Raw genomic sequence first — 144,179 nt, 5'->3', positions numbered from 1 at the left:
AATAATACTTTAACCGTTTCAGCTTTTATTTTATTTGACTCAAGAACACAGATAGGAACCAAAATAAAACAAAACAAACTTTCTTTCAATCATGGCGCCACTTTTTGCCGCCACATATCTGTATCATGACCCGGCTCTAAAGATCATGACACAAAGGGAGACCAACACCATCTACTTTTTTTTTTTTTTAAATAATACTGTATTCAAATAAGATTAAACCAAATGGCACCAACTTAAAATGTAAAATTCAGTGTTAACTGATTGAGGTGTGACAAATGAGCAGAATTAGTGGTGTGTGTGATGTGCATGTGTGGAAGGTGTGTGTTGTTGGTTGCAAACAAAGCAGAAAAGTTAACCTTGGAAAACACAACCAGCCAAGAGAGAGACAGAGAGAGTGTAAGTGACCACAGGTGTTTAATCTTTTAGGACCCTGCGTTCAAATATGTGAACGTGACTCCTCTGCCTCTCAGGCCCATGATACATCATTATTTAAAATTTTGACCCATTAGCCACATTAAGGGACACTACCCACATCATCTTTTGGTGAAATCGCAACATTACATCCATTGCGAGAGCAACATTACAAACAAACAACTAATACAGAACTCATAACACAAATAATTAGACTTCCTGTACAATGACCAAGTTTAGTTATTATACTTGTTAGGTCTTAAAATGGGTACCGACCCAATTCTGTCAAAAGTACCAGGTACCAATTCATGCAAAACCAAAAGGTACCATGTTTGGGTACCGAAACGCATCCCTGTGACTGTGAGGGACGTACTGATATTGTATGTAAAGTGGGCAATTTTCCATGTTGGACATGAACACAGCGTTGCAGGGTTATATATACTGAAGAATAAATATATTAAATAGAAAAAATATATTTTATTATTAAACAAATTGATATTTTTTTCCTACATAAACACAAAAAAGTACACAGCATCGGTACCATATCATTTCAAATGTTAAAGGTACCCATCCCTAATCATGTGATAATTGTCTCACCCAGAAAGTATATTTCTTCACTGGCTTTTTATTCTTCCCAGCATGTAATGTGATATAACTCCCAGACGGTGTTAGGGATGGGTACTAAATTAAGTACTTTTATAGGTACTGACTGAATTCCGTCAAAAGTACTGGGTACCAATTCACATAAAACCAAAAGGTACCATGTTTAGGTACCTAAATTCATCCTTGTGACTGTGAAGGAGTGGGAGAGAAGGTAATTTTCCATGTTGGACATGAACACAGCATTGCAAGGTTATGTATTGAAGAATACATTTTTGAAATTGAATTTTTTAATATTTTAATATTTTATTTTTAAACAAACTGATATTTTTTACCACATAAACAAATAAAAACTCAAAAAGTACTGAAAATTGGTACCGTTAGCCGCGTTTCCACCAAGCAGTCCGGGTCGGTTCGTCTCGGTACGGTGCACTTTTAGCGGCGTTTCCACAGACTCATCCCGGGACGGATCCCTAAAAACCGAGACGAGCCGTCCCACTTTTTTGGGACCCTTTCGTATGGGTGCCAGACTGAACCGATCCGCTCTCGGGAGGTGGAGCAACACACGGCAGACGGTTGATTGGTCAAAAGAATCGTCACTCACCCCGACAGCGGCTGCATTTCTCCTGGCGGCTCACAGTCTTCTCTGAAACGAAGCTTGATTGCACTTTGTAACAGAGAGTTACATGAAAATCACAGAGAGGACGAAATGCTGCATGTCTTCCATCTGTGCTCTTTGTTTACTGTGTCGCGTTTTCTTCTTTGTTGGATTTAATCGCGGGGTAAGCTGCTACGGCGTCGCGCTATTGTTTACCAGCTGTGGCTTCCGGCATGCGGCTTACACGCCGCCCACCACGAGAGGGCACAGTTTGCTGTGGAAACGCAAACGGGATGAGACTTTACTGTCCCAAACCGTACTGAACCGACCCGTACTGCTTGGTGGAAACGCAGCTGTTGAGTACCAGTACCAATTGCCAGGCACCGGGCATCGGTACTGTATCATTTCAAACGTGAAAGGTACCCATCCTTAAATGTATGCAAAGATTAAAGAACAATACAACTTGTGTAATTTGTTAAGATTAAGAACCTTTTTTTTTTTTTTATAAATAGTATTGCAATTGACTTTGATATTTTAATTGTAATGCTACTGAAATGAGGTTTCAAGAGGATGTGAATAAAAGTGCAGAACTAACTCAGTCTTTGTCATCTTAGGAGTGAAACAGGAAGTGTCAAGTGACAGAAAAATGAGAATATAAATTAAACCAGAGTGAGTCCAGATGGTTATCTTTTTACAGTTTCAATTTTTAATTTAGATGAGTGGTTCCTGTTTACGAATGGGACAGCTGGGATTAATGAAATGTGTGTAAGGAGACATACGAAGTGAGATTATTTGTGCATGGTTCAGAGAACTTAATGGACTGGATCTGCGTTTGAGAACAACAGCGTTTCCACTGACTCAGAGTGTTTGATGATAAAGACCTTTGTCCACAGAGAGCTGCCCAGTAACTCTATCTGCTGCTGGATGGCAGTGTTGTGTCTAACACACGTCTGTTTACTGGTTTGTTGCTCCTCTCGTGTCCTCAGTGGCCTCTGATCCGCTGACCTCAGAGCAGCTCTCAGGACAGTCCATTAAGCCAATTAGAGCTGACCTTTGACCCCTGGGGAATGAGAGTGGGACAGAGGGAAAATATATATTCACACACACACACACACACTTTCAGCTCTTGCCTAATCTGTCGAGGTGTTTGTAAGATGTAAGACTCTTTCACTTTCCAACATGTTGATCGAGTTGGTCCTCACATGCTGCTGGATCAGCTCACTCCTGCAGCATCAGTGGATAAACTGTTCCACCGCCAGCCTCAGAAACCACAGCTTTCCGCTCAGAGGACAATATAAGAACAACAGAGGCTGCTGCCCTTGAGTTTGTCAGTTTGATAGCGACTGAGTGAAGTGACAGAGCGGCTCTTGGCAGACTCCAACCAATCTGTTAAAACAGTTTCGGGAAGGAAAGAGGGCAGAGTACAGCAGAGGATATGCAGGAGAAGAGAGGATAATTTAAAAACTATTCAAGAGTAGCACAAAGATGAGAGGAGGAGATAAACAGCAAAAGAGGAGGAGGAGGAGGAGAGGAGGAGTCAGTTACTGCAGCTCGAGACGCTACACCTCCATCTGATCTGAGCGCGTCATTAAGGCAGCAGCTCACACCCCTGGGGCTCCACAGGCACCAGCCAGTCTGATTTTCTAAGTGTGTGAGTGTGTGTGTGCAAGAATCATTGTTGACATTTTAACTTCAGTCTTTGGTGTTTCACGTCTGACTGATAAATACTGCAGCACGTACAGATATATTTTGTCATGTGTGTTTCAAATACAAGCTTAGAAACTCCAGCACGGCTCTCAGCGCTGTCTGAGGTTTTCACTCAGCGTACAGTTTGTTCTCCGCAGTTTCACCAGACAGACAAGTCTTGTTTCCTCGTATCTGTGTCTCACTTCAGCTGTTTGTACCTTTCTCTCAAAACTCTAAAACAAAGAGAAAAAAGAGACATGGAAACAAGTTTCCTGTGATAAGATGCTTAAAACTGGCCAGAGTGTTACTACCGTTACTCTGTTTCTGTTTTGTTCAATCAGAAAGAATCAAACAGTAGCCACGTATACATGGACCTGAATATTCCGCTTGCATTTGGTTTATTTGCTCAAACGGAAAGAATTTAACCTTTGTTTACACCTCATTCTGAAAGAAAAGTGCCAATCTGAATGAACATTTAATCGGTTTCACAGGGGTGGAATATTCCTTTCCCCAAACTGATTGAGGTATCATGTTTCCACTCAAATGGAAAGTTGTCAGGGTGCGTTCTTTCAGCGCATGCTCAGATATGACATAACACGCAACTATTCAAATTTCAAAATTGGCGGCGAGCGGTCAGCACTGGACTGTAGGTGATGTTTACGTTTTTCTGCGCACGCCCCATTGACTTTTCTGTTTGATTATAGTGGCAAATGTAGACCAGAGATTGGAATATTCCTTTCCATGTTTACTATTGTTTTCGGAAAAGTCATTCAGAAAGATTCCATTCAGAAAAACGAAAAAAACTCATGTAACCGTGGCTATTGTAAACCTAAGGATTTTCCAGTGACATGTAGTTCATTACAGTAATCATAAGTATGTGATGTAGCCCGGCAAAGCAAAACAACGGCAATAACAGAAAATGTTAAACAGCCTCAAATACACAGGATACGTCCGCAGTTTGACTCCGTTCTGTTACGTCTTGACTGTGTTTATCCACTCAGACCGGCTGCGTGCTCAGTCCAAAAAGCTGTATGACTGACAGACAGCTGGAGTCAGACCGAGGAGTTCCCATGCTTCCCACTGCATTGATACAGTCCCGTTTACACAACAACGTTTCATCTGAAAACTCTAAAATGCAGTGAAAAAAATCTGCATTCACACAGAAATGCAGAGGGACTGAAAACCCTGTAGCGAGCATGCCAGGCCTGTAGGTGGTGCTATAACTGTCTTGTCCAGAAGCAGCTTTTGGTAGATCTCCACCAAAGTAGAGTTAAGTTGATCAACTGGTGTGTTGGGGAATACTAAGAGCAGAAGTAGAGCAACAGCATGGTTGTCTGCGACAATCGTAACAATGATACTGTTGTACTGCTTTATACGCTTGTATGAAGTGGAGTGTTAGCACAGCAATGGTGTCAACAGCGTTTCAGGAAATTTCCACTCTGGTGGCCGTTTTTAAAAGCCGAACCACAACAATACTTTTGCGTTTCACCCTGAAACCGTTGTTGTGTAAACAGCCTCTGAGCTTCTATAATTCACCTGTTTGTCATTTCACAGCCAACTGTGACTCCTCATGGTAGACGGTGTGTAACCAGATGTCGATAGCCACATCAGCAGCATTGTGCCAGGAGAAATACAGCAGCTGCTGTCGCACAGGAAGTGACGATTCTTTCAACCAATCAACGGACTGCAGTGTTGTAGCTCCACTACAGATCAGATTCATCTGTGCTGCGTTCCAGGCAACCCGTAACTTGTGCTTTTCCAACCTGTAACTCGTGAAAATGCACTGGAACGGCAGTCAAATTCGTAACTTCCAAACAGTGAACTCATACCAGTTCCATGTACTCCGAGTTACGACCTGTGATGTCACATCACTTGTTTTTATTGTTTATAATAGCAAGGTATTGCTCTAGCGTTATTCATCTGCTAACAGTAACGCGTCATTGGCAGCTGCTCTGGCGTTAGCTCGTTTTAAGTGCATTAGTCAATACAATGTAACAACAAATACTGTAAAATATAATGTATTAGCTTCTGTTACCTTATGCGCCGTTTGCCCTCCTCCATTTCACTCAAATGATTGGTGATTGAAATGATTAAGTATTATACTTCTGTTTGCCATGTTGGTTTGTTTACATACCAGAATTCCTTGTGCTCAAACCAAAGTCATAATTTGCCTGGAACACTTTCAAGTCTGAGATTTCAAATGGGAAAACTTTTGAGTTATGGGTTTTCTGGAATGCAGCATTGGTCTGGCACCCCAACAGAAGGGTCCCAAAGAGTGGGATGGCTCGTCCCAGTTTTTTTGGAGATCTGTCCCGGGATTAGTCAGCAGAAACGCCATAAAATGTGTGCCACTCTGAGACGAACTGAACAGCTTGATGGAAACAGGGCTTTCGGTTTTACTTCCATGTGCATGTTAAAGGAACTTACTTGTTAGCCAAGCAGCAACCCTGATCTTAACACATGGCGCCTCTATAGAAGTGCTAAAACAGTAAGTCAGTCAGGAAGACACTGGTCTGAGGTTTGACCCATTTATTGTCAAACAGAATTACAGTCATCCTTGGCGTTATGGACTCTGCTCTCTGGGTTAGCCAAGCAGCCTGCTTTGGAGTGCATGACAAGAAGTTTAACAGCGGCAGCAAAGTGTGGGTAGCATCGTTGCTAAATCAGCATTTTATTTTGTGTTTGATTGTTTTTATGTTGTTGGTCTTGTGAGCCATGTTTATTTTGAAGTCACACAAACCAGTTTATCCAGAGTATTACTGCAAATCAATTCCTCAAAGTTCCTCTTTTCTCACAGTACATGAACCTCTGCAGCTCAGTGCAGCCTGCTGGGAACTGTTTCCACGATGTTTAATGCTGAAGGTACAGCCATGGACCAAGCCTTGTGCTGCCAATACGTCTTTATGGGGTCATGTCAGGAGAAAATGTTAGTGCTGTCATTTTAATGTAAGCTTGTGGAGCTCAGCTCTGGTGGTCCATGATGACTCTAGACTACAAGACTCCCACTGCTGAGTCATGAAAGTATTAACTCATTGACCATTGAGAGGAGGCCCCATGCAAGGGTACTGCTTTGTTCAGCCCAGTTTGAAGACTAAAGATGGTGTTTTTCTAGCACAAACTCTCGTATTAGACCAAAGACTAAATATAGGCCACAGTCACCAAACAGGCCCAGGAAAATGTCTTATTTCAAGATACCATAAGACAAATATAATGTCTGATTTTATTTTTTACTTCATACAAAATTCAGGCTACATTTTTGTATTTTGTTATTTTGAAATGTGGCTTTTTTTCTGTATTGTCAGGTGAATGTGGCTCATAATAATTCTGATAAGACATTTTTACTTAAAATAAGACAAAAACAGAGCGTTTAGAAAACTGAGCATGGAATCAGGGACTCAAACTTAAAGATGCTATGAGGAGGATCTGTTTCAACTGGACTGCCTCGCCATCTTCTGGTCCAGAGTCTCACACACACTGTCGTAAAAATGTGTTTTTAAACCAGGCGTGTCTGTTTTGGAACAAATTTTCTTTGTTCAAGTCAGGTTTCTACGTGCTGCCTTGTTGGCTATGGCTGCCTTTTGCAGCAGCTCTCTCTTCTTTGTCCGTTTCTTGTAATTTTTCTGTCTCTTTTTTGTAATCTTTGCATTTGGAGTGGATCATTACTTTGTATGGCTCATTTGTTGGTCATGGACACCAAACCTTTTTGTGGCTTCAGTGATATTTTTACTACTTTTCTCCTGTGTTTGTCTGGAGATCCTACATGTAACCATGGCTGCACTGTTTACATGTGAACTCAGCTGTTAGCAGCCTGTAGCATGTCAATGCTAACTGGTTCAAGGCCTGATGTTTCCCACAAAGTGTGGGGAGAGGGAGGTGAGGACGATGAACTGGTTTTCAGGTGTGAGCCAAGAAGTGACGACATGGACCTGTCCTTCTATCCATTGTTATTGGGAACGTAAGATCTATCTCCAGTAAGATGGACGAGCTAGCTGTGCTAACCCAGCAACAGAGGGAATACCTGAGGGCAGAGTAGAATCATGCTATTCATAGACATGGCTAACAGGGCTAACACCAGACACCTCACCTGCTGTGAGCAGAAAGGATCCAGGAGACAGGCACTGAACAGACTGCTGAAGAAGCTCAGTCCTGGACCCTGTGGAGGTGGAGACTGGCTGAACTGGACAATGATGGACAAGCTGTCAGCATCTATTTTCTTATGGACCTTTTTGCACTTTTTATACACTTTCTTACTTTTGTTTTCTTGATTGGTGCTGTGACTTTAATTTTGTTGTACTTGTTACAATGACAATACAGTTCTATTCTATTCTGTTCTATTCTATTCTATTCTATTCTATTCTATTCTAACTTGTTACTGGATACAACATGCCGAGGTAAGGTATTTATCAGAACAGTTACATAGTGCTACAGTGAAGCGTGACAACAAGCAAACTGTGAGTTTGTGCAGTAGTTTACTAGCTGTCCATATGTAGTGCTGATAGCCCAGTGCTGTGAGGCATGTTTGTTACGTGTAATGTTAGACCACTGCACAATAACTGCTGCATGTTAGCACAAACAGTTTAGCCCTTTTAGCCTTTAGCTCATGCTCTATCTCTCTCCTGTTTATCTTTCTTCTGCTCTTCTGTCTTTTTTCTGTCTGACAGTTCCAGTGTTCACCATCACTACAAAATTAATCACAGAAATCATTTTCAGCAGAGAAAAACACAGATCTCTCTTCTCACTACTAAACTTAGTCAGCGAGCATGGTGTTGTCATAGAAATTGGACATGGCGTAATTCAATCCAGTCTTGATGGAGAAGCTACAAAGATTCTACGAAGTAGCATTTTGAGAAAACCTACATTGGCGCTGATAATCTTAAAAAAAATACTACTCTGGAATCAAAGTCGCATAACTGTCCAACAACTTAAGATGTACCACAGCTGAGAGGGGAATAAAGGAGTCACGGGGAGAATGACACAAGCTGGAGTCCACAGAATGATCCCATCTGTCCTGAGGGAGGCGACGTCTCCCAGCTGCCCGTACGGAGGAGATGGGTGAGAACTGGAGCTCTGAACAACCAGCGCTCATCCTGTACGACTGATCACAGACGGCAGGAAGCACGCACTCGACCCACAGAGCCTCCCAACAGGACGGAGACACCCACAATGCACTGGAAGGATGGTGGGGCCTCTGGGTGCTGACAGGGGCTACCGTTCCTCCGGACACGGTCCACCTGTCGGTTGTATGTGTTTGTGTCCGTGTGTGTGTGTGTGTGTGTGTGTGTGTATGTGTGTCTGTGTGTGTGTCTGGCAGAGTTTTATGGATACAAATCCAAAACCAGTTTTTACTACTCTGTGCTCTCAGGACTCACAGTAACCTAAATTCAGAGGTAACCATAATGAAATAATAATCTTATACAATATTTTTAAATATTTTTCACAGAGAGGTCTGCTCTGACTCTTACCTCTCAAGAAATATTTTCCACCAAGTTGCTGGCTGAGATTCTGGATCTTTTAGGTGTTTTCCCAGATGACCAGGTGATGGCTCCTTTAAATGTATGTAAACAGCTCTTCTGCAATGTGAAGACATTCAGTCAGTCAGTTAGTGCTGTGGTTTGTGATGCATTTAACCCTTTGTTTACACTTTGGGAATGAGAGGACATCTTTCTGGCTCATTTTCACAGGCTTAAAGCTGTTCAGTCCTTTCATGAATCAGATTTTGAGGAGAGTTCAGCTACAAAGACTAATTAGAAGTTTACCTCCACATGAGACAAACTGAGACTCACTTCAGTCAGTACAAAAAAAAACACTGTCAGCTGTGGTCAGTGTGTAATGTTCACCACACATTCTCATCTGTAGGCGTGCTGAGTGGACTGTTTTTTCCCCCACTGAATATTTCTGGGTTTCTTCAGGAATGGTGTGTGTGTGTGTGTGTGTGTGTGTGTGTGTGTGTGTGTGTGTGTGTGTGTGTGTGTGTGTGTGTGTGTGTGTGTGTGTGTGTGTTACTGATGGTAGAGTTCCTTCAGATGTTCTGAAAAAATAAATAAATAAATAAAAGATTAGATTAAACCAGAAAATGAGGATAAAGTACAGAGAACTCTAAACTGCATTATATTTACACTTGTCTCAAACATATGATGCAGTTTGTCTTCTCAATCAAAGCAGGTCAGACAACACTCACACTGAGGGTCACATGACCTCAACTATTCTGAGGACCAAGAGGCGTTTTTTGACCAATCCGTCCTGGTAAATCATCCCCAGGCATTAAAGGGGACATATCATGCTGATCCCTGATTTAATACTTGCATATAATATAATAAATTTGAAAACAAGACCTTTCACCCCCTGTATTTTCAAAAAATGAGACACTGTATGTTTTTCTCATATCCTAGAACAAGATTTGATGCCTCTGAAAATAGGTCATTGCCATTTGGCCGTTTTTTTGGTCGATTTCGACCATCGTGACGACACGAGGATCCTTTCTTTTTATTGGAGTAATCTGATAAAGCAGCTCCTCCTCTGTGATGTCAGTTAGTCACACAACCACCACCGAGGGATACACCCACCAAGAGCCAATATAAACGTATAAACTATACATGTTACAGTACAGGTTTGACTCACCACACTGAAGCGTCCTGAGATGATCTGTGTCGAGGTGGATTTTCTTCCTCCTGAGCTGCAGAACCATCCGGGTCTGACTCGGGGTCCAATACAAAAGGACGTATCCTACACTCTGCCATTTTATTAGTGCTATCAATGCCTTATGGTGAAGTTTTGACAAACAGCAAACTCGCTCGGTCTGCCCCATCCAATGTGGCGATTTTGTAAATACTGCCATGCTGCAAAAACTGCCCCCTGGCTCTACCCCCTCCGCCCCTCTGATAGACCTGACCAATCAGAGCACAAAGGGCTGTGACGTTGCGAGGTTACTGGAGGTCATTCTGGAAATGGAGCGTTTCAACAAGATCTTCAGAATGGCCTAAAATGAGGATATTGAGAACGCTATTGTGGGGCAATGAAGGAACTAAATGACTTGTACTGAGGGCAGAAATGCTTTACAGGCATCCTAGTCTGGCACAGTGAAAAGGAGAAACAAGCATGATATGTCCTCTTTAAGTCATCCCTGTGGTCCATTGTTAGTCCATGTTTCAATCACAGGCTAAAGACCTGGGCCCGTATGCACGTTCATTCATTAAACAAACAGGACCATTAGTCCTAGCACGACTGCAAATAATCAGCCTGTTAACTGATTACACCATGAAAGAGACGCAGGTGCAGATTACGTCATAAGTAAGAGGAACCTCCAGGAAAACCATGTAACACCACATTATGAAAATACACCCCAATATGTAATAATGTTATAAATTTCCACTTCACTATGTAATAACACCACATTTTGTTATAGTCAGCGGCATTTTGTCATACAATTCTTGAATGCAACATTTAAGAAGGTCTAACATATTGCATCGCCTATTACAAAAAATGCGGGTTTCCGCATGTAATAAGTAAGAACTTATTACATAAGCCTGCAAAGTTTATTACATAATGCGGCATTACAAACCCCATCCAAAAAATTCAAACTGCGCATGCCTACCACCCATCGACAGCAATAAACCTGATGAGCGGTAACAGTGTGACCGAGAGAAGATCAAGAAAAACATTTTTTTGAGGAAGAAATGGAGATTTGATTACAGGAATACACAAACAGCTGCTATCAGTGAGTCAATCAGGTAAACAAAGAGAAAGAGAAAGTTTGGCCAAGGATCTTAAACAGAATAAATGTGTGTGGGGTTTCCAAGCACGAGGTAGAAAACCTCAATAATAAAATCAGTAACATGAACGCTGCTTTGAGGAACAAGCACTGCGGTGATGCCCCAGTACCTCAATGAATAACATAAAGCAGTTTATTATCTCCAACATTCATAACACACATCTTGAAGAACCCAGACGTATAAAAGCAAAGAGCGAATCAAACTTATAAAACTGACGACAGTGAGCCTTGCTGGTTTGTCTCTTTAATCTCATCTGTTTAATGAAAAAACGTGTGTACTAAATCTAAATTGGCTGTATTGCTACACATCGCCAACCTTCCAAAGGATTGTCCACTGTCTTTACATATTTTGTCTAAAACAGTCGCTGTAATCCTGCTTTTAGTGCCTGTTTTGGTGGGCTCTACTTCCATTAAAGTTAACCCTCTTTTGGGCTGTTAGCCTGGCTCATGCATACCACTGATCAATTTTATTTTTCACTGTTAGTACAAACAGTCTGTTTTCCTTGCTAATGGCTGGTCATGCATACGGCCCTGTTTTTTTGCCTTGAGTTAAGAGCTAGACTTTAGGTTACCAGCCGGCTTCAGATACCTCAACACTGGTGCAGAGAACGCCACAGTGAATGCCCCAACATCCACCCAGAATCCCGTGTCCCACTCTTTTATTTCGAGCGGTTAGCTCACAGTGGCAGCATCAGTGTTGTGCTTGCAATTATTTTGCAAAACTTTCAGAGCTCTAATTTCGTGGAGCAGCACAGGGGGTGCAAGCCTGGCGCACCCCGCGCAGTGTTAATTTTGTGTGGCGCACCACCGTGCGCTGCCAGTTTGACAATTTGGTAGACCGTCTGCGCAGAGATGGGTGTGATTTCCCATATTTCTCTGTTTTAGTCTTTATTTTTAACGTGATCTAAAAGGATGGAGTACATTATTGTTATTATACAGTATATCACCAAAGGTTCTGCTATTTGACGATGACAAACCAGGAGAGCAGGTGGACCAAAAGTATTCTGAATGGATAAGCCAGCTGTGTAACTGTGTCTTAATTTTTTACTCCTATTAATGACAAAGAAACAGATTAAATCTGTCCTGGGAGCTGGCCCACAAGGTGACGCGCTTCGTGTCCTCCGATGCACCCCGCTGTCCATTCTCCTGCTGCAGGGACAGCAGCTCTGACCATTTCCGCTACCGGGTCTCACCGGAACACTTTCCGTGGTGGCGGGGATCAGTCAGACCAATCAGACGCTGCGCCTCGGCTGCAGGGCATTTAAAGGTGAGGAGAGGCGCTTATTTGATTGGTGAAAACAGCGCTGGGCTGTGTTAAACCCACTCACGGCTTTTCTCCTCCCTCTCTGCCATTTGCCCAGAGGGAGGCGTGGACGCGCTCCTCTGCGCCTCTCTGCGCCTTGACTGTACCTCTCTTGGCACTGCAGGAAATTTGCAAAGTGCGCCGGTCACGCCCTGTCCACGCGGCGAAGGCCGGCGCAGGGCAGGTGCGCCTGGTCTATGAAATGAGAGCCTTCAGACTTAATTCAAAAGAAACAACCAAAAAAGTTGCAACTGGGCGTGTGACAGAGCTATTCAATGACACTTGTCTTACTCATTTCAGAACTGTGATGGAGGACGAAACAGAGCTCATTGGATGGATTTTATGGAAAACAGCTGCAGATTAAAGTGAGGAAACTGCGACGAAAAAGGTCAAAAATCAGCCAATAAGATTCAGTTATTCAGTTCTTTTTCCTACACTTTTGTCAGCATCTCCAAGGTAAATGCTGAACATTAAACTTCATAAAACCAGTTTATTGCTGTACATTCTATTGTATTGTGTTTTTAGAAAATATTTGTGATATATAAGAACATTTTTATTATTCAAAAACATGGGATAGACCTTCACAGACATATCTGGACAAAAACCTTCAGTCGCAAAGTTCTTCTTTATGAAAATAGAAAAGTAACTAGTTTAGTGGAACAACCTGAATGGATTTTAGTCTCAAAAAGTCAGCAGACTTTTTGAGACTAAAATCTCATACTGAGGAAGGGATGACAACAAACTTAACTGACATGGCAAAAGTGTTCTGTCTTTTTGAGATTTTTAAAGAGCAGTTACGCCGCACCAAACCAACAAATCATGTGTGTAGTCATTTTTATTTACTGGAAATACTTGTATTGAGGCCTCATCAGAGGGCCCTGGCAGAGACAGCAGCATAAACTGTTTCACACAAAGAAGACCAGCTGATGAATTTAGATCAGACAGATTCTTTATCCTGTCTTAAAACGATCCGAGCTCTGGAAATAGTCCAGTGTCTGACCTCTTTGATCACAGAATTTGTTTCTCAGATGGAGAGAGAATGGATCCAGATCATCCACTCAAACAGTGGACACGTTCTCCACCATTTTTCCTCAGTCATCAGCCTTCTGCTTCTCAGAACAAGAGTCACATGTAAAAAAATCTTCTCACTGTGGGCTCACAGTCACATCACACTGATGGTGTGGGTGTGTGTGTGCGTGTCTCTGTGATAGATTGTGTTTGGTCTGAAAAGCGACGTTCACACTGCCTCAGTGATGGTCTGAGGGATCACAGCTCTGTTGTTGTGTCTATGACTCTGCTCCTGTGACACATGTTGCCCTGATTTGTTGCCACAACTTTGCAGGGCTGACGGGTTGAGAGCTGTTGATAAAGATACATGAGTGGACGTGACAGATTTAGGATTCTGGACCATTTCTAATGCATCTACACACTTTAAGTCTCTAATTCAATGGGAATCATTTCAAGTTCGGAGAAGCAGGTTTAACTCTTCATCCCATGGGCCTAATTCATGAAAGGATTGTGTATCTTTTACTTCCAATTAAGGTGTGTAAATAAACCAAAAAGACACTGTTTAGTTCACAAAGCATGTGCACAGGGTGACATGCTATCTAAAACTCTGTTGCAGCCCATTTTACACGGATTTAAGTTCTGTTTTGCATCTATTTAATTGTTCCATCATGCATGATTGTCCAGCAAAACAGGCCTAAATCAGTTCCCAGGAAGATAACAGGGAATTCACTAACACTAGCTCTAACAGCCTCACAGTTAAAGTTTAAGTAGCTGTGAGGAGTTTCTAAGTGATTTTGAAAAAGTCTCCTTTCTAGATATCCACGCTTTAAAATGAGATTATAAGCACCAATATTACAGGTTACAGGTTAATACAAAATGCTAATTCTTAGCTTCCCAATTGGGTCGAGCAGCACTGGACTGATTTACAGCACGTCTAGGTCTCTATGAAACCACGCCCACTGATGAAGTTTAGTAGAGAGAAAAGATATCTGTGATTGTCTCAGCTTTCTGTGATTAACTTTGTAATGATGGTGGACACTGGAGCCTAACTGTCAGACAGAAAAAGGACAGAAGAGAAGAAAAAAGATAAACAGGAGAGAGATAGAGCATGAGCTAAAGGCTATCACAGGGGCTAAACTGTTTGTGATAATGTTGATTCCAACCCACAGTCAGCAGTTATTCTGCAGTGGTCTGTTCAAACTTGAGAGTCTATCAATAAAATGAAGAGTGAGGTTACGTTAGCTCTGATTGGTGGATGACTGGCAGGACATAACCAGGATTCACTAACGTTACACATTACAGACACGTCTCAGAGCACCAGGCTGCCAGACGCTAAATATAAACAGCTACTAAACTACAAACAAACTGACAGCGTTGTTGTCACATTAGCCTACAGATACGTCAGAGCACCGGGCTGCCGATAGCCCTACTTGTAGCGTTAGCTTGTTGTCACGTTTCAAACTGTAGCACTACATAACTGTGCTGATAAATACCCTACCTCAGCGCATTTTGTCCAGTAAGAAGTTGTCTCAAACAAAGAAAATGTATTTCGATCAGATCTCCATTTAATTCCAAAACAAACGCACACCTCACTAAAAGTCATTTACGACAGTGTGTGTGAGACTCCAGGCCACAAGGTGGCGAGGCAGTCCAATTAAAACAGATCCTCCTCATAGCATCTTTAAATTAGTTCCCAGGCAAATAACAAACAGCTGATTCACCAACACTTGCTCTAACAGACTCACCATTGAATATGAACTGTCTGCTGAGAGCTGGTAGCAACTGCACCATTGTCTATGAAAGCTCCTGTGCTCAAACTTTAGGGAGATCAAAACATCATTTTAACACCTGGATGATCTAAAAAATAATAATAATAACATCTGCGCATAAAGTGCTTTATTTATATTTATCTTTTTAATCTAAAAGGAGTTTCCCTTTTCAAGTGTGCTCCATAGACTGTATAAAACATGGACGTATAGACGTTCTGTACCCTGGTGTTTTTTATTGTTTGTTTGTTTTTTTGGTTGTTTTTTCATATTGTATTGTATTGTGTTGTATTGTTTTTGCAAGAATTACTTTAACTTTCCGCTTTTTAACAACCTGCTCAGGGACTACAGATGAAAATTAGCCTATGGCTGACTCTGGCATATTTACACTATCAATGTAAAAAGAAGTGTTGATTAATATGCGTTGTCCCTGATAAACAAATAAATAAATATATAGTCTCGCCAACGTCACCCGTCTGTTTCTGAAACAGAAAATGAAGCACATCGGCTATTGCAGCCATATTGGTAGTGGCGAGGGCTTTGCCTACAGCCATAGGGCGCCTGTCGGTCATGTGACCCTCAGCTGTGCCTCTTATTGGGGGAGCTTGCGATCTTAATATCCTCTGAACGGCCGCGTTAGAGAAAAATTCACTCCCCCGTACAGTGTGTGCCGATAGTAAAATTAGCGACTCAGACAGGAGACGTTTTTTGAACCAGGCTGTAAATATGTTAATTTCTGCTTTGAAAACGGCTTTTTTTGGCTTGGTGTGTATGTGACTTCCGCTACTTCCAGAGCCAGCCTCAAGCGAACATTCCAGAAACAGCAGATTTTAGCACTTCCGCATTGTCTCATATTCTTAGACCGGAGGCTGCCGCTTGGTGTGCTCCTGTGGAACTGGTGTCACATCTAAATAAACTAGATAAAATGGAAAGGACTGACAAAGTTTAGCTTTACATATACTATCTGTAAATCAAGTTGAAACCTCCTGTCTTAAAATATGAAGCCCGTGTGGTAGTATCAAAAAATGCAGCTTTTTAAACAAGCTGCTCAGGCTGAAATCACAACAAATCGTTTCACAGGTTGGTCCTTCAGGTCAGTAGCTGCTCAGATAAACAGAGATTTGATAAAGCTGACCCCTCTTTCCAGCCACAGTCAGATCAAATGTGAGAATAAACCTGATTCTGAGAGGAACAAGCCGTCCTGCAATCTCTACACACTTCTGAACTCTTTGAACTCACAGCAGGCTGTGACTTGATGTATGGAGCTTCTAAAAAGGTCAAAATAAAAACAAAGAGGAATTTAAAATATTCAGGAAGTTCAACTTAAATCTGTGTTGTTTTCACATTAATGCTCTCCTGTCAGTCAGATTTCAACTATCAGAACAGGAAGAGACGTTCTGACTGCATTTGGAGCTCAGATCTTACTGCTTCTTGAACCCTTCACTCCACATCCTCTGATTCAAAAACAAGTACTCGTGACTTTTAGGAGATTCTGAAAGACGAAATTTTAAATTTACTTCAAGAGATTTAGACTGATACTTTTACTTCCAGGTCAGTAAAATCTTAACAAAATAACTGAACTTTACTTGAGTTGAATATTCTGTTGTCTCTCCTCTGACACGGGGAGAAATTTCTGAGTCTGGTTATACTCATACAATATGAAAAAGTAAGATACTCCTTGTTGTCCGCTGAAGTAAATAGTCTTTGTTTATAGTTCTGGGTTCAGTATTTCTGGAGCCTACAACTCAGAAGCCTGCTTGCACTTCCTCTAAAGTGTAACAACGTAGGCCAAAAGCCCTGCAATCATGAAGTTGATGAATCTCTGGATGAGAATAGACACAGGTGAGGAGGTAAAAGCTGAGTCTACAGAGGTCATTCCTGATGATGACATGATGGAAGCAGAGTGGTGGGGTTGTGTGTGTGTGAGTTCATGGTAAAAAAGGATCTGTTTGTTTGTTTGTTTGTTTGTTTGTTTGTTTGTTTGTGGGGGGTGGACACACAGGGCAGCACCCTGGCTTCCTCTGAGATCTCCACGAACTCTCAAAGCATGTGGAGGAATATCCACATCATTCACTCAGTTTGAGTGATCCATCCCAACGTGGATCCTCCTCTGTGGAAATTCACATATGAACCCACGTCAGGGATCACAGAGAGAAGAAGTTTCTTCATCAACATCCGATAGTTTCATCCTCCGCTCTCAGAGCACCAGCCAAGAATTCCCAGTTTCATCTGCACAGAGCCAACGAGTCCTCCCATCAGCCACTTCATCTGTTCCTCAGAGGTCAGCAGCACAGAGCCTGACTGACACCAGGCCTTATAAGGGAAAAGCCTGGGGATTTTGGGTCAGTGGGTCTGTTCAGGCAGCTACCAGAAAACCGACTAAGTACTGAGGAGGTGAGGAAGTGTCATTTGGATGACGGGGTACTGAGTTTGAAATGACTGAAAAAGGGAATGATACGCCACTTTTGAGTTACATTTATGCCATTAATTGTTCCTGTAATATATCGTCGTAATTGATGACCACCAGCCCAACATGTTTGGAGAAGATTACATGTCTACTGTGGTTTAACATTTCTGACATAATCCCACATCTGTGCTAACCGCTGTGAGTTTATTCCCACTCTGAGCTCCAGCTGAGAAAGACTCTGTTTTACCACAGTGTCAACAGGCAGAGAGGAATGAAAAGCAAATTCCTTTATGAGCTCATAACCAGAATCAAGCAATCTGTCATAAAATCCAGAGGAGAAGGAAACAAGAGGTGGACCCAATTGCATATTGAAAAAAAAAAAACTTATTTTAACTTAACTTAAAAATCAAAAACCCAAAATCAAAAACTCTTACAAAAGACAAAACTGAAAAACTTACACCAAAAACCAAGAAGCTTGAGGAACAGTATAGTCCACTCAATCAGCTAAATTAAAACAACAGTTCAGACACTACTGACTCGCCAGCCGCTGGCAGTGACGTAATTACTCTCACGACTCTCATGGACGGCTGGGGATTCACAGTTATAGTTTTTCCCAAACACTGCAAAACGGCATTGATTTTAGTTAACACTAATATTATACTAAGCATAGTCTTCACAATAGTCAAAAATCATTTTCTACACTTTATTTTCTAAGTAAATAAACCATATGAAGTGGATCATTACTTTGTATGGCTCATTTGTTGGTCATGGACACCAAACTTTTTGTGGCTTCAGTGATATTTTTACTACTTTTCTCCTGTGTTTGTCTGGAGATCCTATATGTAACCATGGCTGCATTGTTTACATGTGAACTCAACTGTTAGCTGCCTGTAGCATATCAATGCTAACTGGTGTAAGGCCTGATGTCTTCTCACAAGGTGAGGAGAAGGAGGTGAGGACGACGTGCTGGTTCTCAAGTGTGAGCTAAGAAGTGACGACATGGACCTGTCCTTCCATCCATCGTTATTGGGAACGTAAGATCTGTCTTCAACAAGATGGACTAGCTAGCTGTGCTAATCCAGCAACAGAGGAAATACCAGAGGGCAGAGTAGCATCATGCTATTCACAGACATGGCTAACAGAGCTAACACCAGACACTAACACCACATTGGAGGAGCTTCACCTGCTGTGGGCAGACAGGATCCAGGAGACAGAGACTGAACAGACTGCTGAAGAAGCTCAGTCCTGGACCCTGTGGAGGTGGAGGCTGGCTGAACTGGACAATGATGGACAAGCTGTCATCATCTATTTTCTTATGGACCTTTTTGCGCTTTCTATACACTTTCTTACTTTTTTTTTTCTTAATTGCTGCTGTGGCTTCAATTTCGTTGTACTTGTTACAATGACAATGCAGTTCTATTCTACATATTAGTGCTGCAACTTATGCTGTGTTTGAGGATTACAAGGTCTAGTGAATGGATCAGCCAGGATTGCAGGTTCAGTGGCTAACGTCTGTGCTGTTAGTTTCTGTGCCCGAAGTTGTGATACACGCTCGTCCGAGAGTTTAACAAAGAGCTAATTGTTATTCTCTGACAGTTTTTAATGTTGTTTCACGTTATCAGTAATCAGTAATCATGTTATTAGCCATTTCTTCTGTTTGAACTGCAATGCATTATAGTATATGGTGCTCACATAGTAAGCATCGCTAATACACTACTTTTCAAAATGCATTGTGGGATACATTAAGTGGACTATATAGTGAATGACCATGCTCACTCAGATTTCGGACAGCACTACAAAATCACTCCCTATTTACTACATAGTGCACTATGTAGTGAATAGGGAGTGATTTTGGACACAGCCAAGGAGAACTAAACCAAACACAGGGAAACTTAAGACAGAGACTAAATACATCTAAAACACAGAAACACTAAGAATAATCACAAAAAGACATTTACATGAAAAGAATCAAATCAAAACCACAAGGAACATGAACTTAAGACAAAAAAACAGAAAACACAGAACACTCAACAAGAATAACTAAGATTAAGAATCACAAAGAAAAACCAAGAAACTCAAGAAAACAATTAAAAATATTATCCAAGAACCTCAAAATCCAAACCCAGTAAAACACAAACACAACTGAAAACCCAAACCATGACACGTTTGATCCAGCTAGGCAACAAGTTGTTTTTTTTGTTTGTTTGTTTGTTTTTTTTCACTTTTTTCAACCAGCCCATTTTTGATAGTAAACTTTTTTTTGAAAATTTTTTGCTCCCAACAATTTTCACCAAATCATTGGCTTTAAACTCAGGCGTACTGTTTCCCTTTGATTCGTCTGCTTTCTTCGCTCACTTTCTTCCTTTCACTCTCTCCTCACTCGCTGACTGGCCTTCATCAATCACCTGAAAATGGGATTTTCTGGAAGTCCTTGACATTCAGATGATAAGTGCTCTGATAGGGAGCTGTCAGTCACACAGCAGGAAGGAAAACAGCAGCCCTCTGACTCTGAGAGGACTTTCACATCACCAGAGTTTCCCACATGAGACAGTGGAGGAGTTAAAATTAAAAATAGAGAAGGTTTAAAGAAACTATAGGTCAGTGACGCAGGGACAGATCCACCCTGAGCAGCAGATCAGCAGGGTAACGTGATTAAAAAACAAAGAAGTACGGCTGCTATAAGGTTTAGGAGAAATTCATTTGTGCATTTAAAATTGGAATAACACACAGACACACACACAAACACACAAAGCCTGTTTTATATTTCTGCTGAATCAGTATTGAAACATTGTAGCTTAACCTGCTCTGCAGATCTGTGTATCTCTTTCCCAATGCAGAAGTCTGGCGTCCATTCCTGCAAAATGTAAGTCAAGTCAAAATGACACCAATCTATGTTTTCTACAGTGAACATAAACGCAACAGTTTTGCTTTTTTGCTCCCATTTCTCACGAGCTAAGACTCATGATCTAAGATCTTGGACTTTCTCTGTGTACACTAAGGGCCTTTTTCTCTCAAATATTGTTCACACATTTGACTGAATCCGTGTTATTAAGCTCATTCACCTCACAGGAATGGAATATCAAGACGCTGATTCAAAACTTGATTATTGAACAGGTAGGCCTTAGACTGGCCATGACCTATGGCTAAGCCACACCTCCCTCCACTCACTTGAACAAACAAAGAACATTCAGTGACAGGCAGGTGTCACAGTAGGAGACATTTCACATGATGCTGTTGATGATAACAGATCATCTTTCAGTCACCAAAAGCTCTAAACTTGGAGGGATATATGAATCATTTTATTGTTGAGAAGGTTGACAAAAAACTTCAGTTACAAACTAAATGTACACGTTCCAGACCAAACCTGATAAACAGCATCTAGTTAGCATCAGCATCTCAGACAACAAGACAGAGGATCAGCATTGGTCAGGACAAAAATATAACCTTTTTACCATCTTTACCAAGAATGTGTCTGTGTTAGTTTAGAGCTACAGGATTTACAAAGAATCATTCAGCATAATGTTTGCCATTATCTCGGCTATAACAGATAAGCTAATGAAGCTAAGCTCCAGAAGCTAATGTTAACTTTACGAGAGCCCTTTCAACAACAGCTAACAAAGATCACCAAAGAACAAAACCAAGAGCAAAACAGGCCAATGAACTCCCAACAAACAAAGAGACATGATGAACAATGTAGCTAGGAGCTAAGGTTAGGCTAACTTTAGCTACCGTTGGAGAAAATACCAAAGCATCTGTTAGACTGCTGTGGTAGTTCTAGAGATCTCAAGATAACTTTATATTTCTTTACAGCAAAGTCACAATCTGCTGCCTCAAATACGATGTCAGCTTACCTTAGAGCAGATGGAGACATCCTTCTTTATTTGATTCATGTTAAGTCAATGTTGTTTTCCAATGCACTTATTCACAGAAGACACTTTTCTCTGTTGAGATGTGTCTTGGGAAAGGGTTATAAAAAAAAAGCACCCTGTCGCCCAGCCTCTCAGGATGCTACGTGTCGCGGTTGCATGTATCCCATGAACAACATTTGACCATTAATAAACTCAAAATCTCAGAAAAACTTCATGAAACCCAATGAAAACTGATTTTCTGCGGTGTAGTGAGTTTATGGGAGGCTATATGAACTGTGATTGGCTCATTACTTTTTAGGGCAGGACTTAGCCAAAGGTCAATTGTGGACATAAGCAGGAACTGGGACACAATGTCGTATACGCAGAACCAGAGCATCACAAACGTGCTCAACGAGTGGCATGTATGGTGAGGATGCTGGCCACGCAAGGACTGAGACATTTTCAGCTTCCATCAATGGTGTATGGATTCTTGCAGCATGGGGCCAAGCGCTAATATGCTGCAACATAAGGCTCTCTTTAAGGCTCCAGCTCCACAAACCCCCTTCCATCTGATTGGCCAACCTCTGGAGGCCTTTTGGGAGCAGACTTTGGTGTTTGAGGCTTGTCCCCCAACATGTCATTGACCAATCAGGAGATTCTATGTGATGACCTCATCATTTCAGCAAGTTTCATGAAGATCTCGTTAAGATCTCGTGAGGAGTTATATGGATATACATTTTACCCATGTTGAAAATGTGGGAAAATCCAATGCCCACACTTTAAGAAAGCAGAAAACACCATATGTTTCAGTCCAGCACATACATACGCTAACATTCTATATACATGTGTAATTAAAGATTTGCCAACGTTGTCCGCTTCTTGACCTTTGTGTCTTAGTCTTGTAAATCATTGTCAGAGTTTTCCAGTTTTCCAGAGGTTGGTTGTGTCTTAAATAATTCTGTGTTAATTCTGAGTGGTGTTCATTCCTCATTCCTCATCTTTTTATGTTGAATCACAAAAATACACCTAGAGTAAATCACCAAGTGGAGAAGGGATGGCTGCTTCCAGTGTAAGACAAAATAAAAGAGCATCCAGAGCACGTTGAGGTGCCCGAGACAAAATATGAAGTCACATTTCTCACTGATGTGGAAACAGGAGGAGGTCTGACACATGAACACCGATGGTTTCAAACAGACAACCACAACAGCCTGTTTCCCTGACAACATGTGCGTCCATATGTCTACAATAGGTACCTGTGTGTGTGTGTGTGTGTTTCCTCCTGAGGGGAAGCGGAGATGCTGTGGGTATAATGGAGTCCACACACCGCCCGTGTTACTGCACCAACAGGATGATCACTCACTTATCTGTGTGTCTCAGAAACCTCCCGGTGTTGTTTCAGCGCTGACGGAGAAGCTCTGTATTAACTTCTGTCACTCTTAAAGTCCAGCAGCATCCAGCTCTGAGCACAGATCCACACCATCAGGATCCTGCTGTGTTAGTGTGGAAGTGGAAACACTGAACCTGTACCTGTAGCTTAGGCTGAATCAGACCGGACACACCGCCATAGTTAAACATGACGTCAATATGCATCCGCACGATATGTTCCCTGTACCAGTCCTTGAATTCTCATGCATGCAAGTTTTTTTTTTTTTTGTATTTATGGTTAAAAAAGTGTGTTTTAGTCTCAGCAGTGGAGCAGATTTTTAGATTTCTGTCTTGTTGCAGCAGAATGTCCCTCATCTTAAAGGGGCAGTGACGTTTGTCTCCTTGCCTGTGCAGGATAAATATGGCCTGGTTTTAAAGTTGATCTTTCTGTCTCTGTCAGTTTACAGTCCACTACAGCTTCAAGTTCTATTCACAGTGTTTCACTGGGCACTTTCGGTGACCACACATGATTTTTCTTAAAATAGATCTGACTTAAAGATTTTATTTTATTCAGTTCGGTTTACTAAGTGTCTGAAGGATGCAGTTAGATCACTTAGATACAGCATAAATCAAGGTAAAATAATGCACCATTATTAGATCTTCTTTGACGTCCTCTTCAGGAAAATTTGCATGCACTTCAAGCCTACATAATACTTCTGCTTAGAATCAACGCCCACTCCTAGTCGTGGACGGTTACAGAGTTAATTATTTAAGTTCATTGTGTAACTGTAAGGCAATGGAGGCGGTCACTGGGGATGAGTATCAAAACCTGGTTCCTGTTAAGAATCAATAAGAAGTGTTTGTGAGTTTGTTTGTTTGTTTGTTTTTATACTTCATGAAATGGCAGTAACATGTTTTGGTCCAAAAAGCCAATAAATCAAGCACAGCAGCATTGTTTCCAGGCTCTCATAGCCCCTCTGTTCAGAATGCTCTGATTTAGTGGGCATGACCTTCATACGTAAATGACCCACCACTGATACCGCCCCGCTCTTCCACGTCACTGAGAGCAGCGCCATGTAACCATGACTACTGAGCTCCGAGTGCACAATGTTAAGAAAACAGCAAAGCTCGTTCACTGTAACATTACAGGCTAAAACAACAGGCTAACCACAGCTCAAGTTAGCATCCTGAAGCTAACACAGGTGGGGACACTGAGGAAAAGCTCTTACATCTGCTCCACAGCACACAGCATTTAAAATACTCACATTTCCAGGGTATGAGGTTTGTTGGTGGATGGTTGGTAATGCGCATGGTTTCAGGACCAGTCTATTCTGTACTGTTTAAAGTTGGAGAAGCAGTCGGCCGTGAAGTGACTAGCACACACATGCACAGTTTTACTGAGTGTAGCTGGCACATTTCCTTAATAAATGAACTCTAGCCACTTAAGCTGCGTTTCCACCAAGCAGTACGGGTCGGTTCAGTACTGTTTGGGACGGTTTTGGACAGTTAAGTCTGATCCCGTTTGCGTTTCCACCGCAACCTGTGCCCTCTCGTGGTGGGCGGCGTGTAAGCCGGATGCCGGAAGCCACAACTGGTAAACAATAGCGCGACGCCGTAGCAGCTTACCCCGCGATTAAATCCAACAAAGAAGAAAACGCGACACAGTAAACAAAGAGCACGGATGGAGGACATGCAGCATTTCGTCCTCTCTGTGATTTTCATGTAACTCTCTGTTACAAAGTGCAATCAAGCTTCGTTTCAGAGAAGTCTGTGTGCCGCTAGGAGAAATGCAGCCGCTGTCGGGGTGAGTGACGATTCTTTTACACCAATCAACGGTCTGCAGTGTGTTGCTCCACCTCCCGAGAGCGGATCGGTTCAGTCTGGCACCCATACGAAAGGGTCCCAAAAAAGTGGGACGGCTCGTCTCGGTTTTTAGGGATCCGTCCCGGGATGAGTCTGTGGAAACGCCGCTAAAAGCGCACCGTACCGAGACGAACCGACCCGGACTGCTTGGTGGAAACGCGGCTTTAGTCTTGTCTTCTTCTGAGATGGGAAGCTTGTGCATGGAACTATGTGGCTGTTTACAGCCAAAAATAAAGCAGTGATGGCTCTTCAACTTTGGCATTCTCCTCCCAGCTGCTGGAGAGTTTTCTGGGAGGGGAGTGGGTAGGGAGGGGGTTTGGGGGTATCTGCGCCGGTGGACCAATCAGGTCAGACTTGATCCTGATTGATCAAAAAAGGGAATCGCTGACGTCTGCAAACACCCAAAATCCAAATAGCTCGTTTTAGGTCAGGATTTTACATTCACAAGCACTACTAAGTACAGGTTTTGTTATTAAATATCACATTTTGTGGGCTGGGAGGAAAGACAAAGACCCACAAATTTCACTAAAAGATTTAATAAAGAGATTTTTGCATAATATGGGACCTTTAATGTTTCGGACATTATTGACATTTTTTCCCTTCCTTTTTTTGTGCCCACCATCCAGACAGAATACAATACATACATAAACAATTGATACTCATAAGATCATAGTATCATATATGGATAAGTAATACAATTCCAAATTCATTCTACATACTTGGCAGCAATTTTCCATTTACATCCTTAAATTGGGTTTATATTCAAAACATGTATTTCCATTACTTATGTATCGTTCAGAGTATATCACGATAATAAAGGTAACAGAAGAAATGTAACCACTATTTATACATATGGGGAAAAAAAAACATTAATAAATAAAAGTAGCTAGATTAACAAAATAAACAAATTGGCTTTCTATTATCTATTATTTGTCAGATTAATTCATATTTAAGCTATACATGTACTCAAGAAAATGTTTGAATCAATTGACGTCATTAGCCTTTGAGCTCAATGATTCCCTTATCAGTTCCATACACTAAGCCATAGCTGCCAGACCTTACCTCGACTAGTCTGTTGCAGCTATCTTAGTTTCCCAAGAAAACTCTGATTCAGGATTTTCAGCTTGAAGTTTTACTAAAGAACTGAATTCACAAAAAAATGTGAATTACTCTCTCACACCAGATTTAACATTAAACATGTTAGTCATCTCCTTATTTACCAAAAACAATATAAACAAAATAGTGCTGGCTTGATGCTAACGTATATGGGAGATTGCATTGATATGCCCGTGGTTAGCATATGTCAGTAGAACTTTGTTTTTACAAAAGAATTTCAACTTTCATCACAGAAACATACCACAGTTACTCTTTTTTAATAATACTGAAAAATCCAAATGTCAAAATACTAATAGGCAAATAAAAGAAAAGTTAAATGCAGGCTCATGGCTGGCTTCATAACAACAGCAAGGTTCCAAACAACTTAAAAAACTGCTATAGCCTTCAAAACACTAGATGGCTTACTTCAGTCAATAACATAACAAAACAGACAAATGACCTGAGATTTTTACTTATTTTTATTTATTTACATCCAGTGACCAATTTCATATTAATTTACTTTTAAACTCAATTAAATGGTGATACATAAAATCTTTAAAGCTACTTCTTGTACAGAGAAATTTCACTGGAGGAGTTGATTAGGGAATTGATAAGGGAATCAAATTGATAGGCAAAATCAATGAGGGCAGTGGTATCAATAAAATCTTATCAGTACCCATCCCTAGCAGTTGCATAACAAACATGTCAAATTGTCCTTTTTGGGGCCAAAAACTTGTGCTGAAATGCCCCTGAAAACTCGAAGAATTAGGGCCCTCCTCTGCTGCAGGAATGCACTGTATGTGTCTTTTTTTCTTTTCACCCCTGCTCTATAAAAAGTCTGTGCATGCCACTGTTTCAGGGAAACTTTTACTTTAACTCCATTTTACTTTTGGACCTTTGCCACTTGTAGTGTGATATATCAGGAAAACAACAGAGAAGTCCTTACTGGTAACGAAGGTATTTTTGGAAACCTCTTGTTCAATTCTTGACGGTTCTCAGTTGGGAAATATTCAACAAGCTTTTTCTACTCTGGGTTTTCTCCAACCCTCACTCTTTTAGCTGTGCATGTGGTTTCTGGTACGTTTGGACACGTAAGCAGCAGCTTTTTAACACCTTCACAAAAGCTTCATTTTACAAGGCTGTAGGATTCTTCTTGAGTGGACTAGAGATTTGCCATGATGTTACAAATGTCAGAAAATGATGATATCTCAGTCTCTCCACCTTAATCCAACCAGCAGTCAGCAAGAGCTCATTCTGGGTTAAGAGAAACAGCTGACGATGCTGGCGCCAAAGAGGTTGAGGCCAAGGGTCAAGGATTCTGCAGGTCCTTGACCCTTGACCTTCCAAATGCAAGTTATTCATGGCTTTAGTGGTTTAACACTGATCTACATTATCAATGTATGCAGTGTTCAGTTAAAGGTCTGTGATAACAGAGTGCTGTCAACCCTCTGGTTATTGATTTGTAGATTGTTGGGAGACTTGTTAACAGTTTGAGTGTAGCTGTGTTCACATATTGACATGATTTCATTCAGTCTGCCTGCTGGTGCCATGGCTTTATTTGCCTAATGGGAGTGATTCATCAGTCTTGTATTTCATTTTATATCATTTTGATCAGTATGAACACCGACTCAACATTCATTTGAAACAACCCTCTCTTTTATTATGTATTACTGTTCAACTTAACATTATCTAAAAGTCAGGTTGAGATCTGATTGACTGCCTTAAAGTTGCAGTTCATGTTAATCAAAGTCTGAGAACATGTTTTTTTGCTGTAAAGTTTTTGGATAGAGCTCTTTTGGGATTCACCCATACCAATCCCCAGTCTAAAATCGTGATGTCTCTGTGGAAGAGCTAGAAACGGAGGTTCTTCGAGTGTCCAACCTGAAGTTTGCTCCAAAAAGACCAGGAACCGCAAACACACCAAGACAAAACAGATGACTTTTAAAGAATTTAAAAACATGCTTACAGCCAAAAATACAAAAAAAAAGAAGAAAAAAAATGGGTCAGAGTGGTTCACATCCCTATCAGCACATTCAGAAGGGATTTTTTTTCATAACTTATTATTTCCAAAGTTCTTGAACTCACATGTTTTGCCCATACAAGGACCAGGCTTACTTGACTGACAGGTGGGCACTCTTACCTGTCTGCAAAGAGGCTAAAGAAATGACCCGCCCTTTTTACCTTGTCTTAACTCAAACAAAGCCAGCCTGAGTTTAGTATTTCCAACAACACAATGCTTCAAAACTCTGTACCAGAAACAAATGGGTGATGTCACAATGCAATTTACTCAATTTACCCATCAGTAAAGTCTACTTCTACTGGTCCTATGAAGAAATACAGTTTATGGGGAGTACTGCCAGCGGTCACACTACTCCAATGTGAACCAGACTTAAGGCACAGGCATGGCCCATATACGTCATTGTGAAGCATCTGTTTACACGAAGCACAATCTCATCAGAGTGAGATTTAGCCTTACTTTTTTAAAGTTTGGAGGTGAGTTTTTAGCTTCTTTACCGACAGCTGCAGAGTGGCTGTTTGTCAGTTTACTCAGATATGGCCTGATATGAGCAAAAGTTGTACATTGTACATAGTTATTAAATTATTCACCTCATGAAATGGTTTGGGTCACTCAATGGGGTGAATGATTTCATAACTATGTACTATCTACAACTTTTGCTCATATCAGGGAATATCTGAGTGAACTGACAAACAGCCCACCTCACCCCAGGTTGTCACATTTTTATTAATTCTATAAAAATCACCTTTCTCTATTTGTTGTTTGTGGCTTCTCGTGTTTCTGAAGCCAGCCTCAAGTGGACATTGGAAGAACTGCAGTATTTTGTCATGCACTTCTGCACAGGCTTCATAATTTTTGACTGGAGGTTGCCACTTGGGGAAGAATGATCACTTCTTTACAGATGTTACCAGCTGATCTGTTTAACTCAAAGTGATTCACAGACCATCTTAACTCGGTTTCACAGTGAGTGATAAAAAAAACAGCAAGAGAAGGTTTTTTTGTTCCTGGAAAACACTTCACATGTGACACATCAGCAAAAAATATAAGAGGCAAGGCTGTCCCCTCAGGCTTTGAGCTGGACTTCAAATAAGAGCTTAAAGAGTTCATTAAAAACTGCTTCATAGCTCAGCTGACTCTGTGTGTTGAAGTTGTTTTAAAAAAGACCGGAGAGTTCAGTGGCTGGTGAGGCACATCATGCTTTACTCTGACAGGAACCAAATGAAGCAGCACGTTGGTGATAATTTGACCCTAAATTTGAGCATCAACAATTAGACACTGTACAATGTTCACTACAAAACAAGTGCTGTGGCAAGTTTTTATACAACTGTTATTTATAGCATTTTGAGCTACTGCACAACAACATTAAGGTGTTCTTTAAAATTATTTTCAAAAAGGATTTATTACAGGACTGATGAAAAAGGTTGACTTGATGAGCTAGATGGGCACATCCAGTCCTCAAAATGCTCCAATAAATAAATAAATAAATAAATAAATAAAAGATTACATCAGTGTCTCAGATCCCCAAAATGTCAAATACAGCAAATGTGTGACATAAAAAAATAATAAATAAAAATTTTAGCACCAGACTTTAGTCTGAGTTTGTGATGGACAGTGGCAGCCTCAGCTCCAGGGTTGCTCTGTCTGTGGACTTTATGCCACATACAGAGCAGGAAATCAATAACTGTCTCCTTCTGAAGTGGGCGGATGATTTTTTTTTATTTATTTTTTTTTATCACTGAAGCCCATGAAGACATTTGAGCTGCGGGATGAAAATGGTCGCTCGATAATTGAGTTTGAAAAGACGCCACAGTCAGTGTCACTGATGTCAGGCGTGTTAGGCCTGTCTGCCTCAGACCACAGGCGTCTGTTACGCGCTCATTCAGCCGCTGCACGGACGCAGAGATACTCCTGTGAAAAGCTCAACGTGAACCTCACAAACACGGTTCTGTATTATTATTATTATTATTATTATTATTATTATTATTATTATTATTATTATTATTATTATTATTATTATTATTATTATTCAGGCTAATTCTCTCAGGTTTGTCTGTTTTTATTTGTTATCTTCGTGCTTGCACTGTTCTGATCCAGATAGATGATCAGCTGAACTACCTGCCTTTAAATACAGCCCAGCAGCTTTAACTTCTCTCCTCTCTCTGCTCCTTAAATGCTCGTTTTTGGTCCGCATTTAATCGCACTGCTGCACTTAAACGAGCAGGTAGGCTGCAACATGCATTAAAAATTTGACGTCGGCCAGCGGGCCAATGAGAGCAGCGGAAAGCTGATCAAATATTTATCCCTTAATGACCCGAGTGAAGTAATTAAGTCCCTGTGGCTTTAAGAGGAGAGAAAATCAATGAGCCACACGGTTTAGTTTTTCATTTAATTGTTTCGGAGTGTGTGTGTGCGCGCGCGTGTTTTTGTGTGCGCGCGCGTTAGGACACCACATGCATAATTTCACAAACAGGAAATGGGCTCGTTATTTATGATCTACGATGAAACAAAGTGAGATCTATTCGTTATGGTAAAATGAAAGTCTCTCTAATTCCAACCCGCCATATTCACATTTTTAATGAGCGCAGCCTAATGTTGTCCGTTCCGCTGTTACATTATTAAACCTATTAGACCTTTTTACTGAGACTTTGGCTGCTTTTATACCAGAAAAGATACAATCAAATAAATAATGTGAGTGTTTTTACAGCAGCAGCGCGCAGCTCTGCGTTGTTCCCACGGTAACAAATGAAAACGCATCAGCGTTTGCAGCCCTGTCATCACTCTGAGCATGAATTAATAATGGCGCCAGCTTTATAACAATAAATGAGAGGCCTTTATTAAACATCAATCATTTTTCTGTGATTTATTTGTATCATTTTAGCCCATTAGACCTTTTTATTACGACTCCAGATTCCTGCAGCATTTCATCAAAACGGGTCTCATTGATAAATTAAAAAACAAAAATGAATATTATTTTGAGCTGGATTTTTTTTGCTGTTTATTTTGGTGAATTATATCTGTGGTTTTAAGTGTGGGACTCCAAACTGTCGGCATTTATGGAAACCTGGCAATGAGTCAAATCTACAGAGCTTTCTTGATTTTTTTTTCCATTTTTTTCCGAGTTTTAGAAATCCAACAAAAGCTATTCAGATGCACACGGACACGAAACACATGGAACAAAAAGTTAACATCAAAGAGTAGTTTGTCAAATCTTGCAGTATGAGAAAAATGATTTTCAAGAATCCCATTACAACCAAATTCAGCATTAAACCATTATTGAATCATGACTAAACAGGAAGAATATCTGCTAGATCAAGAGGATTGCACAACAAGCACAGATACCGAAATAAATACTGCTGGTCTGTAGTGTCTTGGTCATTGATTTATGAATTTATTTATTTATTTATTTATTTATTTATTTATTTATTTATTTATTTATTTATTTATCTATTTATTTATTTATCTATTTATTTAAAAACAATTATTATTATTTTGTCTAATGCGACTCACAGGAAGAATGATAGTAATTAGGGAAATTTCATGTAAATAAATAGATAAATAAACGCCATGTGGTTGCGATAATAATAATAATAATAATAATAATAATAATAATAATAATAATAATAATAATAATAATAATAATCATAATACAAAATGCTTTCCATTTGCCAAACCAAAGCTTTTAACGTGTGTGTCACAAAGCATGCGTGCACGATACACGGAGAGACAGAGAGACAGAGAGATAGAGAGAGATAGAGAGAGAGAGAGAGAGAGAGAGAGAGAGAGAGTGTGTGTATGTGTGTGTGTGTGTGTGTGTGTGTGTGTGTGTGTGTGTGTGTGTGTGTGTGTGTGTGTGTGTGTGTGTGTGTGTGTGTGTGTGTAAAGCTTGTATAGCCGTGTTATTGATCTGGTCCAGCTGTTAATCAGTGTTTTATGAAGTGCGTCATGAAGCCTCCGTAGAGCTCCCTCTGATTTTAACCAATCCAGTTTCGTGGCCCTAAATTTGCTCTTTAATCTCGTGCTGTCTATTTGGCACTTTGATTGATGTCCTCGCGCAGCACAGGGGGGTGGGTACAGCCCAGCAGTCCACTCTCACTCTCCCGCACGCTCACACACAGTGACGCACACACGTGCGGTCGTACAAGATAACGACCGGAGCTCGAGCGGGAGCAGCAGTCCAGACGGAAGAGTCCGCGAAACGGCGCGCGGAGCGACCTGTGTTCCTCGCGCCGGAGCGCAGGGCTCGCGGAGGCCATGGATCACGTAGGGATTCTGGGGGCGCACTTGCAGCATCATACTCAGGTGGAGCCCATCAGCTTCGGCATCGACCAGATTCTCAGCAACGTGGAGCAGAGCTGCATGCTGGGCGTGAGGATGCACGAGCCGGACTACGGACACGCGGCCTATAACAGCAGCGTAGGCAACAGCATGAACGGCGGCTTCACGTGCGGGAACACCGGATATAACAGCACAGGCAGCTCGTGTGGGATGGCCTCTCTTGGCGGGGCTTATCACATGAACATGGGGATGAACGCAAACGGGACTAACATGGGCCCAGCCGGGGTCATCCGCGTGCCTGCACACCGACCTCTGAGCTGCGGGAACTCTGGACCGCCAGGCAGCGCGAGTATCAACAACCTGAATGCACTCACGTTCCCCTGGATGGAGAGCAACCGGCGCTACACCAAAGACCGGTTCACAGGTAGGTCAGAGAGCGGCCTATCTGAGGCCTGAGGGGTCAGAGCTGAAAGAGATATTATAACATATTGATAAAAATGTATAATCTTACAATAATTAGACAAAGATTCATCAAAATTGGCCCCAATGAGTTCAGAGTGTTGTTTACAATTATGTCATAGCTAATTCATTTAATGTAACAAATACTGCCGTAAAGAAAAGATGATAAAGAGCAGTTACTAATGTGTAGTTTACTGCAGATAGAGTACCGCTTGTTGAGTCTATCACAGACAAATGACGCGGGATGCGTGAGGGATGCAGTCAGAGGAGGCTGAAGAATAAGAGATGACTTCATATTCTGGCTCTGGAGCCTGATTCACCTCCCGAGCTGAAAACAGTTTCATTTTCAAAATCAAACTGAGATTAAATTAGGAGCTTGTATTACTCATTAAATCTCGGGGGAATGGCATCTTAAACCTCTGGTGCATAGTAGTCATTTCAGACGCATGCAGTGGTGGAACTGAATATCAGCCTGCGTCAACGTTTTTTTCCTTAAGTATTATTATTATTCTTACACCATGAAAAAAAGTGTGTTAGTTTCTTTTCTTTATTTATTTTATTTTATTTTATTTTATTTTATTTTATTTTATTTTATTTTTTTTAACAAATTTCAGTTTTTGAGATGCATGAGCCTTTTAGCTTCCAACTCAACTGTTTGGTAGAGCACTTTTTCCGAGTCGCTTTATTTCATTAAAAATATATTCAACTGAGTAAATCGTGATTGGGTCATCTCTACAGCTTGTAAGGTGATTTTTAATTTTGATTTTCTTATTTCAAAATTTTGTTTCTAAAATTATTTTTTGTCTTGGACAGAAAGTTAAAAGGTAAAAAAAAATTGAACAGACTTCTTATCCCTCGCATTTAAAAAAGAGAAAGGTAAAGGGTTGAAAAGAGTAGACCTTAAAGGGTTAGAGGGGTGAAAGGCTTAAAATACTCAAATTCAAATATTTTGTAGAGTATAAAAGAAAAAATATTTACATGAAATTACCAATAAAAGACAATTCAATTCATTTTTTGGACTTCTCTAATTTTTTTTGTGCTGAATGCCTCAGCATGTGGACTGAAGTGACGTTACAGTGACTTAATGGGGAAAAAATGAAAGAAAAGATTAAAACTTTTTTTTTAGGTCATTCCTTAAGAGGAATAAAAACACCCAAGGAAAAAATATTCTGTTTTATATACATCAGAGAATTCAAAATAACATCAATTTGCTGCCTGTGTGTGTGTGTGTGTGTGTCTTTTCATGGTTTATTTATTATACAGTGTGCAAAACATGATCAAACCATAAACTAAGTTCATCATCATCCAACAAAACAGATGTCTTCAAAAGAACAGAAAAATAGACTTTATCAAAACCTGTGGTCATTTTTATTAATGGCAGAAACATCACAGATTTATAATAATATCTGTCCACATCAGAGAATTATGGTTGTTAACTTCAGCTCTTGTATCTTATTAAGAGGAGTTAGTGAATCACAGCCTGAGTGTAGCAGCTCCTCTGAGTGAAGCTCAGACTACCAAAGTGTACAGCCTTCAGCACGCTGAACAGGATGTACTGCTTTCCACACTTAGTAACAATATAATGAGGATCAAATTCACTGGAGCACTCTTTTTATTGTTTCTCTGTGGGTTTTGTACATTTGACAGTGACAGCTTCATGTGTGTGATGAACGAAGCAGAGCAGTGTGATCTTTGTGTTTGTCCTGCTGCAGTCTTCCTCTCCTCTGTTTTTACCTGTCCCGCCTCACTGGACTGTCGCTGTAGTTCACAGTAAACTCTGAGTGTTTCTCTGCTTAACATCTGCTGAGAGAATAAACTAAAGCCTTTATGTCATTTAGTTTATCACTCCTTCTAAAGTCTAAAGCTCTGGAACTGAAGGCCTTACTGGGCTCTTGTTAATACCTGATAATGTCATACTTATTATAGTTGATTATTTCATTCTCATTTCACTTTAACAAGACAAGTTCAGTTTTAATTTAAAAAAAAAAAGGAGATCATTTTTCTGTGAGTGTAGGCCTGCATGGGGTTGGACTGGGAGAAAAGATCTACAAACATCTGAAAATGTGTTTCAGTAAAAATGAGAGACACAACTCTAACGATCAAACTTCTCATTAGATGATTTTCCTCTTAACACTTAGGTTGTGACATTGAAAAAAAGACTATTAAAACCAGGCATCACACAGAGAGAAACAGACAAGTAAGTGTTGAGAACTGCTCACTGAGAGCCACAGCGAATATTAAACTCTGAGCACATTTAGTCACTGTGGATTTTAGATTCTGGATGAAACATGGCCCCTTGCTCCGCAGCTCTGTCAGCGCTGTCTCCATCACTTCCTGTCCGGCTGCGTTGCCTCTTCCTGACTTTACTGTCCTTTCCTTTCCTCTTCTTTCCTGTCCTCCCTCCTCTCCTGCGTCCAGTGTCCCTCTCACCTCTGACTGTGACGCGTCGTGTAGGTCACCCGTACCAGAACCGGACGCCTCCGAAGAAGAAGAAGCCCCGGACGTCGTTCACGCGGCTGCAGATCTGTGAGCTGGAGAAACGTTTCCACCGACAGAAGTACCTGGCGTCTGCTGAGCGCGCGGCCCTCGCCAAAGCCCTGAAGATGACCGACGCTCAGGTCAAGACCTGGTTCCAGAACAGACGCACCAAGTGGAGGTGACACCTTTTGATTCATCATTTTTATATATGTAGCCTATTCTTCTGTTTTTCCAGATATATGAATCAGGCAAATTTAAATAGAGGTGATGTTTTTGAATCAGTAGATCTGCTAAAACGGTCTCAGGGGTCCTATAGGCCCCAACACTGAAACGTATTTTTATTGACTGATGCTATCACCTCTCTATCGTAGTTATTTTTGTCATACATTCACTGAAAGTTAACAAACAAAGCTCCCTTTCCTTCAATGAGCAGATCTGAAACTGCTCAGGCTTCATGCTGAACAAGTTGTTCCATATGAAGAGAGGAGCACTCCGGGTTTAGGTCTTTGGAGGCTCTTTCTCTCTGTGTGTATTGGTTGACAGCTGATGTGATGGGACTCATATTCCTAGACTGAGAGAGACCAAGAGAAACTTTTTCAAATGGGAAACTGCTTTTTGTGATTTTAAATTTGAGGGGGAAATAGAGAAAAGAATAAATACGGACTTTTTTTTAATTAAAAAGGTCGTAATTTACATTCTTCTGTGAATATTATTGTGATAGATATATTATAAAGAACAGTGGGTCATGGAAGACACATGGGGCTTGGTTTTGAAATGATGAGATACTCCGAGTGTGTCTCATAAATCCGTATTTTTTTTTTTATCTGTGGGCCTAAAAAAAAAGTTTTGCGCATTAGACATTTCGTCTTCAAAAAGCAAGAATGCTGTTTTAAAACATATCGAGATAAATACTGTTACCAAATAACATAACTGTCTAAGTCATATATAATAAATAATGAAATTATTATTCTGTGGCCTTATATAGTGATTTCCAGAGCCAAATAAAAAATAAGTTGTCAATAATAATAACAAAATACTAATCATATCTTTAATATAAATTGTATTAAAACAGTAACAAATATAATAAATATAAATAAAAACGTGCTTTTATTTTGAAAACTTGAAAAAAATACAAAAGACATGTAGGTGGAAAATAAAACGAGAAAAAAAACAAAACTGCAGAAAACATTATTAAACTCGTTTGATGGAATCAACAGAATCGGAATTAGAATCACCTTTATTCGCCAAGTATTTTCAAGAATACAATGAATTTTGGTTTTAACTGATCTCTCAGTACAATTGTTGTGAATAGAAAGACCCTAAGAGAAAGACTAAATATTACACAAAGTAGAAAAAAATATAGCTCAAGTAGTAGAGAAAAATAATAATATTACAGTATTAAATAAAGAACTTTGTACAGAGTAGAATAAAAATATATACACAATTTAAGTTTAAAAAAAAATAAGTAGTGCACTGAGTAGATGTCAGAATGTGCAATTTGCAAGAGAGAAATGGAAGATGAATGTGCAAAGAAGAAACAGACAGGCTGTAGCTGTACATGAGGTACATGAGGTATATGAGTTCTTGTGTTATGGCAGGTTGAGTGTTCATCAGTGTGACGGCCTGGAGAAAGAAACTGTTCCTCAGTCTCTCATTAACGCGCGTATTAGTGTATCCTCTGCCGTTTGAATCACTTGTGGAGTTTTGACATTTTTACTTGATGGTCATATTTTAAAGACCTGTTTAAAGTCCAGCAAAAACAGCATCAAATGCTTTTTGCTGTTGTAGAAAGATGATAAATGAAGAGCAACGTCTGCAGGTTGTGCGCAGACTTTGTCTCGTTGTCTTTCAACAGACTGAAGCACAGCGCTCATGATTCTCTTTTATAGCTGTCAATACTGGTCATTTCAGGATGTTCGTGGGCAGGCATCTCTTTGTGATGAGGCTGTAAATTAGCCTCTAATCCAAGAGAAAACTTGTTTTGGTTGAGTGATTCTGATGGATTTAGCTCTGCAGAGTGGATAGGTCAGCTGGGTCTGAAGAGCAGTTTGTCTGTTGTGGGTAAAAAAAGAAAAATAAGAAAAAGAAAAAACTCAAAAAATGAATCAACAGTGACCACCCTTGCCTTGGTTGGATGTGTAAGTTGTGCGCTCTTGTCTGGGTTGGATGTGTAAGCTGTGCGCTCTTGTCTCGGTTGGATGTGTAAGCTGTGCGCTCTTGTCTCGTCTTTGCTGCAGGCGGCAGACGGCGGAGGAGCGCGAGGCGGAGCGGCAGCAGGCCAATCGGATCCTTTTGCAGCTGCAGCAGGAGGCCTTCCAGAAAACCATCAACCAGCCGGTCACCCCGGACCCGCTGTGTCTACAGAACAGCTCCCTGTTCGCATTGCAGAACCTGCAGCCCTGGACCGAGAACACCGCCAAGATCAGCAGCGTGTCGGCCTGCGAGTAGAGCCAGCAGCCGGAGGTCAGACACAGAGACGTGGACACTGGTCCTCTGAGGGGGCCCGGTGCAGGACGCCTTGTAACAGGTCCTCCGCCTGCTCCTCCGTCAGACTGGCGCTGGTCTGAGCTAACAGAAAACATGTTCCTGACGGGGATCCCTCCTCCTGGGGCTCCTTCTTATCAGGAGCCGTCACGGGTCTGGACTGAATCCACGCTCCAGCCCTCCAGGGAGCGGACTGATGCTCTGAAAGGGTTTTGGGGGGGATCGTGATGACAGCGTGCTCCCTGAACACAGAGCCCAACGTGACGTGACGTCACTGAGGTGTTGTACTACACTTACCTGTAAAAGATTTAATGTTTCATAAACAGCGTATTTTCATATTTGATGTTGGATAAAAAGAAATGTGTGTGAACATGTCTGCATTACTTTGTGTTTCTATGTCTTAAAGACTTTTTACTCGAACAATAACCTCCACTTACAGCACTTCTATCAGCACCTTACCATCAGCTGGCAGAGCAAAATGACCTCATGTGATGATTTAAAGCTGATCACTGCAGGTGTCTGTTTTCACTGTTATGATACAAATACTAGTTTATTGAATTGCACTTTGCAGCAACATTAAACCACTTTTGACCACAGTGACCACATGGCTTTGTCCTTTGGCTCTGATTTTATTTATTTATGTTCACAAACTGTACTTTATTGTTCCTCTGTGGGAAACACAGACTGAGTAAAAGTCAGTGGTGGGTAAGTAAAAGGGGTGAGTGATCCATCAAGGTGACCAATCAGAGAGTAGAAGAAGAATATTTCACATCCTCCAGATCATGAAGTTCTCTGTGCTTTAAGTTATTTTTGAAAAAAACTTTTTTACACCAAATATTTGTTAAGTGCTTTGAATTTCTATTTCTGGTATTTTGCAAAATGTTAAGGCTTTTACACTGCACATGTTTTTGCTACACATTTTATTCAAAGCACATGAAGACATCGTGCTTTAAAACAATGCAGAGGTTTTTTAGATTCTGTCACTTCTGGAAAAAAAGAAAAAGATCTGTTCAGATCCTCACACTCTGTTTCACTTGTATTTAATTAACTTTTTGTGTTTCAGTCAGCTTATGGACCCTGTTTTTCAGTTAATCCCTGTGAAGTGGAAAGGTTTTTTCTTTGGTCAAATTTACAGCACCATAAGATTTGGGCACTGTTTGAAATGTTGATGTAAAGAGAATTTGATGGTTTGTTATCATTGTAAGTTCGTATTTATCTGAAAAGAAAGAAAGAAGAGACAACTCATCAGGTGTAAAAGTTAAAAGAAAACATTTGTTTTATGAAAGATGCATGCACATTTCAAACTTGATACCAGCAGCACGTTTCTTTACAGTTAGATCAGAGACATCAAAACACTGACGGGGACAGAAGGGCACTGTATAGACATGTAGACTTATCCAGCAGCCGATGCACAGGCTCGATCCTCTTTGTTCTTGAATGTGAATAAGGCATTATATCCCGGTTCCAGTTATATATATATATATATATATATATATATATATATATATATATATATATATATATATATATATATATATATATATATATATATATATTCCCCTTACCCACCCTGGCCTGGCAACCTGAGGGTTCTGTGCAGGATCTTAGCTGTTCTTAGGATTGCACACTTCTACATATTTTTACCATTTTTACTGGTTACTTTCAGCTCAGTGAGGAGCCTCAGTTAGAGAAAGCTGGTTTCAACCACAGAGGGCATCTGCTTATTAAATCTAGAAGAAGCATCAAAACTCCTGGACAGAGGTCTGTGGCAGCTTGAAGACCTGGAGCAGCAGACTTCCACAGGGCTGGGTTATTTAATATACAAATCTCATCTTTTCATGATGTAAAAACAACTTTACAAGGATTTAACATCTTCCAGATGGATCAGCAGTGGCCGCATGCTTTCTTTACTTTATTCATGTCTAGTTTCATTTTCAGGTTAAATTACTCTGTAGAGGAATGTGTGCACATTCTGAATCAGATCCATGGATTTTGATGTGAATTTGAGTCTGGCGTGAATTCTGAGCAAGCTGTCAGTGTGTGTGTGTGTGTGTGTGTGTGTGTGTGTGTGTGTGTGTGTGTGTGTGTGTGTGTGTGTGTGTGTGTGTGTGTATGTGTGTGTGACTGTTTTGGGTGTGTGATGTGATGCTCACCAGGTCTCCTCTCTAAAAGGTGGAGGAGGAATGTGAAGGAGGATTTCATCATCCACTTGGAAGTTTGTGTGCTGAGTTGCTGGAGGTGAGCTGCACTGAAACCTCTTCTTACACATCCAGCAGGTTTCCCCCAGGGAGAGAAAAGCAGCTTGGAGAAGAGGAGGCCAGAGCTGATGAAAAAAAGAGGAAAAAAATAGGAAAGTAACTTCTGTTCTCTGGGCCTCAGCATGTTTCTTCACTAAATGAAGCGTGTGGACATGCAGAAACATTTGTATAAAAATATCTGCATTGTAACTTTAAAACTCCGACAGACTCATTTAGAGCATTTGAAACAGCAAAGAGTTCAAAAAGTCCTCTCTTGTCCAGTCAAAATAGAGCTCAGATCACTGCACTGCGCAAACATGCTGATTTTAAATCAGGTCATGCTTTTAGACTCTGGAGGTCTGTTTTTTTTTTTTTTTTTTTTTTGTTACCTTGCATAGATTTTAAATCTCATGTGCAGGAGCTATCCCTAGTGATTAGGTCGTTTTGTAAATCTTCTTGTTTTCTCTATGTTTCCACTTATAATTTGGACTTTTTAACCTTTTAGGATTTTTTTAATGATATGGTCTTATTTCAGATTATGACTGTGTTGACGAATGAGCTGGATGATGCAAGCCAAATTTAAGCCTAACCAGCCAATAAAGTATTATCTTAAGTACTGCCTTGTCTAATACGTCTTCACTTGATTTATATGTGCTACTGTTCTCTTTCTGTTGAATAGTAAATAATTTTTTATCATTATTATTATTTTATTTATTATTATTATTATTATTATTACTTTAATAATGATGATGATAATAATGATGATGATAATAATAATAATAATAATAACAATAATAATAATAATAATAATAATAATAATAATAATAATAATAATTATTATTATTATTATTATTATTATTATTATTATTATTATTATTATTATTATTATCATTATTATTATTATTTACAAGTTTTTGGTCATAATAATCACGTTTAAGAGTGAAACTTGACACGTTTTTATCTTATCTGTCTAATCATGTTGGTAAAATTTGCACCACTTGAGTAAAAACAGCTTAATTGCAGTTGTCACTTTGTGCTCTTCAGCGCTGACCGTTTCTCTGTCATCTAGTTTTTTGTCTCCCCCTTGTGGTTTCAAGTTGTCATTACAATGCAGCTTTGCCATACACTGTCGCTTGGTGATGACGTAAAATGCGTAATTGACGCTCGACAAACAATAACAGTTGTGTAATTGTCCAGTGCACTGAACAGGGTGTAGAAGGAGGGATTTGGTTCTGTTGTCGTGTTTTCTGATCGTTTTCAAACATGTTTCTGTTGCAGCGATGTGCTTCAGCCAGCAGACGAGTTGTATTAAACGGTCGAGCTCTGGAGTGTGCGTTTACAGGTCAGTGTGTGTATGTGTGTTTGTTGTTTGTCGTTTGTTTGTTTAGACCACGGCGCATGCACTATGTTTAAACTTTCCAACTTAAAGTCCGTGTGCCGAGAAAGGTGACATGATTCATCCTTTACATTAATTTAAACTCTGACAGCCATCAAAGTAGCGTTAGCCTAGCTCCCCTCAGAGCTGAAGGTCTGTATGTCAGGCTTTCTGCTGCTTGCGTTGTCCTTAAAACAGACCCCTTGTTTACTTCTGTTTTATTCTGAAGCCTCTTTGTCTCTTGGGTTTGGGTCTTGTCTTTTTCAGGGTGCTCTCGATCAGCCAGCAGCGCGGTGAAGGACAAGGAGCCGCTGAAGAAAGCTAAAACCCCGCAGGGTCGGTTTGACAGCCCCGAGGAGAAGAACAAAGATGTCCTGGAAAGTGAGTATGACAGATCAGCAGTGGTGGTTTCCATTAAGAGGGTGAAAACTTATACTTTAGCTTCATGTTGCCAAAATCTCTATCAAGCTCAGAGTTCAATGACTGTCATTTATTTGGGATTTTCAAGTTACGCAAGTCCCTGAAGTGACCTTCAGACGATCAGACTGCATCTTCTCCAGTTCAGCTTCATTGCATCTCATGTTTGTCTCCTCACTTAGAAGTGTTACTCCTCCAATGAGTGACTGTAAGAGGACAGTTTGGTTCAATGGCCAATCCCATCAGACATGGAGAGATGTCAGACTGATGATGAGCTCACTGTGTGGTGTGTCACGTCCCCTTTATCAAAGCTCAGGGGACACAGCGTTTAAAAAAACATTTTAAAGGCTTTTAGTGTCCTGTATTATTGCAGATTCCTAAAGATGGGCCTATGTACACACACTGCAGCCAGCATAGAGGAACCAAATCAAACCTACCTTTGGGTACAAGTAAAGAAACCTTAAGCTTTTCATTCTTGAACCTAGATAATCATTGATCCATGTCAGTCACTCAGTCTAACAGATGTGACGAATCTTCATGGACTCTGACAACCTTGAATGCATTTTTTTTATTACTTAGGCTTTTAATTTCAATAATCTTACCTCTCCTTAACATCTTAAAATATGAGAACTTAACTACTTTAGGTGTGCTCACTTAGGATTTTTGTTTTCCTGCATAATGAGACACCACAGAGCAGTATCTGTTTATGTTGATTTTCTTCATCACTGAAAGAAACACAAAAGTCAAAGAGCTTCTTTATGTTGCTACACTTTCCAGTGAATTTATCCTGCTCCTTTGCATTGAAAGGGGTCAGTTAAGGTCGTATAAACATTTGATGAGGATGCCTCCTGGACGGCTCCCTCTGGAGGTGGATGGAAGAAACCCCAGGACAGCCGCTTAAGCCTGGCACACATAAGAGGGTTCTCCAAAACTTCACACATTTAGAGAGCACACACTTGATGATAACAAAAGGCAGATCACACAAGATTTCTCTCTCCTGATCTTACAGTCTGCACTTTGAGGACACCACACACGAGGGGCCTTTTTCAAACCGCCCCCTACACACTCCCCCTCTATGACGGAGTGCACTCCGTGACGGAGTCACACTCACAGCTGAATGAAGTTCACTTCATCAGGGTGTGGGGTATAAATACAGCTTTGGGACAGAAACTTCACTCGATCTCAGGCAGAAACAGATAAACAAAGAAACAAAAAAGAAAATATAACATAGAAAATGCAAAAGAAACTTACTCCCACGCTTCTTTGGCTGCATTTCTTTTTTATTGAAGAGTTTCTCATGTTTCACTCTCGCTTGAATGCATTCTTTAATTTTTTGTAAATATATCCACAATAAACACGAAGTGTCTGAACAAATGCAAGGCAGGCCTTAATCAATGACATGTACATCTTAAGTTGTGAACATCTGCATGACTGATGATTTGAAAAAGGCCCTAACAGATTCTTCAGCAGAGCTTCAGCTTCTCCTTGCTCAATATTCCAAATTTTGCGTAGCAAAACATGATTTCGGTGTAAACAAACATGGTGGACATACGGGAAAATACAGAGATGTTTGGTTTTTACTAGAGCCCGACCGATATGGGATTTTTGGGGCCGATGCCGATACCGATACTGAGGGCAAAAAAAAAAAGCCAATATCCGATATATCGGCCGATATCTGATATATCGACCAATATCCGGTATAATGGCTGATATATATAATAAATTCATTAATATACACAGGATATATACTGTATATAAACACTAATTATTATATACCCATATGATTCAAGACAGAGACAAAACACTATTAAATTAAGACAAGGAACTTTAATTAAAAAGCTGTCAATGTAAGAACTGTAGTTTAAACCAATGATAAATAAGAACAAGCTGTAAACACAATAATAAATAAATAAGTCAAACTTTAAACACAGTAAGTAGAAAGAAAGTCAAACTGTAAACACGCAATGATAAAGAAAAAAGTCAAACTTTAAACACAATAATGATTTTTTTTTTAAAAGTCAAACTGTGAACACACAATGATTAATAGGAAAAAATTAAACTGTAAACACAATAACAAATAAGGCAATAAGGCAAGTTTGTGTGAACAAACTAGTGCAAACTATTTTGAGAGTACAATGAAAATAAATATTCAAAATTAAAGTTTTCAAACTGTAAACATGTAAACAGTTGCATAATGCATATATCATTTCACAAAGATGCAACTTAAACTACGTTAAAAGGTCGTATTATACTCTTACATTAGATAATGGTGGGCGTGTGAATTAACTGTAGCATTTATCTCTGTTTATCTCACAGAAAAACAACTTACACGACGTTAAAACGCCGTATTATACTCTAACATTAGATAATGGTGGACATGTGAATTAACAGTAGCTTTTTATCTCCGTTCATCTCACAAAAGCTGCAACTTACACGACGTTAAAACGCCGTTCTAGAGTCTTTCATTAGATAATGGTGGATGTGTGAATTAACAGTAGCATTTATCTCTGTTCGTCTCACAAAAGATACAACTTACATGGCGTTAAACACACTTCAAAACTTACGTGAAAAAACCTTGAATGCTCTTCCCGGCATGTCTTCCCGGCATGGAGCACTAAAGTGTAGAGTTACATTGTTTTGAAAAGTCACAGCTGACGATGGAGTAGTTAAAGTTTTTCCCGTCCTCTCCCGTAGCAGAGTGAGTGGGGGAGACGAGCGGCTGCAAAGCATGGTCTGCGTGTGAGGGGGAGGGGCCGGGCACTCGGGCAGCGTGCAGCCCAACACACAGACTCGCAGGAGCAGCAGAATTTCCGCAGAGCCAAATTTTTTTTATAATCGGCTACATTTTGGCCGATGTTGGTTATTCTGTGACAGGCTATAATCGGCCCGATTAATCGGCGGGCTCTAGTTTTTACTCTAGAATTTCGAAAGAAAAATCACACAAAAGAAAAGAGCTTATGGAAAAAAGTGGTAGAGGCGGCGGGAATATGGGCTGTATGAATAACAATGAGAGTTGGAGTTGAGTAAAGTCGTTTTAAGTATCACAGATCATGTCTTGACTGGCTTTGCTCTGGTACACATGACATTACACGCTGTACCTGCTGGACTCCTCTCAGAGGGCCCCACACACTACAGGATTTTTAGTCGCAAATATTGAACATGTTCATTATCTACAATCTCTGAATCTGAGGCCTTCAAGGCTCCGACCAGAAGAAATCACACTGTACACACCCCACACCACAGGAAAATCACACATGATGTCGTTTGCAAACATCAGACTATCAGGCCTTTGCTGGCTTTGATTGTAAAGGGGGGGGACAAAAATCAGCCTAAATATCCTGTTGTGTGTACCCGCCCTTGGAGAAGCTGATCAGGCCTGGGAATGCCTCAGGAGGAGTAAGATTAAGTTGCTCGGGAGAGGGATGGCTGGGTCAACCTGTACAGAATGCTGCTTTAAACGGGAGACTTTGAGGAGCTGGTATAGGTCTAGGATGTGTGCTCATGAGGCAAGTCCTCCACTGGGTTCAAATTGGAATTGGTGGCACATTTCCTGCCTTTTACCCCCCCCCCCCCCCCCCCCTTTCCTGCTGTATCTGCTGTCCTGTCCTCCCCAAAGGCAAATTGCCCCAAAATAATAACTTTAAAAAAGGGGCAGGGATGGCTTTTCCTCAATCAAAAGATCAGGTGTTTGCTTGTGTAGTCTCATGCCGAATCGTCTTTGGACCCTGAACCCCGAATTGCACCTGCTGTTGATCAGTGAGTGATTGTTCATGGATGACATTAGCTAACTTTAACAGCCTCACTATTAGTGAGTGGATTTAATGTGGAAGCAGAGTCTGTTGACCAACCTGTACAGTAAAGCCCAAACCATTAAATAATTGACAGAAAATTTCAGTTCTTGGAGCCTTGATTAGTCACTCTGAACAACCCCCCCAAAAAAAATTCAAATACCACTTTCCATATTTGAGTTTCAATATGTACCATATTTGATACATCAGGTCACAATGCTCAACGATTGTTTTTTCCCTAACAAAGAAAACCATAATAAATCACAAAAAATCTAACACATTTGTACTTCCAAACATAAACAGTGCGACCATCATGCAGTAGTGAGAAAGCCACCAATGGAACTGTCTGGGTGGAAGCCTGGAAAGAAAAAAACATTCTAGTATTTTACTTATTTTGCTGTTCACAATCTTTTATTTTGCATGGTGGAAGGCCTGAAGACAGTTTCTTCTTTAAGCAAAGATGCACTCTGCATTTCTGACAGTACACATGGGCAAAGTGGCCTGTGCACTGCTTGCATCTCTGTCGGGTTTCCCATGTTGGGAAACGATCCAGGCCATCCTTTCATACAGCAGTACAGCAAGTTTCATACCTAGTTTTTAACTCTAAATGTACCAAATGATGTAATTTAAAAATAAAAAGACTGTATGTTGCTTGATTTCAGATATAATGCATGAAATACAAGTAAGTGGCGATTGACTGTTTTAGAGTTACATGACCTTATATACCCGCTGTATCAAATTTGATACGCCATCTTCAACACGGTTCACTCAAACATATATTGTGGATTTTTTAGTATTTTTACTTTGCATGAACCCAGTAACTGTTCTTATTGATGTGCCAGTAAATATTGTAATGTTTTTCTTACCTTAACCTTTTTAAACTTGGAAAAGTTCTTCTTGAAAAACCACCTGTGTCCAATTCCTGAGTCATGGCAGTCTTAGAGAGTCACTGGAAGGGTGGCTAATGAGGGACTTACTACCCAGTGTTGGTTTATCTGTGCACTGCATGTATCTGATTGTACACATCAGGTTTTTCAGGATAAAAAATACCACACTGCTTATGTGGAGGGCTGAAAAAGTCATGTATCAAATATGATACATTTGGCGTTATAGGGTTAAGATGAATGACATGAATCTTCACTATTACAGTGTGTCAAACTGTTGTATTTTTGTAAATTTGTACAGTGCAAACAAATTTTTTGAAGGAAGTATGGCAGTACAGTGTTTACTGAAACACCTCACCTGTGTGCAAAAATGTCACACCTTTGGTGGAAAGACTTGTGCAGAGGAAACACCCGTAGAATAATATCATCAGATAAAATTGCATTACCTCAGTCCACATTTTTATGCAAACAGTATCAATTTACAGCGTATTTCTCCTGAATCCCAAACATATTCAACGGGTATGAGGTAGCTTCACGCTGAAATAACAGGAGAATAGCAACAGTTGTGCAGCTGTTGTTGTAAAAATCTTCTCAGGGGCATTTACTCACCTGTGTTTATGAAGAATATAATTAAATTGAATGAAATTCACCAGTGACTCTATCCTATCAGGAAGCCTGTGAAATGAGGTTAAAATTTCAAAGAAACAAGAGTATGTAGATCTTAAAAAACCCTGACCCTGATGAAGACAGGTGGACTCTGAGTGTGCAGCACACTCTGTCTTTTAAAGAGGAGGTCTTCAAGCTGTGTCCAGTGAGCTGAATTATTCTCCTGTTGTCCTCCAGAGTTCCCCGATGATGTGAACCCTGTCACCAAGGAGAAGGGGGGTCCTCGGGGGCCAGAGCCAACCCGCTATGGAGACTGGGAGAGAAAGGGTCGCTGTGTTGACTTCTAGTTCATCATCCATCCAGAGCATTATTTAACTGTTGATTGTTTTTGCTGCACACAGTATGTCGGAGTTTCTGATCAGAAGTCAAGAATGAGGCACAGACACAGACCATATTTCTGTCACGGTGTAAATAATTACAGGGAACAAAGACACATAAAAGCAGAAGTAGCTATTCTCATACAATAAACTGAAACAGTATCCTGGCTCTTATTGCTGTACTTAGTGTTCAGATAATCATAGCATAAATAATCACTGAAATATGTGAAGTTCCAACTCTTGTTTTGCACATTGATGGTGTTTGGTTGAATGTGAGAGTGCTGTTCCTGTAAATCTGCTGTGTTCTGTCCACAAGTGTGAATGCAAACATCAATAAAAGGAAGAATTATTCTTTGTTCCAGTCCTTTACGAGTATAATTTCAAGCAAGTTTTCAAAATTGTTTTATTATTTCTGTAGCGTTGTGAGTATGTGCTTGTCTAGAAAGATGATATAACATTCCTGTTAATGATGGAATTATTTTACATATGAATTTAAGGGTTTACTTTTTTATTATTCCATAGATTTAATAAGAATGTTAGCATTGAGTTCAACTGTATTATGATAAAAGTCTTGGTTACCGTATTTGTTTATCTGCCTGAAAGCTGTCGTGATCTTCTTACTGACTTTGTGGAATCAAAACATACCTCTGCACTTAGTTTTTCAAAAATGCATCTTTTAATGTAACAAAATATAAAGTTCAAAATTTGTTATGGAAATTTGTATAATAGAATTTGTGCTCACTCAAAAACTTAATGGTAAAATAACAGTCCGGGTTACTTGAACAGTGTTAGCTTATGTTCTTGAAATAAAAAAAATGACTTTGGTTACTGACTCAGACTTGGGAGAACAACAAAAAAAACCATAAAAGTCAAAAAAGAAGTTTAAACTTTAAAAAAATCAACTTTTATCATGTTTTTAATTAAAAGAAATAAGGGTGTCGAGAAAGTGATAGTGCCTTTTTTTTAGCTGTTGCATTACCCATACTGTCCGCAAGGGGGAGTAAAGGGCCACATCAGTCTACCGCTGAACTTTGTCGAGTTGCTTTCAGGTACCGTTAAAAAAAGTAAAATTCGAAGTTCATCCGTACAGCAACGGCGAAACCAGAGCACATATTAGTCTAATATTGTAATATGTTCGAGTGAATACATCATTCTAGATTTTGAATTAACTGATACCCGATGTGGACATTTTTAATCACACGCTTTGGCCCTGTCGTTATATTACGCAAAGTTGCTCATCAGAAAACTTACGAAAGATCGTTGGGCGAGACCGAAGTATCCACTTTTCGGGGAAGCACGTGAACGCACCACGGCACAGCAAAGAGGAAGGAGGCTGCTGCTGAAACAAAGCCACAGTGGAGACTGCTGCAACAACTGGAAGCTGCTGAAACACACCTAGATGTGGTAAGAATGTCTTATTGTTGTTTAACAGCGACTCGGGGTTGAAGTAGCAGGATAAAGCATTTGTTTTTAAGGCTGTGTTTGGAAATGATCGATGATTGACAGCTGGTATGACTTCCGCTGTAAAACAAAACACAATAGTGGGCGGCAAAGAAAGTGCCCAGTACTTTCCATTCGGGAGTTTGTGGACAGTGAGTCGTTTTTGGTGGACTATAGAGATGCCGAATTGTTAAAAAGATCCCAGACACTTAGGAGAGGCAAACATCTGGTTTCTGCATTTGTTATGATTTAGTGTATTAGCAAAGACCGATTAATTTCAGAGTTTTTTCAATGACATTCAGACATGTTGCTCATGTTAGTGTAAATATAAGATTTATTAACCCACCCATTAACCCGGGTTGAATAGAGAGAAAAGCCGAGGTCTCTTGTATTTTCCCACTCATTGATTCAGCAGTGTGAAGAAAACGGGCTTTAACACGTGTGGGTGAGGGACCTGGAGCCTTACATGGCCAGTTCAGCTGATGCCTTATAGGTCAACTGTGTTTGGTGTCAGTGCTTGTTTCCATGGCTTCCTCCACGGCCCTACTCAGCCCACTGCCCCCTGTGTGTGACATACTACAACCTGTGTTTAAGTGAACACGCTATTTACTTGCATTATCTCTGTGCTAGTAACATCACTTAAAGAGGGGGTATGGTAAATTCTTTAAAAATGTCCCTCTTCTGCCCCTGTAGCAGCTTTAAATGTTTTACATCTTTGATAAATTCCTAACTTTAGAAAACCGTTACTCTAGTCTCTGTCTGAAACATGTTCTAGCTGCTGTCTCCTCAAGACATGCAAGGCAATAATACTCCGCATCAATACAAAACATCAGTCACTTTAAGGCTCCACAAACCCCCCTTCGCTCTGATTGGCCAGCCCTCAGAAGGCCTGTTGGGGGCGGAGATGTGGGCAGACCTTGGTGTTTGAGGCCTGCCCCTCCAATGCATGGTTAGGAGATCCTTCATGGGCCAGTTGTTCAAATTATTTAATTCGGATCAAAATGATCCTGATTTGGAAATCCAAGGATCTCAGTCTCAGTTTTATGCCGTTTTTCAAAGCAACACTGGATTGGGTGGCCCTGATCCAGGTACACAGTTTTCAAGATTAACAGATCCAGATTACCAGTGCTCTAAATGGGACAGCATATCATAATGTGGGCAGCCAGCTCAGTAAAGAACAACAGGTAGAAGAGCCGATAAACAGGAAGAAGAGCCAACATGGGGTCACTGTAGTTTTTTTTATTTTGAAAAAAACAAAACAAAAATTACATAAACATCCACTTCCATTTTTAATTTCTTTTTTGACCCCTCATCTGAACCACAACAAATGAATAACAAATATGCATTAAAAAAACAAAGTGGATATTTTTGAAAAAGTTTGAAATGTTAAAAAAAGGCTCAATGTCCAACAGTTAGCAAAATTATTTTTTAAAAAAAGGTTCAGGGTTCTTCATCTGTGGAGGAGAGTCCTGCATTTTTAAGCTCTGCTTTTAGAAGGTGGATCTGATGTATTTCTTCTGGTTTGCTGCAGTTTGCTCATCTTGATTTGTTCCTCTGCCACAGTGGCGGCTGCTGGTCAGTTAAGGAGGGGAAGCTCATTTTTTCCAGCCTACATCATAAATTTGTTTATTGGTTTAAACATAAATTCTACCCTCTGTGTCAGCTTGTTAGCAGCTGGAGCTGCTACGTGAGACTACGACAGGCTGTAAGTGTGAGTGACAGGGGGAGAAGCTCCACAGCTGTAGCTGTAGTGGCTTATTGGTGAAAAGAGAGAGAATCTTTAAATACAACGCTTGTTGTTTTTAAGAAAAGTGAACTCGCTGGGGATCGATAAAACCTCCGGATCAATCCAGAACAACTGAGTGTAAAACTCAGAAGATGCTCTGGTGGAGGGTTATACTTCAAGATCGCTGACTGGCTCATTTCACTGTCAATCAAAAAGGGATTCGGCCTCAGACAGATCATCCAATCATCATGCAGAAGCCCAGCGTCCAGGCCAGCCCACTGCCTCACAGACCCCCAGAGACGCTGAGCGTCTGATGGGCGGGACAAAGCCCAGCGTTTATCCAATGACCGTCCAGTTTCCACAGTGGAACAACCCACTCTATGCTTCCCCGCCGAAGTCAGAAGACGCCCAGTGTCCAACTGTGTTAAAGCGCTGAGACGCTGCAGGGATGAATGAGAAGGAGGTGGAGCCAGTTACCTGTGATAGGAGCTGATTCTGAACAAAAGATGAAGGAATCCAGGATAATCCAGTTTTTTGGATCAAAGTGATCCAAATCCTACTGAAAAGTTCTAAACAACACAAACTGAAGGTCTGGGCCGGATTAAAACTAGGATTATATTACATTATCTTATCCAATTTTTAAACCCTTCCCTTTTGAATGATCCATTTTCAGGATTTAATCCAATCCGATAGCAAAAATCATATTGGATTACCTTTGAACAACTGGCCCCATGTGATGACCTAGCCATTTCAGCAAGATCTCGTCATGATATCATGCTGTTTTTTAGAACGGTGTGTATGGGAAAGAACAATCACCCCTCTTCAACCATGACTGTGCTTAAGCTGTTTCTTTATGTACACACAGAGTGTTGCGTGTAAGTACCACAGGTTAGTAATCATAAAGTTTAAATGTTCCATCATCCATCCATTAATGTGCATCTGCCCATCAGAGTTTGGGGTCACCAGCAACGTTTTCTAGTTCTTCTGATGAGTTCCTGATGAGTTCCTTGGGAAATATAATACATCCACTCATCTGAAGACCCAATACACCTGCTGGAGGTCCCAGCTTAGAGAAGCCAACATAACCACATCATCTGCATGAAGATCGATCAAACTTCACTGTTGGTGTACTGTTTTTTGGGTGGTGTGCAGTGCCATTTCTCCTCCAAACATGGTATGTAGTATGACAGCCCAAAAGTTAAACTTTGGTCTCATCTGACCCCACAACATTCTCCCAGTATTCTACAGGCTTTTCAAGATGCTGTTTAGCAAACTTTAAACCAGCTTCAACATGCCGATCCAAAAGGCCGATGCTGGTATGCCCCAAAATGCCAAATACCGGCCCCGATAATCGGCCTATCCCTAATGTTAGCATCCCCCAAACTAATGAGTAATGCACAGTGAGCCAGTGTTAGGGTCAGGATAAGATTAAAAACTGAAAAATGCTGCCTCATTTGGGTGAAGAAAATTTCAATCAAATATCATTCAAAGTGAGTAAATCAAACTGATCCAGTTCTGAAACTCAAACATTATTATTTCAAAAATCCTCCCTCTGATGATCACAGCTCGTTGTCGCTTTTTTGTCCTAAGTTGTGACTACACTGCTGCTGTGTCCACTTTGCAGCCCTTCCTGGTTGGTCCAGTGAGCACGAGCGAGTCTGAGCATGCAGTCTTAATGAGATTGGTCAGGTGAGGAGCTAGCATATCATTTCACTGCCTGGTGCCCATCAGGGCTGCAGCTTAGTGATCCCACAACAAAAGGCAGAGTCATGGCTCTCACTAAGCAACTGGAAGAGTGTGCTACTTAGATATGTTTATCAGGAGCATGTTTACAAGGATAGCATCATTCAGGTGATGTTTTTGGGAGAGTTAGTTTGTTTGTCTGTGAACAACATAACTCAAAAACTAATAAATGGATCTAGATGAATTTTCAAGAGATGTTCAAAATGGGATAAGGAAGAAGTGATTCAATTTTGGAGGTGATCCGGATCACTGTCTGGATCCAAGATTTTTTTTAAGCGTTCTTTATCATTGTGAGATAGGGCTGTTTTCACCATATGTGTATACACCTCCATGATAAATGGTCAGATTGCTTTGCAAAACAATACAAGACAAGGTCACCATAATTTCTGACAGATGTAAAAGTACGATCCAGATCCTGTCAATATTCTAGATACTAAGATCCAGAATATGAAATATGTACTGGGTTAGGATGGGTACCTTTCACATTTGAAACGATACTGTACCGATGCCCGGTACCTTGCAATTGGTACCGGTACTCAACGGTACCACTTTTTGGTACTTATTTGTGTTTATGTGGTAAAAAATATTAATTTGTTTAATAGTAAAACATTACATTTTTTCAATTTAACATATTTATTCTTCAATATATAACCTTGCAATGCCGTGTTCATGTCCAGCATGGAAAATGGCCTACTTTTCCATTCCCTCACAGTCATACAGATGCATTTAGGTACCCAAACATGGTACCTTTTGGTTTTACGTGAATCGGTACCCGGTACTTTAGACTGAATTCGGTCGGTACCTATGAAAGTACCTAATTCGGTACCCATCCCTATACCGGGTCATCATAATTTACAACACTGTCAGGAAACAAAATTTTCATACAAACCTGCAACTAACACCAAATTGTAGCAGACAGTCTGCTGAAAGGGAGTATAACATTACAGTAGGACTAAAGTGTTGGTGACAATCACAATATGCTTGGTGGAGTCCTGCGCTCTTTGAGTGCTTTTCTAGTTCACAGCTGTTTTCCTGAGTTTTTACCTAGAGTTTGGAAAGACATGAAGCAGGGTAAACAAAAGCATGATTTTTGGTCAATATTCCCCCTGGCAGCCTCTGTGATGCTGTTTCCAGCAGACATCGAGCTGATAAGCTGCACCTGTATGCTTCGCTCAAACTCAGAGTATACCCTTGGTATTATCATTATCATAAATACTGTTTGACACAAAGTGCAGATGGCTTTAGACTGGTCGCTTGAGGTATTTGGATTATTATCCTATTTTTCTTTTATTGAAATCTGCCATTCAAAAGTGCTGTGGTGTCATTTTCCATCACAACAGTATGGCACGCAACTAAAAATGAGGTTCAAATTTTGGACCTTTTTTTGAACCTGTGTTAATGTTGACAATTTTACTTCTTTAAAAAAACCTTGAAATATATAACCTAATATATAACCTACTGTTTTTTATTGTTTTGTCTTTTCAGTTGACAAGGCCCTCAAACATTTCCCCTCTCCAATGGCAGCAGAGGGATGCAGCCAGCAGTGGAGGACGCATCTCCCAGAGTTTGAACACAGCAGACGATGCTTAAGCTCGACGACAAATGAACATGAAGGGAGCAAAACCGAGGAAGAGGGGGACAGAGGAAGGTCAATCAGAAGTGTGACTATGGCCCCGACCTCCAGGTATCTGACAGACAGACAGTATGTGGCGAGGAAGCCGCTGTTCACTGCAGAGCAGCACTCGTCCATCTTAAAGAAGACTCATCCCCAGCAGCGCAGAGAGGAGGTAAGAGGGGCAGACTTCAGAGACAGTGTGTTAGAGGGAAGGGCTTGATGCCTCTGTCACATACAGTGGGGGAAATAAGTATTGAACGCATCATTTTTTTTCTCATCACATTTATTTCTAAAGATGCAATTCAAACAAAATTTCTACCAGACATTGGTATTAACTCAAATAATCCACACATGAAAAGAATTCACAACGTTTCTCCTCCAAACATGGTATGTAGAATGACAGCTGAAAAGTTCAATTTTGGTCTCATCTGACCAGACAACATTCTCCCAGTATTCTACAGGCTTGTCAAGATGCTGTTTAGCAAACTTTAAATGAGCTTCAACATGCCTTTTCTGGAGGAATGGAGTCTTGCGGGCTGAGCGTCCATAGAGGCCATGGCAGTGGAATGCATTGCCTATTGTTTTCTCTGTAACAATTGTACCTGCTGCCTCCAAGTCTTTCTGGAGCACTTTCAGGGTGATCCTTGGCTTGTTGAGTACTCTTCTGACTATCTTTCTGACTCCCTGGTCAGAAATCTTGCAAGGAGCTCCTGTGTGTGGCCTGTTGATGATAAGGTGGTGCTTCTTCCACTTTGAATAATGGCCCCAACGGTGCTGACTGGAATATTCAGGTGCTTTGATATAAGTCTGTAACCAGTTCCTTTCTGATGCTGAGCAACAATCAGGTTGTGAATGTCTTCAGAGAGCTCTTTGCCTTTACCCATCATGAGGTGTGTGGTATTTAACTGCTTGGTGGAAAAAAACAACCTTTTTTATAGGAAGATCAATTTGCTCTAGCCCAGCTGATGTTGGTTTGCACTAATTGGAAGTTTAAGTAATAATTACTGACAGATTTCAGGTGGTATGGTGCATTTCCTTTCCAAAGTATACAGCCTTTCCATGGTTTGTTCAATACTTTTTTCCTGTGTTATCGTACTTAATTCCACATAATCATTATTTATGGATTTGAACGTTGTGATTTCTTTTCACGTGTGGAGTATTTGAGTTAATACCAATGTCTGGGAGAAATTTCATTTTGGAAGCTTTGGAAATAAATGTGATGAGAAAAAAGTTGACGCGTTCAATACTTTTTTCCCCCCACTGTACATCAGCATAAGATGTTCTTAAATGTCCTCTTATGATGGTTTCTGAGGGAAGTCTGATCCATGACCCAGTTTTAACACTGCTGAAGACACACAGAGGTCACACAGGATCACAAAGAGAAGCAGAGGGAAGTTGTAAATGCTCATTCAAAGCTGAAAGGACTTCAGATGTAACAGATACCTCAGTGGAGCCGGGAAGCAGTGTTTCTGGACATGAACAACAAGCAGGCTGATTTATTTGATTATTTTCAGAAGTGCCAGTCATGGATATAAATTTAGACTTCAAACAGGAACATTGGATCGCTCCGCGAAAAGGAGGCACAGCAAAAGAAGTGACTGCAGCTCCACTTTAATACACTCCAACATTTTTCATGAGACAGATTAGAATGGTTACTGTCACTACATGTTCTCATTTCATTCAAGTGTTTATTTCAACATTTCTTTAAAAACAGAACACTATCTCAGTCCCAAGGTGATATTCAGAGTTCTACTTTTTGTATTTATGAGCAAAAGAATGAATTATCAAAATGAAAGTCGACCAACTTAAAGTTAGAGTGTGCAGAAATGGGATGATTACCGATATTATCCTCCTCTCCAGTTTGAGGAGATGACACAGACATATGATACAACCCAACAGATTTTTTCACTAACAACAGAAATGACTAATGTTAGTGTCCAAGCTCACACACGTTCACTGACTTTTAAAGCTGCGAAAGCTGCACTAATGTCAAGTCATGAAGTGTGTGATGGATCATGTGCAGACTCTTTAAACCCTATAGAGGGGTTATTTCTTTATCAACAACGCCGGATGCGCACGCAACTTGAGTGCAGAAGCTCTGCAGAGTATAATGGTTTGTCAACTGACGTGAGGGAGTTAACCACCAAAAAACACATTTTTTAACTAAATATTATCGGTGTGTCGGATGGTAAACAGCTCCCAGGTTTGTGAAACAGCAGTGAGTGGACAGAAGAGATCAGCAAGTGGACAGATATTAGGTAGACAGACTTTTTTAGCGGGGAAATCCGGTGTGTACCCAGAGAGGAATTTAAACACACAACTGTCACTCGGTGCTCATGACTGTGTTATCTGTGGACACTTACCAGACTGTGACAGACCAGGATGTAAACATGTGTCAATAAATCAGAAACCCTCCCAAACCATAAAACAGCACACAGACTGCTGAGTCTGAGACCCGGCTCATAATAAAAGAACCAGAAAACTACATCCAGAGTTAATTACTGACCCCCAGACATTGCTGGTGTTTCAGTGTAAGTGTGACCCCGTTAAGAAGTGACTCTCGACCGTTACTCACATCGACTGTAAAAAAAAATGGACATCCGCTTACTCGGCTCAAAGTGAGGTCTCCACAAAAACTGCTCCCCCTGCTGGTTAACTACAGTGTAGGTTGAAAAATCTATCTCCCCAGTCATTCCAGATGGGCTGTGGTCAAACTTCAAGAAATGAATACACCTTGGCTGTCTTGTATTCAAGTCTTCTTTTTTCCGAAGAGTTTCGTTTTCATTAGTTATAAGAGGTTAAAAAAGAGGCTTTATGTAACGTTTAACACTGATTGACAGCTGCCATTCTAGTGTATTTTTTCCGGGGATTGTAAAATATGTCAGGAGGTAGAGTCAAGAAGTGATTAGACTCTGGAAAGAAAAAAAATATATTATTTTTATCACCCAGCTCCACTCAGATTCTCCCAGAATCCCTCACAGTCTCTACTGCGCCTGTGACGGGGGGATTTTGGCTTCAAAACTGTGCAATGATAAATGGCAGAGCCACGCTGTCCACTCTCTATACAGTCTATGGTTACTCACTGATACTGTGGGCTGAGAGTCACTAGTTAGCATGGTCGCTATCAACTCCAAAACACCGGTTGCCCTGTGACAGTCCAAACTTTATAGACGTTGCCTCTGTTGTATAGTATGGTTTCTAAAAACTGATCTCAGAACAACTGTACATTTTATGCTGATAACAGGTGAATTTAGTGTTTAAAAAATGCTAACATGTCTGAATGAATGGAGCTAAATACTGCTTCTGTGGTCAAGATGCATGCACATCTTTATAATGACATAGACTGATAATCCCTCTATAGACACTTTCCATTATTGGTAATACCTGCAGACTGAGGTTTTACACAAGACATAAAATAAAAACATGAACATAATACAGAGAATAAAACAGAAATGAGAGTTTATGGTGATGGGGCTCATGAGGTTGGCGTCAGATGATCTGAAGTGGCAGGTGGGTAGTGACGTTAGAGGAGGTCTGTAAGGTATGGGGGAGCGAGATGATGAGCAGGAGCTTGAAGCTGATTTGATACTGGACTGGACAGGGAGCCAGTGGAGTAACTGAAGGATGGGTGTGATGTGTTAGGAGCAGGTGAGTAATCAGGCGGCTGAGTTTTGGACTTGTTTTTTGCAGGTTGATGAAGGGGGCGCAGGGTGCATAAAGAACAGGGTTGTTAAAGTCCAGTCTGGAGGTTATGAATACATAAATGAGTGTTTCAGTTCAGCAGCGGAGGGGGAGAGGGTACGACCAAGAAGTGCAATGTTGTGGAGGTAAAAGAATGTTTTGGTGATGTTCTTGATGTGTGATTTGAAGGGGAGAGTTGGAATTACCCAGAGTTCTTAGTGTTGTGACATGAAACACAGTTTTTTCAGGGGATGGGTAAACAGACATCTTTGCACAGATGTTTAAAAGAGGGAGTGTAACCAAGAAGTATGAAAGGTGCAACCAATGTAAGTGTTTTCAAAATAAAAGTCAACCCTCGATTAAAAGTGTACTGATAAATTTTCATATCCCTGTCATTCAGTCTGTACATCAAGAGCCTGGATCAACATCAGGCCCTTCAGTGCCTTCAATTGAAATGAAAAATAGTTTTATTCTGGCATCTTTATACAATTTATTAATTAAAATGAATACATGCACACATAACAAAAAAAATCTTCAAACTTTATTTGTAACTTAAGTATTTTAATTGAGCTGTAGCAGGACTGGAATGGACAGAGATGTACAGTGCATGTCTAAATGTCAACGTGCTTTATTTATAACAGTTTCCTGTGTTTTATTCTAAGTCTGATTGTTTTCTCCCTCCCAGGAGAAACAGTTCAGTGTGAGCAGCCCAGAGGAAAACCAGAAACACAACAACAGAAACTACCTGACCAGAGAAAGAGAAGACTCCTCTCCAGAGAGCCTCAGACCGTCTCTTTCCTCCAGAGGAGACTCAGACTCACCCTGCCGTGTCTCCGAGCTCAGGTCCAGGCTGTACCATGAGGAGCCTAGTTTCCGATCGACCTTCTCTAGCAGCAGATCTGCTCACCGAAGCTTCACCAGATCCATCCTCGAGGTCCAAAGACTGAACCCCCCGCTGAGACCACAGCTGACCTCCACTGTTCTGCATCCTACCTACACCCCCCTCTCAGGGAAATCCAGAGCAGACCAGACCCAGCTCAGGCTGGAGCGGAGGGAAGGGGGACCTGGTGGTGAAACCAAAGCCTGCTCCTCTAGAGGACGTTCAAAAGGACGAACAATGTCCCCTCATCAGGCCAACTACTGGGCCTGTGCCATCCCCAAGTCTCTGCCCCCCTCTCCAGACAGACACTCTGCAGGCTGGGACCCAAACAGGGAGTACCAGACCCTGCTGGACTACACATATCCACTAAGACCAGGACAGTACAGTGAATGGGATACCTCTGAGCTTCAGGGGGACTCTCTCCTCCGGACAGACCCAAACCTGCAGGACTCAGGGATCGAGCTGGACCATCTGTGCAGCCCCTCCAACCTGTCAGGGTTGGGCACAGGGCTGACAAGAAGAACAGGTACTCATGGCGAGGACCTAAGGTCACCTGATCTACAGGGATCCAGATCCTCAGATGGTCTTCTCTCAGGGACCCATCACCCCCGAACAGACCCTGTGGGTTTGTCTTTGGATAGTCTGGACTGTGGAACCAACACAGGTGGAAATAATGTTTACAAGAAGAGAGGACATCATCATCAGCATCATGCCATCTCCTCCTCCACCTCTACGGCTTTTAGACGCTCCACCAGTGTTCTCCCACGCTCCAGGTGTGCCTGTAGGGACCTGGATGAAGAGTTCTGGCCTCTCCCAGATCAGCTGGAGGAGCTGCAGCACCTTTCCGAACAGGTCAGTATCATAGAGACTCCTGAACTTCATCTTTGGAAGCATTGAGGCTTAGATTCCTTAAACAACTTATTACTTGTCATTGTCCCTCTTAAAAAAAAAATGCTTTAGGAATAGACCGATTATCGGCCCGGCCAATTATCAGGGCCGATATTTGTCATTTTGAGGCATATCAGCATCAGCCTTTTTTTAATCTGACGGCTGATGAGAAACAAATTTAAAACTGCATTGTTGCTGCTCTGATGCAGCTGCTCCACTGTCTGCAGTCACTTTTCAGTCCCCAGCACTGTCCCACCCACAGTACCAACTGATTGGTTACAAGCAGAGCCATGGCTCGGGAAACAGCCAATTAGCAGTTCAGTTATTACAGTTATTGCAGTTACATTGAAATTTTGGAAAACTTTATTTACTGTAGAAAACTTTAGCTTTTTATTTTTTGAAGTTTTCATTTAACTTCATAAAACATGCTGCTGAGCCTGGGAGCTGTTTAATAAACTCATGCTTTAAGGTATTTGAATGAAGTTAAGTGTTGGAGTTGGAGAGAAGTTTTGACACCAATATTTTCACTTTGACTGTAAATTAATATCAACTTCAAATATCGGTTATCGGCCTCCTTTACTAAAAATAATCGGCAACAATATCGGCCCGGAAAAATCCATATCGGTCTATCTCTACTGTGCTTATATTGCTTTGGTTTTGATGTTGTCTAAAATCAACCTGAAGAAACAAAGACATTGAGCCTTTAGTCTTTCCGACATCACATTTTTGATGCTGCATTTTAAAGAGTGTTCATGTGATGCTTGTATCGCTTCCCAAACATCCTCTCACCGATGAACTCTAAAGGAAAAAGTGACAAATTTAGATGGATGGATAAAAACTCTCCAAAACACTTTAAGTTAAATGTAAAAATCTTCTTAAAGTATGTCAAAGCATGTCATAAACAGTAAAAACTTTGAATAAAAGGAAAATTTCACAAAACATTTCCTTACTTCAAAGAGTGCAGAAAAAGAGTAAACAAAAATAAAAAATTCAAAAGCATTTTGCAAAAAATAAAGTCAACATTTGCGTAGTGCTGGAGTGCTGCCCTGTGTTTTACAAAATATTTTGAACATTCCATGAAATATTTTTTGTGTTTTGTAAAAAAAAAAATTGCCTTCCTTAAAAACTTCTTTGCTCAGAATGCAGGAGTCTTGTGTTTGATGAAATGTTTCTGCTGACCCTACAAGACAACTGCAAGTGACAACTCTTATAATTCAGTTTAGTTCAGTTTTCAGTTCAGCTCACCCTTTTGCTCCTCCCACCAACTGAGCGGTATTTTAACGGCTCTTTTGATTTTCAAATGCATTAGCAGCTGAGTGTGTGTGAGGGGAGGCTCATCATAACAACAGGAGAATGTTCTGTGTTCATACTATGAACATGAATGGCAAAGAAAAGCTGAGTCATCAGCTCTCTATCAATGGTCCTCTTCATCTGCACGTTAACAGAAAGGTGTTGGGGTGGATGAAAGGACAGATGATTTATCTTTTTAAAGCTTGTGGCTCAGCGTAGAGTGAAGTTTTCCGTCCCCCTGTCCAGGTGAGGGAGGTGACAGCTCGGCTGAGCCGGCCTGTCACAGCCAGCTGGGAGTCTCTGGATCCAGGCGCCACCTCCATCCTGTCCTCCATCGCCCTGCCTGAGGATAGAGGTACTGAAGACAAGGAGGAGCTGAAGGACAAGGATGAGGACGCAGATGAAGGACAGGAAGAGACAGAGGAGAGGAGTGCTGCTCTGACAGGTAGACTATGTATCATTAAAGACGCGATACTGCGCTTTTTTTAAGCTTCTTACTTACTCTCTGTAGTAGTTTTACAGGATTTACAGCCAGGGGCGGGCTGGCCATCAGGAAATTAGGGACTTTTCCCGAACGGCCGGTCCAGACCCTAACTGGCCAGTGGTCGGAGCGTTTTTTTCTTAATGAATAACGTCAGGGGCGGACAGGTCATCTTGACGGGGGGGCGCAGCCGGTCTGCCGAGGTGTCCTGTTGTTGTGGGCCGAGCCGAGTCAAATTCCTGGGCTGTTTTTGAGTCCCAGTCCACCACTGTTCACAGCTGAAAAAAAAACAATATGCACACAAGTAGCTGGGTATTTCCTAAAGAATACTCCTCCCCTTTTTTGTTTTGAAAAAACACTATCTTTCTCATATACCAGGCAATCTGAGGATGAGTACAGCTCGAAGCATGCCAAACCCGGTTTGGCAGTGTTTTTCAGATGTGAAACCCATGCCAGCCAATCAGAATAAGCCCCTTTCATTCGGCTGTGCCATTTGAGAACCAAAAACTCTGTTTCCTGGTGCAAACACAAAACCATGACACCGGAATTTTCCCAAATCTTCATTTTGACCAAAGTTTTCAGAAAACATCATTTTTAGTGACATAGGAGTGGCCCGATACCTATACCAGCCTTTTTTCAAGGTATCGTACTCGAGAAGGATGCAGATACTAGCAACAGATACTCTAGGCAAAAAAATCTTATGCTGAGCAAGTCTTCCTCGCCACTAGTTGCTGCTAATTGCTCTGGTTTAACACCACTGCAAATGTGCGCCAGGTCCTTTTCAGACAATATGAATGAATCAGGAAGAGTTCAGTTAAACTTATTTATTTTGCACTTTAGTTTACTTTAAAAAAATACTTGAACTCTGACAGTTAGTTTCATTGTGCACTTTTAATATATATATTTTTTCATATTTATCAAAAAAATTCTAAACTCAGAGTTGTTTTTGTTTTATTTGGACTTAATGTCAGAGTGACTGTGCTGTCTTTGATCAAAATTATCTGTCGCTGTTAATTGAAATTTTATGTATCAAAAGTGTTAGTAGTATCGGTACTCGGTATCGGTGACTACTCAAGTAGGAGTACTCGTACTGGTATCGGTCTGCATAAAAAGTGGTATCGAACATCCTTATAGTGACATAAAACTGTGGTTTTGTGTGGACATGGCTTAAGGCTCCCAGCTCCACATACCCCTTCCTCTCTGATTGGCCAACTATCTGGGGGCAGATCTATGGGCAGACCTTGGTGTAAAGAGTTCACCCCTGCATTGTGTCATAAGCCAGTTAGGAGATCCCTATGTGATGACCTCACTGAGTCTGGGGTCTGCAGGAGTTTTCATTACTTGCTTGCAAACACAACATTCAAACTGGGCTCCTCCTTGGATCAGTGCCAGTCGGAGGCACCCACTGCCTCCGACTCAAGCTAGCTGAACACACTCAGTGGCCCAGAAACCACCTGTAGCATTGTGTTTCTACATTGAAGAGACTTGAGAGCTCTGCACCTGACTTGGGATGTTAGCTTAAAAGCTAGTCACAGGTATTTGACACATACCTGGTTAGCAGAAAGCTAACTTATGTCAGTCTTCACACCGTGCTGCTCTCCAAGTTCCCGAAAGAGAGGTAAAGTTGAGCCAAGCTTCACCCTCGTTTTGTATAAAGCTCTTGGCAGCTTTTGGCGTTTGGCATTTCATTTCACTTTGGTTGTTTTTCTTCCTCTGTGCTACGTCCACGATCATAGCTGCTCTGATAGCTACTTCCACTCACGACCATCAGCACACAAAGTCGCTGGGCACTCTGTGATTGGCTGATGTAACCACGTCTTCTCTCCGTCCAGAAATGTCCCGAAACAACCAAAACATCAACATACAGGCAGAGGAAGGGGTTTGAGGCAGACACAGACACTTACACACATGTATAGAGGCCCTGAAGTGACGATTGAGCAGGATTATTCCTGTAATAGTTGACATTTTTAGGAAAATCCTGCAAACTCTACCTTTAATGTATTTAATGGATATGTATGGGGTTTGTGTCAACAGAAGAAGGTACTGGATACGTGTGGTTTACATGTTGCATGGTTTAATTTGTTTAAAGCCTGACTGTCAGACATTGTTCATGATAGCCATACGCTTTGCTAACAGTCCACACATTTATTCTTTATGTGATGCTGAACAGTCTTTATTACATGATGTTGCATCATTCGGCCACATGACACACCGCCAATAAACCAAACCAGCTCAGACAAGACAACCCCTGTCCACCCACGCTCAATGAAGCCCCAATTACCTTTTTTTGGATGAACAGATGAGTCCATCAGGAGTGGGGAGCAGCAGTAAGGTGCCTGGGGGTGTTTTCTGTCTCATTGGAACCTAGTGTTGAGTTGTTTTTCAGTATTTTGTGTTGCATTGTGCAGTTTTTTGTTGTTTCCGTCCTCTGAATTTGATATAGCCAGACTTCTTGTGAGGGCTCTTTAAAGTTTGAGTAAAGGGGAAGTCACATGTGTTGTGATTCCCAACCAAAATATCCGAGTTCTGTTTCTCTGAATTTCACCATATTGTATGTACACTCAAACATTTACTGTCAAAATTCTTCATCCATAAGAACTTTATCTTTAAGATATAAAAGAGTAATTTTAGAATAACACTTTTTTGCCGTAAGAACTAAAAAAATGCTTAATTACAGAAAATCGGCCAAAAACAAATTCATTTCTTGTCTTTTTCAGCAGCTGGAGATTTCAGTGTCCCTGAAGCAGTGAAGAGAAGCACAGGAGCCTCAGGGGAGCCTGTTGGAGGGGGGCTGAGTCGGTCCAGCCTCAGGGAGGTGGAAGCTTTGGTGGAGCAGCTTTCAGGCCTCGCCCTGTCAGACAGCCAAAGGAGCAACCAGGAGGACCAGGGCCAGAGGGACTCTTTGATGCAGCACATCAAGGTAGAGACACAGTCTGACCTGCAGGTTCAAAGTGCAATTTTCCTAAAGAAGGACCTGAACACACCAGCTTCTTGGTAGATTATTTTGTCTGTATTTGAAACTCAAAGATTTTAAGGTATCTTTGAATATTTTTACTGCCTTTCACACATGCACAAAGACCCGACTTGTCATGACAGGACTGGTTCTCTCCGGTCCTGTTGAACAGTTTCTGCTAGGGGTTAGGCTGAGACGATTAAGTAAGACAGCATGGAACAGTCAGGAAACCTCATGACAAGTGAGTTCACTGAGTGATGAAGCAGCTCACGTTGAGCTGAGTGTTTTCTGCAGCTGTCATCATTTTGCAGGGATGGAGTAATGACTTAAACACAGAAACAGTCCCTCCCTCTAAGCACTGCTTCCCTGTGCTGCCCGGCTGCTCTCCCCTCTCTTCAACCCAAACACGGTGCATTGTGTTGTGAGAGCTCGTCCAGCAGAGAAAGGCTCCCTCTGTGTGGTGCGCATGAATGGTCAGTTCCTGAAAGTGTCAGGAGTTTGTGGGTGAAAGGGGCTTCAGTTGCCATCATTAACGCGGGCATGAATGCTGTGTGTGTGTTCCAGGTCTTCTGTTCACACCTGGAGCAGCTCATCCAGCGGCTGTATGCAGTGTCTGAGAGGATGGAGCTGCTTACTGCGCCCACTGTGGACATAGACAGTGTGAAAACCTCTTTGGCTGAGTACCAGGTGAGAGCTAAACCTGTCAGTGGATTTGTTTTTACTACACTTGGTATTTGGAGTGCTTTTGAGTGTCACGAGATAAAACTTATTCATCTCCTAAGTGTCATCAGTTTCACTCTAAGCTAATATTCACAGTGTGGACAAAACACAGCTCTGTGGTTTATCACATACCAGTGGAAACTGCATTGATTTGAAGGTTGGTGCTTAAAGGTCCCATATTCTGCTCCTTTTCTTCAGTTTAATATGGATCATTGATGTCTTCATGAAATGGTAGTAACATGTTTTGGTCTAAAAAGCCAATAAATCAAGCACAGCAGCATTGTCTCCAGGCTCTCATAGCCGCTCTGTTCAGAACGCTCTGATTTAGTGGGCGTGACCTTCATATGTAAATGAGCCACCACTGATACCGCCCTGCTCTTCAGCGTCACTGAGAGCGGCGCCGCGAAACCATGACTACCGAGCGCTGAGTGCACAATGTTTGGAAAACAGCCAAGTCTGTTTACTGTAACATTACAGACTAAAACAACAGGCTAACTGCAGCTAAAGTTAGCATCCTGAAGCTAAAACAGTGACAGGGGGGACACTGAGGAAAAGCTCTTACATCTGCTCCACAGCACACAGCATTTAAAATACTCACATTTCCAGGTTCTGAGGTTTGTTGGTGGATGGTTGGTAATGCACCTGGATTCAGGACCAGTCTATTCTCCAGCCCTCTGTTGTACTGTCCAAAGTTGGAAAAGCAGTCAGCCGTGAAGTGACTAGCACACACATGCACAGTTTCACTGAGTGTAGCTGGCACATTTCCTTGATAAATGAACTGTAGTCACTAGTCTTCTGAGATGGGAAGCTTGTGCATGGAACTATGTGGCTGTTTACAGCCAAAAACAGAGCAGTGATGGCTCTTCAACTTTGGCATTCTCCTCCCTGCTGCTGGAGAGATTTCTCTCCAGCAGCAGGAGAGGAGTGGGTGTGGAGGGGGGTTTGGGGGTATCTGCAGGTCACGAGAATCAACACAACATTAAAAATGCTCTCTGTGTTACGCTAACAATCCTCGTGATGGTCTTCTTGTCAGGGCTTTCAGAGAGACGTGAGCAGCCATCAGCCCCTGGTCTCCTGTGTTCTGCAAACAGGACATCTTCTCCTCAGCTGCATCAACGCCACATCTCCGTGTAAGTCGGCGACTTGAACATAAAAAAATGAGAACTTCAGCATCCATCTCCTCATTGTGTGCTGAGTCTATTCCCTCCTCTTCTCCAGTTTTGAGAGACACCCTGCTGTTGATCGAGAGGCAGTCTGGAGCTCTGGAGAATCACACTGAGCAATTCTTCTCCTCCATCCTGTCTGCCATGGACAGCCTGACCCAGTCTGGTCCAGTCCACCAGAGCAGAGAGAAGGACCAGGGCTCTGGAGGAGTTCAGGGGTTCACTTAGAAAACACACAGCGGGATGTGTTTGTGTATGTTCATGATTTCACTTATTTATTTCTTAGTTTCTTCCATGTCTTTTAATAATCAAGTGTTTTTAATACAGAGGTATTATGTTTGCACAAAGAAACACATCAGCCACACACGTGTCAGAGTTTATTTTTGTTCCAATGGAAAGCAAAAAATCAGGGACAGTGTCTATACTGAGCTTATCTCTGTAGCTTTATAGACATCAAGGTTTCACTTAACCATTCATTGTAAATACACATGGGCGACACACCTCCATCCCCCTGTGTAAGAAGTGAAGCCAAAATACTGTCTCAATAGGCACTGACATATCTACTGACATCCTGCCTCCTCAGTCAATAAAAACACACATCTGACTTACCAATAAAACATCACACATACCTCAGGTTAGTCCAGTCCACAGCAAAACAGATTCACGTGTGAGTTTAAAGCAGATACCTGTGCCTGAGTACGGCACAGTTTGGATGTCCAGTGTGGCTGTGTCCTGACTCTGATGTTAGAGCGTGTTCCTCCTCGACTCTGATGATTCAGAGCACACAGTGCTGCACTGAGCCTCATTGGTCTCTCTTTTGACCTCAGATGACCAAAAGAGCCTCTGGTAGTTTTAAATAGTAATTAATCAGCTTAATAAGAGCTGCAAAAAAATGAAATTTTATCCAGTGTTTTTGTCTTATTTTCAGTAAACAGTTTCTTTTAGACTTGATAAGAGCCACACTCACCTAACTATTCCAGAAAAATGTCCTATTATAAGCTAGTTAAAGACAAAAATGAGGTCTGAATTGCTTGTAGCAATTTGAAAACAAATCTGTCATAAGGATAAGAGAAATGTGACAAGATGATTTTTCTTATCCCATTGGCAGATTTTCTCTACTTGTTAAAAGAAATTCCGACCTCAATTTTGTCTTTGAATAACTTGAAACATAACATTTTTATGGACTTGTCAGGTAAATGTGGCTTATATGAAGTATAATAAGACCATTTTTATTAAAAAATAATACTAAAACACTTGATGAGATTCATTTTTTGCAGTGTACTTTATTAAAGTTAGCATGTTTGTGAAAAATTTGACCTGTATTTCAATTTTCTAGTCCTGCTCCATCTGTTTTGAGAGCTTAAGTGGGCTTTGAGACCCATTCTTCAGCCAGCCGCAAGGTAGAGGGTGACACAGAAGTGGATTTTCACTCCAGTCATATCCCACTCCCGGGCCAGAGTACAAAAGAATTCCTGTCCCGTCCCACTCCTGGTAAAATGACTCCCACTCCCATCCTGCTCCCATTTTTCCCTTATTTTAATTTTCAGGCAATACAGTGAATTTGATTTGATTTCCTCCCCGTTCTTTTTTAGATTACTGTTGCCTTCAGGGAAGTGTAGTTCTTTTCACTGGCGTTAAAGTGTAGGCTTATTGGAAATGAAATACAAAATGGTGGAGCATGTCACATATTCCATGTTATCTTCCTGATTGGTTCCTGCTCCCGTCTGCTCCAGTTAACTTTTTTATCCTGTACTGTCCCAATCCTGTGATTAATAGTAAAGATGACTCCGATCCCGCGGGAATCCTGTGTCCTGTGGGATTCCTGGAAAAATGTCAGCCTCTTCCACAAGGAGGAGCTTTGAACAGTTTTGGCTTCACTTTGAGGGGGCTGGTTTGTGGTTTGTGTTTTTTTATATAGTGTATGGTCTGATCGATTTTAAGGATGCCTTCATAGTGCAGACAGAACAGCCCTGTTAGAGCCTGAAATGAAACAACCAACCACCAAAAATGAAATAAAAAAATGTAACAAAGCCTGAAATGTTATAGGTGGTTGATAATGTAATAACAGTGCTGAGCCCAAAATGTAATAAAAAAAGAATGTAATCACCAAAATATAATAACTGACCCAAAAGGTAATAACTTTTTGCATTGTTATGATAGTTATTGCGTTTTTGGTTGTACGAAAAAAACAAAAACAAAAAAAAAAAAACATTTTCGGCTCAGCACTGTTATTACATTATCAATAACTTACTGCATTTCAGACTTTGTTACATTTTTTTCTATTATATTTGGGTCAGTTATTACAAATTTGGGTCATTGCTACATATTGGGCTCTAACAAGCATATTTATTGACAGAAAAGTCTCTCTGTTAAAAATATCTGAGGGGATTTGACAAAGATGTGAAAACAAGCAGTGAGCACACAGATTCATAAAAGTAACAGAAAATACTGGATATGCACAGTAGTGTTTCATAGATTTCACAATGGGACCTGGTGTTAATATTTAACAAGCTTCTTTTTTAGAGTCACAAACTAAACACTTAATGTTTTTAATGTTATCCTTCTCAAATTGAGCACTAGTCTGCAGTGTTTTCAGTCACATCATTGTATTTTGAAACTTCTTCCCATCACAAGTATGTAAGTGATTTGTAAAGCGTGTGCCAACTAAACCTGTAATGAAATCCTAATCCACAGACCAACATGTATCTTTATCTGCCACAGATCAGTTTACAAGGAACTGTGTATGAGCTGAGAGTTTAACAGGAAGAGTAATGTAGCAAAGGTCTATAACTGGTATCAACCATCACAGTGCTGTGTGCGCAAAACACCAGACAATTACACATCATCAGCAAGAAACAGTGTTGAAACAATGGAAGAGAGTGATACAGAACCCATGCACATGCAAGAGAAGTGGCACAATGAGAGTTTATCATAATTTATCATAATTAAGCACAGTGAAGAGATAGTGGAGTGGTTTATGATTTATTTTTGAGACACATGTTAATCTCAGTGTTTGCAAACTTGAACAGTCACAGTTTGTGTGCCGCCTTCATGCATTTCATACAGAAGCATATTAAGTTAATTATGTCTCTCTGATCTCAGATCAAGCTGGCAGCTGAATGAAGATGGATATTTACAGGGTGGGCCAGAGAAATTTACCCATTGTTTTTTTCCGCACTATCCAAAAATTCTTGCAAACAAACATAAACATTGAACACAGTTTCTGTTAGAGCCCGATCAATATGGAATTTTTGGGACCGATGCCAATACCGATACTGGGGGCAAAAAAAAGCCGATATCCAATATATCGGCTGATATCCTATATATATCGACCGATATCAGATATATCGGCTGATATATATAATAAATTCATTGATATACACAGGATATAGACTGTATATAATCACAAATCATTATAATACCCATATGATTCAAGACAGAGAAAGAACACTATTAAATTAGAACAAGGAACTTTAATTAGTGTAAATCAATGATAAATAAGAACAAGGTGTAAACACAATAATAGATAAACAAGTCAAACTGTAAGCACCTTAAATAAATAAGTCAAACTTTAAACACAGTTAGTATTAAAAAAAAATAAAAATGTAAACACACCATGAGCAACTTACACAAATTTAAAACGATGTGTTATAGTCTTACATTAGATAATGGTGAACGTGTGAATTAACAGTACCATTAATCTCTGTTTATCTCACAGAAAAGCAACTAACACTGTCACTAACACAATCTTAAAACGTCATTCTATAGTCTTACATTACATAATGGTGGACGGAGGGGGCAGGCACTCGGGCAGTGTGCAGCCCAACACTCAGACACACAGGAGCAGGAGTGACAGAATCTCCATGGAGCAAAAATTTTTATAATTGGCTACATTTTGGCCGATGTTGATTAATCGGTGACGGGCATAATCGGCCCGACCGATTAATCGATCGGTATACTTTATTTTCTGTTACCAATAAGATTTACATCTCAATGTGGCCACCCTTTGCCTTTATCATAGCCTGGAGACGACCTGGCACTGCCTGGCATGAGCGCCACACTGTCTCTGCATCAAGTTTTGACCATGACTTCATCAGAGCTGTCTTCAAAGCGGTGACACTGCTGTGAGATACTCTTGAGACCTCCCTCTCCAGGATAGACCAGATCGCAAAGTCCATTGGATTGATGTCCGGACTTGACGGACGCCAAATGTTCTTGTCCCAGAAGTCAAGAAAGTGCTGCCTTCACCAGGCCTGTGTGACATTGGATGTGTGAGCTGGTGCTCCATCTTGTGTGAAGACATACTGGTTTCCAAACCCGTTGGTACAACAAGGCAACACTTTTTCTTCAAGCATATGAAGGTACACCTGGCTGTTCACTTTCACACCCTCCTGAATGAAGACGAAAGGAGACTTTGAGCCATCTAATGCAACAGCAGCCCACACCAGTACTTTGTCTGTGGCACTCTGAATTTCCTGCAGCATCATTTTCCCCCTATCAAGCCTTTTTTTCTTAGAAGTGGCTGAAATCAGTTGTCTGTGTTGCATTTTTAGTGCTTTCAGTCAGAGATCCTGTTTGACGATTCTTCTCAGTGAAGTTCTTGAGATGTTCACTTCCTTTGCTGTTGCCCTCATGCTCCTGTGAGGATTCCTTTGGATTCTCTTCCTCACCACCTCAACAACCCTTTTGGTTTGGACTGAATGTTTTCTTCCAGGGATTGGCTTGCTGGTGGTATTGCCAGTCTCCTTGTATCATTTCATGACATTGTAGACAGTCTTACCACAAACATTCACCTTTTTCATGATTTGAATTGTTGTCAGTCCAGCCTCCTTCAAGGCCACAATCTGGTCGCGCTTACCCTTCGATGCCATACTCGGCAATCATTAGGAGTAAACAAATGAACTCAGGTACATCAAAAGTTATGCCTTTAAAGAGAAACTATCCAAAATTTTAAGTTTCTAGGACAAAAGCTAAGCAAACAAAATATAGAGATACAATGGGTAAATCTTTCTGGCCCACCCTGTATGATCCTGAAAACTGGTGTACTGTGACTACATGCAGCATGTCTACACTTTTTAACCCTTCTTTTTTGTGTCCAGTGGCTTAGAATGCTTCACCAGAGAGGAGAGATGTTCCACCTCTGAGCCTTAACAACATTTTCTCAAATATCGATATTCAATGTGTCAGTTGATCCCCTCAGATTCTGTACCATACGTTCAGCTTCAGACACTGAGATTTATGCCTTTTTGACACCTTATGTGAACTTATTGAAGAAAGCTCTAACTTTTCACTCAAATGTTCGTCACAGAATAAAACACGTTTTAAACCTTGTCTTCTGTTTGATGTGCATGTATAGAGGGAACTCTGGTATTATTGAGTTTTCAGAGCAGCATGAGGGAAGATAGATCAGTTATTTATCCTTTTTTTGTGTGAAGTAAAGGAGCAAATAATTTTCAAAAGTGTTATAAATGGTAGTGTTCTAAGATACTGAAAGGGCCATCTGTAATATGACCTGAGGGGGAAAGATGGACAGTGTTTAGGGAGGAGGATCACGCCAGGTCTACCTTTATAAATTAAACACAGACAGGAAGAATGAGGAGGACTTCAATGTGAATAACCACATAGGAGAAAAACTAAAGAAAAAGCCACAATTGTTTTTTTTTTCTCCCAAGAGAGCATCCTCTCCGGTGTCAGAGGAAACCCTTTCTACTCTGACCGTTTGAGTTATCAGCAGAGGTTTATAGTGCAGGTCTCTGGGTGTTTAAGTCCATCCCCTTGAGGCAACTGGAGATCTGTGGATAAACCTCCCAGAGAGAGGCAGAGCTGGTTTACAATCCAAAGTGGTACCCAGGGCTGTGACCACAAACACACACACTGAGACCACAGAACTGGAAGTCCCAGTGTGTTGTGTATGGCTGGAGAAACTTCAGATCTTGCCGTTTCCTGTTTCACAGCAATTTCAAGTTGGTCTGGTTGATAATTTGTTTGGAAAACATAAGCATCTGAGGTTACACCTTCAAAAACACACTACTCACAAACCCTGGAAATGTTAGAGATAATTGTTGATCTTTTTTATTTACACTATTTCAAAATAATTAAAAGATTCAAAACAAAGGTTGAAGGTATTTTTTTTAATACTCAGTTAAGGCTGTGCGAACACTAAATTGTACATAAAGTGAATGTAAGTGATTTAAAGTGGGAGTTAAATGTTGCATGCTTTGTCAGTGCCATCACCCAGATCCAACAAACACGGATTTAGAGAATTTGAGACTAAAAAAAGAGAGCAGAAAGTTAGGGAAAAAAGAGAGGATTGTGCATGAGATACATTGTGTTCACCCACCAGTCACTATTATTGCCAATTAATTTATTTTTTAACACATTAGACAAGAAATTCAGACACAGCATATGGAAAAATGCACTGGCCTTAACCAAGTGACTCATGTTGATACACTCACCTGTGTACAGGTGCTGACATGAGCTACCAGTTATCCTTGTCATACCGATAGTGATGACGCAACTATGAGTCATGATATTAACGTGAACTCTGGACGGAAGTTTCCAGAACATTCAGTAATTTATTTTCAGGTTTTTTTTTGTTTGTTTTTTTTTTTTCACTGTATCGGGAACAGACGGGTGATGTTGTGGAGACGATGTCCATGTTTCATACAGTAAGACAAAAAAACATTTTATTCTGAATAGCTCATTCCTCTGTCAGCACATACTATTCGGGGTGATTTTTTAAATATTCAGTGTAGTAGTTTAGAAGATATTAATATCACAAGTTCTCCCAAAAGTTTCTTTGGTTGTTTGTTTTTAAAAAGCCACCAAAAGTTACGCACAGTATGGAAGTGCTGCATATGGTGAGCGGTTTGGAAAACAGCTTCTGTATCGGCGACAGGTGGGTGACGTCACGGAGACAACGTCCATCGATTATACAGTGGTTTAGCACTCCAGGGCCACCGTAAAAAAGTAACCACCTGATGTGAAAATCAGTGAAACAATGAAAGAAATACGATATATATGCATTGTTCAGTATTCCGTTTCATTCTCAGCAGCCCTTTGGATGAATAGTTATGATTTCAGACTTTATAAGTGTACCTGTTTGGTTTGCAGTCAGTGCAGTTTGACACGGGGCACTGGCTGACTACTTAATGCCACGTTTCACTAAATGACGTCATCCCTCCTTGGCTTGACAGCTCGCTGCTGCGGTAACGACACACAGTCAACGAGGAGCAGAGCCAGGATCCGGTTTGATAAACTCATCATCTACACCGCCTGTGTTTTTCACTGTAGGGTCACAGCTGCGGTTGGAGCTACCTGTATCACTTAGAAAGGAGAGAGAATAAAGGTATCATCTGTTATTTCCGAGCTGGCTAATGTTAGCGGTTTCCTGGTTGGAGTTGCAGCCATTTTGGATTGGCCGGCCGTAGTTCTGTAAGCTAGCCTCCGTTTTCTTCTCATCCCACCCAAACAGCGCTCAGTCAGGGGAAAGAGACGTGCCACAAGAGAGGATACATCAAATAACGACTTCAAAATGAATCCTGAATAGTAAGTATCATTTTATAAACGAAGTTTAACTCTGCCCGGCGAGGTATGCTTCGTAATTAGCACATAGCTTTGAGTCATTGGCAGACAACTTAATGTTAGCAGTTGAGCTAAGTTAGCGGCTAACATCAGCTGACATTAGCCTGTATGTCCACCCTTGTCAGAGAGATTTTAAACATTTCACACATAAAAAGAGCATAGTACAAAATTAAATAAGCGAAATGTGAAACATTTGAGCTAACAGAATTTATTTAGCCCACATCATGATCATCGTTAGCCAGCTGTTAAACCGCCGGTATCACCTGAGCTGTGGTGGTTATGGTTTAACGCTGACATGTAAATAATCTCAGGACAAAGGTGTGTTGGTGAATTTGCTTGTAACTTTTGTTCGAGCTTTTCTGCTGTGTAGTATATAGGTTTTATTGTGCTGTGTGAAGTTAATATATACATAACCGGCAAGATTTAGCGTTAGCTAATGTTATTTGGGTTATTAAATTCCGAGTAAATGTGATTTAACAGTAATGGCTTTTTGGGAAAACACAATTTGTCGAGGGTGCTTTTGAGAGGTTTTGAGTTCCTTGTCTGGTGTGCTTACATCACTTGTTTACCTGACACTACTAACACTAATACATATATGGTGTTTAAACCGCCCGTTGTTTACGCTCAGGTAACTAGTTAAATGATTTACCTGGTATTTAGCATGACTCACTTTTCAGTCAGATGGTCGAGTAATGGTGAGACTGCCTCTTAGTCATGTGTAGGTCACATGCCACGGGACAAGCCCTCGATTTCACCACAGCAGCGTTAAGCAACCCGTCACTTGAGCTTTTCCCCCGACTCCATTTTTCATTCCTAGATGATCAAGAATAGAAACATTCCCTAACTATTTCAATCATGTTGTTGTTGTTGTTGTTGTCATCTGGATGAACTGAGCTGTTTCATCCCCCTCTCCTCTGAAGACTTCTTCATATGGTATTAATGTTCACCTGTGTGTGGAAAGACTGGCTGCACCTATCTGTTACTCAATAGGTGTCAAAAGAGAATGGAGGCATCTTCACTTAACCTGGTTAAAAAGCAACAAGCTAGTGTGGGTCAGTAGGGATATCTTACCACTGAACTCTTATTTATGACATTTTCTAGAAAGATGTTTTAGTTGGATTAGTTTTATATTTGTGTTTGATTGAACGGGATAATAAAACTGTATTTGTTAGGGATTCATATCACCATAGGATGCTTTGCAGAAGGACGTCTGAGTTTTAATCCTGCACAAATCTGTCTAATATTTCTGTAACATCTCAAGGGCAAACCACCTTCCACATTTCAGAACTCACACAGCTTCTCTGATAGTGTTGATCCAGGCTAGTTTGACATCATAACGATTAGGGTAGTCATTTTTTTTATAACTTTGTTTATTAGAGTTTTTTCAATAACAAGTAAAAAAAGAAGAAGAAGAACAGATCTGTACGATAAGTTATATAACACAAAACAGGAAAAGGATGGAATAATTATAATGATAATAGCAACACAAGACAAAACAAAAGAAATCCTAAATTTACAACAAATAAGCTTCAGCAACATAGGAAACAAAAACAATAGGGAGGTCATTTTAAAATCTTTTGTTGCAGTCTTGGGGTTGGACTTTGTTTTGATGGTATCATCAAAGGTTTTGACAGCATTTTAGGTTCAAATTCTGCTGGATCATTTTTGCGCCGTAGTTTAGAGATTTGTTCAAAATCCTTCAAAAGATCCAGATATGAAAAAGTGATGAGGTGGATGACATGCTGCATGCACTGAGGAACACTTTCATGTATTAACATGTTAGTTGTGGGGCTAATAGCATCAGCACGTTGAGGTCTGCTGAATGTGAAATGCATAGCTTTGAGAGAATTCAAAAAAATTAGGATAGCTGCTTTGCAACCACTGAATCACCCACGCAGACACTTTCAAATCTGTAACTACGACTGTAGATGGGGCAAATCTGAGGTTGGACTCAATATAAACAGCTTTACTGTGTTGTAGCTTATGATTTTAATATGACACTAACGTTGCGTACCCACTGAAAGCGTTGAGAGCGAATGTATTCCCGCATCAAGTGAAATCGCGCCGCGCTAAATGTGAGTTTTGACGCTGGTACAAATATGCAAAAAACGCTCGCCGCGACTTCGTTGCACAAAAAAGTCCGCCATCATCATTTCATCGTCGGACATGGTTCTGATAACCACCATCGCTGCTCTGTACCTGAGAAGTCAGCTAGGCGCAGACGTCGGTACTGGATGCATGCTTCCCTACGGAGACAGTGTGAGCTCGGTGAGTTCCACCGTCTCTTGCAGGAGCTGTGTCTGGACGACGGCTGGTTCCAGCGGAACTTCAGGCTGACTGTTGCCCAGTTTGAAGACCTGCTATCCAGGGTTGGTGCCAGGATCTCCCACCTGGATACCAACTACAGGCGCTCCATTCCAGCTGTGGAGCGCCTGTCCATCGGTGACAATCTCAACGCTGATAGGCTGTCCCGGCGCATCAAGACGCTTGCTCGCTCGAAAAGTTCAATTATTTCAACTCGGGCGTCAAGCGTTGAGCGGTGAGCAGCGAGCATTTTTCGCTGGAAACGCTCACCGCTCAACGCTTGACGCCTCTCTCTGCTCGCCCTGACACAGCGCCAATTCGGGGTTTTAAATTGACTTTGTGTAATATCAACGCGCGAAAAATTTGCGATGCTTTCGGTGGGTACACACTGTAAGTAATGAACTCTGTATGGTGTGTCCTGAAGTTTGTAATGCCTGTTCTATGTGGAAGTTTACCAGACTTCTTCTTTTTGTGAATGCTTGGTTGGCTGTATGCCGTAAATGTGATGCTGCGCCTGGACTCAATGTGGATGCTGTGCAGTTTTGAATCAGAAATTTCAGTAAAGTCAAGTACATTTCAGACTTAATTTATCCAGTGTGAAGGATATTACGTTACGTATTACGTTCAGAGGATATTAAGATCGCGAGCTCCCCCAATAAGAGGCACAGCTGAGTGTCATGTGACGGCCAGCGCTTTATGGCTGTAGGGAAGCCCTCGCCACTACCAATATGGCTGCTATAGCCGATGTGCTTCATTTTCCGTTTCAAAAACAGACGAGTGACGTTGGCGAGACTACGTCCATGTTTTATACATTCTATAGTTTTGACTCTTTACCCAGATTGGAATTGTTTCACCTTTTCGAAAACTTGTGTTATTGGTGACTTTGTCGGTCAGTGAGTGGTCAGCCTCATAAAGAGCAGACTGTTGTCAGCGCACAACAGGCTTAGTGAAGAGGAAATGTCTGGAATGTATTACACTGAGGGAGAGGAACTGAGATGGTCCTGGAAAACAGGGTAAGATCAAAGTTCCATGCCCTGATGGTGTGGGACAATAAATATTTACAACTCTGGTGTCATTCAATGAATATTATAACCTTACTTTCACATCAGGTCACTTCTACACTCCACTTTCTTAGTTTTTGATCATTAATGAGGGTGGTATCAGTTAGCCTCATGGCCAAGATGTAATGGTACAACTGCAAGTCAGCTCACTGTGACCAACCCACTAAAATTAAAATAACACATTCTATTTATAATTCTCTAAAGAATTATGGAGATTCTTGTAGTGCTTAATACAGACGAGCCCTGTCCTGAAAATGACACAGTAAAACAGAATGATGAAGAGGACGATGATGAGATGTTAATGCCACAGATGATGAATGTGATGCAGGAAAAGTCTCGGCCCCTTAAAAATGCAGCATTCTTCACATTATTTAACATTTCTGTGCATGTATTTACTATTGAAAAAGGAGAGATACCAGGGCTTTGCTCTTTAGGCCACCCCTGTTTGCTTTGAGCTCTGACTGTTTGGTCACTGAAGCTCTCTGACAGATTAGCAGACCCAGAAATCATTAAATGGGGGAGATTGACATTGTCATCGTTCAGCGTACTGACAGTAGACTAAAGTAAAGGTAGAATGACTGAAAAGATTGCTTAAAGTTTCATGTCCTTAGGTAAAGGTCAAATGGTTTTAAAATGTCAAAAAGAGAGCGCTTAGATACAACTCAGAGAAACGCAGTCGAGACAATTTGATGCCTCTTTCTCACACACTTCCGTCATGCTGATTTTGTGTGCAAAGCTGCTTTATTCAACATCACATGCTTTTCTGGTGCTGGTGTCGCTATCAGAAGAAGGCATGTGACAAGTGAGAGCTTTTGGAAAAAGACTGGTGACAGAATCGCCTTGGCGATGGAGAAATCTGTGCCCACTCTTTATACATATAAAAGGTCGGTAATGGATGGAGTTAAGCAGCAGTAGTACTTGTAGTTTAGCTCTGGAAAGCTTTTCACTCAGACCTGCAGGAAATGTTGATTCCTTTACTACAGCTCTAACAGCTTGTGTCCATTTCAGTGGAGATTCAGATCTGTGGAGCAAAGCGTGCAGAAGAAGCTGTTGAAACTGGAAGAACAGTGCAGTATTTGTCACTTTGCTGGTCGCTTAGTTAGAGTTTGGTGTTGCAGAGGATCAGCGGCAGGTTTTCACAAACTAAACATGAGACAGGCGGAGCTGGTTGTTCGAGGTTTGTCGAGCTGCACAAACAGATAGTCCTGCGAGTACTCCTGTTTGTGTAAAGTCAAGGATTATCATCATATTACCTCATTTCACATGTGAAGTGAATGTGGGCGGTGCAAGAAAGAGTTCAGACTTGTACGGTGGCTGCAGGCTGTCCAGATCAGCTCTTTTGTAAGTTGGTATTGAGGTTGTGTCATTTGCTGGATAATCTTCAGGTAATTAAGGAATGCCCTGCCCTGAGCATTATCATATGTCTGACCCTGCAAATGCTTCTGAGTATAAGAAGTGAGCATTTGTTAGCAGCAACCCGCAGTAAACACAAATCTGTTCAGTGTTAATCTTCACATCTGAATTCTTATACCTAGGCCTGTCACGCTAACAAATTTTGCTAGACGATAATTTTCCAAAACATAAATTGCTGATGAACGACATTACTATCAATACTATTTTGATTTTTTTTCCATTTTTTCATTGATGTAATTATGATAGATGGGATAATAAAGTGAGTACACCGTATCAAAAGCAAGAAACTTTAATTTCTTAAGAGTATTTAACTGTAATTAAAAGGTCAGGATCTTTTAAGTAAAATAAATTAAACAAAAAATATAATATTAACAAACAAGAAAGAGAAAAAAATACATGTCAATGAAAATAATTAATACTAATCAAAAACAATAAAACATAGACCCTGTCTCTAAAGAAAAAACGAAACTCCAAAAAAAACAACAACAATAAAAACTATAGCTTAAATAAAAGGGAGTTTATACAGTTCCTGAATTGTTTGAAACATGTACTTTTTCCCAGTCAATCCGTACTGTCTGTCAAACATTTTTAACATTTCTGGCTTTAACCGTATTGAAGGGCTGCATTTCTTTGGCAATGTAGCTGTCTTTGAGCGCCCACCATTTGGCGCTTTTATTTCTATTTACTTTGCAGATCAAAAGCCTCAGTAAGAGCGGATTGTCAAAGAACAAGGCTCCGCTGCACCTCCCCTTCTTCTTCTTCGTCGCCACTATTTTCAAACAAATGCAACATATCAGCTCGTTGGTGTTCATGAGCTCACACTTTGTTCATTCTGATAAAAAACAAAATATTCTCACACTGGGACTGTGGCAGGCGGCTTAAGAACCGTATCTTTCGTGCCATCGCTCATATTAGCGTGTTTCCTCCTTACCCCTCAGGACGCTCGTTTCAGCTCTCTCTGTGTGTATGCGCGAGCAGCCCCGTCTTCACCCCAAAGATCGCATTTTTGACAGATGCTCACTCCGCTATAAATCCGCTAAATCGGCTATAGAACCTATGCACCCCGATGTTAGGAAAGATAGATGTAGTGAGCCATCTTCTCATTCAGCCTCTTTGGTTGAAAGAGAGGAGGAAAACAAACATGCATGCACGTGTCAGTTTATCGAGGCTGGCAAACTTACCGAGGACGTTTTTATTATCATTCCATTAATTGATTTATTGATTATCGTGACAGGCCTAGAAGTGAGCATTTGTTAGCAGCAACCCACAGTAAACACAAATGTGTTCAGTGTTAATCCCCATATCTGAATTCTTCCAAATCTTCACGCTGACAGCAGCGGTTGCTTTTGCTTCTTTGTAAGGAAAGCCTGAAATAATGGTTGACACTCCCTTCAACTCCTGAGTCTATGTGTCAGTGTCATTGGAAAGTACCGGGTTGAGAGCAGGGCCTTGTGGAAGGAGAATATAAATCACAAGCACAGGAACCAAAAGTAGAACCAGGCTGAAAAAGTACCTGTTCAACGCTGTGATGAGTAAACATGATTGGAACTACGATCTGACAGGCAGAGGAGTACAGCCGGTGGTTTAGAAAGTTAATCACATCACTCTCCTCTGGTTGTCTCAGCTTGCTCCATATGTCCAATCACATGATCAACTTGTTTCTACACTTCCTTCTGTGAAAGTTCCTGAGCTCAGCAGAGTTCATTGTCCTAACTGTTTCCTCTCCTGGTGAAAAACAGACCTTCAGCTTACAGACGCTCACTGTGATTCTGAGGGGAAAAACTGTCTGAATCAATGAATGTGCCTGTGAATGAGCAGGGTGAGATCTTTCTCAGGCCTCTCCATGTCAGCCATTTCTCTAGTTTAATGTGTAATCTGTAACTTTGTTATTTGGTTAAAAATTAGTTTCAATCTTCTAACCAGAGCACTCTCACTCTTTTCCTTACAGTGACTATTTATTCAAGCTGCTCCTGATCGGTGACTCTGGGGTTGGGAAGTCTTGCCTTCTTCTCCGATTTGCAGTAAGTGGCACAAAATAACACATGTAGTACACAGTGTAGTGTCTAACAGTAATACATTCTGCAGTTTGTGACCTGCTCAGACTTTTCTGGTAACAACTCTGCGCTGACTTTTCTCCTAAGCTCCCAGTGACAGTTGGCTCTGATTGCATGAATACATACACTGAAGCAGGAAATGACCAGGATGTGTGACACGTTCTCTCTTCCTCTCTGCAGGATGACACATACACAGAAAGTTACATTAGCACTATTGGGGTGGACTTCAAAATACGAACCATAGAACTAGATGGAAAGACCATTAAACTTCAGATCGTAAGTAACCTTTAGAAGATCACACCTGTCTGTATTTCTTTTTCTCCTTTTGTCCAAAATGTTGTTTTTTTTCTGGAGGATGAAATTGTATATTTTTCTCTTTAATTAGCCTCAGTCTCTCATTTATGTACTGAAGCTGTCTGTGTTCCTTGTCACTCTTACCTTCTTTGATTTTAATACAGAAGCAGAAAAAGAAAAAAAAGCTCTCTGGTGTTTTGTTCCATTTAAAGATGCTAAAAGAGAGCTAGTAATGATATGGCCGTTATGCAGGTGCAGGAAAACCAGACATTGGCAAGAAAAAGGAAGATACGCCCACACTCTAATACCACAAGAGATTTATAAAATCACAACAGTGATTAAAAACAACTGATTTAATCTCTTTATCAATGTAACATTGGTAATTTCCATCTGTCGTCTTTGAATATTGATTTAAAATATGTTCTTTAAAACATTAGTTAACTGCAAAAATGAAATCTTGTCAAATAATTTTGTCTTCTTTTCAGTAGAAAATTTCTTTTTAGACTTAAATTGAGCCACATTCACCTGACCAGTTCAGAAAAATGTCTTGTTTTAAGTTATTTAAAGAAAAAAATTGAGGTCTGAATTGCTTGTAACAAGTTTTAAAAAAGCCTGCCAGTGGAACAAGAGAAAAGTTACTTGTATTAAGGCATTATTCTAGTTTCAAGAAATTTTTCTAGAAATTTTTTCTTGTTCTATTGGTAGATTTTTTTTTACTTGTGACAAGCAATTCAGACCTCATTTTTGTCTTCAAACAATTTGAAACAAGACATTTTTCTGGACTTATCAGTTAAATGTAGCTCACATCAAATGTAATAAGTAGACATGCACTGATTGATCTGTGCCGATTTCCTTAATTTTTGGAGATCGGTGATCAGTGATCAGCGATCTGCCCATCCTTACGTTTGAAACTGATCTTATATACCTCCAAGAAGGTCTGACAGCCAACCATTGTTGCTTTTTGATCTGATACCTAGAACTCAGGACACTTTATTGGTTTTTTAAGTTAAAACATAAAGATTTTTTTGTTTCACATGTTTTGTTCAATGATTTTCAATAAAATAAGATTGGAACATTGAAGGTAAAGTCAGTTATAGAAAAGAAAAAAGAAAAATCGGTGTCAATCCAAATCAGTTTCGGCAGGTCAGGCTTTTTAAAGATCGGTGATCAGTGATCGGCCAGAAAATTGTGATTGGTAGTAATAAGACAGTTTTTACTTAAAATAAGACAAAAACCCTTGATAAGATTTCTTTTTTTTGTAGTGTTTCTCCTACTGCTTGTTTAGCCACATCTGTCAACATGATATTTATTGGACCAACATCTACACATGTGAACATATAAACACCTATGACCTTGTAAAAACTAACAGGTTGAAAAATGTATTTAAACAACTTCTAGTGGACAAACTCATCTTCTGTTTCTTGCTCCATCGAAAGAAATGCCCAGAAATCTTTGTCAGTTAGGCTTTGTTCTTAAAGTTTGTCACATTTATAAAGGACGGATGATAAATAAGATGATGCTTGTTTGTCGTGACTCTTTGCTGCTCTGTGTCACTCAAAGTGGATCTTTTCTTTTACAGTGGGACACGGCGGGTCAGGAGAGGTTTCGTACCATCACATCGAGCTACTACAGAGGTGCTCATGGTATCATTGTAGTGTACGATGTCACAGACCAGGCAAGTCAACCCAAACACTGTTTTTCTTAACCTCACAGTTTAAGTCACGGTCTTATCTATCTATAGGCGAGGAGATAGAAGACAGCTCCCAGGAAGACGTTAACATCGAACATCGTCTTTATACTGTATGAGATGGAAACTGTGCATCTAAAGCTCTGTAAACACTGAGTCCGTTTTTTTTTTGTTTGTTTTTTTCGTCCGATATTGACACACGTTACAAAGGAAATTTGATCCCATGTTATGTCAATCACGATTGCACATTCAAGCGGAAACTTTTGTACGTCATTGTTTGGTCAGATTGGGTTGGATTTTTTTGCATTTTTTGCATCCGCCCAGCTTGAGTAGGCTACTTGCAAAATCACATTTGCACATTTTCTGACAGATTTTCTCTACACATTTCAGCTGATGTTTAGATGATAAATGAAGACTTGTGAACGTGTGTGACGTGTGTGACGTGTCTGCGTGCCCACGTGCGTATACCTCAGACATATTGACAGCTGCTGCTCAGGATCAGTTGCTTGATGATTCCATTTTTCTCGTTCGGTGAATTTTCGCAATTAAAAAAAAACCCCAGACACATCGGATTCAGTGTGCAAGGTGTCTGTGCATGAAGTTTTTTTTTTTTTTTTGTCAGATTACAGATCCAAAAACACATCCGAAATAAAAACAGGCCCAGTTTGCGATGACCTTAACCCTGGCTTCCCGGTTGTGCATGCCCCCATTAAATACACCCGATAACAAGACATAATATGACTGATTACAGTCCAGGTGTTGCTTTAGTTAACTTTGGTTGATTTTTGTGCTGAAAACATCAGAAATGATCAGGCTTTTTATTTTTAAGTACAAAAAAACAGATGAGAAATTAGATTATCGTAAAAGCTTCAAATTTTCCATCAGCTTCTTACAAAACCAGTTCATGATAAAGGAACCCAACTCAAGTCAAAACTTTTTAAATGAATGTACTTTTCAGTGTGAAAATTCCTGTATTTTAAATTCCAGTCACTTAAATTTCACTTTAAAGATACTTCACCAACTTGTAATGGATGATGGAAGTATCAAAGTTTGCCTTTTAAAAGTTATTCAAAAAACGTTTAAGAAAAGGTTTACTGCACAGAAAGACCTCCTGCTGAGCTAACCTGTCATATGTCACACAGATGATCTGGTACAGATGTTACAAATCACTGCAGATGTTTTCTGTAAATCCAAATGAGAGATGAAGTCTTTCCTGGTTTCCTTTCTTCTGTTGTGTCCTTGACTTAAGCCTCCTCACTTAGTAACCTCAGCGCTCCGCTTTGAGAAAATCTTAATGTTGTGTTGAAAGCTTTCAGCTGGCTCAGTGAAAGCTGCAGATGTAGCTGGATGCTAATGTTTACCTGTTTTCTTTGCCAGGAGTCCTTCAACAACGTCAAGCAGTGGCTACAGGAAATTGACCGCTACGCCAGTGAAAATGTCAACAAGCTATTGGTGGGGAACAAATGTGACCTGACAACAAAGAAGGTGGTGGATTACACAACGGCAAAGGTATTTATTCCTACTAACAGAAACCAAAACTTCTGATTCCTGAAGCTCCATGTTGGTGTGTTTTTTTTTTCCTGAATGGGCTCTTTATCCTCCTCCTCTGCTGCTCCTTCCTGTTTGCAGGGATTATGTGTTTTGCATTAGTAAGTCATGCCTTATAGAGGAGGGAACAAATCAGGATGTCTCTGATGGCTAAGATGGCTCACTCTTACAAAAATAACACACAAAAAAATCCCTCAAATGATCTTAACAAACAAAAAAAAATCAGGAAAAGAATAAACAAACACCATGCAGGTTGCACTGTGGACATAAATCACATTAAATATTGTATTACAAATAAGTGTATTTTAAGATATGCAAACAAATAAATCACACTCAGTCTCCTTTAAAATATAAACATTAAAAGCAAACTTTTACTAAAATCCTCTGGCCCTGGTAGTTAGCCTGTCCTAAACCAAAGTCCTCATTTCTCATTAAATAGTCAAAACAGGTCTACAGAAAGTCAGAACAAAAATGTAGCAAAAAGAATGAACAATATTACTGGTGTCTTTTCATCTAAGAAATGAAGGGGTTTTTATTTATCCCTAAAGGTGTTTATTTTTTACGTTAAGGGCTATTTGAGGAGATTTATGTGTGAGAAACTAAGGCCCCCTTGACACAACAATGTTCCATCCAAAAACTGGAAACTGAAAACGCTGTAGTAAGCATGCCAGGCCTGTAGGTGACGCTATAACTGTCTTGTCCACAAGTGACTTTTGGTAGATCTCCACTGAAGTAGAGTTGAGCTGATCATCTGGTGTATTGGTGAAGGCTAAGAGTAGAAGTGCAGCAACAGATGCTCATTTTGTTGAAGACAGTCACAGATTCAGCAGATTGAGCAGCTCAAGCTCAACACGGTAGACCACAACGATTGTAACAATGGTACTGTTGTCCTGTTGTATGCAAGAAACAGAACGTAGCGTTTGCATTTCCACTGAAAATGCCGGCTTGCTGTTAACACGGTAAGGGCAGCGACAGCATTTCAGAAAAAATCCACTCTTAAGGCCGTTTTCAAAAGTTTGCGTTTTAGGTCAGCTACTGTGTAAACGGGAGGCCAAAACACAACAAAACTTTTATGTTTCACCCTAAAACTGTTGTCGTGTAAATGGCTCCTAAGTTGTCTGCAAGGTGTCACCTTTGTGTTTTGGGCCACATGCCTATCTAGGTAGGAACCTTTCAGCAGGTAACAGGTATTGCTAGACGTAAGAGCGAAAAAATAGATTTTTGACAGCAACACCTCAAGCAGCCAGGCTGGATGAAGTCTGGGTTGAGCAAAAAAATAATCCATAATAGGCAGGAGAAGAGGTCAGATAATTTATTATCACAAGACACAACTGAGGATAGGTACCTTTCACATTTGAAACGATACAGTACCGATGCCCGGTACCAGGCAATCAGTATCGGTACTCAACGGTACCTATTTTCAGTACTTTTTTGTCTTTTTGTCTTTACATATCAATTTGTTTAAAGATAAAATATATTTTTTTCAATTTAACCTATTTATTCTTCAATATGTAACCTTGCAATGCTGTGTTCATGTCCAGCATGGAAAATCACCTACTCTTCCACTCCCTCACAGTCACAAGGATGTGTTTAGGTACCTAAACTTGGTACCTTTTGATTTTACAGGAACCGATACCTGGTACCTTTGACAGAATACGGTCAGTACCTGTAAAAGTACCTAATTCAGTACTCATCCCTAGACACAATGAAGCAGTGTACAACAGTCACATCTAGATGTTTAGCCCATCCATGCAGCCCCTCAGTGGCTTTAAGTTTTAGGCTTCGGGGCCGTTTACACAACGACAGTTATAGGGAGAACCACAAAGGTTTTGTTGCGTTTCAGACTCACGTTTGCATGGCGTTCCAGCCGGCCTAAAACGCAAACTTTTGAAAACGGCCTTCAGAGTGGGATTTTCTGAAATGCTGCTGACACCATTGCCATGTAAACAATAAGCCAGCATTTTTAAATGACGTCACACTCCGCTTAGCGCGAGCGCACATACCGGTCCAACGGTATATTTTAACAACGATTTGTTGTTACGATTATCGTGGACTATCGTGTTGTGTTTGTGCTGCTGAATCTGCTGACTGTCTTTAACAAAATGTGCATCTGTTGCTCCACTTCTGCTCTTAGCATTCACCAATTCACCAGATGATCAGCTCAACTCTACTCCGGTGGAGATCTCCCAAAAGCAGCTTCTGGACAAGACAGTTGTAGTGCCACCTTCAGGCTTGGCACACTCACTACAGCGTTTTCAGTCCCTCAGCGTTTTAGATTTTTTTTTAACAGATTTTTTCACTGTGTTTTAGCCTTTTCAGATGAAACATCGCGTAAACTGGGCCTAAGTCCAGTCCAGTGTAACCAAAAACTTGCTCTCTGTATCACATTTTCCCTCCTTCCTGTCCGTATTTCTCTCTGTATTTCTTTCTGTATTTCTCTGTGTTTGTCTTTCTTCCTGTGTATCTGTAATTCTGTATTTCCCTCTTTCCTCTTTCTTTATGTATGTCTTTCTTTTTGTCTTTCCTTTTATTCTGTCTTTCCTTTTTGTCTCACTTTTAGTCAGCCCTCCCTGCCTCCCATTATATCCCCCTTTCTGTATGGCTCTGATCCTTCTTCATCATCAGCATATTTTAAAAAAGACTCACAAATAACAAAACAGATGAGCCTTAAAAGTCACATAGCGTTACACAACAACCCCTCAGTTTAGCTAGTGCAAAATGATATCAGCAGAAACCCTATGTATGTGACTTATGAAACATTTTAGTAAAAAAGGTTTGAGTCTGCTCGAGATTAACACCTCAACTAAAGTGTTAAAGAGCTTTTTTTCACTCCCTGATTTCCTGCAGACCTTGTGTCTAGAGGTGTCTCAGTCCGATATTAATATCGGATATCGGTCCGATATCAGCAAAAAAACAAATATGGGTATATGGGAATGCATCTAAAATCTCCTATATAAGCACTCTGATATAAGCAGTCTATTCCAGACTCTGCCCCTGCTGTTTTTCTTTGATTTATTAAGGTTATTTTCTGGGTCTTCTAAGTTATTCTTTATTTTATTTAATTACTAGTATTTTTATGTTTAATGTTAAAATTTCTGTTACCCGTTGATTAATAATAAATGGGTCAGTTTTTCCTCATACCTACTGTTGCTGACTACTGTTATTTGTTTGAATAATATCACTTAATCAAGCCTTTTCTAACATGACAGACATACTATAAAATAATAAAATAAGTAATAAAAGTATGCATGTTAAATGCTGATATCGTATCAGATTAATATCGGTATCGGCCAATACTCAATGCTGCAGTATCGGTATCATATCGGAAGTGAAAATGTAATATCGGGACATCCCTACTTGTGTCAGATGCTGTAGGTTATCAAACATCAGAAAAAAAAATCGAAAGATCTGGAAAAAGTGAAAACAGTGTGGGACAGCTGAAAATATACACAGTATACATAATATACACAATATACAAATATACGAATATATGAAAATATATGTTCTTGGTTTACCCTGCTTTGATAAATGAACAGTATAAGAGACACCTTTTGCAACAAACGTCACTTCTTCTCATTTTTATACTTTATGTTCTGCCTAAACAGAAGAAAATTTAAAAAAACCTGTGAAACTCATGTCCATGATCCTGTTTTCCTTCCATCTCTGGTGTCTAGGAGTTTGCAGACTCTCTGGGCATCCCTTTCTTGGAAACCAGCGCCAAGAACGCCACCAATGTGGAACAGGCCTTCATGACCATGGCTGCCGAAATCAAGAAGAGGATGGGCCCCGGGGCCACAGCCGGAGGAGGGGAGAAACCCAACGTGAAGTTGACCCCCGGCACTACTGTCAAGCCTTCATCAGGAGGATGCTGCTGAGAGAAAAACCACTTCCACTTCAGTCCCCCTTAACCCTCTTACTGTGCCGGCCCTCCAGCCTGGCTGCTTCCCCCTTCAAACTCCACTGTGTCCAAGCAAAGCCCCACCACAATCAAACAGGACAGGGAAGACATGACTAACAACATGTCGGTGACAACAAGATGAAGTTGCCTGTATTTGTACTGTACAGAATCTAGCCGCACTACCAAAAACAAATAAAGCATCCTTCTTGTCATACTGTCCTGTTCTGGATAACAAATTCTTCACATAGACCATCATCCTAAACCCTGACACCCATCACCCCCCCATCTCAGACCTCTCAGAGAGGGCGCTTTGATTTGGCTCTCTGAACGCAGGTCCCGAGGACTCTGTGTGAGTGTGTGTGTGTGTGTGTGTATGAATGTGTGTATTTCTCTGCATTCCTACTGTGGGGTTGGTAAATGAATCGGTTTCATTTTAGTTCCTGTTTGTGTGCGCTTTTTCTGTTTCTCTTTCCCTTCAGTGATTATGTTGCTGTTTGTATCAGCATGTGTCTGTCGGTCTGCTCCATTTGAAGCTGTTCTTTTTTTAAAGTTTTCTTCACAGCAGTGTCTCACTGTCCAGCATCAGAAGTCAAGTGCAACTGTATATGTACATAGACATTATGTATATATTATGTCACATCTGATTTGCCAGTTCTTTAGTGTTCAGTACATCATCGGGATAGTCTTGACTCTTTATCTTTGCATTAAAATTGTGGCTGAAGACAACTGTAAGTTTGTTGCTCAACATGTAACACTTCAACTGAAAATAAATATTGTACTACCAGACTGTATGAAATGGGACGACCTGTCTGCCATTCTTGGTGAGCTGTGTAGAAACCCTGTTGGAATTATTTATTCTACATTCATTTGGCAAATCTACTGCCAGTCAAAAAGGTCTGTTTGCAAATTGCTGTGTAATCTCAGTATATACAAACTGCATATATACAAAAATACAATGTTCTCTTGTTTTCATAATAAAGGCAACTGAATTCAGTTTTAAAGGAACTCACAGGCCAGTGTTTGCTGTTTGGATAAGAACATCAGAACAGAGCTCCATTGTACAGCTAAACAAAAGTCAGGGAGCCAAACAATGGCCATATATTTATGTGTATGAGCAAACAAACTAGCTAACGACAAAACTCTGAGTGTGGCCCAGTTTTTACAGGACATACTTCACACAGGAGTGACTGAAAAAAAACAGCCTGGCTCACTGGGGTGTCTGTTAACAGGAGGGAGGAGAGGAACTGAGGCCCTGAGCCAGCGTTTTTCTAAAACATGACGTGTTAATGATGCATGAGAAACACACTGACCCAAATGTGATCAGACTTCCTGGAAAAGCTTTACAACAAGTCACGGACACTCACGGGATGACTGCTGGAAGTGATAACTTTTATTTCTTTATATGAAATATAAAACCTGCTAAGGAAAATTTTTGCGTCAGGAGCAAAGATGTCTTGTTGAATGAAATCTGAGACAGCAGTGCCATTTGAAAACTGACAGTAGTGTGCTAAGCTAATAAATTCTGTGGGCTAGAAGACAAACTGACGAGATCAGGGGTCTGCAACTTTTACTGTCATAGAAGTCATATTTCAGCTCACCTGGACTAAAATCATTACGGAGCCACAAAACCAACTTTATCTTCACATTCAAGACTATAAAGTATATAAAATTTCATAAATAGTTAAAGTCTAGTGAACAATTACATAAACAAGAAGGGTTTTTTATTATTATTATTTATGAAATTGTTATTTTGCAAAAAAAACATTTTCTTTTTTTTTTTTTTAATTACAAAAATGCAAAAATTACAAAAACTGGACAATTGAAAAATGCAAAAAAAAAACAAGATTAAATAAATTTGCAGAAATTTTGACATTATCAAAATTTTGCAACAAAAAAAATCAAATAATTTTGAATTTCAAAACTTTGATTTTTTCTTGAAAGAATACTTGAAATGTCGCTCAGCTCATATTTTTGTTGTTGTTGTTGTTTGCTTATAACTTGCCACATACCAAGCAAGTGTATTAAGCTGGCATGTTGTCAGTTAAATGAATCTATCCACACAGAATTTAAATCAGTATTTTCTTCCAGATTTGTCTTTTAGTAGATTTAGTAATCTACTAGGGCTGTAAAACTTAAGTAGTAGAGTGGTGACAGGCTTTATTGACAGATGTGATGCATGTTAAGTTCAAAAAATGATTTTATTATAGTGTCAATGCCTTTAGTCAACAATCCCCTCTGTAAGAAAAAGAAATATTCTTTATTTTGTTATGTTTTTTCAGTAACAAGGAGCCACTGCAAAGGAGTCAAACAGCTGCGTGAAGCTCCAGAGCCACAGGTTGCAGACCCTTGGCCTCGACCTTTTAAAACATGGCTCACCCAGGACTACAGGGTATTTGTGACAGAAGAGGTGGCTTTGAGTCCTTCTTTGGGATAGATCGAGTGAAGAGACAAGAAAGTGAATTGTGAAGGATCCTGTGATATTGTCCTATTAATAAGTTCATGTTGTTTTGAAAATACTGGATAAACTGTTGCATTGCTGTGTCATTTCACAGCCCGTGCGAAGTCAGTGAGTTGGTTTCTTATCCAGTGGATGGCCATCTTGGTGCTGACGAGCTTTTTTAAATTATTTCCGGATGCTGATTGTGCTGAATGAGAAGTTTTCACACGTGGCTGGAGGAGACAGCACATGTAGGTGAGCTGGCGATAGACTCACAGCTGACATCATGCCATGCAGCAGTTTTTCAAGGCTTTTATCATTAACTAAAGATACACTATTGATCAAAGGTTTAAGAACAACACATTTTTTTCTGAAATTAAAGTATTAATTTAGATTCTATGGTGGAAATCAATTCCTCATAAAGTTCTCCCCAGTTCTGTTCCAGCAGAAGTTCCCACAATGCACAGCTCTAATGCTGATTGTCAATGCAGGTAGCAGGTTACAGGGAAATACCGCCATCTACTGGAATGGGTCAGCATTATTACTACAACACAACAATATTAACGTTAGACAATCCGTGACATAGAAGTGAAGTGATGCTAAAGAAACACTGGTAAATCTTGTCATTTCTAGTTGTAAAAGAGGTGTTTACTTAAAGCCCACATAAACCACTAATTCACATTTTTAAACCATACATGGATTAAATGGAAATGGTTTTTCCATCAGCTGTAAAAAAAAATAATAACTCAATCCCTTCCAGATTTTTTTTAAATAAACAATATAACTTTTGGTGTAAGATTAAAAATCAAATATGATGATTCTGCTGTGGTATGTTTAACAAAACAAAATGTCAAGATCTACCCATAGTTTGTTTTGTACATTTATAATAAAGGTAAAAAAAAAAAAAAAAAAAAAAAAAAAAACCTCTGGACTCATCACCTTGCTGTAGGATGAACCCAGAGGGTTTGGAGGGTACTGCATGGGTGCACTGCAGAAGACTGTGGGACCTGGTTTTGGTTCATGGTGCTCAGGTGCTGGGACACCTGGAGGAATTGGTAGCACCAACTTTTAAGGTTTGATCAACCTCCAATGCTGCGGGACAGCAACTTTACGTTGTTCAAGGACTTCTGTATAATTATAAAATGTTCAATTTTTCAGGTCTGGGTAACCTTACCTTTTTTTCCTAACCTCTGGCAGTTCACTACTCAACTTTGTACCATTTCAAGCAATCCGTTGGACTTGAACTGTTTGAATTTTAGAAAAAAAAGAGGAATAATTGGAATTTTCTCAAATATCTGACAGGCAGTATATGTAACTGTCTGAGTGGATTTGGCATATATGTAAGAGTTGATGGTTAAGGTTGTAGAAGCTCTGCAGTAGAGTCAGAGTATAAGGCAGCGGTACTTTTATCATGCATGGTGAAGTGGGCACTGTTTATTAGCTGGGTGCTGATACCTGTCCAGGTATGCAGCAGGAGCACACCTTTAACAGAGCACCCTTTAACAGAGTTAAACATGTCAAATGGAAATGTGACTTAAACATGATTTCACATATAAGCACACAAAGATAAATATATATATATATATATATATATATATATATATATATATATATATATATATATATATATATATATATATATATATATATATATATACATACATATATATATATATATATATATATAATAAATAAACTAAACATTAGAAAAAGTTAGAACTTCAGAGGATTTCACAAAAACAGGAAATCTTTGAAAAAGAGGAATGCATGAAATAAGAAAGAGAATAAAGATATATTGGAGAACTATAAGATCGAAGCTAACCATAACCTTAATATTGGTGCCTGCTTATAGTATATGAAAACAAAAAATTTAGTTCAGACCTGTATGGACCCCTGCTGGTAAGTTGTGCAAACTACATGTGGGTTTTGTACATAGACTGTATAAAACAGGTTTTGTATCAAATCTGTACATGATATAATGAAGACACAATGTAAAACGTCGAAATACGGAACAAAAACTAACACAAAGCACCCACAAACACACAATTTTACTCTCTCTTTAATGTCTTTCATGTCTCTAAATGAATTATGAGAGCACCTGTCAAGAAAACTATCTGCATGTGTTTAAAAAAAAATAAATTAATTAATACATTTATTGATTAATACATTCCATACCATACATTTAATTCTGAACTTCGAGTGGTTACTTGCCCTTCCTGGTGGTTTCTTTTTGTTAAGATACATAGGATACATAGGTTAGGATGCTGTCCTGAAACAACCTTTACTCATGTGCATTTAGTGTCTGTTTGAAAAACACGGGCTGTACGGCAAGGAGGAAACTATCATTTTTCTCAAGTTATGTCCTTAACAGCTCTTTTTGTAACAGTCTTCGTTTTAATTCGTACATTCGTCTATATTGTGTAACTCTAAAGTCTATGCACGTGAATCAAAGGCTGTAAAGTATACATTCGCGGGAAATATCGGCTTAGATGTGGCAGACGTTCATACTCAGAGGGGTGTCTGTTTGTAGAGAATTTCATTATGTCTACGTGACATAATCTGTTGTCTGTGAATGTTCAAAATTTATCATTTTAAGAATTAATTTGTCAGAATGTCTGTATATTCCCCCTTTATTTATTTTAATTCCCCGTCTTTTACTTACACTCTCGATAACAGTTTGACCCGTTTTCTGTGGAGTGGTTTCGCCCTGACTGGCGCGAAACGAAATAGCCCCGCCCACAACAAGACCGGGCGCTGAGTTGTGTTTCTTTTATGCAACGACGGAAGTGAAGGAATCTTGTCTTCAAAATAAAAGACTACGGCGCATTTGAGCGGGTGTTCCTTATGTAATTTTTACGTAATTTGTCTTATTTTGAAATGTCTAGCCTGAGGGACATACTCGGCTTTTAACTTTTGGAGAAAGAGTTGAACACACGCTGTGCTCCCCTTGAGTACTGGTGTTGAACTCAAGCCGGTCCACCTAGAGATACATTTTTGAAATCCTTTAGTAAAGCAGTTTTTCACTGAACATCGTATAAACGTTTTTACACTGTTTCGCAAAGGTATTTTTTCGCTCGTGACTGAAAACCCTTCGTTTGTTGCTTACAATGAGCTGGTGAGTGTTACATATGCAGTCATTATCTGTGAACGATTTACCTGTCAGTGTAGTTTTTTTTACTAGCTAAAGAAAACTTTGCAAACACTAAAATAAATTTGCTTCATTAACTGAGCTGAACATAAAGAGGATATCTGCTTTAAGATGTTTCTGTATCCTTAGCTTGAAGCTTTATGTAACTGTTTTCCATTTATTGTTCAAGCACTGTATTTTAACAACAGAAATATAGACTGTGTTATGCATTTGAACTCCAGCCTGATTTTTTTTTTTTTTCTATAAGTTATCCACTTCCTGTCAGAAGAATGAGTGCATTTTCTAACTCTCAGACATGTGGATGGAGGTAGTCCCTCCCCCTGCAGAAACCAAGAGGAAAAGTTAACCCTCTGTAAATCATTTGTTCTCTTCCTGTCTCTGGCAGCATGAAGGAAGAAACCCGGAGTGCCTCCCCTCACTGCCCCAAACCAGACGAGTCTCAGGAGCCGCTGGGCACAGCCATGGAGACTGGAGCTGCTGAGGGTCAGTCAAAAGGACCCCAGGGGCCCAAAGAGGCTTACTGGGGGATTAACTTGAACACAATCCAAGATTAATTTATGGCATGTTACTCTCATGTCATTCATGGGTGAGATGATGAGGGCACAATGAAGGCTATTGCTTGAATTCCCTCATCCACATCAGTAATGAATTTTGACAGCCAGTCCAATATAAGTTGATGAACTTCACACAATGATGAAAAAGTTTCTGTCATGATAAAAACAACCTGTGCCCTTTAGTCTGACTCTTTCTGTTGTTTCTGTGAAGATGTCGCTGTGAAATCTGAGAATGAGGCATCTGAAGTGGTCATCACTAAGGAGATGGAAGAGGAGGAGAAACAGGCGATGGAAGAGGGGGAGAGGAAAGAGAAGGAGATGATTGAAAAGGTTTGTTTCTCATTCGATCATCAGGTTGTGCTTTCTGTCTCGGTATGATATGTGAATAGTTCAAACATTCCGAGGGGTGTTTGCGAAGTCATCCGTAGCCATGAAAATAAGACAAGGTGCCGGGGGGCTGATGAGAAAAATCAGCTCATAATCTTCTTTATCTCACTCTTCAGTCGAATCCTTTTCCCCGCCCGTCTGCAGTAATGCAGACACATAGATCCAAAACTCTGATGCTAACACAAACAAGCTGTCGGATCCTTCAGTGAAAAATTCAAGAGATTAGTCATTTTAAGACTTGATGAAAAATCCAACAGGTAACATTTACTCCCAGGTTAAATCACCTGGTATGAGACAGTATTACCTTTGTTATACACATAACGAACATAATTTTAAGAAACACCAAGAGATGAGCATGTTTTAATGATTTCAATCACCTAATGATGATGATTATCAGTATTATGAACAAAGATCTACGTCAAGCACAGATTTACACACACAGACCAGCCTTTAAACATGTTGGATGCTGTTCTCTTCATTTTTGCTTTGGAAAAAAAAACACATTTTGCTCAGATAAGGTAAAGTTACCAAGGTGATGACTACAGGCATACAAATATTTGGATTTTAGATCCCACACGTGTCCAAACTTGTCTTCCTGCAGCATCAATGTCCTCCTACTCTGCTCTGTGCAAGACGGATGAATTTTAAACTCTTAAACTTTTTTAGTGCATTTCTGCTGCAGACAGACACATAGCATGTCTTCAGCATTGTAGTTTGTGGCTTGTTTTCCTCTCTTAGTACGAACAGGTTTGGAAGTTTTATAGGTGTCAGCCGTATCTTTACTCAATCAGTTATTCAAGATGAAATTAAGCAACCAGTTGATATATATTTTAAAACTGCTTTTTCTTATTTCATGTGTATTAATTCTTCAAAAGAAAAAAAAAATACTGTGGATCTTTATTTTAGTCAGTCAGGTTTTTAATCACACTTTTTGGGAGGAAACAATGTCAAAGATAAATTTAAGTTCAACCTTTTGAAAAAAAAGATGCCTTTTGGCCTTTTAAGTCTCTGTAGCTGCTTCATATTTACAAAGTCAGCAAAGAACCACTTCTTTTCCTTATCCTTAGAGCTGTTAGTTGTACTTTGTTTTTTGTTGGTACCAGACTGCCACAGCAGGGGGCGTGTGTGCTCATGTGTTCTGTTCCTGAGGGCAGGTGTGTGGCTGTTGAAGCACAGTTTTTGACTGTCGCTGCTTTTCACTTTAATGTTTTTGCTTCATGTCTTGATCTTGCGTTGCGTTTTTTTTTATCAGAATCAACTTTATTCACCAAGTACTTCCAAGAATACAAGAAATTTTACTCCGGTTTAAGCTGCACTCTCTTGGTACAAATATTGTGGATAGAAAAAACACTTAGAAACACTAAATATTAAAAAAAGTAGAAAAAAATAGAACTTAAGTAGTAGGGGAAACAATAATAATTACAATATTAAATAAAGAACTTTGTACAGAGTAGAATAAAAATATAAACACAGTTTCATCTGAGTAGATGTCAGAATGTGCAATTTGCAAAACAAAAAATGAAATGTCAACAAATGAAACATGTGCAACAGAAACAGACAGGCTGTAACTGTCCATGAGGTATATGAGTTGTTGTGTTCTTCTAATTTACACTGAGGGAAAAAGAACACGTCAACTTTATTAGACACAAACACCTCAGTGACAACAGGACGATTTCTACAGGCGAGATCAAGTCACTACACCGACAAAGGCATCAAAGCTTTAATGATTGTATGCTACAGTTTGACTTAATGTGTAAATCAGTAGATGAAGAGCAAAACCCGCATATTCTGAGGTATTGTTACAAATGTAAAATAGGAAGAAAGGGTCAAAGTTAACTCTTTTGTTTTTTGTCTTCTTGTTTCTTTAAGCCTCACACCATGCTCAAATATCAGGGTGTTCCAGTTTGCTTGAAGCTGATTCGATGTGACAGATATTACTGTACCAAAACCCTTGATTCTAGATAACTTCAATTTCATTGTACTTGTTGCAATGACAATAAAGCTCTATACTAACTCACTAGCCATGTTTACATGGACCCAAATATTCCACTTGCATTTGGTTTATTTGCTCAAACGGGAAGAATTTAACCTTTGTATACACCTCATTCTGAAAGAAAAGAGCCAATCAGAATGGACATTTAATTGGTTTCACAGGGTGGAATATTCCTTTCCCCAAACCGATTGAGGTATCATGTATCCACTCAAATGGAAAGTTGTCAGGGTGCGTTCTTTCAGCGCATGCTCAGATATGACGAAAGACGCAACTGGAGACGTTCTTAACTTTAAAAATGGCGGTGAGCCGTCAGCACTGGACTGCTGCGGAAAGTTTGTTTTTGATCCAAACTTTGAAAGAAATGAACATAATTTCAAGACTGGACGGAAAACAAACTTGCAATTTGGAGTTATTCCAACACAGTGATAAACAAACTTTCGTCCTCCAGCTTTGATAAATCTTGTGATGTTTACGTTTTTCTGCGCATGCCCCATTGACTATTCTGTTTGATTACAGCGGCTCATGTAGACCAGAGATTGGAATATTCCTTTCCATGTTTACTATTGTTTTCTGAAAAGTCATTAGGAAAGATTCCATTCGGAGAGACGAAAAACTCCTCATGTAGCCGTGGCTAATGTTTAAAAAAGTCAGCTCAGATACAGGAGCAGGTCCAAAGCCTGGAAGTGTTTGTCTCTTCAGATCTAAAATCATCCTAAATATCAAAGAGTGTTTTTGTTTTCTAATCCCTGTTTTTCTTCTGCCTGTTGCTTGTTTTGAAATGTTTGTCACCAGGCTAAGGAGTCCTGGCAGAGGGATTCTCATGACATGCGCTTCAAGAGGCTGCAGCATTTACTTCAGAAGAGCAACATCTACTCCAAATTCCTGCTGACCAAAATGGAGCAACAACAGAACGAGGTAGAGAATGTGTGTGTGCGTGTCTGTATGTGTCTGGCCTACATGTGTTTTTATTACAGTCTGAATAACTAGAGAAAACACTGTTTTCAGGAGAAAGTCCGGAAGGAGAAACTTGAAAAGAAGCACAAGAAGGTGAGGAATAAATGAATACATGAATGATATCATAAAATAAAGAATGGTGTGTATAATTCTGCTCACTAATTGATTTTTTTTTGTCTCAGAATCAGAAAACAATCAGTACTGAGCCTGAAAAAGGTGAGTTGATTTCTGATATCGTTTTTGATATCTTCATATACACTCCAAAGTAATTTCGCTGATCATTTTTTATTCAAGCTTCAGAACCAAAAAGATTTGTTTGTGAGAAGTTTTTTTTTTAACTTTTTATTTCAATGCATATTTTCTTTTTTTTAAATGAAAAATGCCAGAACAAGAAGCCATGGGTCACCCAGTACAAGGAAGTACCTCTAGAAAAAATAATACACAAAATGCAAACCTAGTTAAGCAATAACATCTTTTTCTTTCCTGGCTAAATAGATACCCCATTTCTCCTATTGTTTTTCTCCCAGTTCTTTTTGGAGTCTCAGAGACAAAGTCTTTTTCTCTAATTTATGTAGTTATTTAACAATAATAATAAAAGTACCAACAGTTGGCATCTTCTTTTGTAACCCAAATTTGTTTTTTACTTGATGCCAGCAAGATCTTAAGGATAAGTGTCATTTTTATCAAGTCCATCTGGTATATGTCCGAGGTACAGAGCTATGAATGTTGTGTTTATCATGAAACCAAGAGTTTTTGGAATAATTATTCCCACCTCCTCCCAAAAAAAGGTTTAATTAGTAGATGAGTCCAGAAAACATTGGTGTGGTCAGCCATCTCTGCCCCATATTCCCTCCAACAGAGGAGACCGGTGCCACTTAGTTTACATTTCTGTTTGGGAGTTTTAAAAAACGCACCAAGTTTTTCCAAACAAAGTCCCTCCAGGTCCAGGAATTTGTTGAAGATGACTGTACTCTCCGATTGTGAGAAGTTTTGACTGAACGTTTTGTTGAAACAGATAAAAAGAAGAGGAGGAGAGATGATGACTTCAAGATAGCAGACGTCATGTCAAAAGAAGTAAGCTTTATGTCACCCTCTGGATGTTCTGTGGATTTGGTTGCTTGTTTTTTTTTATTGATCTTCTCACGTTTTTCTCCTGATTTTATCTTCCAGGAAATCATGTCCCAGGCGAAAAAATCAAAAGTGGAGGAAGAGGTAACAGCTGACTCAATCTAACTTGTGTTTCTGGTGGTAGACGACTCGTGAGGACATGTTGATAATCAAGAGGAGAACTTGTTTTCAACATGTTTTAAAGTGGAAAAGGATCCTTTGAGCTTAAACCATAGACTCTAACATGTGTCTTTGATGTCAGGATGAAGCACCAGCACAGAAGAAACTGGAAGCTGAGGACATCGAGAAGATGAGCGATTCCAACCAGGACATAAAGAACCGTCTGTCGGAGGCGGTGAGAGACAGCGCCAAGCAGCTCCTGAACCCTGACAGGAAAGTGAACGGCCAGCCGGTCCCCGTGCAGCAGCCGCAAGCCTTCACCGGAGGGGTCATGAGGTGGTACCAGATCGAAGGCATCGAATGGCTGAGGGTCAGTACGATTCTATCAGCGCAGGATTATTTATTACAGTATCCATCGATCTGCTGTTTGATCCCCACTCCTCTACCTGCCGTGTGTGTTTCTGCTCCGGTACCGTGTCTCACTTTTTAGTAAATGTTGAGATTTCTTTGTGGATGCTTTTAAGTGGCTCAGGTCATCATTTGTGCTCACTGAGGATGATCTCAGTATCCTTGAAAAGGCTCAGTTAATCTGGTGATGGTTACAAACAGACTGCTGTAGAAACACACGGTGACGATGATGATGATGATGATGGTTGAAATCAGCTGTTTTGTGTCTCTTAGATGCTGTGGGAGAACGGTATCAACGGGATCCTGGCGGACGAGATGGGTCTGGGTAAGACCATCCAGTGCATTGCTCACATCGCCATGATGACGGAGAAGAAAGTGATGGGCCCCTTCCTGGTGGTGGCCCCTCTCTCCACTCTGCCCAACTGGATCAGTGAATTCAAGAGGTTCACACCAGAGGTAGGAAGACGTGGTGATAAGACTCTGACTGTTCTACTCTTTTTCCTTACTCTCATAAAGGGGTTATTGAGTCAACCAGGAGTTATTGCGCATGCTCAGGTGAGATGATGTAAGCATCGTATGACCAATCAGAAGTCTGCCGTTAGCTGATCGCCATATTCTTATACACAGAGCAAATTATGATGTTAGAATACATGAAACACATCTGGACTAAAATCAAATGAAAAATAAAGAGTGAGACTTCTACCATCTTCTTCTAATTGTTAGTGTGCGAAAAGACCCAACAACAGTTATAGACTAACTCGACAAGTTCAAGACGTATTTCAGCTGCAGCCTGACGCTACACTCTGAGGAATAAAACTGATAATATGACACAAAACACTGATTATCTTTGCAGCTAACATCCTCAAAGTGAGATTATTTAATCTCTAGTCTTAAAGTGCAAAATACCATGTTGACCTGAATATAGAACAATTTTTTTTGTTGAAAATAATGTGAAAAAAGTGGAGTTGTCTCATAACTTGGGCTGACATATGGTGATAGTCTCTACATGACCACAACAGCAGAGGGCGCCGGCTTTTTGTAGAGCCAGTGACCGTCACTGTGGCTGTGGTGATCTGCTGATCAATGAGACATGGGCTGTTTTCCAAACCTCCTACTACAAACTACCTACTGCTTTTGCATGTAGTATGTAGTATGACTGTTCTGTTGGGTCTGTTTTGTCGTATACTACTCTGGTTTCCAGTCTTGGAAGGTGGAGCTACAGATGATGTTGGGTTTTTTTTGCCTTTAATATAAATACACAAAACAATCTATGGGCAGATTTCAGCTTTTGGTTATTTTGTCAATCATATCACACAGAATCATCATTCTTGATTTCTAATCTTATGCCAAAAGTTATATCATTGACTGAAAATAAATCTGGATTTTTATTTTTTACAGCTGATAAAAAAACACTTCTTAATAATCCACATACGGTTAAAAAAAGGTAATTAGTGGTTTTTATGGGCTTTAATGAATTTATTGGAGTAAACACCTCTTTTACAACTATAAGTGACAAGATTTACTGGTGTTTCTTTCTCATCACTTCCTCTATCTCACAGACCATCTAATGTTAAAGGATAAATTCAGTTAATACAGCTTTTACATTGTTTATAGAATGAAGTAGAACAAAATACTCACCCAGAAGGCTTTTACTGATCTAAGCAGTGCTTCGGGAGATATTTAGATCCAATTTACGAGATTAATGTTGTGAATTTACTTCTATAGCTTCAGGCTGTCAGCAGAGCGCCTGTACAGAAATGAGGAATGTGGAGCATCTTGTGAAGTTATTTTTGAGTATGGGTTACACATATAAGGAATAGTTGAATCTGTTTGCACATCAGCATAATTATAATGAGTATAATTATACTTATGGCTGATGCTGAGAGACAGGGGCTTTGCTAAGAACTCTGGTCAAGTTAGAAAGGTATTCACAGATTTGGCTTTCCCCCATCAACAACTTTTTAGTGGAGCAGTGTTTTTACAGTTTAACACCTCACTTCAGTCACAGCATGATAGTCTGCAAAGCTACGAACATATTATCCTCCAAACGAGCCGTCCTCAGCGCTGGGCATCTTGCATTGTCCTCTATGCAGAGTGGCTCTTGTTTAAATGAAACATCTGCAAATATCAGCACTGATTAAATATGATACACAAATATTAAACAACTTCTCCCAGGAGAGATGTTATCATAATAATTTTACACCTGTGATCTCATGTTTATTATACTACATTTCTGTGAGCTTCTGATAGCCTATAGCTATAGACTAAGATAATGAGTTCACAACTTTCTTGTGAATTTACTTTTTTCCTTCAACATGGCCCTAATCCTCCTTTGTGAGACATGGATCTTAGTAAATGTATTTATTGCAAAAATGAGAGCTTTCCCTACTTTTTATTTCAAGGATTGTCTCAGAATTTCTGTTCAAAGAAAGTTTCTTTACACAAAGTCAATTTTGGTCATCAGAGTCTTTTTCTGAAGATCGGTCTTATAGTCTGACTCGTCTGGCTGAACCTGAACTGAGTCTGTGTTATGTGTTCCAGGTTTCTGTGCTGCTTTACCACGGCCCACAGGCAGAGAGGGCCAAGTTGCTGAAGCAGATCCGCAGGCCTCAGGGGCCCCTCAACATGTGTCCCGTGGTAGTCACCTCCTTCGAGATCTCCATGATCGATAGAAAGTTTCTTCAGGTATCCTCCCTGCACGTCCTTCACTCCACAAATCAACATTTCTACCAGCAGCATGGTCTCTTCTTCTAGGAGTACGCCACATCCACGTACTCCTACTAACAGACCAACATGTGATCAAAGAGATGAAACCATTAACTTCTCATTTTGATCTTGGTCATTTGAAATCACTCACTCGAGGACTGTAAATGTTCCCATGTTCTGTACGATGAGTAGCATCTCCTCTGTTTCCTGCTGCAGCGCTTCCAGTGGAAGTACCTGATCGTGGACGAAGGCCACAGGATCAAAAACTTGAACTGTCGTCTGGTTCGGGAGCTGAAGATGCTCCCCACAGACAACAAGCTGCTGCTGACGGGAACGCCGCTGCAGAACAACCTCGCTGAGCTCTGGTCCCTCCTCAACTTCCTGCTCCCAGAGGTGTTCGATGACCTCAAGAGGTACTAAGTCTGAATCCAGTCAGCAGAGAACTGTTACTCTGACCGTTCCACTGACACAACTAAAATAACCACGGTGATCAACTTATTTCACTGTTTCACACCTGATGACTCCATACCCTGCATTAATCGGTCTCATGTCTGATGTTTTGTTTAGTTTTGAGTCGTGGTTTGACATCGACTCCCTCGGTGAAGCTGAGAACGTGGTGGCTGCTGAGCGCGAGCAGAACATCCTGAGTATGCTGCACCAGGTCAGTCCTTCAGACCAGCATCGGTATTAAACTGTGCAAGTAATGACAGAGTGCAACACTGACATCAGGATCCTGAATTTTAAAATTACTGTTACCAGATCTTTACTCATCGCTGTTCTGTTTCAGATTCTGACTCCGTTCCTGCTGAGGAGGCTGAAGTCAGACGTGACCCTGGAGGTTCCTCCGAAGAAAGAGATCATTGTTTATGCTCCTCTGGTGGCCAAACAAGAGGCCTTTTACACTGCTGTGGTCAACAAAACCATCAGCAAGATGCTGGGTCAGGAAAAGGTAACTTCATACTAATCTCATCTTATGTCTTTCTTTTGCCGAGGCAGAGTCTGGACTGTAGGTTTTAAGAACCAGTCCCAGTTGTCACTCTTTCCCCTTCTTACACCCGTCCCCCTTGGTCCTCTGTCTTCAGGGCCGAGGGGGCAGGGTGAAGTCTCATCTCTTGGAAATGAGACGCCACTTGATCCCCACTATGTCATCACCCCTAGACGTTCACTGGCTGTTGTAGACAGAGCGACTGTTTATTCACTTCCAAATAGAACACATTTTTACAAAGTGATGGTAAACTGATGTCAGATCAGGGTGACCTGAAGACTCTGTAAGCCTCTGTGCCAGGGGTATACGACCGTTGACCGTTCGATTATGAAAACCCCTGTTTCCACCAAACAGTCTGGTCTAGATCAGTACGGTTTGGTACAGGTTGGATCAATAAGACTAGTCCTGTATGTGTTTCCACAGCCAACCGTGCCCCCTCATGGTAGGCAGCATGTAAACCGGATGCCAAGAGCCGCATCAGTAACAAAATAGTGTGAGGCCATAGCAGCGCGACACAGTGTACCACCTAGTGATGTTCGATACCACTGATTTCCTTTCCGATCTGATACTGAGTAAAATTCAGGCTGGTATCTGCGATACCGATCCGATACCGATACTTAGTGTAAATACATGTAATGGGTCTAGTAAATCTAAAGATAAGATAATTGGAGCATGTCAAATCATACCACTAACTTGAATTTGCCAGTACAATATATCATTAAATAAATAAATACCACAATGATTTCACAAGTTTGTCAATACCTACATTTTGAACAATTTCTTCAACAGTTAAAGAAAATTAGATGGGTTGTAAATTTATAATGGGTATATTTTATAGATTAAATGTTATCTTTTATTTATGTTTTCTAGAAGATAGTTTTCTTAACTCAACATGACTGTTTTATTGCAACTGTTCTGTGTAGTTTAATGACACCTGTTGTTTGTAATCCACTTCAAATAATCAATTCCTTAGGGAACCTTACCTGAATTAATCCAGGCTGTTTTGCCTATGGGAGATTATCTCCTTGACTCATGTATTATTACTCTAAATGAACTCATGCAGTTATTTATTGAAGCATCTATTTATTTTGTTACTTATTTCATAGCTATAGCTATTAATTGGAACAATAGCAACAGTGCTTGGCAACACTTAAAGCCCCACATTTTCTCCCTCTGTACCTGGATGGTGTCTGCCTGCAGCACTGAAGGATTTAGAGACATGTGTCTCACCCTAGCAGCACCTGACGCTTAGCTCTTCTCCTCTGTCCCGCTCATCATAAATGCCTCGTATTCTTGGTTGTGATTCAGCCTGAGGTGTTTAATAAGGATTACTTTGTTGCCACAAGTCCTGACGTTTTTTCTTAAAATATCCCAAACTGCATCTTGGCTGTTTGTGGAGCTAAAATAGCTCCACACATGACCTCTTTTGCACTTTACCATTCTGTCCTGTGACAGTGTAGAAGTGAGTGACAGGCTGAGCAGCGTGCAGCTGCACTGACGCATTACGCACATAGCCAGGCGGAAGGAGAAGTAGTTCCCGCAGAACGGCATATCATTCAAGTTCTTAACAGTTTGGTGGCTCACTGTGTTTCTGTTAATGATTTACAGGACCTCAAATGACTGAAGTATCAAAAGTATCGATATTCTGGTTTTAGAATCTATTTTAGAGCACAGAGAGCTGGTATCAGTGGTATCGATGTTTCAGTATCGATCCGCACAACACTACCACCCTAATAAATCCAACGAAGAAGAAAAATGCGACACAGTAAACAAAGAGCATAGATGGAAGACATCCAGTTATTTGTCTTCCTTGTGTTCGTCATGTAGCTCTTTGTTACAAAGAACAATCAAGCTTTGTTTCAGAGAAGTCTGTGTGCTGCCAGGAGAAATGCAGCCAGGTGAGGATTCTTTCAACCAATCAACGGTCTGCAGAGTTGTAGCTCCACCTTCCAAGATGAGATCTGTTTAGACTGGCACCCATACAGAAGGGTGCCAAAAAGTGGGACGGCTCATCTCAGTTTGGGGGTCTCTCCTGGTGTTAGTCAGTGAAAGCAGTGTAAAATGTTGCCTTGCTGAGACCACACCGTTTTGCTGGAAACGGGGCTAAAGATTTGCGAAGATGTTCCTGGAACTTCTAGTTAAATGGCACCTTGAATAACCGAGTAGCCAGGGTTAGAGATGAGCATTTCAGTTTAACAGTTTGATGTTTTGCCTCATGTCTTTAATGATGCTTCTCAAATTTCATTGCTGATCTAACCTTTTCCCTCGTTCAGGGCTGATATTTGATTAGTGCTCCAATGATTGCACTGTTGATTTTTCCTCGTGTCGTATTCAGGCTGAGGCTCCTGTGGCGGTGACGTCAAGTGGAAGGCCGAAGCGTCGCAACCGGAAGATTGTGGACTACCAGGAAACTGACAAAGAAACCCCGTACGACCTGGAGAAATATCTGGAGAGGGTCCGCAAGGAACAAGAGCAGAGGTCAGAGCTGTATTACATCTAGATGTTATATTTCCCTCTGCTTGTGAGGTTTGTTTCTGAACCCTCTATGTCCTCTCCATCTCTTCCTCAGCTCTCCCCCTGTGCTGGATGTCCAGAGCCCGCTGGACGCTCAGATCAACCTTAAGCTGCAGAACATCCTCATGCTGCTGAAGAGATGCTGTAATCATCCTTACCTGGTGGAGTATCCGCTGGACCCTGCCACTCAGGAGTTCAAGGTGATGTGGGGTCCAAAGCAGAGTTCGATCATAGCAGCAGACAGGGAGCTGTTAAAGGGAGAGTTTTTCCCCTGGTGATGATAAAGAAGGTGGTTCCTCTTTTACAAACTGATGTCCTGCTGTCTCCCTGCAGATCGACGAGCAGCTGGTGCAGAGCTCTGGGAAGTTTCTCATTCTGGACAGACTGCTGCCTGCGCTGAAGGAGAGAGGACATAAGGTGAGATACAGCACAAAAACTGCACGTCATCACTTCATCGGCAGAAGGAGAGAGAGTTACAGTAATCACTTTAACACAGTGAGCTCTGACTTCTCTTTAAAGGACGCCTCTGAGGTACAGGGGGCTGGGTAGAGAAACACAGCAAACTCCAAAATGTAAAGCATCATAATAATAATAATAATGCATTTTACTTAAAAGCGCCTTTCAGGACGCTCAAGGACGCCGAACAAGATTAAAAACAACCACAGTAAAATCAACAGTAAAAATAACATCAACAATAATGATAAAAACCAACAATAGAAAAAGCACAAGCCAGTGTCGGTCACTTTGATGGAGTGCAAAGTGACTGACACTGGAGAATGTACCGAAAACAAATTCCACCAACTCTGTTGTGTGGCCGTTAATAAATGATTCTGCTCCTGCTCCTGCTCTCACTCCTTTATGAACAAAAAACTTCTGTACTGGAGTCTTTCATGAGAACAACCCCCCTCAAAATAAAACCCCACGTATGAACCCTGAAGTATTTATCAGAACTCATCGATCACGGAGGCAAAACAGTCACATGCTCGTGATCCATGGCGACTGTGACACTACTGTTGGCTGATTACTTCAACAGAAAGTTACAGCAGGGAAAAGTTGATTTAAAACTGTAAAAAAACTAACAGTTACGCAGAATTTTATTTGAACAGAAAGAGACTTGTCTGGATTAGAAGTCTCTTTTCCAAGACTGAGCTGGCCAAAACCAGGTGGCGGATGGTTAACATACAATTACATAATTACAACAGACACTAACACAAATATCACACTCAAAACAACAAATACACACAACAACTACCTCCAGGATTCAAAACCTCATACATCAGACAAAACATCTGCAGAAAGATGCATCTGCCAGATCTATCAAGATCTGCTTAAAAGCTTTTAATGAGCACAGTTTATAAAGTTTTAGGTCTTTCTGTTTCGGCTGGAGGGAGCAGCAAACTATAAAGTTTTTCTCCGAAGTTCAGTCCTGACCCTGGAAACAGACAGTTAGATACAATCTTAGGGATAAAGATTAATACTCATTAAAAGCATAGCATAATCTTTAATAGTAAGAGCACAGAAATAACAGAAAATTATCCAAATGAGCAGAACAATCGCTGAAAGACCCAGTCACCTGTTGTTTGCTCGTACTGAGTCGTGGTTTGGATTTTGTGTTCCGTGATGGAAGTTTTGATGTCTTCTGTCTTTGTCCCTCTGCTCTCTCGCTGGTTTCAACAATAGACTGTATGTAGAGTGGACAGCGTGGCTCCGCCATTTATCATTGTTTGGTTTTGAAGCCAAAATACGGCCATCTCAGGCGCCACCATTGTAGCAGTTTGGAGCCAGAGTCTGCGCACTAGAGACGATGAGGGATACTGGGAGAATCTAAGTGGAGCTGGGTTACAAAAATGATGGTTGCTTTTTTTTCTTTCTAGAGTCTAATCACTTCCTGACTCTACGTCCCGACATACTTTACAATCCCCGAAAAAAAAATACACAACAACGACAGCTGTCAATTATTGTTAAACGTTAAGTAAAGCCTTGTTTTTAACCTCTTATAACTAATGAAGATGAAACTTTTCAGAAAAAAAGAGGACTTGGATACAAGACAGCCAAATAATATCTTCAAATCACCACAACAATCAAAGTGAGAAACATTTCTAGGAGGTGTAATATTTTTTTAAAGTTTGACCACAGCTCATCTGGAATGGCTGGAAAGCTGGATTGTTTTAACCTATACTGCAGCCAGCCACCAGGGGGAGCAGTTTTTATGGAGACCTCAAGCGGATGTCGATTTTTTTTGTTACAGTCTATGGTTTCAACCCTTAGATTTCACTGCATCTAAACTTCTCTCATGTTTCTGAATGGTTGTCGTGGTCCAGGTGCTGATCTTCAGTCAGATGACGTCCATCTTGGATCTTTTGATGGATTATTGCTACCTGCGTGGCTTCGAGTACAGCCGACTGGACGGCAGCATGTCGTACGCTGACAGAGATGAGAACGTGAGTTTGAAGTGATACCTGTTTGTTGTTATCAGCAAAGAGTCTGAAGGTTTTTCTGCAGATCACACACATTCTTGCTCCTTGTGTGAGCTTCAGTGATCGATCTTTTTAAAGTCCTCATCCCTGATCTGCGTTCTTCTCCAGATGACCAAGTTCAACCAGGATCCTGAGGTGTTCCTGTTCCTGCTGAGCACCAGAGCAGGAGGACTCGGGATCAACCTGACAGCAGCTGACACGGTCATCATCTTCGACAGTGACTGGGTGGGTGCAGGTTTCTTTCTGCTGACTCTGCTTCCTGTGGTCCTCTGCTGCTGGGACAGAATCTAGACATTAAACTTTTCCAGAGCAGTTTGTGTGTCTGGCTCTGACATCTTGAGTCTGCAGCACGGAGTCAAAACCACAGTAGTGTAGGAGGAAGTGGAGTTGCTTGAGTAGTGGGAGATGTTTTGCATGCAAACCTACTAGGGCTGGGCGATATGACCTCAAATCAATATCACGATAAACTGAGCAGTTTTACCGCGATAACGATAAATGCACAATAAATCCTCGGCTGCTGTATCTTTGCCATCTAAAAATGCAAGTTAACCTCTTTTGGTTGATTTATTGACCAACTGGCACACATTACTTTAAATGAAATACAAAAGCATAACAATCCCTTGTCAACTATTCGAGTATAAACAGGCTCATAGGGCTCCAACTTGACCACAGGTCGGATGATGAACAGGGATGAGATTTACGATCAGGAGCCAGAACATGGACCTTTATTGTGAAACGACCAGATACCCTGATCATTTTTTTGTCTGATTTCCTGTTTGGTACGATCTTCTTTGGAGAGATTGACACATTTCTTCAGCGCACTCCGTCAAGAAATAGACTCGCAGCGCAACAGCCGCAGCCTGTGCTGTGTGAATACAATGATTGACGGACTATCAATCAGTCTCAGTCAATCAGTCTTTATTTGTGTAGCGCCATAACAAAACAAACGTTATCTCAAGACACTTTACAAAAACAATCACAGGTCAAGACCAGTAAATGTTAATACAATTTTATTAGCAGAAACCCAACATCAAGACAAGATAAGGAGTCTGATCTCATCTTAATCCACCATGAGTACAGGACTTTGCAGCATTTAGCAAGTTCCAATGATAAGGAAAAACTTCCCTTTAACAGGCAGAAACCTCGGACAGAACCAGACTCATGTTAGACAGACATCTGAGGAGAGTGTGTTGGGGTTAGAGAGAGACAGATAGAGGAGAGACAGTGGGAGAGAGAAGTATAGAGAGATGGGGGGGTTGACAGAGAGAGAGGGATACACACACACACACACACACACACACACACACACACACACACACACACACACACACAAAAAGGGAGCGAGACACACGCACAGACACAGACACAGCCCGAAGTTTGGCGTTGTGGTGAAGGTTAAGGTGAAACTACGGGTCTACAGCAGCAGACCATTCCCGGCATCAATCCAAAGGTGTAGCAGCTGGAGTCTGACAGGAGCACAGCAGCAGACCGTCCACTTCACCGACCCAGAGGAACCTACAAGACAAACTCAGATCCTCCCAGAGAGGTGTATGGTCAGTAACTATAACAGGACATTAAGACTAGAAGTTAGACTGACAGAAAGAAAGAGAGAAACAGGAGCTCTGTGTGCCAGTTCCCCCCAGCAGTCTAAACCTATAGCAGCATGACTAAGAGCTGGTTCAGACCTGATCCAGCTCTAACTATAAGCTTTATCAAAAAGGAAAGCTTTAAGTCTACTCTTAAAAGTTAAGACCGTGTCTGCTCCCCGGACCTCAACCAGTAAGTTATCCCAAAGAAGAGGAGCCTGATAACTAAAGGCTCAACCTCCCATACTACTTTTAGAGACCCTAGGTACAACGAGCAGACCTGCATGCTGAGAATGCAAAGACCTAGACGGATAATACGGAACGATTAAGTCTTTAAGATAGGATGGCCTTATGCCATCAAGAGCTTTGTAAGTCAAAAGAAGAATTTTAAACTCTATCCTAAATTTTATAGGTAACCAGTGTAGAGACGCTAACACTGGAGAGATGTGCTCTCTCCTCCCAGTCCAAGTCAGTACCCGAGCTGCAGTGTTCTGAACCAGCTGAAGAGTCCAAATAGACTTATTAGGACAGCCGGATAAAAGAGAGTTACAGTAGAAACGAAAGCATGGACCAGTTTCTCAGCATCGCTCCGAGACAAGATGTGTCTAATTCTCTTGATATTTCGAAGATGAAAAATTGTCGTGCTTGAGACCTGTTGGATGTGAGAGTTAACTAGAGTGGTTTTCTTGTTCAGACTAGATGTGTGGAGTCACATGACTTCACATGCTGTACCTCGTCTTGAAGGGATATGAACAAAGCCTACCAGCACCGCACAGTCAAAACAGACAAAAAAAGACTTTGATTTTCTTCTGTATTAAAACACCAAATTCACCAACATGAGCATGTCATAAATTTCATTAACAGTAAATCTTCGGTTCATTGCCCAGGCCTAATATCTACTCAGGAAACTTCTGAAGCAAAGTTTTCCCATCAGGTGGGCTGCAGACAGATGCAGAGGCCTATCAGAGCGGCTTTAGGCCGGAGGATGACTAAACTTTATGTGTTCCTGTTTTTTATTAGACGGGGCTTTTAAAGCCGCGGTCTCCACCAAGCAGACCGGTTCGGTTTGTCTCGGTACGGCGCTTTTTGCGGCGTTTCCACTGACTCATCCCGGGACAGATCCCTAAAAACTGAGACGAGCCGGCCTACTTTTTTGGGACCCTTCTGTATGGGAGCCAGACTGAACCAATCCGCTCTTGGAAGATGGAGCAACACACTGCAGACTACTGATTGGTCTAAAAGAATCGTCACCTACCCCAACAGCGGCTGCATTTCTCCTGGCGGCTCACAGACTTCTCTGAAACAAAGCTTGATTGCACTTTGTATCAAAGAGCTACATGCCAATCACAGAGAGGGCGAAATGCTGCATGTCTTCCATCTATGCTCTTTGTTTACTGTGTTGCGTTTTTCTTCTTTGTTGGATTTAATAGCAGGGTAAACTGTGTCGCACTGCTACGGCGTCGCACTATTGTTTAACAGCTGTGGCTTCCGGCATCCGGTATACACGCCGCCCACCATGAGAGGGCACAGTTTGCTGTAGAAACGCAAACAGGATCAGGCTTAACTGTACCAAACCGCACTGAACCGTACTGAACCGACCCAGACTGCTTGGTCGAAACGCGGCTTTAAATACTTGATCAGGATCTTGTTTCTGAAACAGTCTTCATACATGAACACGGTTCACTTAATGTGTGTTGATCCCTTCATCCCTTCCCAGAACCCCCAAGCAGACCTGCAGGCTCAGGACCGCTGTCACCGCATCGGGCAGACCCGACCAGTAGTGGTGTACCGCCTGGTCACAGCCAACACCATCGACCAGAAGATCCTGGAGAGGGCTTCAGCGAAAAGGAAGCTGGAGCAGATGGTCATCCATAAGAGTGAGTGACAGGAGATAACCTGAGCAGTCCTCAGTCCACGCACTGAGGACAGCAGGAGCCTGATAAGAACTCATCTCTGGATGGAAACTGTTTCATCTTTGTTTGTCCTGGATGTAAACTCTCCAACATGTCTTCCTGCTCAGATAAGTTCAAAGGAGGAAAGGCCGATCTGAACCAAAGTAAGAGCTGCATCGATCTGGACGAGCTGATGGAGCTGCTCAAAGCCAGAGGCACAGAGAAGTAAGAAACCCTCCTCACTCCCAACAAAATCATCGTGCTGCTTTTAAAGAATATAGAACTATTTGAGTATCCTAATATCAGCTAAACATGTGGTCACGACTTCTGTCTCGTACAGAGAGGTAAAAGCATCTCGGGGGAAAGTGATCAGTGACAAGGACCTGGAGGTGCTGCTGGATCGCAGCGACTTACTGGGTAAGAAGACACACTAACAAGTCATCATTCCCTTTTGAGCACACATCCCTGACTCTGCCTTTAATTCAGTGTCACCCCTCGACGACCACTCAGTCTGAGCCATGGTGCTGGTTCTGACCCTTTGTGAAGCTTCTCTCCTCTAGCATACAAGCAGCACACAATTAGGTGTAGAAGAAGAAACATCTTTTCTATCTGAGCTGCCATAAAAAAAAACTCTACCCAGCCAAAAACTGATTTTCCTTCAGAACCCCGTGGTGTTTTTCTGTAAGTGTATAAGAGTATTTTTCTTTTTTGGGGATAGACTAGTGATGGGTCAACACTGATGCCTCAGCGCATGTGTCGGGCTCATAGAGTGAAGCCCCAGGCATGTTGGTGCGTGTATCGCTTTGACAAAGCCACGTGAACATGACATGAAAAGGCACACGTAACATTTTATTTGTCGATCTCCAGAGGAGGAGCTGAGAGAAATTCACAGTAACATGAGGAGCAGGGAGGACTGTCACTGTGTCTGTTGTGAACTAAAGTTTGATTTGTATTTTCAGATAAAGACAAGGCGAGCAAAAAGAAAGAGAAGGTGGGAGTCTTCAGAGTGATCGATGCCAAAGACTCGTCAGAGATCACGCTGGCCTAGAAACACTTGAAAAACTCTGAAACAAACCTCAGACCACTATCCCTCTGGATCAAAAAGAAGCGAACGCTGCGCACAACTGATCACCTGTAGTCTAGAAAAAGGTCCTGGAACTGCTGTATGTAGGCTTTAAACTGTTTTTACTTTCTTATCAGCCTCAAAGTACTGTGTGTTTTTGTTTGAGTGTCTTTTCTCTCCTAACACTTTAACCTGACAGGAAAACTAGCAACACTGTAGTCATAAAACCTGAGTAGAATCAGACTGACTCCTTCTGTGTGAGCACTGAACACACACCTGGATGCTTTCTTCACTTTAATGCATCACTTTAACAAAGCATTGTTTTCCTTAGAGACGTTTTAAACGCCTGTCTCCCGTTATTGACACCCGCCCTCTCTGGGCGAGAGACCAAACTAGAGGGACCCCATGTAGTCCAGTCTGTCCTCTACATGTGTGGGAGCAGCTCTTGTTGTTGTCTGCAGCTGTGATGTAATCTAAGCACTTTTCTTCCTGTTCTTCATGTCGTCTTTTATGAATAAACTACCAGTTCAAGTTTTTTCTCGTCTTTGTTTCCCTCGGCTTGGCCGAAATGCTAAGATACAGAAAAGTTTCCTCCTTAGAGCTGATGGAGGAAATGCTTGACTTAGGTGCCCTGCTGTGGAGAAAGTTGCACATCTTTACGTCTGAAGGTTGCATATGTTTCAAAAATTACACACTAACAGGTAAAAGTTTCAGAGAGCCCCAATTTTCCAGTTTTTTTATTGAAATCCATTCAGTTAAAGTCTAACACAGATTAAAGTGATACAAAAGTAAGAGGTGAATTACTAGAGGTTAAGAAAAAAGGGCCAAGTTACCCAAACATGAATAATAATGACCATTTCATAATTATACAGAAAGGCCCTTTAACATCTCAAAGTAGCTGTTCTGCAGCATTGGAGGTTGATCAAACCCTGAAAGTTGGTGCTACCAATTCCTACAGGTGTCCCAAGTTTCCTTGACTCCCTCCAAACATCTCTGTGCATTATTGAACAGTACTGTACTGCAGAAAGTCGTGAAATGCTCCAAATCTCCTCCAGAGAAACGAAGTCAAAGAAAGTCAAGGAGAGCTCAGGGAGGAGAGTTTCCTTCAGACACTCAGAAACTGGGGCTGGAAACTCTGACAGGAAGAGGTCTCAACCAGAAGACAAGTGTCTGACAGTCAAATGCTTCAAAGAGCTCACAGTGTTGCAGTCTCAGTTTCTACTGTGAAGAGAAGACTTTGAGACGCAGCTTTGACAGGTCAGACTGCAGACAGAGGGGGCTTTCACACCAACATCCTTTGGTCCACACGTTCAGACTCTTGTGTGTTATCAACCAAAATCATAGGTGTGTGACCTCCCCTGGACCCTGGCGGGTGGCCCAGGTTCAGGTCCAGCCTGTGGCCTCTTTCCTGCATGTTGCTCCCCACTCTTGCCCTTTTTCCTCCACTATCCACTCTCCTCTCTCCTGTCCAACTGAAGGCATAAAAGCCCAAAAAAACAACTGCCCCCCCAAAAAAAGAAGAAAGGAAGAAAACATCTTCATCATCATCATGTGTGCAGCATTTAGAAAACACCACAACACAACAGAAGTGTTTCCAGAGGACACTTAAAAGTGATGCACATCTCTCGACATGCTTGCTGTTGCTGGGGATTTTCAGTCACAGCTGAATGTTTGTCAAATTATTCAAAAAGGTGCACATACAGTACTTTCTACTCTTTCTTTCTTATTTATTATCTATTCTTATTTATTTTGTTTGTTCGTTCATTTGTTTTGTTTGTTTTTTTTTTACATTGTTATAACATTGTATCATAACTGTGGGAAAAAAAACCGAAGCTCTCGGAGTAAACCCGGTGTAGAACAAACAAACAAACACACAAACAAAAAAGGTCTTCCTCAACCTCCAACCTACGAGGTCACTGATCCCTAGTGACGCTTGAAGAGGGCAGTGAAAGGCTTGAAAACACGCTGGAAGAAGCCTTTGATGCCTCTGGGCTGTGCTGGGAAGAGGTGTTTCTTCAGAGCCTGAACCACAGACTGGTTCACTTGGTGAGACTGGTCTAATAGTCCCATCGAGAGCCTCACTTCACCAATCTCCTTGATGAGTTCTTTTGTCACCTTCTTGCAGATCTTTTGTAGATTCTTTGGTCTCAAATCTACATCCATGCTGCAGCCTTGAACCTGCTCCCATAGCAAGTCTGCCACTGTGGCCAAAGCGCCTGTGTAGTCGCTGTCAAAGGGATGGATGGGGTAACCTTTGAGTACTTTGTGTAAGAGCACTCTGACGGTCATTTTGCAGGCGGCTTTGCTCCACTGATTGAATGTGGCAGCTTCAGGCACACTTTTAGCAGAGGTCCCGTAGCAAACCTCTGTTTTAGGAGAGCTCCGGTCTTCATCCTGGTCCATGGAAGAGCTCTGACTTTCTTCGGGCTCAGGTGTGATGCATGGGGCTGCTAAAGGCCCAGGTGTGATGTGTGGGGCTGATTCAGTCCCAGTTAAAGGGCAAGTTGAAGTCTTGGTCTCTTTTTCTTGGGAACCAGCATCTTTAAGCTCAGAGACCACAACCTTCTCGATCTGATTTAGAACCATGTTTACCTTGTCCTCCTTCTTCTTGCGCTGCTGTACCTGCTGTGTTAGCCAGATCCACATGCGCTTCATACAGCTGTCCACTTCACGTTGAATCTCAACTTTAGAAAGTGTTCCTCGGTCATCCTCGGGTGTCAGGTCACAGTAAAGTGTGTCACTTAGCTCCTCGACCAAGCTCTCGTGTTTCCTGCTTGAAATGATGCTTGAAATTTTTACAAACAGGTCTTTTGAGCCACTTTCTGTTTCTTTTTCTGCCTCTGATATAAACTCTCTCATATGCTCATCAATACTTTCAATTAGCGTTTTGGTGGTGTCTTCTGTGTGTGATCCACGTTTGTTCAGTCTGCTTCTTAATCTGTTCATTCTGCTCAGGATCGACCCTTGGGCAAATTTACAGATAAAGGCGGCCTTGATTCTGCTGCAAATATTTTTCTTGCTGGATTTTTTAGTTTGTTTGCTCCCTGTGGTATCCAGGTCCTGTTGAATTTCATTTGAAATGAACCCAACAATCTCAAACGCTAACTCCTCAGACTCCTGGGAGGAGCTGGAAGCAATTAAAGCTATTTCTTCCTCTGAAATAGGATTTGAAAGGTCAGAAACAGCTATCTGGCTCCCATGTTCCTCTAAGATATCCTTTGCTGCTTTTACCACAGACATAAACTTGCTGTCCCTAGACTCAACAGATCCTGCTTTCTCTGTTTGCAGAGGATTCGAGGAGGTCTGAGATATTTCTGTGACCCCCTCCATGGAGACATGTTGGAGTGTACTTTCCAGCAGTGTGGTAAGAATCACTCCAATGGTGAGAGCATCCTTGTCCTCGACTGTGGGAGCTGCTTCAGCCTTAGTTACAGGGCAAGTTGATGTCTTGGTCTCTTTTTCTTGGGAACAAGCATCTTTTAGCTCAGAAAGCACAACTAGCCTTATCCTTTTCAGAGCCGCGTTCACGTTGTTCTCCTTCTTCTTCTTGCGCTGCGATACCTGCTGTTTTAGCCAGGCCCACATGCGCTTCATAAAATTATCCACATCCTGTCGAAACTCTTTCTCAGACAGTGTTTTTTGGCTATCTTCAGATGTTTCATGTGTCCTGCTTGAAATGTTACTGGAAATCTTCTCAAACAGGTCCATTGAGCTGTTTTCTTTTTCTTTCTCTACCTCTGATATCAACTCTCTCAAAAGTTCATCCACACTATCAATAAGCAGCTGGGAGGAAGATGTATCTTTTTTCTGTGACCTAGGTCTGGTCTGCCTGCATCTCAGTCGGTTTATTCTGCCCCGGATCGACCCTTGGGCAAATTTACGGACAAAGGCAGCCTTGATTCTGCTGAAAACATTTTTCTTGGCCGATTTTGTAGTTTGTATGCTCTTTGATTGGCTCTTTGTAGAATCCAGGTCCTGTTGAAATTCATTTTGCATTACCTCAGCTATCTTTAATGCTGATTCCTTTGACGCCCGGGAGGAGTTGGAAGCAATTAGAGCTAGTTCTTCCTTTGATATATGCTTTGAAAGGTCAGAAACAGCTATTTGGCTCCCCTGTTCCTCTAATAAATCAAAGGCTGCCATGACCATAGACATCCATAAGCTGTCATCAGACTCAACAGATCCTGCTACCTCTACTTGCAGAGGACCAGAGGAGGTCTGAGAGATATCTGTGACCTCCTCCATGGAGTAAGACTGGAGTGTTTCTTTTAAGGCTGCTGTCAGGATCACTCCAAAGGTAAGAACATCCTTCTCCTGGACTTCTTCAGGCTCAGGTGTGTTGTGTGGGGCTGCTAAAGGCTCAGGTGTGATGTGTGGGGCTGATTCAGTCCCAGTTAAAGGGCAAGTTGAAGTCTTGGTCTCTTTGTCTTGGGAGCTAGCATCTTTAAGCTCAGAGACCACAACCTTCTCGATCTGATTCAGAGCCATGTTTACCTTGTCCTCCTTCTTCTTGCGCTGCTGTACCTGCTGTGTTAGCCAGATCCACATGCGCTTCATACAGCTGTCCACTTCACGTTGAATTTCACTCTTGGAAAGTGTTACTCGGTCGTCTTCTGGTGTCAGTTCACAGTAAAGTGTTTCACTTAGCTCCTCGACCAAGCTTTCGTGTTTCCTGCTTGAAATGATGCTTGAAATTTTTACAAACAGGTCTTTTGAGCCACTTTCTGTTTCTTTTTCTGCCTCTGATATAAACCCTGTCATATGTTCTTCAATTATTTCAATTAGCATGTTGGAGGTGTCTTCTGTGTGTGATTCACGTTTGTTCAGTCTGCTTCTTAATCTGTTCATTCTGCTCAGGATCGATCCTTGGGCAAATTTACGGACAAAGGCGGCCTTAATTCTGTTGAAAATATTTTTCTTGGTGGATCTTATTGTTTGTTTGCTCTCTGACTGGCTCTCTGTGGCATCCAGGTCCTGTTGAATTTCATTTGAAATGAACTCAACAATCTTAAACGCTAACTCCTCAGACTCCTGGGAGGAGCTGGAAGCAATTAAAGCTATTTCTTCCTCTGAAATATAATTAGGAAGGTCAGAAACAGCTATCTGGCTCCCGTGTTCCTCCAAGATATCCTTCGCTGCTTTTACGGCAGACATTAACTTGGTGTCCTCATCAGTGGACCTCTTTGGTTTTAATAAAACACATCTCTTGAAGAGTTTTATGACATTTTTGAACAGTTTTTTCATCAGACCAGGGGAAGGTTTTGTTTCCTCAGTTGTCTCTGCATTGCTGCTTGTAGAGAGTCTTGAGTTTAATGGGTCTGTGACCACTCTGACGATGAGCTCTGTCATATGATTTGAGCCCTGGTAACAGAGGCCATCCACACCCTCCACCTCAGCTATAGTCTGTGAAATAATTTCCCCCACATTTCCCAGACACTCAGACACCTCCTTCTCAGACACAGAGGGCCTTTTCTGAGTTCCTGCAGATCCAGAAGAGGATGATGGAGATGATATGTGTCCTTTTTCTGTTTGTCTGTGTTTAAAAATCTTATACAGAGCTTTGATGATAATATCTGCGAGCTCTGAACACATTTCCATTACTAAGGCTTCTTTTTCTGGGTCTGGATTATTCCATGTTGTTCCTCTCAGCTGGTCCAAAAACATGCGGACAGTTGAGAGAAAATCTTCTTTAGTGACCAGGGGGAAGCTCTGGTTCATGTTTCCTAACTTTCTGTTGCTGCTCATTGTTTGTTTGTTGTGGTTGTTCAAGTTCACCTTGAAAAATGCCCTGAAATTAAACCTGAAGTCGCTGGTTAAATCTTGTCTTGCACCCTCCTCGATCCTGTTAGGTACACTGAAAGATTCTCTCTGTGTCGAACGTTCGACATGTCCCATCATCTTCTATCATTGTGACGTCATCAGTGTCCTTTATCCAGAAATAATAAAAAAAATGTTTTGATTTGAATTCGTCACATTCCAGCAGCTGCTGGAAGCGTGTCTCTCTGTCACCCGCAAAACGCGATGACGTCACACGCAAGAAGCGTATCTCCGGTCTGAAGTTTTCCAATATGGCGTCAGGGCCGGAGCACTCTGTAGTTTGGCAGTATTTCACGCGAAAAGGTGATACTGGGCTCACTTGCAAAACTTGCAAAGCTTTAATTTCGTATAAGGGGCGGAGCAGAGAGTATACAGCGATAGCGGGAGAAGACAATTAGACTTGAAATGGATCCGTACGACTTACCAAAGAACAAGAGGTCCGTAAACGTTGAGATATGGCCAGATATCACCTATCCTGACATTTATAACTGCCTCATTTCAACGCCAGGAAAATATACAAAGCAAAGCCTGAGATTTACAAAAGCCTGGACGCTTGGTCGTACTTCAAAGCCACCGGGGTCACCCATCTCACTTGTTAAAGTAAGTTCACCCGAAATATTGAAGCAAAATATAAAGAATTTTTTTTATCAGTCATATGAATGTACAAATGGAAATATTCAAGCCACGGGTTATTTAAAATCCACAGTTAAAGAGAAAAATTCTTGATACAACAAAGCCAGATTTTTCCTAACTGAATGGCACTAAATGCTTCTTACTTTGAGAAACACCAGGCGCATTTTTATAGTATTTTCTGTTTCTGCAGGATTTATGAAACTGCTTAAAAGAAGCAAATTCCAAAATTCAAACTTTAAAGTCAGAGTTTAATTTAGTTGTACTTTAATTTGGTACATTCATAGTTTTGAAACATGATGTCCTGGGCTTTGATAAATTATGGTAATAGGGTACAAAATTAGTGTCATGTTTTTACCTTTATAAAGCATGACACTCATTTTTTTTGTGGCAGCTGAAAATAGGGTATGAAAGATACACACACGGACAAATATATATAACATATGTATGTTTTCGTATTTTAATTGAACCCTTTTAGAACTGAGAAAGAGGGACTAAAGAAATGACCACTTGCAGTTCCTGCTCAGTGCCTTCAGCACCTGTCAAACACTGTATCAGTTTTATAAACTTTACAAAGAAAGTAAAATATTAATATCATGTTAAAAATAATGTCTGTCTGCTTATGTGTAACATATCATCCTAAACAAGTATGTAAATTATTGCACACATTTAAAAACCTTGCTTTTATGAATAACATTTTTTTCTTACGCAGGGCATTAATTGCACCTTTTCATTTTCTTTCCATAGACACTGTGTGGATAATCTGGGACAGCTACATCTGTCTTGGTGCCCAGAGAGCTGCAGAGACAACCATGTGTTTTTTGTTGGAAATGAATATCTTTTTACTGTGACATACAATCTTGTTAAATAAATTGTTATGAAAAAATTACTTTGTCTAACTCCTGAAAGCAAAGTTTTGATTGCCAAGTGAAGATTCACCCAGTTCTTTGGTCATACACTTCTCAAGAATCACACGAAGAGGAGCTGTTTCTCAGTTCAGCATTTATTCTGATCACAAGTAAAGTTTACAGCGCTGGTCTCAAAAGAATGAGCCCTGATATCCGGGAGCAATACAATTTTATAACAATCATTGCTTCGACTATCCAGAGGTTGAGTTAAACTAAACACTTGAGAGTAATTGGCCAGGAAGAAAGACTGACACCACTGTCTCAACCTACAGCTGGTGTCAGGTTTCACAGAGATGTGCTATCAAAGTGTGTGTGTGTTGAATCAGAGCATGGAGCTAGGAGACTGGGTGAAAGTTGTGAAAGTTTATGCAAGGTCAAAGAGATTGAAGGATTCAAGGAGCTTTATTGTCATTTCAAAACAACAAAATTAGTTTCCCCGGTCCCGGTGTAAGCCCGCAAATACACTATATATATATAAAACACACTATATATATATATATATATATATATATATATATATATATATATATATATATATATATATCAGTGGTTAACCGTGAGTACTACAGCTGGGCTTTCACCTCAGCCCTCACAGCCCAGAAAAGAAATAATCGCGGAAAAAAGTAGTTAACAAAAAACATTTTCATTGAATAAATAAAATAAATACAAAAAAGAGGCTTTACACAAAACAATGACTAACATTATGAAGTGAGTTTACAAAACTTACTAAAATAACCTAAAATGATGAAGAAAATGTCTTTAGTTTTTATCTTTGTCAATCTGTGTCATACATAAACTCGTTACTTTTACCCATCGAGAGTACTGGCAGGCTGCCAACACTCCTGAATATGGAGGGAGTCTCCCATTTTTTAAACCCTTTCTCTGGCTGTTCTCCTGGCTTGTGATTTCTCCTGATTGTCCCCCCACTTTAAGTATGCTCCTGTGATCGCTAATATTTTTTGAAAGTGAATCAAGTCCCGTACTTGGGCGTTATATCGAAAACTCAAAAACCATCCACCCCCTCCCTCTTAGTTGGTTTGATCCAAAGACGCTGCAGGAGACCTCAGAGACGGAGACAGATAACTGTGCAGCACTTGTTGATGTAGACTTGAACAGAGCCTTAGCTGTTTTCTATCTTTCTTCTTTGGTGTTGACATGTCATGAGTTAAACTAACGTAGCTCTGCTCTGACACAGCATCCTCTTCAATCAGGAGAGTCTAGAGCAGCGTGAATCATATAGTGAGAAGGCTGACTCTGGAATAGTGAAACGTGTGTTGTTGTGAAGTTCCGTCTGTCTTCGGTGTGTGATGCGCATACGCGCTGCGTGTGTACGCGACAGCGCTCTCTCTTTACAACAGGAGAGAGTTCAGGTGGAGGAGACTGACTGAGCCAGTGGAAGAGAGGGAGAATTCAAACCACAATGTCTCACACAGTGCCCGTGATAGATGGAGTATTAAGACATAAGCACTCGCACGAGCGCGACCAGATGAAATTTTTACTCTCACACGCTGAAAAATGCTTATAAGCTAGCCACAACTTCGCTCTCGTTTTCTGCCATTCCTCTCACCGCTCTCACCACTCTGCCCACTGTTCGGACTTCACGAAGGCCTATGCTCTTCTGTTTTTGCCCCCCCCCCCCCCAAATCAAATCGTGATTGGTCAATTTTCCTGTCTCTCTCCAAACCAAAACACAGCCCTGGCCTTCGTGAAGTCCTAACCACTTAACGAGCCAGCAAACCGGGCTCTGATAGAGATGACATGTTTCAAGACAGTAACCCTTTCATTGCTGAAGTGAACTTTGCAGTACACTTAATTTTAAAACTTACATGATGTATTTTATTCAACTAAATGAGAAATTATATACATATATAGATATATGATACGTATATTTTTGGTCCAGATTTTTTAAGGCCTACAAGTCCCTGAAGGTTCCCCACTGATATATATATATATATATATATATATATATATATATATATATATATATATATATATATATATACTATGTTTTATATTTATATAGTGTATTTGCAAGCTTATAACAGTATAAAAGTAAATGAAACATGGACATTGTCAATAAAAAGGTTTCAACACTGTCGAGTGGAAGCGGAAAATATTTAGTTAGTGCAAATGGAATGGAAAGTAGTGCAAGTACTGCAGAGTTCTGTGTAAAATGGCATTGTGCAATGTTCGTGCATGGTTGTCAGGGAGGGGAGAGGGAGGGGTGATGTGTGTGTGTGTGTGTGTGTGTGTGTGTGTGTGTGTGTGTGTGTGTGTGTGTGTGTGTGTGTGTGTGTATGTGTGTTGTTTGTGTGTATATAGTGGGGCAGGGGCTACAGGGGTCCTCCAGAGTTCAACAGTCTTACAGCTTCTGGAAAGTAGCTGTTTCTCAGTCTGGTGGTCCTGCTCTAAGTGCTCCGCAGCCTCCTGCCTGAGGGGAGAGGAGCAAACAGTTTGTGTGAGGGGTGGGTGGGGTCCTTCATGATGCAGGAGGCCCTTTTCCTTCATCTGTGGGTGTAAATGTCCGAGGTTGTGGATAAGCTGCGTCCCACAGTTTTCTCTGCAGCTTTCATCACCCTCTGCAGAGCCTTCTTCTCTGCCACAGAGCAGCTGCCGTGCCACACAGTGATGCAGGAGCACAGGACGCTCTCCACCACACACCTGTAGAAAGATGCCAGGACTGAGCTCCCCAGTCCGGCACGCCTCAGCCTTCTGAGGAAGTAGAGGCGCTGGTATGCCTTCCTGATGAGGCTGGAAGTGTTGTTGCTCCAGGTGAGACCGTCCGTTATGTGAACGCCCAGGTACCTGAAGCTGGAAACCACTTCCACCGCTGTCCCTCCAATGTACAGGGGAGGAAGGGGGAGGTGTCTGCCCCTTCTGAAGTCCACGATCATCTCCTTGGTCTTCTTCACGTTGATGCAGAGGTTGTTTTCTCTGCACCAACCCTCCTGCCTGTAGTCGGGCTCGTCGCTGTTGGCAATGCGTCCAATCACAGCTGTGTCGTCCGCAAACTTCACGATCAGGCAGCTTGGGTTTTTCGCTGAGCAGTCGTGTGTGAGCAGAGTGAACAGGAGAGGGCTCAGCACACAGCTCTGGGGAGAGCCAGTGCTGAGGGTGATGAGGAAGGAGGAGATGTCGTGGATCTTTACAGACTGCGGCCTGTCCGTCAGGAAGTCCAGGACCCAGTTGCAGAGGGTGGAGCTCAGTCCAAGAGTACTGAGTTTGTGGATCAGTGTCTGAAGAATGATGGTGTTGAAGGCTGATGTAAAATCCACAAAGAGCAGACGGACGTAGGAGTCCTTGTTCTCTAGGTGGGTGAGAGCTGTGTGGACCACAGAAGATATGGCATCCTCTGTGGATCGGTTCTTCCTGTATGCATACTGGTGTGGGTCCACAGTGACGTCGATGCAGTCTTTGATGGCTATGACCAGTCTCTCAAAGCACTTCATGACTATCGGAGAGAGGACTACTGGCCAATAGTCATTCAGGTTAGTCACTGTGGAGGTCTTGGGGATGGGGATAATCGTGGCGGTCTTCAGGCAGGTGGGGACCGCCGCCTGCTGGAGAGAGGTGTTGAAAATGTCTGTCAGCTCCTCTGTGAGCTGGCGTGCACAGCCCTTCAGCACCTGACCCGGGATGTTATCAGGACCTGTAGCTTTGTGTGGGTTTATCCTCTGGAGGGTACTCCTCACTTCTGCTGGGGTCACGCTGAGGGGCTCTTCAGTCTGGTGCTGAGGGGGGTGTCGGGGTCCTCAAAGCAGGCGTGGAAGTTGTTGAGAGCATCAGGCAGAGAGGGGTCCCTGGGGCATTGAGCATCTTTGATGTTATAGTCTGTAATGCACTTAATGCCCCTCCACATGCTCCTTGCTCCTCCCTGTATCCTCTGGGCGTATGTGGACTTGGCCCTCTTCACTCCTGCAGTCAGCTTCCTTCTCGCCGCCCTGAGTGCCACCCTGTCACCTGACCCAAATGCAGTGTCCCTGGCTTTCAGCAGGGACCGGACCTCCGCATTCAGCCACCGTGTCTGGTTTGGGTAGCTGGTTACTGTCCTGGAGCTGGTGACATCCTCGGTACACTTGTGGATGTAACCAAGGACAGCAGATGTATAGTCCTCCAGGTCCACCTCTCCCTCACGGGCAGCTGCGTCCCTGAAAACCCTCCAGTCTGTGCCCTGGAAACAGTCCTGTAGCACAGGGACAGCATCGCTGGGCCACACGTTGCGTTGGCGCGTGACGTTTGAGCAGAGGACGGTAGGCAGGAACCAGCATGATGGAGATGAGGTCAGAGAAGCTGAGGTGGGGGTGGGGGACAGCTTTGTATGCGTCTTGTTTGTTTGTGTAAACACGGTCCAGCGTGTTATTGCCCCGTGTTAACATGGTGACATGTTGGTAAAACTTAGGCAGAGTGTGTGTCAGGTTTATGTGGTTGAAATCCCCTGCAACCACGTAAAAAGCCTCCGGGTGCTTGTTTTGGAGCGAGCTGATGTTGTTGTGTAACTCTCGAAGCCCTTCAGTAGCATTAGCACCCGGCGCGATGTAAACGGCCATAACAAACACTGCCGTAAACTCCCGAGGCAGATAGTCCCAGACACAAGCTGGAACAGGAGCTATCCTATCTGCCAGATAAACATACATCAACCCTGAACATAGCATATGACTAGATTAAAATACAAAATGATGCCAGTTTTTACAAAAACATATACCACAAGACAGAAAATGCATAAAGCTGAACCCATTCACTCCTGGAAAAAGGTGTACTTACACAAAGCTTTGCATTTATAGGACATTAACAAAGATGCAGTCTAACTCTGTCTGGCTAAGAGTACTTGTTTTTCTTAACCACATGACAAGTAATGACCATCAAATACCATGAGTTTTAGGACAGGCCTTTCTTAAAATTCTTTTGATAAAAGTCAAGACTCATGGAGAATTATGAATTATATTGATTATGTGTACATACAGTACAAGCAAAGTATGTCATGTGCTGGATAAATTGTCTCAGGTGAAAAACAGAGTCCTGCAGTTATGGATTTCTAGTTAAGAACACAAAACACTGAGAGGAAGAGGCTGTTGCAAGAAATTATGTATTGAAAAAATAGCAAACAAAATAGATGGCCAAGAGTCTTTAGTCTGCAGGAGAAACAGTTATTGAACAGGGAGTGAGCAGCGAGCCAGAGATTGGAATGAAGTAGATCGGTAAGTGAGTCCAGGGTCCCTGGGAGTGAAGCCAGAGTCCAGGAACGAGTGAGTCCAGAGTCCAAAGTGAGATCCAGGGGAGACAGGAGTGATACAGGAGCTGGAACTGGGTGTAGATGGCTGTCGGCAGAGGAGAAGACGATTAGGAACTGGTTTACAAATAACAAGACATACAGAGCTAATCTGACTGACTGTGTGTAGCAGAGTCTACGGTGCGGGTACATTCATAACTTTTCCTACAGGACAAGTGGGCGGAAAAAACACAGTACTGGGCCCTTTCACATCATACTGTTTTTTACTGAAATAATTGTTGGAAACATTTGTACTTTTTTTAACCACTAGAGTGTGGTGTTTTATTAATTTACTTATCTATTTTTTAATCTTTTTTTGTTTGTTTGTTTTGAAAATCCGACCAAGTGAAAGTTAAAAGCAATTTGTTTTCGTTTCATATGCAATGGCATTATATCATCAGGGACTGAATAAAACTGAACAGTTGCAGCCATGCAAAAGCAACTGGTATTAAAGCATTATCATGACAGTTTTGATCTTTAGAGTTATAGGATGAAGATACATTTTTTCTTTTCTACAGAAGACAAGTCCATTTGTCGTAAAGCTATGGTCTACGGTTTGGAAGCTTTGTACATTTTAATAACACTGTTTATAGGGCTATTATGGTCCTATGGTCAAATCTACACAATATAAAGACCAAAAATAACAAAAACAACCCATTCAGCATATCCGCTGCAAAGCTGCATACCAGTTGACCAATCCGAACCGCGCATGACATGCAAGGTTTTTAAATGTGTGCAATAGTTTACATATCCGTTTAGGATATGTTATACATAAGCAGACATTAGACATTATCTTTAACATGATATCAATATTTTACTTTCTTTGTAAAGTTTATAAAACTGATACAGTGTTTGACAGGTGCTGAAGGCACTGAGCAAGAACTGCAAGTGGTCATTTCTTTAGTCCCTCTTTCTCAGTTCTAAAAGGGTTCAATTAAAATACGAAAACATACATGTTATATATATTTGTCAGTGTGTGTATCTTTCAAACCCTATTTTCAGCTGCCATACAAAAATGAGTGTCATGCTTTATAAAGGTAAAAACATGACACTCATTTTGTACCCTATTACCATAATTTATCAAAGCTCAGGACATCCTGTTCCAAAACTATGAATGTACCAAATTAAATTACAACTAAATTAAACTCTGACTTTAAAGTTTGAATTTTGGAATTTGCTTCTTTTAAGCAGTTTCATAAATCCTGCAGAAACAGAAAATACTATAAAAATGCGCCTGGTGTTTCTCAGAGTAAGAAGCATTTAGTGCCATTCAGTTAGGAAAAATCTGGCTTTGTTGTATCAAGAGTTTTTCTCTTTAACTGTGGATTTTAAATAACCCGTGGCTTGAATATTTCCATTTGTACATTCATATGACTGATAAACTTTTTTCCTTCATATTTTGCTTCAATATTTCGGGTGAACTTACTTTAACAAGTGTGATGGGTGACCCCGGTGGCTTTGAAGTACGACCAAGCGTCCAGGCTTTAGTATGCTCTCAGGCTTTGCTTTGTATATTTTCCTGGCGTTGAAATGAGGCGGTTATAAATGTCAGGATATGTGATTTCTGGCCACATCTCAACGTTTACGGACCTCTTGTTCTTTGGTAAGTCGTACGGATCAATTTCGAGTCCAATTGTCTTCTCCCGCTATCGCTGTATTCTCTCTGCTCCGCCATGTTCGGTGAAGTTTGTTTTGCCACTCAGTCCGGCCGAGGGGGCGCGTCTCGGGGAGGAAGTGACGTAAACGCGTAGCCGTTATGGGGGGGGGGTACTGTGATGTCACTGATGAGGTCACAATGAGAAAAGATCAAGGGCCGTGTCGAACGTTCGACACAGAGAGAATCTTTCAGTGTACCTAACAGGATCGAGGAGGGTGCAAGACAAGATTTAACCAGCGACTTCAGGTTTAATTTCATAGCATTTTTCAAGGTGAACTTGAACAACCACAACAAACAAACAATGAGCAGCAACAGAAAGTTAGGAAACATGAACCAGAGCTTCCCCCTGGTCACTAAAGAAGATTTTCTCTCAACTGTCTGCATGTTTTTGGACCAGCTGAGAGGAACAACATGGAATAATCCAGACCCAGAAAAAGAAGCCTTAGTAATGGAAATGTGTTCAGAGCTCGCAGATATTATCATCAAAGCTCTGTATAAGATTTTTAAACACAGACAAACAGAAAAGGGAGACATATCATCTCCATCATCCTCTTCTGGATCTGCAGGAACACAGAAAAGCCCCTCTGTGTCTGAGAAGGAGGTGTCTGAGTGTCTGGGAAATGTGGGGGAAATTATTTCACAGACTATAGCTGAGGTGGAGGGTGTGGATGACCTCTGTTACCAGGGCTCAAATCATATGACAGAGCTCATCGTCAGAGTGGTCACAGACCCATTAAACTCAAGACTCTCTACAAGCAGCAATGCAGAGACAACTGAGGAAACAAAACCTTCCCCTGGTCTGATGAAAAAACTGATCAGAAATGTCATAAAACTCTTCAAGAGATGTGTTTTATTAAAACCAAAGAGGTCCACTGATGAGGACACCAAGTTAATGTCTGCCGTAAAAGCAGCGAAGGATATCTTGGAGGAACACGGAAGCCAGATAGCTGTTTCTGACCTTCCTAATTATATTTCAGAGGAAGAAATAGCTTTCATTGCTTCCAGCTCCTCCCAGGAGTCTGAGGAGTTAGCGTTTAAGATTGTTGAGTTCATTTCAAATGAAATTCAACAGGACCTGGATGCCACAGAGAGCCAGTCAGAGAGCAAACAAACAATAAGATCCACCAAGAAAAATATTTTCAACAGAATTAAGGCCGCCTTTGTCCGTAAATTTGCCCAAGGGTCGATCCTGAGCAGAATGAACAGATTAAGAAGCAGACTGAACAAACGTGGATCACACACAGAAGACACCTCCAACATGCTAATTGAAATAATTGAAGAACATATGACAGGGTTTATATCAGAGGCAGAAAAAGAAACAGAAAGTGGCTCAAAAGACCTGTTTGTAAAAATTTCAAGCATCATTTCAAGCAGGAAACACGAGAGCTTGGTCGAGGAGCTAAGTGAAACACTTTACTGTGAACTGACACCAGAAGACGACCGAATAACACTTTCCAAGAGTGAAATTCAACGTGAAGTGGACAGCTGTATGAAGCGCATGTGGATCTGGCTAACACAGCAGGTACAGCAGCGCAAGAAGAAGGAGGACAAGGTAAACATGGCTCTGAATCAGATCGAGAAGGTTGTGGTCTCTGAGCTTAAAGATGCTAGCTCCCAAGAAAAAGAGACCAAGACTTCAACTTGCCCTTTAACTGGGACTGAATCAGCCCCACACATCACACCTGAGCCTTTAGCAGCCCCACACAACACACCTGAGCCTGAAGAAGTCCAGGAGAAGGATGTTCTTACCTTTGGAGTGATCCTGACAGCAGCCTTAAAAGAAACACTCCAGTCTTACTCCATGGAGGAGGTCACAGATATCTCTCAGACCTCCTCTGGTCCTCTGCAAGTAGAGGTAGCAGGATCTGTTGAGTCTGATGACAGCTTATGGATGTCTATGGTCATGGCAGCCTTTGATTTATTAGAGGAACAGGGGAGCCAAATAGCTGTTTCTGACCTTTCAAAGCATATATCAGAGGTAGAACTAGCTCTAATTGCTTCCAACTCCTCCCGGGCTTCAAAGGAATCAGCATTAAAGATAGCTGAGGTAATGCAAAATGAATTTCAACAGGACCTGGATGCTACAAAGAGCCAATCAAAGAGCATACAAACTACAAAATCGGCCAAGAAAAATATTTTCAGCAGAATCAAGGCTGCCTTTGTCCGTAAATTTGCCCAAGGGTCGATCCGGGGCAGAATAAACCGACTGAGATGCAGGCAGACCAGACCTGAGTCACAGAAAAAAGATACATCTTCCTCCCAGCTGCTTATTGATAGTGTGGATGAACTTTTGAGAGAGTTGATATCAGAGGTAGAGAAAGAAAAAGAAAACAGCTCAATGGACCTGTTTGAGAAAATTTCCAGTAACATTTCAAGCAGGACACATGAAACATCTGAAGATAGCCAAAAAACCCTGTCCGAGAAAGAGTTTCGACAGGATGTGGATAATTTTATGAAGCGCATGTGGGCCTGGCTAAAACAGCAGGTATCGCAGCGCAAGAAGAAGAAGGAGAACAACGTGAACGCGGCTCTGAAAAGGATAAGGCTAGTTGTGCTTTCTGAGCTAAAAGATGCTTGTTCCCAAGAAAAAGAGACAAAGACATCAACTTGCCCTGTAACTGAGCCTGAAGCAGCTCCTACAGTCCAGCTGAAAGATGTTCTCACCTTTGGAGTGATTCTTACCACACTGTTGGAAAGTACACTCCAACATGTCTCCATGGAGGGGGTCACAGAAATATCTCAGACCTCCTCGAATCCTCTGCAAACAGAGAAAGCAGGATCTGTTGAGTCTAGGGACAGCAAGTTTATGTCTGTGGTAAAAGCAGCAAAGGATATCTTAGAGGAACATGGGAGCCAGATAGCTGTTTCTGACCTTTCAAATCCTATTTCAGAGGAAGAAATAGCTTTAATTGCTTCCAGCTCCTCCCAGGAGTCTGAGGAGTTAGCGTTTGAGATTGTTGAGTTCATTTCAAATGAAATTCAACAGGACCTGGATGCCACAGGGAGCAAACAAACTAAAAAATCCAGCAAGAAAAATATTTGCAGCAGAATCAAGGCCGCCTTTATCTGTAAATTTGCCCAAGGGTCGATCCTGAGCAGAATGAACAGATTAAGAAGCAGACTGAACAAACGTGGATCACACACAGAAGACACCACCAAAACGCTAATTGAAAGTATTGATGAGCATATGAGAGAGTTTATATCAGAGGCAGAAAAAGAAACAGAAAGTGGCTCAAAAGACCTGTTTGTAAAAATTTCAAGCATCATTTCAAGCAGGAAACACGAGAGCTTGGTCGAGGAGCTAAGTGAAACACTTTACTGTGACCTGACACCCGAGGATGACCGAAGAACACTTTCTAAAGTTGAGATTCAACGTGAAGTGGACAGCTGTATGAAGCGCATGTGGATCTGGCTAACACAGCAGGTACAGCAGCGCAAGAAGAAGGAGGACAAGGTAAACATGGTTCTAAATCAGATCGAGAAGGTTGTGGTCTCTGAGCTTAAAGATGCTAGCTCCCAAGAAAAAGAGACCAAGACTTCAACTTGCCCTTTAACTGGGACTGTATCAGCCCCACACATCACACCTGGGCCTTTAGCAGCCCCATGCATCACACCTGAGCCTGAAGAAAGTCAGAGCTCTTCCATGGACCAGGATGAAGACCGGAGCTCTCCTAAAACAGAGGTTTGCTACGGGACCTCTGCTAAAAGTGTGCCTGAAGCTGCCACATTCAATCAGTGGAGCAAAGCCGCCTGCAAAATGACCGTCAGAGTGCTCCTACACAAAGTACTCAAAGGTTACCCCATCCATCCCTTTGACAGCGACTACACAGGCGCTTTGGCCACAGTGGCAGACTTGCTCTGGGAGCAGGTTCAAGGCTGCAGCATGGATGTAGATTTGAGACCAAAGAATCTACAAAAGATCTGCAAGAAGGTGACAAAAGAACTCATCAAGGAGATTGGTGAAGTGAGGCTCTCGATGGGACTATTAGACCAGTCTCACCAAGTGAACCAGTCTGTGGTTCAGGCTCTGAAGAAACACCTCTTCCCAGCACAGCCCAGAGGCATCAAAGGCTTCTTCCAGCGTGTTTTCAAGCCTTTCACTGCCCTCTTCAAGCGTCACTAGGGATCAGTGACCTCGTGGGTTGGAGGTTGAGGAAGACCTTTTTTTGTTTGTGTGTTTGTTTGTTTGTTCTACACCGGGTTTACTCCGAGAGCTTCGGTTTTTTTTCCCACAGTTATGATACAATGTTATAACAATGTAAAAAACAAAAAAAACAAATCAAATGAACGAACAAACAAAATAAATAAGAATAGATAATAAATAAGAAAGAAAGAGTAGAAAGTACTGTATGTGCACCTTTTTGAATAATTTGACAACAAACATTCAGCTGTGACTGAAAATCCCCAGCAACAGCAAGCATGTCGAGAGATGTGCATCACTTTTAAGTGTCCTCTGGAAACACTTCTGTTGTGTTGTGGTGTTTTCTAAATGCTGCACACATGATAATGAAGATGTTTTCTTCCTTTCTTCTTTTTTTTTTTTTTTTTTGGGGGGGGGGGGGGGGGTTGTTTTTTGGGGCTTTTATGCCTTCAGTTGGACAGGAGAGAGAGGAGAGTGGATAGTGGAGGAAACAGGGCAAGAGTGGGGAGCAACATGCAGGAAAGAGGCCACAGGCTGGACCTGAACCTGGGCCACCCGCCAGGGTCACACACCTATGATTTTGGTTCATAACACACAAGAGTCTGAAAGTGTGGACCAAAGGATGTTGGTGTGAAAGCCCCCTCTGTCTGCAGTCTGACCTGTCAAAGCTGCGTCTCAAAGTCTTCTCTTCACAGTAGAAACTGAGACTGCAACACTGTGAGCTCTTTGAAGCATTTGACTGTCAGACACTTGTCTCCTGGTTGTGGTTTGGCTCTGCCAGACCTCTTCCTGTCAGGGTTTCCAGCCCCAGTTTCTGAGTGTCTTTGGATGCTGAAGGAAACACTCCTCCCTGAGCTCTCCTTGACTTTCTTTGACTTTGTTTCTCTGGAGGAGATTTGGAGCATTTCACGACTTTCTGCAGTACAGTACTGTTCAATAATGCACAGAGATGTTTGGAGGGAGTCAAGGAAACTTGGGACACCTGTAGGAATTGGTAGCACCAACTTTCAGGGTTTGATCAACCTCCAATGCTGCAGAACAACTCTGACTTGTTAAAGGGCCTTTCTGTATAATTATGAAATGGTCATTATTATTCATGTTTGGGTAACTTGGCCCTTTTTTCTCAACCTCTACTAATTCACCTCTTACTTTTGTATCATTTTAATCTGTGTTATATTTCAACTGAATGGATTTCAATAAAAAAACGGAAAATTGGGGCTCTCTGAAACTTTTACCTGTCAGTGTATAATTTTTGAAACATAAATGCAACCTTCAGACGTAAAGATGTGCAACTTTCTCCACAGCGGGGCACCTAAGTCAAGCATTTCCTCCATCAGCTCTAAGGAGGAAACTTTTCTGTATCTTAGCATTTCGGCCAAGCTGAGGGAAAATTTGTCAGAACACGCTGAGACAAAGACGAGAAAAAACTTGAACTGGTAGTTTATTCATAAAAGAAGACATGAAGAACAGGAAGAAAAGTGCTTTACTCTACTTTACTTTACTTTTAGAACACAAAAACACTTCTTTCTTCATCATTTGTCCTTTTTTCACGATTTATTTTCTGTTGTATACACACACACACACACACACACACACACACACACACACACACACACACACACACACACACACAAACTTTACAATAAAAGAACGTTCAAAATGTTTTATGACTCAAACAAAGCACACATTCCAGGTAAAAGGGTAATTGTGTAAAAATAAACTGTTGTGTTTAAATCATGTTGTGAAAATGGAGAAACACAGGTTTGATTGATGTTGTGATCAAACTGATAATCCACATGGTACAGGGCAAGGCTGTCTTTCAAATCCTTTCACTTCAGTAAAATTGCCAACATCTATAAACTGTGACTGTATGATTAAAGCCTGGCTCACAATAAATGATTTTAAAAATCTTCTAAGATTCTTAAATCTGGTTGTATCACACACATAAAGAGAATCTTGACAGATTATCTTCTCTTCAATCTTAAGCACGCACACACACACACACACACACAACAAGATTTGAAAATCCTGACCAGCGCACACTACAGGATTTCATCAAGATTATCGGACCAGAGCAACATCAGGGCCCTGCTCTATGAAGCAAGTTCAGTCTAGCGAGATAGCCTTGGAGCTACCTCGCTGAACTGAGCGCGGTAGCCGGCGATCTCGCTACACGGTTTTACGACGCTGGTTATCAACCTCATAAGTGGATCCAGCTAGGCAATGAGCGCGTGCACATATATAAGGCGGAGCCCGCTGCATCTGACCAATCGCGAACATGGAGCAGTCTGGAGCGTCAGAGCAGGCCGGAGAGAGAAGGACGGTGTACTTTACACAGGAGGAGCAGGAGGTGATCCTAAGGAAGTATGACGAGGCTAAACATATTATAACCGTTAAAAGCAACACCGTCGCTGCGTCTAAAGCACGGAAGGAGTGCTGGCAGAAAATTGCCGACTGTCTAAATGCGTAAGTGTAGTGCAAAAGAAATCTTTTGTGCCATTATCATCCTGAAATAGCACTGTTCACCATGCACTTTTGCTGCAACATGCACCATACCTAATTTATTTCTTAGATGAATTTATTCATTTGTTCATTCCTATATTGTCATGGAACAGAAGTGTTGGTATTGAAGATGTTATTAAGGCAATGAGAGTTCTTTATTCCCTTTAACTACATGTGGAAGTGTCATGTACACTGTCAGAAAATGAGGTACAACTGAGGTGCACTTTTGTCCTCTAAGGTACAACTGCTAGTGATGTACCCTCAAAGGTTCTGAGTTGATCCACATGGTACTTACATGTACCATTTTGGGGTTAAAAGGGTACATTTAATTTCCAAAATGAACAAGGGTCCACATCTGTACCATTTTTTCCACAAACAGGGGTACAATGACAACGTGTCAACAATGACAATGTGAGGCTGTCAGTGGATGAATAGAGGAAAAATCGGTGGTTTTTGCATTAGAATTGAGAAATTTTGTTCATTACACCACGGGTTGGCAAACTGGGGCACCACAATAAGCTTTATGATGTGACACAAATGTAAAAAGTACAAAAATAAAAGCCATTAACTTGAAGTAAATGATTACATTCGATTTCAGTGAGAGCAGTGTTGTTGGTCACTCTCTTTGCCAGTGCATCAAAGTTTGTGGTCTTTGCTAATTGTTGGATCATTTTGTTCCAGTATTTGATGGGCTGGATTTAAAAGCTTAACATGCGTACGGCCCACAGGCCTTGTTTTGGCCATGCCTGGGTTACAGTGTTAAGAAGAAATAGACATAATATTGCAAATAACAAATGATCTAGAAATAGTAATTATAACTATTTCTATTATCTTAATAAATTTGCTTTGGTATGGTTTGCTTTGTATTATATTGGTTTGGTTTATTTATATCCAGGTATTTATTTATACCTGGATCAGAAAGAAAATCATGGACATGGACAACTGAGCTGAAACTGTGATATAAAATAGTTCAAAAAATGATCCTGGAGATAACGCTGATGATGAACCAGATCTTTTTAACTTTATTTAAAGCAGCATTACGGAAGATCCCCGTTTGACCGGAACGAGAACTCAACTACCCATGAGCCCTAGCGCGTGCATACTGCCGTAAAGGTACAGATCTGCCGGTGGCGTGCATTTGTTTTGTAGGCAAATCACAGAAGCTGAGGAAGGACTTTGCTCAAAAGTATCCTTCAGTCTTCAGCGGCTGTTTGCAGGATAGATAGCGACGAGGTAATTTATTTATTTTTGACTAAATGACGATGTTGAAAATCGCTAAATTCAACTTGGTTTTATTACCGTGAAGTCGCCCCCGCGCTGTTGAAGCGATAAAGTGAATAAAAGTAAAGACAACCACGAGCTGGCGATATCACACACTTGAAATAGGTCTAAACAAAACTAAATACTGGTACGTTCTCCAGAATACTGTAAACGGATGGTAAACAATCAACAAGTCCAGTAATAACAGAGTCGGCACCGGTCAGACATCCCTCCTCGTCTTTTATTTCACAAAGAGTGAATATCTAAATTTCGTCAAACAGTAAACTCATAACCTGATACATGCGCGTCCACGACGCAACGGCACATGTACCCGCATCAACTGCTCCGCCCAACAGTCAGCACTTGGCTGCTGTCAACATAGATGGCTGTAAAGTCGAGACGGAGATTCGAGAGGGAGATGGACTGGTCCACGGAGGAACTTCTGCAGAAGCTGGAGCAGGCTGGGATAAAGTTGACAAATGAAGAAGCCCAGAGATTTAAAGGTAAGTTAATTTCTGAATGAACTATAGTTGAAGATATATAGAGCTGTATATGTTCGAAGCAACCTTTCGATGAAACTGAAAAAAGAAAAAACTGACTAAATCTTCAGCTAGCGTTAGCATGCTAGTCAACATGATGCTAGCTCAGAAAAACTCGGACATTCATCTTCATTTTAAAAGGGCAATGTGACCAAATGGTTTGTAGAGACATCTTTTGTGCTTTGTAACGTTAAGTTTAATCCACGGGGCTTGTTTTGTTGGATGGAAATTGTTTTATTAATGCTAAATGTTAACTTAGGTAGCGTTAGCTAACGTTGACATTAAAACAGATTGTTCTATTAGTCTGTCTGTATCACGTATTTAGTTCGCCTTTTTAGTGAAGTGTTCCTTATGAGTTGCCATAGGAGCCGCAAAGCGGTGGTTGTTGTGGTAAAACGAGTGGCGGGCTCTCTAGGTGTTTCTCAATTCAGAGTTTGCAAGTTCGAACTCGCGAACTCTGGAAGTTCGGACTTGGCAAGTTCGTCTCTGAGTTCCGACTTCAGAGGTCGGGAGTCCGCAGGATGATCCTACCACTATTGGAACGGCAGAGGACTTGCATCCCCTTCCCTCTACGTCCACGTCACATCGGGTTGTCTTGCCAGCAGTTTGACAAATAAAAAGCATAAATTATAACATAAATCAATCATGTCTCATGTTGTGGTCATTGTTTAAGAGTAATTTTTTAGCTCATTTATTTGTTTCTCCAAATTCCAATAAATAGCAAACCAGTGGCGGGAAAAAACGAGTGTAGTTGGGGAGGAAAAGAAAACATTGGTTTCTACGTCTGCTTGGCACGAATTCTATCATTTGAGTCTAAAAATTCGCAAAAAAATGAACGAAATCGACGTGACTATTGCTGTCGGCATACTTTATATCGCCGCTGAGGAGGAGGCTGCACGATTGAGGAGGCAGATCCATCAGAGGAGGGCCAGGATGAGGCGAAGGATGGCAAGACGACGCGCCCTGCTGGCTAGTTTCGCTGTCTTTGTACGTTCAATTATATATACTTTGAACTTACTTACATTAGCCCTATCCCAGTGAAAGACAAACTGATATCTTAAGTGTATGTTTCAAGGCTCGATAAAGTGCCAAAAATATCAATATAAGGACGCGGTCACACTAGCCAATCGTACTGTGCCTAAGCACGCTTCAGCCGTAAAGCACGTTTGGAATGGCCAGTGTGACCTCAACTGTACCGTGCTCAAGCACGATTCCCTTCCGTGCTTCGGCACGCTTCGAAGAGGTGGGCTTCGGCACGGTTTACTTCATGCACGAGCACAAGCACGCGGACAGCGCGTGCGATCCATTACGTCTAATCACCGCAAGTGCATCTCTAGACAGTCATTTAAAAAAAAGCAGGGGTGTTAGAGGGCTGTGTCGGGCGAAAACGACTTAATATAAGTCCAAAAGTCTCTATAGTTGTAGCAGTGCTCTCTGTGTCTCATTGTGCTGACTCTGATGAGATCGTGCTTCATGTAAACAAATGCTTCATGATGACGTAGGCGGGCCGTGAGCGTCTGTGATACCCGCTAAAGTCTGGTTCATATTGGGGCAGTGTGAACGCCGGCCGTACACTACAGCAGGGGGACACCGCTGCAGGGGGGCAATCGTGCTTAGGCACGGTACGTTTTGGATGGCCAGTGTGACCGCGTCCTAAGTCACTCCACAAAAACGGTCTTTGCCACATAGAATTACTCATATGTCATACATCGAAAAAAATGGCCCGTAAACATTTCATTCCTAAACCTTTCACAGTAAACATATAAGACAGTGTGACTTTTTATGCTCAGGACAAAGAGAAACGAGAGTACCACGTACCTTTAATACAAATAATAAGAAATTACACAAATACAATCATTGAGTACTTTTGCATAAATAAATACATGCATATATTCAAACATAAATGTTACATAGGCTACACACTGAAAAAGGTTAATAATTTAAGTTAGTATGGTAGGGTAAGGTTAATGATTTAATGATCCAGAGTAAAAAGATTTAAATTTAGAAAGTTTATTAATGGTAAAAAGAAATAAAAATGTTAAAAATCAATAACATTAACAATAATAAGAAATAAATTTAAATTCAGACGCATCAAGATTAATAGTTAACAAATTAATGATATGTTAAAAATCAGAAACATTAAGAATAATAAAAAGGAATAAATAATTTTAAGTTAACAGTAAGAATAATTGATAATAGGTTAAAAAATTACAATGAGGAATACATACATAATAAAACGTTAACATTAATAATAAGAACTAAACTTACATTTATTAAAATGGAGAACAATAAATATAAAACATAGGTTAAAAATGTGAAATATTTTTAAAAAAATGTTGAATTTTTTTCCCCTTTTGTTGTGGCCAGGACCAAGAGCCTGCCAGGAGGTATGCGCAAGTCAACCACAGTGTACCCATCCTGGCTTTGTTTTATTCAGACGCAGAAGCTGAGCCTTCCAACCAGCCTTCAGGCTCTCCAGGGACAGCATCAATATGCTTCTGCAGATGCTGCCCTTGGAGAGGACCCATGGATGGAGTGCAGAAGTGGAGGTGCTGGTGACCCTATACTGGCTGGCTTGTGGGGCATCCTACAGGGTTGCAGGAGACGTTTTCTGCATGCCACTGGCCACTGTCTGCAGGGTGGTCCATCGCACCATCGATACAATGATGGACACCCTGCACAGAGCCATCCATTTCCCCAAGGAAGAGGAAATGGTGGGGGTGGGTGCCGGCTTTGCCCGCCTTGCTGGCCACGAGGTGTTTCGCTGGGCTGCTGGTGCCATCGATGGGTGCCATATCAGGATCCGGCCCCCTGGAGAACCACAAAGGCAGGCCTACATAAATAGGAAGCTATTCGCTTCCATAATTTTGCAGGCTATCTGCGACTTCAGGGGGCTTTTCCTGGATGTGTACATCAGGAACGCGGGGTCTGTACATGATGCCCATGTACCAGCAGGCCCTCTATCCACCACAGGGGTATTTCCTGCTGGGTGATGGAGGGTACCCATGTCTGGAGTTTCCTGTGGCCATTATCACCCCGTGATAATGATCGGCAGCCTGTTCAAAGTAAGGACATGTTGTTGCTAAACATGTTAAAAAAACATGATTTTTTTTTACAATGATACATTTTAAGATGTTTTTTTTAAAATGAATATTAATTACCAGGTCGCGTTGAAGCAAGGTTCAACAGATTGCACGCCAGGGCTCGAAACATAATCGAGCGGACTTTTGGTCTCCTCAAGACTCGCTGGCGCACGATCTTTCTCAGAGCCTTGGAGATCCGGCCCCACTTTGCCCCAAAAGTTGTTGGAGCTTGCTGCATGCTCCACAACATTTGCATCGCAGCAGGGGACATCCTTGATGAGGAGCAGCTGGAGGAAGAAGGCCTAGACCAGGGGGACATTCAGTGCCCAGATGCCTTTGGGCGGCACAGTTCTGGGAAGGCTCTCAGAAGCAGGCTAGCTGCACAGTCATCTGCTCCAGGTGTTCTACCACCATGCCTGGAGCAGCATGATTATCTGTGAAAACAATTATGTTCACACCAAAGTGTAAATAGTTATTTTTTCATTGTTGTTATTAATCATTTTCAATAAGTTATTTAATCAGTTCTTTAATCAATTATTTAATCAGTTATTTAGGTTCCTTAATCAGTTCTTTAATCAATTATTTAATCAGTTATTTAGGTTCCTTAATCAGTTCTTTAATCAATTATTTACGTTCTTGAATCAGTTCTTTAATCAATTATTTGATCAGTTATTTACGTTCTTTAATCAGTTATTAAATCAGTTCTTTAATCAGTTCTTAAATCAGTTATTAAATCAGTGCACACTAAAATGTTTTGAGTTACAATCACCATGAATGTCTTGTATTTGTTTTCCTTTCACTCTTACCTACTTAGTTTGCACATGGATAAATAGATGCACCAGTATAAGTCCAAATGATAATGCATATTATGTATAACAACTATGTTTTATATTTCACTAAAACAGTCTGACATGGTTTAAGACTACATAAATGTCTCAACTATTGGGACACCATATTCGAATGAATCATGGATTGAACTCTGAACAAAAACTACATTTATTTACATTTTATTTATTTACAAGTTTCTCGAACAAATTTAAGAAACGGTCAGCCCTCTCTGCTGCTCTTCTCTCTCTCTCCTCCTCTCTCTCCATAGCCCTCCTCTCCCTCTCCTCATCCCTCTCCGCCTGCTCCCTCAAGAACTCCAGCAAACGCTCCTCCCTGGCCCTCTTCCTCCCTGGCTGCACGGCTCTGGAAACGTCTTGGGCTGGGGTAGAGGCTGTTGTGCTGACTGAGCCACCTGAAGTGGCAGTCAGACTGGATGCAACAACCAGGGACTGATTGAGTGCTGCCCCTGGAGTGCTGCATCCATTTCTGAATACCACTGCCAGGTGGCAGCAGTCACACTTCCAGCCTCTACCCCTCTGCCTGTTGGTGGGTCCCTAAGCTCCTGAGGCAGAAAAACAACTTCTAGCTGATACTGTATTTATATTTACAGTCTTGTATGCATCATATACACTGCACCTTCATTTTTTTTATATGGCTTTTGTAAACTACACTTGTTTAACAGGAAAGTACCAGAAAAAGTTTCAGTCACCATTACAAACAGAGGCAGGTCAGTACCTTGTATTTGTCTTTCAAATTGGACCACTTCTTCTTGGCCTGCCTGGCCGATATCGGCAGGCCAGAAGTAGTCACGAAGTCCCTGGCAAAACAGGAGAATATAAATCAACCTTCATAACGTCTTTATAATGCTCCTGAACGTACAATAAGCAACAAGACACAGCATTACTCACTCCCAGCCAGTCTGGGCCGACCCACGCCTTCCAGTAAAAAGAGCCTCATTGGCGGCCCGCCACTGTATAAGGGCCCGGGTCTCCTCAGTTGTCCCTGGATAACAGAGAGTGATACCGTCGTGATAAAGTACTTATTTCACATCTACGCTAAAACCACAGACATGTAACACTGCAACAGTTAACCTATGAACGCAACTTTGCGCTGTATTAGCTGTGCTGAAATACCAGCATAAAGCTGCTCAGTGGTTGGTGCTAGCTTAATGTCCCTATTTATCGTTACCAAAACCACCCGCATCATCCGTTTAGAATTCATCAGGGATGTCTTAACCCTGGCTTTATTAAACATTCAGGTTTAAAACACAACTCCATCACAAGTATGTATCTTAAAGTTCTTATTACTTATCTTATTCATAATTTTACGTGGCAAGTATTACTTACAATTGTGACTCTTCTCCTCCGCCATTTTTCTGCTTCTTCCTTTGGCCGAACGGGCGAATTGCATTGTGGGATTGGAGCTGTGAAAAGTCCGCTCAAGCTACGTCAGGGGGCAGACTTGGTAATAGGGGCGGGGCAAGTCCACAGCCGGGTACGTGAACCGAACTTGTCTCGATGCGGACTTAGAATTGGAACAGGACTTCGGCTGTGATTGATGATGTATCACGAGTCCGCGAGTCCAGAAGTACGCTGAAGTACACATATTGAGAAACACCCTCTGTTTTGTGTGTGGAATAAAGTGGAAGCTGTGGATGCCGAAGCCCCCTGCCTACGTGCTCTTTTATCATCTATATACTTTACGTACCAAACTAAACGAACCCAGAAAGCTCGGTTACATTGGTGGAAGCGGTGGTTCTTTCTGTCAGTCCTTAGTTGGTCTTTGTTTCGCTGTGTCGTCTCGGCTTTCACTGCCGTTCATTAGCTTAGCTTCCTCAGCATAGCTTGCCCGCTTACCTGGGTGCTTCCCAATGTGCCAAAATGCAGTCTCCTATCTCCTTTCTCCTCCGTGACACCGGAAGTACTTTGTGAGCAGCCATATTGGAGGACATTCCAGAGCGCCAAATGTGCTCGGAGGAGAGAGGAGAGAGGAGACTGAGCTGGAGGAGGCATAATCGAGGAAACACAAGTGCAGGCTTCGCGGAAGTCTTTTCACTGACAGACACGCCCCCTTGTGACGTATCAGAGCCGGCTATAAAGCCTCAGCTGTCCTCATGTGTGAAACGTGAGCACCATGGAGCAAGATAAGCTGTATAAGTGTAAAGTCTGGCTCACACTACAGGATTCTCGCCCCGATTTAACCCAGATTTGGTCCTCCCCACAATCAGGGAAGAAATCTGGTCAGGGACTAAAATCAGCCCCTACGTTCAGCAAAGATTATCTTCCAGTGTGAGCGGTTGACAGATGAATCTTTAGCCCCACGGTCGTCTCACAGACTCGTCGGAGCCGCCCCGATAATTTTCAAACATGTTTGATATTTATCTGGATGATCACAACATTCATTCTCACTGAGGATGACAACAAACAATTAAAAAGAGCCCCAGAGACCGGACAACAGACAACAAATTTAGGCTTAAAGTGAAACTGAAAGGCTCCAGGTCAGCTGACTGTGCGCTCCACTGGCTCACTCCAGCCAGTTCAATAATGTCTTTAAAAATAACACATAACCACGCCATTTTCATGCAGTAGCAAACTGTTGTTTTATTAGTGATCAGTGTGAGATCATGCCATTAGTGGCTGATACAGCAACAGTTTCACCTCTCTCCCTCTGCGTGCGCGTAATGGATGAAAGGCACCGCTGCAGACAGCTCCACTTCTCTCTCCTCCTGTCCCACCAGTGCGCTAAGCAGTGCTTATAGCAGAATAAACACATTATTTTTGAACACAAAGTGGCCCCAATATAAGAATTAAAAACTATCAATCTGGGCCTTGGAAAACGTGACATTTTTCTTTTTCATTCATGAACATATTCATGTTAAACTGATCTAAAAGTGAATATGAATTTTCCGCGGTCGAGCGCCCTGTTGTTTACATTATTTTCCTTAGTTTAGTTTCTCCTGTGCGTTCAGACCGGTTTATCCAGCTGTGACGCTGTCATCACTGAAATACGTCGCTTCATGTGACGCTCCGGAGGAGAGGACATCTCAATGCTCTTAAAATGAACCTCCTCATCTCCTCTCTCCTCTCTTCCTTTCCTCGCGTCTCTGGCATGCATCTCTGGTGGGCGGGACTAAGTAAGACGCAAGTGGAGGAGGCGAGTGGAGGAGGCGAGGATGGAACTTTGGAGCTTTGAGAAGCACCCCCTGTTGAGCTGCGTGACTTTACCAAGTGATAGCCATGTGGTCCGGATACGAAGACCCTCTGAAACCAGGCACGGGGAGGATCTCCGGTCGTTCACCCGGCAGGGATGTATATGTTGATCTGCCCACTCCTTTCGCCGGCGATGGAAGCCAGAGTTTTCTCAGCTGGGTGAGACAGTTGGAGGTGGCGATCCGAGCAGCCGTGGGCTACGGCAGAGACTATGATGAAGAGCTGCTGCGCATCCTCCCTACTCGTCTGTGCAAATCTGCGTTTTTGCTCTGGGACAGCCTTCCTGAAGCAGTTAAGTCAGATTATGCTGCCGTTAAAGAGAGACTTGGGGTGGCTTTTGGCCAGAGACAGTATTTGGACCGCTTCAGAGCTAACTTATCTGCTCGGTCACGAGCTCCCGGCGAAAGCTTGGAGGTGTATGTAGCTGATGTGAGCCGGCTCGTGACGGAGGCGTTCCCGGAGTATGGCGCAGCTGCACAGAGAGAAGAGAAGTTTCGTCGCTTCCTTGCTGGCCTGGATCCGATGCTGAAAGCCAAGTGTCTGGGGCAGGGTGCTACGGATTTGGAGGAGGCTCTGACTATAGCAGAGCGTTGTGAAAATGCCAGAGAGGCCCTGCAGAGAGAGTGTGTGAGTACTTACCCCATCGCCCAGCTACCTGTGGGCTCTACGATGGTGCAGTCTGTGTCGGTGACGGATAATCTGCAGAGAGCTGTAAACAAATTGACTGATGAGATGTGCTCCATGAGGCTGGAAATGAAAGAGATTTGTGAGGAAAATCAAAGACTGAGAGCGGGGAAGAACGATTACCGTGAGCGATGGTACCGCTCTACTTTGAGGGGTCGTTGCAGCTGCACCTGTGGTGAGCGGGGATGTCAGTCAAGGGGATCCTGTGATGGACAGTGGGGATGCTCCCCAGAGCGGGGGCCATCTTCACCTCGAGAGAGTTTACATTCACGTGGTCGTCATCAGGATACAGGGCTGTACCCCACCCCGAAGCAACAGGGGGCCAGGAGCCCTAGCCCTGGGTGGCGTTCCAGACGTGATGAAGAACCTGGACGGCGTGGGGTGCGTTTCTTGCCTCGGCAGCAGCATGCCGACAGTGGACAGCAGGGAAACGGTCAGTAGCTGGTGTTGAGGCCCTGACATCAGCTCTTCCCCCTCCTGAGGGCCCTATGTTGCATGACACTTTTGTGAACTCCCCTGTCAACAACGCCTTGGACCGCACCACATCTTACGTGAGAGGGGTGGTTGAAGGAACTGAGGTGGCTGTGCTGGTGGACTCGGGGGCCACTGTGTCATTAATCAGTGAGAGTTTTTGCATGTCTGTTCCTGCCCTGCGGAGCAGACCTCTCAAGAAGAATTACATTGACTCCCGTGCAGTAAATGGACAGATGCTGGATACTCTTGGCTCTCTGTCAGTAACTTTTAAACTTGGCTCCTCTTGTTGGCAGCACAATTTCTTTGTGCTAAGAGAGTCTACTCAGGATGTTCTGCTGGGTCTAGATTTCTTGGCAGAAAACTGTGCGCTTCTGGACTGGGGGCAAAGAGTGTTACAGTTGTGGGATATTACCGTGCCCCTACTCCAGGGTGGGGAGTTGGTACCTGGCTGCTGTAATGTGTCTCTAGCTGATGTAGTGACCATTCCACCCTTAAGTGAAGCCCTGGTGCCAGTCAACGTCCGCTGCCCAACAGGGGCCAGTGTTCCAGCTGCAGGCCTTGACGGCTATTTGGAGCCCAACATTCCTGAGACAACTGGATTGGTAGTGGCTCACACAGTTACTCGAGTGAAAGATGGTGTGACTGTGGCCTGCGTCCTAAATCCAACAGGTGGAGCAGTTGAGCTTAAACAAGGTCTTCACCTGGGGGAATTCTATCCAGTTCAGGAGACTGATGTTACGCCACTGGTTTCCCCCCCTGTGACTGGATCTGACCATTCGCCACCTGCTGCTCCCCCTATCACACTGGATGGATTGCCTGTCACCGAGCAGCAGAGGGCGCAGCTAACAACGCTACTGCAGAGATTTAGCAGTGTATTTAGCGGGCCAGGCAAGAGTACAGGAAGGTGTTCGCTCGTTAAACACCACATAAGGACTGGGGACCATCCACCCATAAAGCAGCGCGCCTATCGGGCTTCTCCTGAAAAGAGGGCAGAGATCGACCGTCAAGTGGCTGCGCTTCTGGCTGATGGTATGGTGGAGGAGAGTTGCAGTCCTTGGGCGTCGCCTGTGGTGCTGGTTAAAAAGAAAGGGGGTGAGTGGAGATTCTGTATTGATTATCGTCGCCTCAACGCAGTGACAATCAAAGATTCTCACCCCCTCCCACGGGTTGATGACAGCCTCGATGCCCTTTCAGGTTCATCCTGGTTCAGCACCCTCGACTTTTCAAACGGCTACTGGCAGGTGGAAGTGGTGGAAGAGGATCGCGAAAAGACCGCCTTCACGACTGGCCGCGGCTTGTATCAATGGAGGGC

The 144,179-nt window shown here is 41.4% G+C and overlaps 5 protein-coding genes across 9 annotated transcripts; all 5 read left to right on the top strand.

Moving 5' to 3' along the window:
• The first annotated feature begins 31,953 nt into the window (after positions 1-31,953).
• tlx1 (T cell leukemia homeobox 1) lies at positions 31,954-37,870 on the top strand. Of its 2 annotated transcripts, none has more exons than XM_074676220.1 (3): positions 31,954-32,434; positions 34,924-35,125; positions 37,185-37,870. In XM_074676220.1, exons 1-3 carry the CDS (start codon positions 31,987-31,989, stop codon positions 37,393-37,395), a joined length of 861 nt encoding a protein of 286 aa, XP_074532321.1. In that variant the 5' UTR covers positions 31,954-31,986; the 3' UTR covers positions 37,396-37,870. The 2 variants fall into 2 exon arrangements, with proteins under 2 accessions (XP_074532321.1, XP_074532320.1); XM_074676219.1 differs by having other exon boundaries at positions 34,888-35,125.
• Positions 37,871-40,808: 2,938 nt separating this feature from the next.
• Positions 40,809-47,479, top strand: sdhaf4 (succinate dehydrogenase complex assembly factor 4). Its single transcript, XM_074676201.1, has 3 exons — positions 40,809-41,010; positions 41,311-41,424; positions 46,976-47,479. Exons 1-3 carry the CDS (start codon positions 40,932-40,934, stop codon positions 47,083-47,085), a joined length of 303 nt encoding a protein of 100 aa, XP_074532302.1. The 5' UTR covers positions 40,809-40,931; the 3' UTR covers positions 47,086-47,479.
• A 933-nt stretch (positions 47,480-48,412) lies between these two features.
• On the top strand, positions 48,413-71,732 carry cep68 (centrosomal protein 68). Of its 3 annotated transcripts, none has more exons than XM_074676029.1 (8): positions 48,413-48,519; positions 53,510-53,811; positions 58,006-59,052; positions 60,625-60,823; positions 63,580-63,779; positions 64,377-64,499; positions 65,566-65,662; positions 65,751-71,732. In XM_074676029.1, exons 2-8 carry the CDS (start codon positions 53,542-53,544, stop codon positions 65,921-65,923), a joined length of 2,109 nt encoding a protein of 702 aa, XP_074532130.1. In that variant the 5' UTR covers positions 48,413-48,519; positions 53,510-53,541; the 3' UTR covers positions 65,924-71,732. The 3 variants fall into 3 exon arrangements, with proteins under 3 accessions (XP_074532130.1, XP_074532129.1, XP_074532131.1); XM_074676028.1 differs by having other exon boundaries at positions 63,577-63,779; XM_074676030.1 differs by lacking the exon at positions 64,377-64,499 and having other exon boundaries at positions 63,577-63,779.
• Positions 71,733-72,858: 1,126 nt separating this feature from the next.
• On the top strand, positions 72,859-88,528 carry LOC141795081 (ras-related protein ORAB-1-like). Of its 2 annotated transcripts, XM_074675838.1 has the most exons (7): positions 72,859-73,043; positions 73,170-73,243; positions 80,006-80,078; positions 80,292-80,387; positions 81,985-82,080; positions 83,470-83,601; positions 87,315-88,528. In XM_074675838.1, the coding sequence occupies exons 2-7, from the start codon at positions 73,230-73,232 to the stop codon at positions 87,513-87,515; spliced, it is 612 nt and encodes a 203-aa protein (XP_074531939.1). In that variant the 5' UTR covers positions 72,859-73,043; positions 73,170-73,229; the 3' UTR covers positions 87,516-88,528. The 2 variants fall into 2 exon arrangements, with proteins under 2 accessions (XP_074531939.1, XP_074531938.1); XM_074675837.1 differs by having other exon boundaries at positions 72,859-73,243.
• Positions 88,529-92,888: 4,360 nt separating this feature from the next.
• hells (helicase, lymphoid specific) lies at positions 92,889-112,393 on the top strand. The gene is made up of 23 exons (XM_074676537.1): positions 92,889-93,090; positions 93,509-93,606; positions 93,889-94,007; positions 96,850-96,972; positions 97,063-97,104; positions 97,194-97,227; positions 98,027-98,085; positions 98,182-98,223; positions 98,381-98,608; positions 98,920-99,102; positions 101,188-101,331; positions 101,569-101,765; positions 101,920-102,013; positions 102,140-102,301; positions 104,673-104,815; positions 104,907-105,051; positions 105,185-105,268; positions 107,173-107,292; positions 107,437-107,553; positions 110,632-110,791; positions 110,935-111,031; positions 111,147-111,223; positions 111,766-112,393. The coding sequence occupies exons 1-23, from the start codon at positions 93,083-93,085 to the stop codon at positions 111,852-111,854; spliced, it is 2,565 nt and encodes an 854-aa protein (XP_074532638.1). The 5' UTR covers positions 92,889-93,082; the 3' UTR covers positions 111,855-112,393.
• The last annotated feature ends 31,786 nt before the right edge of the window (positions 112,394-144,179 follow it).

The sequence above is a fragment of the Halichoeres trimaculatus genome, unplaced genomic scaffold, assembly GCF_033239565.1.
Source record: "Halichoeres trimaculatus isolate MK-OKI-2021-1 unplaced genomic scaffold, fHalTri1.1 fHalTri1_scaffold_8, whole genome shotgun sequence".
In the NCBI taxonomy this organism is placed as follows: domain Eukaryota; kingdom Metazoa; phylum Chordata; class Actinopteri; order Labriformes; family Labridae; genus Halichoeres; species Halichoeres trimaculatus.
Note: the sequence above shows the minus strand (reverse complement) of the source record. Positions and strands in the feature narration are given on the sequence as shown.

Coding starts and splice junctions, on each gene's coding strand:
- tlx1 (XM_074676219.1), top strand. CDS start 31,987: ATGGATCACGTAGGGATTCTGGGGGCGCACTTGCAGCATCATACTCAG. Junction 32,435..34,887: donor CACCAAAGACCGGTTCACAG/GTAGGTCAGAGA, acceptor TCCTGCGTCCAG/TGTCCCTCTCACCTCTGACT. Junction 35,126..37,184: donor AACAGACGCACCAAGTGGAG/GTGACACCTTTT, acceptor TCTTTGCTGCAG/GCGGCAGACGGCGGAGGAGC.
- cep68 (XM_074676028.1), top strand. CDS start 53,542: ATGGCAGCAGAGGGATGCAGCCAGCAGTGGAGGACGCATCTCCCAGAG. Junction 60,824..63,576: donor GAGGAGTGCTGCTCTGACAG/GTAGACTATGTA, acceptor TGTCTTTTTCAG/CAGCTGGAGATTTCAGTGTC. Junction 65,663..65,750: donor CATCAACGCCACATCTCCGT/GTAAGTCGGCGA, acceptor CCTCTTCTCCAG/TTTTGAGAGACACCCTGCTG.
- sdhaf4 (XM_074676201.1), top strand. CDS start 40,932: ATGTTTCTGTTGCAGCGATGTGCTTCAGCCAGCAGACGAGTTGTATTA. Junction 41,011..41,310: donor TCTGGAGTGTGCGTTTACAG/GTCAGTGTGTGT, acceptor TGTCTTTTTCAG/GGTGCTCTCGATCAGCCAGC. Junction 41,425..46,975: donor GAACAAAGATGTCCTGGAAA/GTGAGTATGACA, acceptor GTTGTCCTCCAG/AGTTCCCCGATGATGTGAAC.
- hells (XM_074676537.1), top strand. Junction 102,014..102,139: donor TCCTGAGTATGCTGCACCAG/GTCAGTCCTTCA, acceptor GTTCTGTTTCAG/ATTCTGACTCCGTTCCTGCT. Junction 102,302..104,672: donor AGATGCTGGGTCAGGAAAAG/GTAACTTCATAC, acceptor TGTCGTATTCAG/GCTGAGGCTCCTGTGGCGGT.
- LOC141795081 (XM_074675838.1), top strand. Junction 80,079..80,291: donor GCCTTCTTCTCCGATTTGCA/GTAAGTGGCACA, acceptor TCCTCTCTGCAG/GATGACACATACACAGAAAG. Junction 82,081..83,469: donor TGTACGATGTCACAGACCAG/GCAAGTCAACCC, acceptor TTTCTTTGCCAG/GAGTCCTTCAACAACGTCAA.